The sequence below is a fragment of the Gymnoscopelus braueri genome, assembly GCF_963280865.1.
Source record: "Gymnoscopelus braueri genome assembly, chromosome: 10".
In the NCBI taxonomy this organism is placed as follows: Eukaryota; Metazoa; Chordata; class Actinopteri; order Myctophiformes; family Myctophidae; genus Gymnoscopelus; species Gymnoscopelus braueri.
The window spans coordinates 20422372-20566550 of record NC_137611.1 but is presented as its reverse complement, the minus strand read 5'-3'; the positions used below and the strand labels follow the sequence as shown (position 1 = coordinate 20566550).

Here is a 144179-nt window from a genome sequence, read left to right as displayed (position 1 = left end):
CGTTATAATGTTATGTAAAACAATTCTTTGATGACCCCTGCGTCGCGCCTGCCTGAACTGCACATTATCACGAAGAACTGACGAAGCTCACAAAGTGAAATAGGGTTAAAGTGGTTAAACTGATTGTGATGCTATTCTGCCGTGGGACCCCCATGCCATGGACCACTTCACGGACCCCCACTTTGGGAACCACCGGCTTAATGCATATCAAACTGGGGGTTCCTTGAAATACAATTACAAAAATGGTTGAGAATCATTGATTTGGATGCATCTTCTTCCGTTTGGCCCGAGGGCAGTTTAGGGGAAAACAAACGCGTCTGTGTCAAATCAGCGATTCTCCGGCGGAACCGTCCCGAGAGCTCCGCCGGTAATCGTGCACACGGCGTCAAAAACGGCCACAAAAGGTCACAAAGTTTTGGCTTCTCATCGACCCGTCTCCATCCGCTGTCAAGAGCTGTCCCAGTCGGAGCTGGATACTTAATGAACAAGGCTGCCGATCTGTCATCGCTTTCATATATCTCTCCAACCGCCATCTTTTAATCAGGCAGGAGCGTGTGTGTGTGTGTGGGGGGGGGGGTAATGTGAACGTTATTCTCCGCCTAAATGAGGTGCGCACGTTGACAGGAGAGGTCGCCTTCCCTCTCAATCAAAGGATGTCAACACGCGCGTGCACGCTGGTACAGTATGGTGCGCACACACGCACCACAGACACACACGTGCGCACACACACACACACACACACACACACACACACACACACACACACACACACACACACACACACACACACACACACACACACACACACACACACACACACACACACACACACACACACACACACACACACACACACACACACACACACACCCCGGGGTGTATATGAATAGTACTATAATATACTGTATGTCAGCGCGGGGTCGGGAAAAAAACTGCACACGTGTGCACATAAACATACAGTATACTGTATATAACTTCATATACATACATACTACATGTAATGCACACATACACAAACAGGCACACACTCGGACGACTACGCCTGTGTCATCATTCATGGCACGGCTGATTGGGCAAGTTAATTTGAATGGCTTCAGTCCAGTCCAGTCCTTCATACATCACAGTGCACAGCTGGGGACCGCAGTCTGCTGTTCTACTGTCCCCTCACCTTGCGCGCACACACACACACACACACACACACACACACACACACACACACACACACACACACACACACACACACACACACACACACACACACACACACACACACACACACACACACACACACACACACACACACACACACACACACACCCCCCCCCCCCCCCCCCCCAAGGGAAGCTGTACCTCCCAAGGTGATTTATATGCACTCCATTCATTGTTTAGCTTACATTCATGAGGTGTGCCGTATATAAATTATATGGCAGCCCATTTCCGTCACCGAGTAAAAATAATAAGAAGGCCTCAATTTTTGGATGGGGGGTGTGTGGGGGGGGGGGGTTGGTCCTCACAATTCTGATGTCTTATCAGTCGCTCTGTAGTATAGGAGGTGAGCCATCTGGAAGAGGGTCTGTGTGTGTGTGTGTGTGTGTGTGTGTGTGTGTGTGTGTGTGTGTGTGTGTGTGTGTGTGTGTGTGTGTGTGTGTGTGTGTGTGTGTGTGTGTGTGTGTGTGTGTGTGTGTGTGTGTGTGTGTGTGTGTGTGTGTGTGTGCGTGTGTTTGTCCAGGGCTAATCTCACAAACCGCTGGACAGAACAGCGTCACATCTCTTGTGCACACGTTTTATATTTTCACTTTCTCATTTTATTTTGGAAGTCAGCGGCTGTCAGATTGGGCTGAAAGGAGTCATAATATGACTCTAGCTCCTATGACATGTACGGTATTATGTCATAGATATGACTGATGTCATAGATTGGGCATAATGAAGTGAAGTCCATGGTCCACAACCACGCCGTTACAGAGCACATCTTGTTTTCTCACAATTTCCCATGTTACATCATTGGCAGAAATGAGCTTCCACCTCCATGTGTGAATTGGTTCACATGTTGTTGTTGTGCTGCTGGGTTGCATGCGAGTGCAAAGGGGGCATCCAAGGTTAGGGACATCCAAGGTTTGAAAATAGCCAAAGTATCTACAATTTCTACAAGCTTACAACGCGTCACATCTGCTATTCTCAAAAGATTTCTAACACATTTTACACATTTTTAACCTGTGAAATCATTCTGGAGAATGAGTACTAGTAAAGTAAGTACATTTAGTACATTTAGAATTCTGGACTTTTACTTGTAAATCAAGATCATGTGATTATGTCAAATGTTCGTTCTTTAGTCTGTCCCATGACAGACCATGGTCGTGCACAGAGATTTAGTATTGAGAAAATGAGAGGCCCTTGTGGGGCTGTACATCAAAAAGCACACAGATATGGCCCGGATCGCGGGATCGCAGGCGTAGTGGTCCGGGCACCTATAGGCTCCAAAGTAGCCTGACAACGCGTCACAGGTTCGAGACCCCGATCCCGACAGCCTTTTCTGCATGTTACCTCTCTCCCTCTCTCCTGTCAAACTATACTATCCTACAGTATCAATAAAGGCACAAAAAGCCCAAAAATATATGTAACTGACTCCAGCGCAGTAAGATCCTCCAAAGAGTGTACAAATGGAACCAAATGGACACATGAGAGTCCATTTCTACCCTCTTGGGAGTAAAGAGTGGGACTTTTCGGTGAGGTTGAGCAAAATGTCCCACTTTGGCCTAGTTTGAGGAGGAACTTTTTAATACATCTGTTGAATATTACACCCACCTCAACCATTTTCTTCTAAAAGACAGCTCTAAAATTAGAACAGGTGAGCCAAAGAGAGGGGGGGGGGGCGGACCCTTTCCACCAATCAAAGTTTGACGGCCTCTGAAGAAAAGAAAGGGGGGGGGGGGGGGGCTCTGACTCGCGAAGGTCGATGCGCTTCCCGTCTGGCCGCGGCCAACGCAGCCAAATTAACCCATTCAGACCGGGAACGCATCTGTGTGACCACTTTATCCATATTTCATACTTTGGCTATTCAAAAATAGCAGATCTACAAGCTCATAGCGCGGCACCGAGTGCCGCGCTACGAGCTTGTAGATCTGCTATTTTTGAAAAATCTCGAACATTTTGTGCAAATCTTTGAATACACTTATTTTTGTAAACAACTTTTTTAACTCAAATCTTTGGGGGGGTCCCTGGAACAAAGTATTTTGCGATGGGGGGGGGTTGTCCGCGGCGAAATACATATCATTTTTGGGGGTCCTTGACATGAAAAGGTTTGAGCACCACAACAATCGGAACCTCAGGTCTTAACGGGTTAATTCACCGCAAACGCAGCACCCCCCCCCCCCCCCCCCCCCCCCCCCCGCCCCCCCCACCCCCTGTCCTCAACGTCCAAGTCCACTGTCTGTTTACCTAATGGGCTTCTCGTCTTCTTTTTCACCATCTGTCCGTTATTTTCACCCTCCCTCCTGCCCCGTCCCCTCCCGTCCCCCCCCTCCCTGTCTCCTGTTGTCCCGGAGGATGTGATTAGGAGTGCCTGCGTGTCCCCGCTGGGAAATCACTCGTGTCACTGCCGGTGCGTCGGGAGAGAGGAGAGGCCGGGGCAGACTTGGCCCGAGACTCACTAGCCAAGGCTGCTAAATTACTCCACACAGTGTAAGAGGAGGAGGAGGAAGAGCAGACAGATGAGGAGAGACGGAGGGAGAAGAGGAGAGGCAGGAGGAGGAGGAGGAGGTGGTGGTGGTGAAAAGACAAGGTGGAGATTGATGGGCTTGGAAAAAAGCAGCAGTGGTGTGTGGACGGAGGGAGGGGGAGAGAGAGAGAGAGAGAGAGAGAGAGAGGGGGGCGGAGTGGGAGAGAGCAGTGGCGGAACATGTACTCAAAGATGTTTTACTTAAGTAAACAGTACAGGGTTGTTGGACGTGGAATAATCTCCCATTGGCCATAAGAGATTGTAATACTTTTAAATCCTTTGTCAATACTTGTAATTAATACTGCACTTTACATAGTTTACGTTTTTGTATCTCTGTTCTGTTTTCCTTTTGCAATGTAAGGTACTCGATCGTTGCTTGAAGTCCGGTGTATTTACATGACATTGTTATGTACTGTTCGTTAATATGCAGCGTCCCGTCTAAATAAACGAATAAAGTAAAGTAAAGTAGTAGTACCACAAGATAAAAAGTGCTACGAGTAAAAAGGCATGTATTCAAATGTGACTACAGTAAAGGTACAAAGCAGAGCAGCCCTGCACAGAGGCTTTAAAAATGCAAGGCAACAACACAGCGTATTGAGGAACATTTCAAAGACAACAACTACCGCAATATGTGTCAGGGCATCAGGAATCAGACATACCCCCCCTCCCACCACCACCCTCCACACAGAGAGCAGCTCAATGCATTCTTTGCCAGGTTTGAGAATAGCATCAATGCAGGTCCAGAATGTAAACATCACAACAGAGGGTGGCCAATCGACTCATTCTTCAGGAAGGTCCTCCAGCAACGAGGCAGCCATGGACCTGATGGTGTTCCAGGTCGAGCACTGAGGGCGTGTGCTGCCCAGCTTGCTGCAGTCTTTGTGGACATTTTGACATTTGAAAATAGCCAATCTACAAGCTCACAACGCGACGCATTGTGAGCTTGTAGATCTGCTATTTTCAAACATTTTAGTTTTACTTTTGGTTCTTTAAGTACATTTTGATGCCAATACTTTTGTACTTTTACTCAAGTAGATTTTGAATTCTGGACTATTACTTGTATTTCTATATTGCAGTATTTTCCACCACTGGCCATCATATCTCCTCAATTTCCAATTACATTTGTGAGAAAACAATCATTGGCAGAAATGAGCTTCCACTTCCACCTCCATGTGTGAATTGGTTCACGTGTTGTTGGTTGTTGTGCTGCTGGGTTGCATGCGAGTGCAAAGGGGGGCATCCAAGGTTAGGGACCCCACACAAACTGCACTCTTTCTACCAGCGGTGTAAACATTTTTTTTACTTAACTGGAGTGTTTCCAATATTCAATACTTTTACTTTACTTTTAATATTCTACTCCACTACATCTCAGAGGCAAATATTGTACTTTTTACTCCACTGCAATCTTGAAAACTTTAGTTACTTGTTACTTTTTTAGATGTGGATTATTATTACAAAACAAACATTAACCACTTCAGCCCTATTTAAACACACTACAGATGCTAGGAATTCCTGACTTTCTGAGCAACAGGCCCCAAAAGGGTCAGGCTGGGCCATCACATCTCCTCCACTGTCACACTCAACACCGGCGTCCCTCAGGGATGCGTCCTTAGAACAATCTCTCTTTTCACCAGTGACCAGGGGTGCCGGAAGGGTGGGGGGCCTCGGGTCCACAGCCCCCTTGCTCAACTGATGAGCCCCCTCACATCGGGGCCCGATTTAATTTCCATGACTATAGCGCAAAGCAGCTCTCTGAAGGTTCAAATAGTGCCCGCGACGGCCGCGAGAGAGACGCATTCAACGCGCCGGCAGTTAAAGGGATATTTCACTTTAAAAAAAACTTTTGGTGATTTTATCATCTACTCAAGCCTTTGAGAGCCCCCCAGACAGTTTTTAAGTTGCTCGATTCAGTATTTAGATATTTGATATTCATTTTATCAGACACGCCCCCTTCCTATACAAACCCATTGTAACTTCAAACTCCATTTTAACCATGTTAGATTCATCAAAAACACCTGTCCTTGGTTCTGGTGACTCACCCTGCCCTCCTAATGCGTGAGGGGGCCGTGTTTTTTTTTTTTAAGTAATTGAAAAAACACGGCCCCCTCGCGTATTAGGGGGGCGGTATGAGTCACCAGAACCAAGGACGGGTGTTTTTGATGAATCTAACATGTTAAAAATGGAGTTTGAAGTTACAATGGGTTTGTATAGGAAGGGTAAAATGTCTGATAAAATGAATATCTAATATCTAAATATTGAATCAAGCAACTTGAAAACTGTCTGTGGTGTTCACAAAAGCCTGAGTAGACGACAAAATCAACAAACGTTTTTTTGAAAGTGAAATATCCCTCTAACACCTATAGAACAATAGCGCAGGAATGTAGGAATCCAACAACCCCACCCAGCCATCAAGCCCTTGTAAACCTGCTCTGTATAGTTTGATGTGTGGCTGCTACTACTAATAGCATCACCTTGCTTGTAAAACCTAATGTGACAATAAACCCGATTCTTCTTGTTTCTTGTTTTTTCAAATTCTTTGAGTCTAGGTCAAGTTCAGCCCCCACGGTCGCGCACAAAAGACGGCCTCACTGCCAGTGACTGTAGAGTTTCTCCCACCACAGTTCCAACACTCCAGTCAAGTTTGCAGATCATAGCGGGTCTGATAACAAACAATGACAAGGTGGCATACAGAGGGGAAGTCAGTACACTGGATGATGCAAGGACAACGACCTGAACCTTTTTTCTTTTTATTTTCTTCCTAAATTTAGATGAACCAATAGTTTTTTTAGCCCCTTTTTCTCCCCAATTTAGTCGTTATGCCAATTGATTCCTCCCCACACACATTTCTGTGTTGTCACTGCTGTCGTATCCTACTGACTCGCCTGCCAGTGAGGAGCCCCCACCGGGAGGACGTATAGAGCCTTCGTCCTACTCCTCCCGCCCTACACTCCCCGCTGACAGGTGCCGCCCCCAGCCCGTAGGAGTACGTGCAATGACCGATATCACCCTCCCCACCGGCTTCCCTCCCTTGAACACGGGCCAATTGTGTTCGCAACGGTGGATTGGAACCCACCACCACCTCCGTGGTGGTGGGCAGGGAAATACCCTGAACCTTAAAGGAACATTTCGCAGATTTTGCATCAAACCCCTATTTTTATCTAGGTCTAGGACCCATAAACATGATCCTGGTGTGTTTTGGTGTTTTATCTGTATTTTTAGATTTGTATCCATATCCTCAGAGACTATGAGTCATTAGACTCATAGTCTCTTCATCTCACCTTATTTCCCCGACTACAATGTAGACCACACCCCCACGCAGCCTCCCCTCCCCACAAGGAAGGGCAGTGCCCCAAAGCATTATGGTCATTGTAGTAATGCAGCAGTTCAGTCAAACCCCAGTCAAACACACAGACTTCTATATTTTTCTGGCCATAGGGTGCAAATTTCAATTTTTTCTACAGTTATCTACTACAAATATTATTAACATTGAGTGACTGTAAGCTCTTCCAGGGGTGAAATGCTCCTTTAATACAAAGATAGACTATGGGGATAATCATGGACGTCAGGGAGAAAAAGGGGTGCATGGCATTAGGAGGTTGAGAGGGTCTCCAGTTTTAAATTCCTCGGAGTACACATCTCAGAGGACCTGACTCGGAGCCTCAACGCCTCCAGTCTGGGTTAATAAGGCCCAGAAACGTCTCTTCTTCCTGAGGACATTAAAACGCAACAGACTCCCACAGAACCTGCTCATCAACTGTCTTAACTTTCTCTCTGCATCGGTGCATGGCTGGACTACCAGACTGTTGATGAAAGTACCTGTACTTAAGTAAAGTGCTGGAGTAAATGTAGTTTACACCACTGGGAGAGAGAGCAGTGGTGGAAAAAGTACTCAAATTATTTACTTAAGTGAAAGTACCAATACTGCAATATAGAAATACTATTACAAGTAATAGTCCAGAATTCAAAATTTACTTGAGTAAAAGTACAAAAGTATTGGCATCAAAATGTACTTAAAGGTTCTATGACATTCATTTTCACTTTTTTTATTTTTTATGTTTTTTGGGGGGGTTTTATGACCTCAATTACACCAAAAAAATCTGAACTTTGAACATTCAGTGGATTTTCTGTGGTCTGGCGTTTTCTGAATAATTAGGCTGAAAAGTAATCTGAGCTTGGCCCTTCGGCAGTGAGGTCACAGCCGATTAATCCCGCCCACTCTCCTCCTCGCCCCTCCCCTATCCTTTCCTTTTGGGGGGGGGGGGGGGGGCGGAGCAGAGGCGATGATTGACAGGCAAAATCCCTCACCAGCGACACCCGCAGGCAAAGATTTCTTTTTTCATTGCAGTTGAAAAGGCTTTAGAAATGTGAGAGAAAAACACCTGCCATGGATCAATGGAGTGGAATTTTTTGTTAAAACTTTCTATACACGTTTGAAGGACCATGACAAAGACTTTTAATGTGTGGTAAAACTGAACGTCATGAAACCTTTAAAGTACCAAAATTAAAAGTACTAAAATGTTTGAAAATAGCAGATCTACAAGCTCACAACGCGTCGCAAAGCGACGCGTTGTGAGCTTGTAGATCTGCTATTTTCAAATAGCCTAGGTATAAAATAGGGCTAAAGTGGTTAATGTATGTTTCATAATATCATCATTTATATTTGAAAAGTAACTAGTAACTAAAGTTTTCAAATAATTGCAGTGGAGTAAAAGTACAATATTTGCCTCCGAGATGTAGTGGAGTAGAAGTAAAAGTATTGGAAATTGGAAATACTCAAGTAAAGTACAAATACCTCAAAATTGTACTTAAGTACAGTACTTAAGTAAATGCACTTAGTTACTTTCCACCACTGAGAGAGAGGGAGTGGAGACGGGGCACGACGGATAGAGGGAGGGGCAGAGGAAAGAGGAAAAAAGAGGAAGAGGAGGAGGAGGAGGAGGGAAGGCAGAGGAAAGGATGATGGATGGACAAGGGTTAGAGGAGGCAAACCGGGGAACAGGGAACGGGGGCCGAGGGAGGAGAGGAAGGAAGGAGGCTGTGAGCGGAGGGATGGAGCAGAAGTATAGGAGAGGAGGAGGAGGGGAAGGACAGATTAAGTGATGGAAAGGAAAAATAATGAAAATGGGAGGGAGGGAACGGCGTGTGTTAATGGACCGTTGCTTTCTAAACACCAAACCGAATGAAACTGAACATCTCTCTCTCTCTCTCTCTCCTCTCTCTCTCTCTCTCTCTCTCTCTCTCTCTCTCTCTCTCTCTCTCTCTCTCTCTCTCTCTCTCTCTCTCTCTCTCTCTCTCTCTCTCTCTCTCTCTCTCTCTCTCTCTCTCTCCTCTCTCTCTCTCTCTCTCTCTCTCTCTCTCTCTCTCTCTCTCTCTCTCTCTCTCATCTCTCTCTCTCTCTCATATATATGGACTCACTATTGTGCACTTACTTAGTGATTATACAGTACAACTGTCTCTTTTTTGTGCTTTTATAAGTACTTTTTTTTATGTCGAGTGATTTTCTTTTCTTGTCTGTTGTTTACAGTACATGTATGTTGCACTGGAAATAACTATATATTTAGCTCCTAATGTACACTACAGTAAGTGTGTATTATGGAGCTGACAATAAAGAACCTTGAATTAACCCATTCAATCCGGGGGACGCATCTCGGTCATTTTAGATTTCTTTGGCTATTCAAAAAATAGCAGATCTACAAGTGCCGCGCTACGAGGTTGTAGATCTGCTATTTTTAAGACCATAGAAATGTAAAAATGACACAGATTCTTTCCCGGTAGAAATGGGTTATACCATTAGTCAGTGTGTTCTGTCCATGGACCCTGTATATAGAGGCTGTCTATGAACAGAACAGAACGGAACAGAACAGCATGTACTGTATACAGTAGTACAGCACCGTTCCTGTGTACGTCCTGCACAGAACGCTTAGCCCAGCAAGTTGCAACTCTCTCAAAAGCTCTGGGTGGAGCTTTACGATGTTTACTTTGTAGGCAAACGTTTTGTGCAATGAGCTAGCGTAACACGAGAGAGAGAGCACGGCGCCGTAGATTCTCTCAGGTCACTTCTGTTAATGTTGTTTGCTGAGCAGCGGAGCGGAAGAACTTTAAGCCTAGTTTATGCTCTAGCCCACCAGTTTCCCAAACAGTGGGTCGGGGACCCACTTCTGTGGGTTGCGAGTAAATATCCCCCTTTTTTCTTTTTAATATTGTTTTTATTGTCTCCGCCAGGCCGAAAGGCATGGCGAGAGAGTATGTTTTCGCCCCTGTCCGTCCGTCCGTCCGTCCGTGTGTCCGTCCGTGTGTCCGTCCGTCCGTCCGTGTGTCCTGTCTGTGTGTTAGCAGCTAATCTCTGGCACCGTTGGCCCGGTCGCTCCGAAACTGTGCACACACACTCCCTGGATGCCAATTCAGAACCTCTGCCCCAATTTTTTCACATGGGCCTGTTATAGCGCCACCAGGAGGCCGATTTGTGCAAAACCCTTTTTTTTTTAACATTACTCCTACAGATTTTATCCAAACGTCATGCAAATCGGTACACAGTATCTCTATAGTCATGTGATCAACACAAATCTGTCCGATTTCCCATATTCCATCCTCATTGCCTATGGTTGGCTTCCAAAGTTTGCAGGATTGGTCCGTTTTGAACAAAAAGCCTCAAACTATGCACGCAGCTTGCGATTTCCGTGAATTTTCACACGCACATTCCCACTAGGCCGAGGAAGAAATGCCACCCTTTTCACATTGGCCTGTTATAGCGCCACCAGCAGGTCTAATTTAGCAAAACACATTTTTGGAACAAAATGCCTCAAATCATGAATGCAGTGTCTGATTGCCGTGAAAGACCTAAGAATAAATGGCACCCTTTTCACATTGGCCTATTATAGCGCCACCAGGAGGCCACAATAACGTACCTGACCTGGCGGAGACCTGTGCTCCGAGGAGAACTTTTTCTAGTTTCTGAATATTTTCACACAAAAAAAAAAATCCCCATACTGCCAAGGACGCAATTGACTTGGCATGGACTAATATCACTGCGTAGAATCTGCATTATTATTATAATATTGTTGCTACCCACCTACCCACCTATAAACCACCAGCAACAACACTGAGGAGAATAAGCCACAAAAGCGTTCGGTCCAAGAAACTAACAAATGGTCACCATGCACTGCCACACTTCCATCATTGCATACATTTCCATATTTGCTCTTTTGCAATCTTTGTGACAATTTACTGACTTACTCGGCTGTGGAGGTAGATTTTTCTTTTTTCCAACCAGGAAAAAGGAAATAGGCATGGAAGGGGTTTGCATTTGCATATTTCTCTCACACTTTCCCCCCCCTCACATTGTAGACAAGCACATACATTCTGACATAAAAGATGTACTTCTCTACCTAGAATATTTGTACATGCATTGCTGAACCAGTCAGTTCAGTGTCTGGGTTTACTTTAGATGAGTGTTTCCCAAACAATATGGTTGGGACCAATTCTTGGATCCCAGAACCATTGAGTAAATATATATATTTTTTGTTTCTTTTTTATCTCCATGAATTTCTTTAAATTAATATTTCCAAAAATGTTCCCCCCAAAACTTTTGCTGATTATCTCATGAATGTCTGTTGGATAAACATATTTTAATGTATGGGTAGCTCAGTTGGTAGAGCTCTCGCCGTTGGACCACAAGGTCATGGGTTCGATCCCGGGCACCGCCAACTATAGGTGTATGAGTAGCACGGCTCAAGTCGCACAGACTCTCGCGTTATCGGCTGATACCGACAATAAACCTCTCCCGGGTTTTCTCCAAGTCAGGCAGCTTTTCACTTTGATGCCTCTATAGATTAATTTGACAGCACCATCATCAGAGAAGAATGTTTTTTGTTTGTTTTTTTTCACATTATCTTTGCTAATGATATGTTGGATTCACGTTAATATGCATTTTCAGACATTTCAATCTTTTGGAAGAACAAAAACCCCAAAAGCATCCTATCAGACAGGGGTTGCTGCCAGCCACAGTAGTAATTACATTTCCGAAGACCCCCCTAGGAGCCCCCCCGTTTAAGACCCGCGGCTCTTAGATGATTAGCCACCATGCTGTCTTTTCCAAAAAAGCAGCCGTGCCAGCGACTGCTCCATCAAGCCATCAAGGAGCTATTCATCACCATGTCTGTTTGCATTCACAGCTCCCCTCGCTCACGCACTCCGCTGCCAAGTAACACAAAACAGCATTTCCCCCGTAATTTCACACTCCCAAATAACAGACCCTGGAGCCGTGTTTATTAAATAGCAAAAAAAGGCTCCCCCTCTGGGAAAATGAAGAATGATTGCCTTACATTGATACATCAGGAAATTTGTGCCTAGCTCAGCCGGCCCGCCGTGACAGCCCCTGTCTGTCAGTGACGTTGGTGGGTACTGACGGAGGGCTCTCACATCGCATTATTCTTGACTTGCTTTCCCAGATGCCCGCTGACAAAGACTAATGGCTGTCAGAGAAAAAGATGATGTTTCGGGGGGGGACGCATCTCCCACGAGAGACTAAAAAACATGCGCGCAAAACAGAACGCACGCAAGATGAAACACAACAAATGTCTGAGCAACGCCTCAATGCTCCCGTGCACAATATAGGCCAACACACTCATGAGTGTGCACGTGCACGCATGCACGCACGCACCCACAGCCACAGCCACCCACACACACACACGCGCGCATTCCTGATGAGAAACGGACAAACTGGGCAGAAATTCTGTCGACTCAATAATTCCATAATGGTAGCATTAAGTGTGATTGTGTTTATGATTTTCCTCATACTGATGCTTGCTGACGTGCTGACGTGGCATCACCTCCTACCCTTCACATTTCACACTGTTTCCTCACTCAAATGGCAAAGCGAAATAGACCGCTTTCAGATTGTGCACAATTCTGCAGCCCGGTTATTGACTAAATGCACATTGCTGCATCGTCCCTATCAGTGGTGGAAATTAACTAAGTACATTTACTCAAGCACTGTACTTTAGTACACATTTGAGTTACTTTTACTTTCCTTTGTAGTTTCCTTTGTAGTTTTATGTAGTTTATGCTTCTACTCCACTACATTTCAGAGGCAAAGATTGTACTTTTTACTCCACTACACTTATTTGGACACTTTAGTATAGTTATTTCATATATTTAGATTATTATTACAAAATATACCATAACTACTTACCTATCGTTTAAGTCGGCAAATTCGAAAATAGCAGATTACAGTACAAGCTCACACCGCGTCGCATTGTGAGCTTGTAGACTTTTTTCTTTTCGAAAAAGTTTGACAAATTTGGAAAAATGTTGACCAAAATAGTGAAATGGTCCATTCGTAATGAGTACTTTTACTTTAATGCCAATACCTATGTACTTGTTTACTCTAGTAACATTTTGAATAGGCCTATACAGGCCTATTTGCTTTAGTATTTTTATATTGTGGTATTGCCACTCTTACTTATTAACCCTTTAAGACCGGGATAGCATCTGTCATTTTAGATTTCTTTGGCTATTCAAAAATAGCAGATATACAAGCTCATAGCGCGGCACCGAGTGCCGCACTACGAGCTTGTAGATCTGCTATTTTTGAAAAATCGTTTCATTTTTTAAGACTTTTAGAATCGACCTCAGGTCTTAATGGGTTAAGTTAAAGATCTCCTTACTCAGGTGGCAAGCCCTGGCCAGGCTTCAGATTGTGCAGAATTCTGCAGACCCAGTTATTGACAAAAAAAAAAACACACATTTGCTGCATCATCCCTATTTTATCTGCTCTGCACGGGCTGTTGCTGATTGCTTTTAAGGTAGGCCTATAGCCAGCTATAAGCTGAGATCCTCAAGCAGAGTCCTTTTGGAACTGAAATGACAAAGTAACACACACCACCAGTGGTTCTTCATGAGGTTTCTGGGAAAATAATAGGACAAAGGGTAGAGAGTATCACATTAATCATGTGTGCCAGATGTACAGTATATGTGGCCCTCACCAGGATCTCTACCAAACAGGAAAAAAACAGAACACCACAATGCTTTGGACCCCCCTACCCAATGGCGGCTTAAAGGAATAGTTCACCCCCAAAAATATTTTTTTCCCCAAATCAATTAGTCACCCCATGCATGGAGACTTGAATTCATGGATATTTTTGTGTTATTGTCACATTCCTAAGCCAATCATTTGATGACCGGCAGCGGTTCCGGGAGGAGACACGAAGAGTCTCTTTTGTGTCTCCTACCAGAACCGCTGCCTACCGGTCCACAGGTCATCAAATTATTGGCTTAGGAATGCGACAAAAACAAAAAAATATCCATGAATTCAAGTCTCCATGGAGTGACTAATCGATAGGAAAAAAAGTCATTTTGGGGCTGAACTATCCCTTTAAGTCTGATTCATACTTCATCACAGTGGTGGAAAAAGTACTCAAATGGTTTGCTTAAGTAAAAGTATCAATACTGCAAACGTCCGGTAATAAAAATGTACTTGAGTAAAAGCACAAAAGTATTGCCATCAAAATATACTTAAAGTACCAAAAGTAAAAGTACTAGTTATGCAGAATGTCCTAAATGTGTAAAAGGCGTTTGAAAATAGCAGATCTACAAGATGCGATGCTTGTAGATCGTCTATTTTCAAATACCCAAAGTTTAAATAGGGCTGAAGTGGGTAATGTATGTTTTGTAATGATAATCAAAATCTACAAAGTAACTAGTAACTAAAGTTTTCAAATAAATGTCGTGGAGTACAAGTACAATATTTGCCTCTGAGATGTAGTGGAGTAGAAGTAAAAGTATAGACATTTTTTAATACCCCAGTAAAGTAGAAATTCCTCAAAATTGTACTTGAGTACAGCTACTTGAATAAATGTACTTTCCACCACGGCTTCATCATACAGTAGTATGATGAAGTATGACAGCTAAACATAGTCGATCTACAAGCTCACATCGCTTTGCAAGATTGTAGATCCGCTACTTCCGGCACGCAACACTGTCATCACCGTGAAACGGAGCTTACATCAAGCAACTGACTGTCCTTTTCTTTTTTTTAATCACCCACTTAAAAACACATTTTAAAGGTGAGGTACTATAATGTAATCTTTTATTGTCCTCAAGGGGGGGAAACTGTCTTGGGAAAAGTGCTTCACAAGGCTGAAAATGGTAGAATGCACAGAACAGAACAGATACATATACATCATCATATGCTGGCACACTTCTAAGGCACCAAAAAAGGGCAATTTAATGTGGTGGCTGTTTTCCACTTCAGTGTTTGAGATATCCTCCACATTATGTTTACACGCCACAAAGCTACGAGTTCAAAGATCCATCAAGTATCAGTTTGCAGTGGTGGAAGAAGTACTCAGATATTTTACTTTAAGCAAAAGTAGCAAGACCACAATATAATAATACTCTGTTACAACTAAAAGGCCTGTGATCAATATGTTACTTGAGCGACAAAAGCATTGGCATCAAAATATACTTACGTAAAGTACCAAAAGTAAAAGTACTAAACTGTTTGAAAATAGCAGATCTACAAGCTCACAACATCGCGACAAGTTGTGAGCTTGTAGATCGGCTATTTTCAAATAGCCTATGTATAAAATAGGGCTAAAGTGGTTAATGTATGTTTTACAATATAATAATTTATATCTGCAAAGTAACTAGCACCCTAACTAAAGTTTTCAAATATTTGTAGTGGAGTAAAAGTACAATATTTTCCTCTGAGATGTAGTGGAGTAGAAGTAAAAGTATTGAAAATTGTAAACATTCCAGTAAAGTAAAAAAAAATAACACAAAATTGTATTTAAGTACAATACTTGAGTAAATATACTTAGTTACTCTACACCACCAGTGATGAACCAGAGCTACAGTACTCTGATTACAGGCTTTGGAGGGAGGGGTACTGTCGGCCCCCAATGGTTCTCATCACGGCCACATCCACCTGGTGAGGGACTAATATGGCCTTATGGTGGGAGGACAAACTAAATCAATCCAGGTGCATAATCCATACCTTCCAATGCATTCTCTGTGGGACTCTGGAGCAGATGTAATGAGTAGTCGATGCAGATACACCCAATAATTAGCAGGAGGTAACGGTGGGGGTGTCATGTGCTGTATAACTTCAGGGTCATGGTTGGTTTCCCACTGACTTTTACTTGGGTTGAATATATTGTTGCGGTCGGGCAGAAATCTCTATCAGGGGTCATCAATATGTCCAGTAGTGGAAAAAGTACTCACATTTTTTAACTTAAGTAAAAGTATCAATACTGCAATGTAGAAGTAGAAGTCCAGAATTCAAAATGTACTTGAGTAAAAGTACAAAAGTGTTGGCATCAAAATGTAAAGTACTCATATGCAGAATGTCCCATTACCCAGTTTTCAAATATATAAAAATCTTTTGAAAATAGAGAGTTACCACTCTGGATCCCCCTAGTATCTGCAGAAAGGTTGCTGTCCCACAGAGCAGAACAAAGCTCACAGCTCTAGCTTTCATCAGTCTCCACATAAGATAGTATTGTTCTAGGCATCTATAGATCAGTGGTTCTCAACCTTTTCAGGCCGTGACCCCCCCAAGATAATCATACTTGAACTAGGGACCCCCCACCCTCTTGGAATTGTAGGAGTTGAGGCATTACATTTAGTTTGACTCGGTTCCACTGATAAATATTGTGAAAATAGCCGATCTACAAGCTCACAACGCTTCGCGTTGCGAGGCGGTGTGTGCTTGTAGATCGTCTATTTTCAAAATGTTTGCCTCTTTTCCTATGCTATTTGACAATTTGGCCAATGTTTGACCAGTTTTTAAAGTATAGTTTGTTTATTAGTTTTGATGCAGTAATGTATTTTCTTAAAAATGCCCCCCCAACAACAAAAAAACATGTGGGGACCCCCATGGGGGTCTCGGCGCACAGGTTGAGAACCACTGATCGAGATGGTAAAATACTTAAAATGGTAAATGGTGCATTTACATAGTGCTTTTATCCCAAGCGCTTTACATACAGTAGATTGTGCATTACATTCACCCATTCACACACACACACACACACACATGGCGGAGGAAACCATACAAGGCACCAACCTGCTCATCGGGAGCAATTAGGGGTTCAGCGTCTTGCTCAAGGACACCTCGACACTAACTCTGGGGGAGCCCTGGATCGAAATGGAATATTGGGGTGACAGTGACGCTCACATGTAGCCTACAGTACAGGGGTTGTGTGTGCTGTGTGTCTGAGGTTTCTTTGTGTTTTGCTGCATTCTCATCAACAATCATAGATCCCGGTTGTTTGATCCATATATTTTAACACAGTAAGAGATGTTAATCACTGGGTGTTCGGATCGGTCACGCTGTCAATACCGCCGCAATGCGACACGTTGTGAGCTTGCAGATTGGCTATTTTTTTACCATTTGTTGTACGACAATGTATAGGGCTTAAATGGTTAAAGGGGATAGTTCCTCAAAAAAATATATTTTTTCTATCGATTAGTCACCCCATGGAGACTTGAATGAAGAAAATGTCTCAACCATGCAGTCTACTTTTCCGCTGTGGGGGTCCTTTTTGCTGCCCTCGTAGGTAAGTTTTGCCCTGTGTTTGCTGACTGCAATACCACACCAAAGGCATCAACGCTACTCCTGTCATGACCTCTTTTGCTACTCATAGCTGTTTGTCTCTCCCCAGTGACCACACCGACACACCATAAATGTCATGCCTCCACACTCACCTCGCCAGTGAAGGGCTGTCAGCGCCTGACCCAGAGGATCTATGAGCCGGAGAGGACAATAAACACCTTGTATCACACAGTGGTGGGAAACAGATTTCTTACTTAACCCATTACAAATGTCTTGTCTAAATCCTATAACAGCTTTCTGGAAAAGGTATGTTTCCATGGTGGTGCTCAAACGTTTTCATGTCGCCCCCAAAATGATATGATATGGACGGCCCCGCCCCCACCTATTCATCTCAATGAAAGTTGCTCACAAGCGCATGAAGCACCCGGAAGTACCTCTACTTCCTCACTTTATTTCCCGGCCTTCTCCAGGGCGCCGCCATTGCCTCGAACAGGGGGCGCCATTGAGTTTTTCTCTGTGTGCTGCTTCATTCAATATCTTTGAACTCACTTCCCCAGCCGGGCCAGTCCAGAGCCTGGGCAATTTGGTGCCCTAGGCAATATTTTTCCTGGCGCCTTCCTTAGCTTATATACCAATAGTCAATATGCCAATACCAATATTCAGCAAGAGTAGAATAACAGTAAAAGAATAGTAAACATATACAGTAGTAGGCCTATGTCAAAATCAACGTTCAATTTGTGTGTTATTTCATTAAAAGTTGACAAAGTCAACTCACTCAACTATAAGAGACAAGTAGGTTCTATGTTTGTGATGAGAGACATAATACCAAAACAAACCACATCTACTAGCACTAAATGGAATAAGCTTTGACAGTAACAAGCAGCCTAATGCCAAGGTTATTTTATTTTTTTACAGCTAAACATGATTCAGCCATATAGAATAGCCTACCAATTGTGTCATGTTATGAGCTAAATCTTTACAGCTTGTTACAGGCTGTTGAGAATACAATGTTTAGTCAAATAAACCCTAGGAACATACAAATAACTCAATATTATATCAGTTATGTCCAACTGTGGACTGTTTGTTGTGGCATAGGTCCTGATTCTCAACTTTAACCCACAGGCTAGTGCATAATGTATTGATAGACCATGGACCTGCAGAGCTGCTAAATGATTAACTGTTAATCATAGCTGGTCTAAAGCATTCCTGAGAACCCCATGTGTTGAGAAGAATCAGTGTTGTGTAACTTACTTTGACTGCAGCAGAATGTTTGACTGTCTAGGGGCTTTGAATATCAGTCATTTTGAGTCTCCTCCACAGTCAGGACAGGCACTTGTCCTTTCAGCTCCACCACTCTTTTTCTTACTGGGAGAGGGCTTGGGGTCCATATTTGATAAAGATAACATGACGTGAACATCAATTAATCTCTCCTTCTCAGGAATCTCACAACTGTCCTCTCTGCTCTCTCACGTTGCTGTTCTGTTCACTGTTATACCGGCGGTTCTGGGGGCTTGGTTACATGGTACATCCATAGAGTTAAACATCCCTGTTTACATCACACATTTTGTTGTTCTTCTTCTCTCTAGTGTGCACAAAGAAAACACCATACACCATCTGCTGACACTAACTCCCCCTTGTGGAAGGACGTCTGGTTTTGAACGGTACAGTCCACTATAAACTTCACCACACCATCGAACCACTACCTCTTTATCAGTTGCTTCTCTAAACGTTTAATGCTTTTAAATTGGATTTAGACTATGTGGAATACCCAAATGCTCATGGGGTTAGTGTTAACAACCTGATCTATTTTCCATCATTCTGCCCTGAATAAGACTAGATCCACATGCACAGCTCCCAGCCAAATTAAAATATCCCCATATAGTGGTTAAGGCTTGTACCATAATGTGTAGGCTCTGATGCAGCCCGACAGCGAGTCCCGGGTTAAATTCCCGAGCTCGGCAGACCCTTGCTGCGTGTCACTCCCTGACTCTTTCCCCATTTCCTGTCAGAACTCCACTGTACTATCAATAAAGGCAGAAAAGACCCCCAAAAATATAAAAAATTGCTCTGTTAAAAGTTAGAACACTCAATAACAAGTCTTTCATCCTCAATGAATGATTTATCATGTCAAATGATATTGATATTTTCCTGCTCACTCAGACGTGATTGAAATGTGATGATTTCAGCCTCCTTAACGAGGCTTCCGTGGTGGAAAAAGTGCTCACATTTCTTACTTAAGTAAAAGTATCAATACTGCAATGTAGAAATACTCTGTTACAAGCAAAAGTCCGGAATTCAAAGATTACTTGAATAAAAGTACAAAAGTATTGGCATCAAAATGTACTTAAAGTACCAAAAGTAGAAAGTACTCATTATGCAGAATGTCCTGTTTCACAAGTTTTCAAATGTATAAAATGTATACAAAATCTTTTAAAAATAGCAGATCTACAAGCTCGCAATGCGTCGCATCGTGATGCATTGTGAGCTTGTAGATTGGCTATTTTCAAATGGCCGTAATGTATATAGGGCTGAAGTGGTTAATGTATGTTTTGTAATAATAATCAAAATCTACAAAGTAACTAGTCACTAAAACTTTCAAATAATTGTAGTGGAGTAAAAGTATAATATTTGCCTCTGAGATCATGAGATGTAGTGGAGTAGAAGTTATACTGAAAATTGGAAATAGACAAATACCTAAATAAAATACCTCAAAATTGTACTTAAGTACAGCTACTTGAGTAAATGTACTTAGTTACTTTACACCACTGCGAGGCTGCCCCCATCTTATCTCTTATTTACAGAAATGTAGACTCTCTGGCTGCGGAGGTGGCTGAATATTTTCATTCAGGCTTTCACTCCCCCCCAACAGCATGGAAACGGCCCTCCTGAAAATATTCAATGTTGTCAGCTTATGCAGATTGTTGCTGTGTATGTGTGCACTTCTTGATTTGAGTGCCGCTTTTGACACAATTGATCATGCAGTCCTCATCAACCACCTGGAAGAGTGTGTGGGCATCTCTGGTGATTCCCTCAAGTGGTTTGAACCCTCACGTGGTTTTAATCATACTTAAAGGTAGGGTAAGTGATATTTTCTGGTTAAAACCAAACGCTTTTTTGTTAAAAGGTTAAACCACCATATTCATTGCTAGTAATCATTGCTATAGAGTGTTTGTTTCAGTAGCATGGGTCTCTGCGTCTCTCCAGCTCTTTAGTAAACAGAACATGCATTTTCAGGAGGGTGGCAAATCTTCAGCCAATCAGGAGAGAGTACCCATTTATCAGCTTCAATGTTCCAGTTCCAAATTTGTCTGGTCATTTTCTTTGTGTCATCACTTCCAAAATGCACTTGTTTGTCCTGTGTCCTGTCTGTTTTTGTATGGATACTTTTTAACAGCCTGCTCAGGGACTACAGCTTCTGGCTAACTCTGGCTCATTTACATGGATGTGAAAACTGACATGTTGATTAATGTGCACCTGATTGGATACAATTGGTATCCCGATCTGAAAATGTCATTTCTGAATTTGTTACTGAACAAACACTCTGTATCAATGAGTACTATCAGCATATAAAGCAATTTAACACTTATTTTAACAAACAGATACCACTTACCCTACCTTTAAGCAGTAGACCCTTTTCTGTTAGTATCGGTGATAATCATCCCCAGACCCCTTACACTGTGGTGCCCCCCAGGCAGTGGTGGAAAGTAACTAAGTACATTTACTTAAGTACTGTACTTTAGTACAATGTTGAGGTATTTGTACTTTACTTGAGTATTTCCAATTTCCAATACTTTTACTTCTACTCCACTACATCTCGGATCCAAATATTGTACTTTTACTCCACTACAATTATTTTAAAACTTTAGTTACTAGTTACTTTTCAGATATAAATTATTACGTTATAAAACATACATTAACCACTTTAGCCCTATTTTGTACCTAGGCTATTTGAAAATAGCCGATCTACAAGCTTGTAGATCTGCTATTTTCAAACGTTTTAGTACTTTTACTTTTTACTTACATTTTGAAACCAATACTTTTGTACTTTTACTTTTACTTGTAACAGAGTACTTCTACATTGCAGTATTGATACTTTTACTTACGTAAAACATTTGAGTACTTTTTCCACCACCGCCCCCAGGGCTCGATTCTGGGCACTATCCTTTTCTACCTGCATGTTCCCCCTTGGGTGACATCATATGCATGTGTATAGCTATATTTACCTATGATCACGTCAGCATAGCCACCCCTTCTATCGGACATCAAAGGTTGGACGTATGACAACTTCCTCCAGCTTAATCCATTAAGACCAGAAGAAGCATCTGTGTCACCTTTTCATTTCAGATAAAAAAAAGCATTATTTTACACTTTGGCTATTCAAAAATAGCAGATCTACAAGCTCGTAGCGCGGCACCGAGTGCCGCGCTACGAGCTTGTAGATCTGCTATTTTTGAAAAATCGAGAAAATATGTGCAAATTAATATATTTATATTCTTTTAAAACGAACATTTATAACTTGAATCTTTGCGTCTGGGGGTCCCTGGAACAACGTATTTTGAGATGGGGGTCCGCGGTCAAATAAATATCATTTTGGGGGTCCTTGACATGAAAAGGTTTGAGCACCAGGTTTTTCAGAAAACTGTTGGGATTTAGAAGACATTTTGTAGAAATCTGCTTCAGGTCTTAATGGGTTAATGGTAAAACAAATGTGAGAAATGTGTTTGGCTCGCCCCATGCTGGAGCCCAGCTTGAAAAGGACCTTGGACCAGCTGTCTTGAAATGTAAAATCCACTACTAGACATCTGGGCATCACATTCAGTCCTGGCCTCAAACCTAGAACAGCATGAAGAAAGGTTATTCAATTCAATTTCTGTCCATCTCCGACCTCAAGAAAATTGTTCATGCTTTCATTTCCACATGCGTCGACTATTGTAGCTCCATGTAGACCTGTCTCACCCACATGTCCCTTCATTATCTTCAATTGGTTCAGAACGCTGCAGCTCAGCTGCTAACTGGCTCCAACAAATTTGACCATATTTGTCCTACAGCATCCTTACAGTATAGTCTTCCTTACGGTATAGCTCTCTTTTTTTTTAATCAATTTTAATCCATTAAGACCGGGAAGAACTCATCTGTGTCATTTGTGCAAATCTTTGAATAATATATATATGTTTTAAAGCGAACATTTTTTACTCCAATCTGTGCTTCTGGGGATCCCTGGAACGACATATTTTGAGATGGTTGTCCGTGGCCAAATACATATCATTTAGGGGCTTGATATGGAAAAGTTGGAGCACCACTAATATAGCAACATACTGGTAGAATTTAGAAAGCACTTTTAGATATGTATTTGGCCGCGGACCCCCATCTCAAAATGTTTTTGTCGTTTTGATCTATACATTTCAGAGTTACTCTCCCCCCCTATGAACCTCACATAGCCTGCCTTGAGACCATCGGGCAAAGTACTGTTGGTCCGAATCCAGGATCAAATCAATAGGAGACCAAGTATTTGCGATTACAGATTCCCTACCTGAGGAAATCAGGCTGACTGCATCAGGGCCTCATGTCCTGAGTCGGCTCAGGACGGGAGGTAGAGCAGCCGCTTGGGAAACGGAAGGTTCCCGGTTCGATCCCCGGCTCCAAAGTGTCCTTTGAGCACGACACATAACCCCTGCCTGCTCCCAATGAGCAGGTTGGTGCTTTGCATGGTTTCCTCTGCCGTGAATGTAAAGCATTTTGGAAAAAGGTGCTATATAAATGCACCATTTATATTAAAGGTAGGGTAAGTGATTTTCTTTGGTTAAAATAAGTGTTAAATAGCTCTATATTCTGATAGTACTCATTGCTATAGAGTGTTTGTTCAGTAAAAGGAGTCTCCTTGTCTCTCCAGCTCTTTATAAAACAGAAAATGCATTTTCGTTTCCGTTTCAGTTCCAATTTTATCGAATCAGGATAGAGAACTCAATCAGGATATAGATTAAACAAGTGAAATTGGAAGTGATGACACAAAAAAATGAGCAGGCAAAATTGGAACTGGAACACTATAAAAATGAAGCTTAAAAATTGGTACTTTCTCCTGATTGGCTGAGATTTTGACACCTACCGGAAAATGTATTTTCTGTTTATTAAAGAGCTTGAGAGACATGGAGACTCCTGTTACTGAACAAACACTCTATAGCAATGATTACTATCAGAATATAATGCTTTAACCTTTTAACAAAATACCTTTTGTTTTAACCAAAAAATATCACTTACCCTACCTTTAAAGGAATATAAGTGATATAAGTCACTTATATTATAAATAAGACCACTATTATGGAACAAACACAGTATAGCAATAATCACGGAATATAGAGCTATTGAACACAATTTTCTAAATTACATTTTTGCATGTAGAGCATTTGTAATTCTGCTTTGGAAAAGTGCTATACAAATAAAGTGTATTATTAATTATTATTGTTATTATTATTATCATTAATTATCATCATCATCATCATCATCGTGGCTAATTATGTGCAGGATTTGACCAGCCACATAGGGGCACTTAACCAGCCGTGCCTCTATCTGCTCATTTATTTTTATGTATGCTGTAATTTGATGATCACAAGGCAGTAGTCATGTAGCTGTTCACTAGCATTAGGGGCCAAACCATCATCAGCGAACATAATCATCTTGTCTAAACAAACAGATGGCTCCTTATATTGAACATCCCTCAATATCCTTCACAGGACAACTGCCGTGGCAAAACACAAATGTAGAATATCCTTATGGATAACGGTGCAATAAGGCGGTGGGGAGACGGTGCATCGATCAACCTCAACACACAAGATGAGAGCCACCCAATCTGAGCAAACAGTTTGCAATAAACCTCAGTGCTCTGGGTAGGATATTCATTCATATCTCCCTATTCTTTTGGTCTCTCACACCCTTTCATTTGTCAACGTCACTGTACAATGCATACATGAACTTACTTGAACTTATAGTTGGCGTCTAGCCACAGATTTCAAGGTCTAGAAAGTCACGTTGAGCCACACAGGAAGAGAAAGAATCAATTGACAACCAACTATCAATTGATCTCCCGGGAGATTAAAGTTATGGGTCCCAGATTCCCAGAGGTGGAAAGTAACTAAGTACATTTACTCAAGTACTGTACTTGAGTACGATTTTGAGGTATTTTACTTTCTTGGCGTATTTCCAATTTTCAGTACTTTTACTTCTACTCAACTAGCATCTTAGAGGCAAATATTGAACTTTTGCTCCACTACAATTATTATTTGAAAACTTTAGTTACTAGTTACTTTGTAGATTTTGATTATTATTACAAAACATACATTAACCATTTCAGCCCTATATACATTTCGTCCATTTGATATACTGTATAGCCGATCTACAAGCTCACAATGCGTCGCATCACGACGCATTGTGAGCATTGTAGATCTGCTATTTATTTCAAAAGATTTTAATACAATTTATTTGAAAACTTGTGAAATGGGACATTCTGCATGATGAGTACTTTCTACTTTTGGTACTGTAAGTACATTTTGATACCAATACTTTTTGTCCTAGTAAATTTAGAATTCCGGACTTTTACTTGTAAGAGTATAATTGTCTACATTGCCGTACTGTCATAACTTTTTCCACCGCTGCCAGATTCTCAATAGCCATATACTCTATGGACTGTCCGAGTTGGGGGGCCAACTGAGTCCGATTCCTATAGCACTCCATTTGACACCTGTCTGTTTCTCCACAAGTAGTAATCCTACATCACATGCACGTTTCCCACCCACGCTAAGCCCCTCGCCATCACAGCACTCTTTCCCACCAATCATCCAAGTCATATCCTCCCCAGATCCATGTTGTGACGGACTGCATGTCAAGCGTTTAAAGCACAGGTCTCGAGTGACACACAGATCCAAACTGGGGGATATGGACGAGTCCAGGCGTTGGGAGCCGCGGACAGTAAATCCATATGATCCACGGCGCAACACTTCATCTAGAGCTCTCCAGGAACCATGCAGCAGATTAAGTTGCAGGACGACAACAGCGGCCTCTGTCCCAAGGTCAGCGTCAGAGAGGCAGGGGTGGGGATGAAGGAGTGCGCCGAGGGGTGCATGTGGCGGGGCGAAGGAAAGATTACAGTGGGAAAACAAGTGGTGGTGGAGGTGGTGGTGGAGTGGGGTGAAAATGGCATATAGTGGTATTATATTTGAGAGCAGAATGTGTCTCTCGTCTCGTCTCAGCCCTTCTTGACACAATTTCTGTCAGTCTGACGGTCTTTATTTTACTCACAGACATGCAGGTGGCGCGTGTGCATGCGCACGCACGCACACACACAGGACCATTTTACTGTACATTTGGCTGATTTCTAATGGAAATCAGCCACATTTGACTGATTTTGAATGAAACTGCACCTATCTCTCTCTCTCTCTCTCTCTCTCTCTCTCTCTCGTCTCTTCCACTGTAGCATTGCTGGCTCTCTCTTCTCCCTTGCTCAGAATGTCTCCACCATCTCCTCATCTCTCAACCGGTTTCTCAAGCATCCCCGGCCCCCTCTCTCGTCTCTCCTCTCTCCTCTTTTCATTCCTTGGCTCTCCTTGAGTCTGTGAGGTGACATTATGTTTTGTTGTTTTTGTCTCTGACTATGCAGCACTGGATCGCCTCTGTTGCATACAAAGGCCTGTATACACACTGTTGCAAGCTAATTTGAATGCAGAACCCCTTATACTGGATGACACTTGTGCCTTGAGTTGTGTACCCTGTGAGACCGCTATAATGTCAACACCAACACAGTCCCAAGGCTGCCATAATAATTTTGCAAGCCAGGGTAAACACTTCAAGTGTCCTGATTCCAGGATTACAGTTCCAGAGATAAAGTGAGGAAAGTGGAAACACTATAAGATTACAGGAAGTTTTTGCTCAAATGTTTGCAAAAAAGGCTTTTGCCTTGGGGAAGGAGGAAAGGTTACTTCAAAAGGCATTCATTTGGGAAATCAAATTATGGACATTGCTTCAGCACCTAAAGACTTCAGTTTCTTTGTCAAGATGCACCCACAAATTTTGTCCTTTCAATACAACACTCCCAGAAAAGGTGGTTGTCAACCCAATGTGCTTTAAGCTGAGAATACCTGGCAAAACATGCACATCCAGCTGGTATCTCCAGCTGGCCTGGTAAGCCTTTCATGTGCAATCACACTGACTTTATTGTTGTACTGTTGGTTTTACTGTTACTATGTCAACACCACACGTCAGTCAAAAAATCAGTCAAATGTAATAAAGATCAGGCAAGTACTTTTTTTGTGCAGACAGACATGCATATGTATGCATGTCTGTCTGTACAAAAAAAGTACTTGCCTACACACACACACACACACACACACACACACACACACACACACACACACACACACACACACACACACACACACACACACACACACACACACACACACACACACACACACACACACACACACACACACAGTACATACACACACACACACACACACACACACACATACACACACACACACACACAGTACATACATACTGTACACACACACACACACACACACACACACACACACACACACACACACACACACACACACACACACACACACACACACACACACACACACACACACACACACACACACACACACACACACACACACACACACACACACACACACACACACACACACACACACAAACACACACACAATAGAAATGGGTTGGGGATCACATAGAACACATGATGTCGAGGAAACATTTTTACATCCCAAGTTTACAGGTGTAGAAGAGTGTGTGAAATAATTTTCCATACAAGCTTCCACAAACAGCAGTTATAATTATACAAAATGTTTAATAAGAAGAAAAGGAAAATGTCAAGTGACAAAACAACAATGTCAAATATACACAAGGTGTGTCCTCAAATAATGAAATAAACATAAGGCAGAGTACCTCAGTCTCTGCCTTATAATAAGAGCAGCATATATCAAATATCCATGAAACGTGTGGGAATAGAGCATATTTACAGTCATATATACTGCCCTATAGCCAAAGTGCATTAACTAGCAGCATTTAGTTTGTATGCACCACATATATCTGGTCTGGAACAAACTCAAACCCAAAATCCTGAAGACTGATTTGACCTTTGAGACAAAATAATAAGGCAGAGTGTCCAAAAATGTAGTTACTGCACTTTGATCTTGTAGGGCAGTATGCATAGTACCAGTGTGACAGCCTGTTTTTGCCAAGACTGATATGACAGGGATCTCAGTGCTTTTTCAGTAGTCTGACGGCCTGGCTGTGGAAACTGTCCCTTAGACATTGATGTGTTAACACAACATGCGTCATTCACAGCACTTCTTAAATTTCTACAATTTTAGTGTAGTCCTGCTCATAAGTAAATACCAACGTCGGATTCATGAAATATGTCTACAGCCTTCATCATCCGTTTTCCCATCTGGAGACCCCCGTCCAGGACAGGCTTCAGAGACGCCTCCTCAGTAGACTTGGTGTCTTCAGCTTTGATATATAAATAAATATAAATCAATCAATGTTAAATGGGAGGTATGACACCATAAAAGGCATGCCTTAACCCTTTCATTGTGTTGGAAACCTGCTGACATTTGACCTGTGATTTAACTCAGCCCAAAATACTCCAGAAATTCTCATTTTCATCCCCCCCCACCTCATAGCTGACTTGTTATGCATTCATATCCATGTAAACACTTTTTAAGATATTATTTTGGGTTAAGGTTAGGGTTTAATCTTTAATCTAATATTAAAGATGATAATATTATACAAAATAGTGTCTGTGGTGTTCAGGGTAAAAATTGACCCATATACCATAGAAGGTAAAAAGTCATTTATTTTTCATAAACTCAAACTTTATTTGACTCCTTTTTTTTCTCTCTCTGTCTCTCAAACATGTAAACATTGAATATTGACAATTTGGGGGGAATTGAGCCACACTTCTCTGCCGGGTCATATTTGACAGTTAACACCACAAATGTCCCATCAGAGACCATCAGAATTGACAAAAATGGTTTTAATTAAATTTGTTGCGTTAAAATAGCTGTTTCTGAGGATATCATGAAGCCTTGTTCCAATAAAACAAATGTAAAGGGTACTTTTTTACCTATTTAAACTCGAAAATGGGTCAAAAATAACCCTAGCACAATGGCAGGGTTAATATAACATCAAAATCAGTTTAACCACCCCAGCATGCCACATTGCCACAGGTATGTGATCACTTTAACATCCTTGATCCTCAACACATACTGTAGGTCTAGACACCTTATTTGTTAAGTTAGGTGTAATATTGGCTGATTTATAGGGAAATATATGTTTCGATAATGATGACACTAATTTGCATATAAATGGTATAAGGGACTTTTAGATTTTTTTAACATAGCTCATCCTACACATTTCTTCCAATCTAGAAACACTGATTAGAAGAATTTCCAGGGGATGCATGATACCCCCTTCTTCCCGCTAACTATACTATCATTTCATGTGACGGTGTCGTGCACCAAAAAATAAAGATCTACAAGCTTGCTGCAGCCTTGTGAGCTTGTAGATCTTTTTAATTTATGTTTTTTACGGAGGTTTAAAAGTATGAATCGGGCTTCAGCCAACCCATGTGGTTTTCTCTGGAACGACAACCAAGTCTGCGGTCAACTTGCCATCATAAACCAATTACAAGCGTAAAAGATTGCACTCATTTTCAGATTTCCCGTGTTGTCAGCAAATCGTTTTATTGTAGGATACAAGAAATCACACAACTGCAAAATTGGCTATTAACTTTGCTTGCAAATTTGATTCTGGATATTGCTCTAAGTTTATGTCTTATATAAATCATGGCCTACAGTATATCAGACTCATGTGTACTGCACGAGACCAGTGATGGAGAAGTACTCACATGTTTTACTTAAGTAAAAATATCAATACTGCAATGTTGATTATACTCTGTTACAAGTACAAGTCCCGTATTCAAAATGTACTAAAGTATTAGTCTGAGTCTGTTGTAGTCTGTAGTCTGTCTAAATGTTCCTTTGAAAATTAAAAATAGATGATTTTTCTTTTTTTTTAAAGTATTGGTATCAAAATATACTTAAAAGTATTGTGCATGTGTGCAATGTCCCATTTCACAAGTTCAAAATGTCTACAAACTGTTTTGAAAATAGCAGATCTACAAGCTCACAATGCGTGGCATTGCAACGCATTATGAGCTCGTAGATCGGCTATTTTCAATTGGCCGAAATATATATAGGGCTGAAATGGTTAGTGTATGTTTGGTAATAATAATAAAAAATAACTAGTAACTAAAGTTTTCAAATAACTGTAATAGAGTAAAAGTACAATATTTACCTCTGAGATGTAGTGGAGTAGTAAAAGTACATAAAATTGGAAATACTCCAGTAAAGTAAAAAAAATACCTCAAAACTGTACTTAAGAACAGTACTTGGAGTTAAACTAACATCTTACTGTTTATTTGTATGGGTGCTGGTGCTGTGACTGTAGCATACCTTATCATTTTTGCAATGCGGAAATGTATTCTACTTCCCCACATGAAGCAAAAGAGAGATATCACTGTCTCTCTCAAGGGAGCACAAAACAGAGCAATGACGAGTCTTGGCCAAGAGCATGCAGGCTTGAGAGGGAAAAGAACAAAACTCTAATTATAAAAAGCTAAACAAACAAATCCACAAAAGGACAATATCGATAAAAATGCCTCCCCCCTCTGTTTTATACTATAATGTAGATGATCTCCACATAACCTTGTGACCCCAGTTATACTTAATCACCCGAGAAGAGCTCCTTAGAGCCAGTCACCATGCTGACCCAGAAATCCAACTGAATACCAACTCCAGCACCACAGACATGTTTAAATGTAAATGCTATTCAGAACCAGAACCCAGATGTCCTAATTCAGTCCAATTAGAGTGCAGAGAGAAGACGCTGTTAGAGTAAATGCCACCATACTGTTCTCACAGGTTATTACTTTGTTACCTAAATGACAAGGGAGACTATTTGGTGAGAGGGAGATAAGTGAAAACTGGAGAGGGGAAACAGTGTGATTTCCATCCAATTCTGTAATTCCCCCCTTCCTTGCTGTGCAAAGTGAAGACAAATGTAGCAGAGAGCACATTTTAAGCCTGTGTGCATAATTAAGAACAAGGCTTTTTAACTCTAAATGCCATCCTAGGACCATAAGGATTTCCGTTTGACTGATAGTTGACATTTTTTGCACCACTTGAGGGAGCATGGAGTTCTGTTCCTCGCGGGTCATATTGGAAAATGTGTTTTAACAATAAAAACGATGAGAGAAATCCAACACCTAGCACAAATAGGATCCAAATGGGGGCTCAAAATGCAGTGCTTCTGCTGGTGCAAATGGTTGTAATGTGCAGTACGCAGGGCTTGTTAGGAGGTGTTCATATGGGCATTATTGTGTACAAGGTTTTCTGTATCCTTTCCATTTCAGACAAGGGCAGGCAAAGCGAGAAAAAAAAAACTAGTTTGCCATTTAAATTAGGACATCCTGTCCCTTCCCATAAATGAGGTGTAGTAGTTCCATTTTTGGAGTCATTACCCTCAAAATGTCTGTATGATACTGATCTGGAATGGCAATGGCTCTGACAGCCAGTTTGCAATTCCTCCCCCAAACAAACACCACCCTGTCCCCACTCTCCACCATGTGTTTTATTTTTGTTTTCATGTACCATAATGCAGCGGCAATTATCAAAGCAGAGATGTTAGCTATATAATTTATTCTGTCTAGTGCAGGGGTCTTCAACGTTTTCAGCCCAAGGACCCCCTAGCTGAGAGAGAGATGAAGCAAGGACCCCCTCTATAATGTATAAAATTGTGTTTCAGATTCAACTTTTTTTGTTTACGTGGTATGCTCTTTTTTCCCTCTACAGCTATACCTCTTTGCCAAAAATAGCCAATCTACAAGCTCACAACGCCTCGCAGCGCGAGGCATTGTGAGCTTGTAGATCTGCTATTTTTGGCTAAGGTTCTCGTCAGAAAAGGGATGCTATCGGTTCAAGTGGTTACGGTAAAATAATATCACACAAAGATTTGTCGGACCCCTTGTAGTAACTCTGAGGACCCCCTATAGGGGTCCCGGACCCCCTGTTGAAGACCTCTAGTCTAGTGAGTCAAAGCTGAGATATGAGCATGGCCAGACTAATATCACTGCGCATATATTAGTCTGGAACTTCGATGTGGAAGATTCATTTCCAAGGTGTGGAAAAATATTCAAACATCACAGCAAAAAAAATCCCACTTTGAATAGTGGGCTCTGATTGGTCACCCACAACTCTGGGGTGAGCGAAATGTAATTCAAACGGAGGAGTGCCAGACTAAATCTGCCCAGGACTTTTTTAGCCATGGCAGATTCCTCTGGTTTCCAGGCTAATGAGCCATACAGTATAGTGTTCAACAGGTCAAAGTCCAGATGGGTGGCATGTCAAAGTATATAGGGACTTCTCCACTATACGGTGGGTCAAAGCCTCAATAGTCATTTAATGGTGGGTGATACCTCAGAGATTATAATTATGTACTAAAGTGGGTTCCTCTTTCCCTGTTATTATTTGTGTTGGCTGCCATGGAGTGAGGGCTCAAAAGGATGAGCACGTATATGCTGCCTCTGAACATGGAGATTATGTCTTAGCCTGTGGTGGGATTTACAAGAGCGTAGGTGCTAACACTTATCACCTTAAGCATTCTGCTTTTCCTCACCATTCAGTCTGAAGCTGCCATCCCCGGGGCATGTTAACAATAATGCCAAAATAGACGGTATAGATTAAATTGAGTTTACCTCATGACTGTAAAAATCTATCACTTATTAACTCAGTCATAGCCACTGGCAAAAATGTTAACACCATTTTAATTTGATTTGATGGGGCTAAATGTTTTCCTTTTAATAATATATATATGAATACAATTATAAATGAAAAGCACATATTTCCAGGGTAATACTTCACCATTAGAATTTTCCAATCAAATGTTATCCTCAGAGCGCCAATAAAAAGACTTTACTCTGTGCTGACTGACCCCACAGAAGAATGCAATAGCATGCATCGGATCAACTTGAAACAGTGTGTGTGTGTGTGTGTGTGTGTGTGTGTGTGTGTGTGTGTGTGTGTGTGTGTGTGTGTGTGTGTGTGTGTGTGTGTGTGTGTGTGTGTGTGTGCGCGCGCGCGCACGCAACCCATGTGCTGAAATTTGAGGCTGTTAAATGTAGGCTACTGTGTGTGCATAGGAAATGTGTGAATAAATGTTACTAAGCTCAGTCCAGATGTCATTATGTTATGCCTATTCCTCGAATGAAAGAGAAAAAGGTCTATAGTTACTTCCCCAAAACAATTATTTCCCAATAAAAACAATTGCAATTTGGTAGCTGTTGTTATAAGTTGTCGGAAGTAGTAGACACACAAACTGCTTCATGTGTGATAATAATTTCATCCTCGGGTTCAAGCGACTGAGCGGCCATCTGCAGCAAATTGGCATAGGCTTCAGCACCGGGGACAGCGGCAATTTGGCATAGACTTCAGTACCGGGGACAGCGGCAGTTCAATAGACTTCAGCACCAAGGACAGCGGCAGTTTGGAATAGACTTCAGCACCGGGACTGCGGGACAGCGGCAGTTTGGGTCGTTAGGGTTTAGGCATATATGACCACGCCCACCTGGGCGAAACACCAAAGAAAGAGTCCGTGGTTGGTTGCACCCGAGCGGCTGAAAGGAGGAGAAGGCGAGAAGAGGGAGAGATACAGAGAGAGCCTCTCTGTATCTCTTGCCTCTCTGTATCTCTTGCAACTTTGAGGTGGAGTTTAAATTGCGCTTCGGAATCGCTGGCGGAGCTTCACTTAACTGTTGGGTCAAGTGATCACCACCTGCTCCTCGCCCTGCTGTCCTCTGCGCTGTCACCGTCCAGCGGCTCTGCTCCTACCGAACTGCGACGTGTGTTCCGCTCCCTCTCGGGCTCCAGACGTCAACCAGGGAGAGAGCGCAGGCTACAGTCATTTAAACAGAGAGAGAGAGAGAGAGAGAGAGAGAGAGAGAGAGAGAGAGAGAGAGAGAGAGAGAGAGAGCATGAGATAGTACTGATAGTTTAGTTGGCTAGTGTGTGTGTGTGTGTGTGTGTGTGTGTGTGTGTGTGTGTGTGTGTGTGTGTGTGTGTGTGTGTGTGTGTGTGTGTGTGTGTGTGTGTGTGTGTGTGTGTGTGTGTGTCCATGAGATAGGATAGGAGTGAGAGTGTGAGAGAGAGAGAGAGAGAGAGAGAGAGAGAGAGAGAGAGAGAGAGAGAGCGCATGAGATAGTACTGATAGTTTAGTTGGCTAGTGTGTGTGTGTGTGTGTGTGTGTGTGTGTGTGTGTGTGTGTGTGTGTGTGTGTGTGTGTGTGTGTGTGTGTGTGTGTGTGTGTGTGTGTGTGTGTGTGTGTGTGTGTGTGTGTGTGTGTGTGTGTGTGAGTATGTGTGTGTGGAATTCTAACTACCACAGGGTGGAGCACAGCCTCTCCAAACTTTTTTCGCCTGATTTCCAACCCCCCCCCTAAACCTAAACCTAAACCTAAACCTAGTAGTGGTGACTAAAGTTCCGATCCTCCCTGGAAGCCGAGCCGAGCCGATCCGTGTTGGGCTTCCGCTTTTTCCTTTCCATTTCTGTCTCACTTTTAACTTTAAACCCATTCATTTAGAAGCAACAAGTAGCCTATTAGTCTATTGACTTCTGCTTTACAATTAACGTTATCATCACTAAAACCCCCCAAAATGCCAATGACATATTAAAGCTCTCCGTTCAGTGCGAGCCGAGGCGAGGCGCACCGCGCGGGGGATCGCGATGATCTCGCCCAATGTGAGCTTATTGGGCGACTGCGCGCCTGCAGGGGCCAATAGCGCTGTGCTGTGCGCCGGCACCGACGGCCAGGAGCAGGGGCAGCTGGAGCCCACCAGCGGCTACCGGGCGACCCTCACCCCCACCGGGCACCTGGTGGTGGCGGTGTGCCTGGGCTTCATCGGCACGTTCGGGCTCCTGAACAACCTGCTGGTGCTGGTGCTGTTCTGCCGCTACAAGACGCTGCGCTCGCCCATCAACATGCTGCTGATTAACATTTCCTTCAGCGACCTGCTGGTGTGCGTCGTGGGGACGCCGTTCAGCTTCGCGGCCAGCACGCAGGGCAGGTGGCTCATAGGACCCAGCGGCTGCGTGTGGTACGGCTTCTGCAACTCTCTGTTCGGTGAGTGGGAATTTTAGTGGTGTGTTTTAATGTGATCATTCTGTGTTTTATCGTTTTTGGCCGTTTCGTTTCAGATGTGTTCTGGGGGGAAAAGGGGGGGATCGATGGTCCAATGTTAATATGTAGTGTTGCCAGTTATTACGGAGTGTTGCCAGCGCACTGCGTTTATGAGATCAGGTGTCCAAATCGGTCATATAGATTTCTATTGATGACATTGAGAATCCAGGAACAAATATTTTTTTCCATCATTTACATGGCAATCGTGCATTATGTCTGACATTAAACTTTGATTTCAAAGCAATATTCATAATCACACATTTACCCAGACAAGTAGCTTATTATAGGCACATTTTGAATCCGAAAACGCCTTGCACATTGTTCCTTTATTCGGATCACTTTTACAGACTCAGGTGTGCGCGTCTCCACCATGCCTGAATAATTTACACGATGCCTGATATAGATGTAGGCTATTGTCTCTTTGTTATCATATTGTGGTGAGTATATCTATAATTATCGCAGTTTTTTTCCCTCAAAGCTTTTTCATAGTCACCATTTATCTTTCTATGAAAATATATTATTCAGAATGAGTGACACACAATAATCAAACAGCGCTTATGGTATCTCTCTCCATAGTGTAGCCTATATAGCCTATTCTTTAAAGAAAAAGTGCTGGTGCGGACCATACTGGCTGCATGGGAAAACTACATTGTACCCATGGTCATCATGGGCGACGCCTCTATGGAAATCTATCAAGACAATTAAGCTAAGTTGTAAAAAAAAAGAAAAGGAAAAAAAGGGGGGAAAAGGGGGGAAAAAAGGCTATTGGGTAGTAGACCACCAGTGGTTTTCAACCTTTGTCATAATAAGGTCCATTATTTATTCTGCATTTGAGCCACGGACCACCATTTGATGAGATTTAGCCTCTCAGACCCAAAACTTAGACTATTGATACGATTTTGTCCACAATTCCATGCTGTATTGATGCTGGTACCAATAGGAGAGACAACAGGCAAACGCTGTTCAAAATAACAATTTTTAAATAAGTAATGCAGATGTTTAACAATAATTTAACTCATGAGAGCGTAAATGTTTCATTTTACACGCTCAAGAGTTAAAGATCTATAAGGGTCCATTTGGTAACCAACTCTTCCATCATTAGCTGCATGGGGACCACCTGGAACCTCCTCAAGGACCACTGGTTGAGAACCACTGGGGTAGACTAGAATGTGTGTGCAGCATTGTGCTCGTTGTCTCAGACTCAGACTGTCAGGCTTCATGATAGGCTGTGAAATCACTTCCAAGTAGTCCTGCTTCTTCCAAAGCCGCAGACCAGACGCGTGCATTTCCACTCAAATTACACCGCACAAAATGTGTGGAGGTAGCTCTGGTCCATAGCGTTAGAAGGGGTAACGCTATGGTACTTTCGAGCCGTTGCCCGTTGCCCGCACACCCCCGCAGCCTCTCGTCTTGAGTAAAAATTAAAAAAAATGCACTTTCGCTACTCACCAAAACAAAGACGGTTTTAAGATGTTGAAAGCCTACTTTCCTTAGTGGGAACACTCGGAGCCCCCCACCTCACGTTTAAAATACACTTTTTGGCCAGAAAAGAAAATATTTCACCAAAAGGAACAAATGTTTTTAGCTACTCCACTGCGCCCTCTACAGATCTGGTCCATGGAATTGTCTATTGACCAGATTATTCCTTCCGGTGAAATATTTTCTTTTCTAGACAAAAAGTGTATTTTAGACGTGAGGTGGGGGGCTCCGAGTGTTCCCACCAAGGAAAGTAGGCTTTCGACATCTTAAAATCGTCTTTGTTTTTGGTAAAAAGTGTAATTTTTTTTATTTGACCCAAGACAAGAGGCTGCGCAGCCTGCGCTGACGGCGGTGTGCGGGCAACGGTCCCAATATAGCGTTATGGAGAACTCCTTCTAACGCTATGGACGGTGGACCAGAGCTAGTGTGGAGGCTGCATGCGGGTTTATTCAAATTGCAGATTCTTGACCATAAGGGTCCAAAATGTCAATAGCCTACTAATTCACTGTGATGATGTGTCACATTATAAGACTCAGTGGGTGATTTTAGTGTTCCAGCAGAGAGTGTGCATCGATATTAGAGAGTTGCATGTTAATAGCTAATTTAGCATATTAGTTGGTGCCTTGTGTGGGTGGTTTTGAGTCATGCTGCCTGTCACAGTGACTGACTGACTGAGCCTGCGGCTACAGTGAAGAATACCGTATGAGTAGCCATACTCTGTTATAAGTAAAAGTCACGAGTTAGAAATTTGCTTGAGTACAGGTAAAAAAGTGTTGGTGTCAAAGTAGGCTACTCATTATGCAGAAGTTTTCAACTGTATAAAATGTATAAAAAATCTTTTGAAAATAGCAGATCTACAAGCTCACAATGCGTCGCATTACAATGCATTGTGAGCTTGTAGATTGTCTATTTTCAAATGGCCAAAATGTATATAGGCCTCTGAGATGTAGTGGTGTATAGTAAAAGTACAGAAAATTGGAAATACTCCAGTAAAGTAAAAAATACCTCAAAATTGTACTTAAGTACAGTACTTGAGTAAAAGTACTTAGTTACTTTCCACCACTGTACTGTATAATATTCATTAGTTGATCAGTTAGGTATATTATGTGTGGGCTCTCATAGGGTTTTGTGGAGCTCAGGGGGTTTTGTAATGAGTGGGGACACTTGTGTGTACCTGTGTGTAGGAGTGAAGTGCTGACACAGATGCATGACATGGAGGCACAATCATGTTCAATGATACTACTGGGAATATTCACCATAGCCTAATTACATTCACACAGTCAAATGAGACTCTCAGGGTTACACTGGGACTCTGGTTCATATCCTCTGACTGTCTACTGGCTGACTGTTGGTCAAAAGAGTCAAAAACGGTTCCATATTCAACCATGGACTCGCCAAAGACTGTGTGTGTGTGTGTCTGTGTCTGTGTCTGTGTGTGTGTGTGTGTGTGTGTGTGTGTGTGCGCGCGCGCGCGCGCGTGGCACTGCGTGCGTGCGTGCGTGCGTGCGTGAGCACTTCTGTGTATGTGTGTATGTGTGTGTGTGTGTGTGTGTGTGTGTGTGTGTGTGTGTGTGTGTGTGTGTGTGTGTGTGTGTGTGTGCACGACTGTGCGTGCGCCTGTGCATTTGCGTTGCCATATTTAATTTTTCAATTCTATATTTTTCCCCTATGGGTCACAGTAGTCAGACTACTTTAATTTGATGTGTTGTATTTTGGTTGAAAATTGTTTCATACCTCAAGAGACATGATGGTCACTGACGAATTAATTAATCAACTAATTGATTGATCAGGTCATTCATTTCTGAGACATGTATAGGCAGCTTGTGATTCTGTTCAGTGCCTGATCAAAGTGATGACATGTTGAGAACTGTTTGATGAACAAACACACTTTTACTCTCTGACACACTAGCCTGCCTCAAAAGCCCTCGTATCCCACTAATAACTAATTTCCACACCGTCTGGATGACATAAACGCCACACTGAGTTTAGATTGCACATTTACGCGAGCCCCTTCTAACTGCGCAATTTAACAGCATGGTCCACCGTCTGGGTAGTTACCTTCAAATGCTGCTACTGTGGTTGTTAAGCTTTTTAAAGGCACCATTTTTCAAACTAGGTTGGTGATGTCACATCGGGCTCCGTTCAATCCTCCACATCTCTGTGCAGCATGGCAGTGTGTCTGGGTATCTGCACATCAGCAGCTAAAGCGTTCTTTGATAATCCTCATAAACTCTGCATGCAGGACCCGTAAAGCTGGCATTAAAAAGGTCCCCTTCTCACCCATTGTAATGTGTCTGGAGGCTGGACTTATATTGGTGCCCAGCAGAGGCCCCAGGTCAGACGTTTAATATCTGCTTTTACACAGAGCAGCAGGTAGCCACCCACAATTTAAAAAACACTTCACAACCCAAAGCCCGTCTCTCATGGCTCACTAATAAGATGTGACAATGTAAAAGGTGTTCTGTGATGAACATTAGCCAGCATGGAGCTTTTGACCCAACATTTTAAACCTTTAAAAAAAGGTTTAAAAGGTAAAACAAGGTAAAACAGTTTTGCTTCTGATTGACACTACAAAACAGAACATAATCTCATCCTTTGTAACGCCCAGCAGATAGCTTAAATCCTTGTTAAGGCTTAAGGGATTGATTTTCCTGCCTTAATAAATCAATAGCATTTTGAACGGTGTCCCTTCATGAGGCCATCCTCCTAATTGTTTCTCCATTTGCATTTAAACAAACCAATGGGGATTAGACTCTGGCTGACATACTGCAGTATTGTTGACCATTGCTAACAAATAAAGGCTCATTGTCAGAGACACTAAGTGTGCAGCATAGCTAATTTAAACAAAGCAGCTTTGACCACATGGTGGTCATTTGATTTCACTGTAACCAGTGGTTCTCAACTTTTTCAGGCCACGACCCCCCAAAATAATCATAATTGAACTGGGGTCCCCCCAAAATAGTCATATTTGGACTGGGGACAAGCACTTGGAATTGTAGGCATTGCATTTAGAATGATTTAGATGATACAATTTGGGCAATGTTTTACCAGTTTTGATTGTATAGTTTGTTGATTACCTTTGATGCAGTAATCGTCTTTTTTCATTTCATTATATTTTCTTTAGGTATTGAAAAGGTCTTAAAAGTCCTTAAATTGTCACCGGGGACCCCCCAAAATCACGTGGGGTTGAGAACCACTGACTTACACCATACTCTGGGCCCACCCCCAAGTAGCCTATGATGTAAGAGCAAAATGACTGCAGTGTAAATATGGTCAATCATGGTGGACATCACTATTAGACCACATACTGTATTAGCCTGGTAAACCCTCCCTCCGGAAATCTCAATTCCATTTCATTTCAGGAGTGAGTCTGGCATGATCCGCCTTTCTGCAATATTGGCTCTGTATGCCAAACGGCCGGGCCTATCAGCGTCGTCGCTCATTGTTCTGTGATTGACAGCTTACGTTGGCCAATCAGGTGGCGAGTTCGAGTGAGCCCAAAACACGAACGGCAGCCATCTTTTTCTTGTGCGGCCAATTCTCCGCTATTTTTTTACTTCAAAAAGCTCTCTAACTTCTATTTTGAGGCACGGAATTTACTTATAAGATATCGTTTGGATAGAATTTAGTTGTTTAACTTCATATATGTGGTCAATTAATCATGACAAAGCCTATTTAAAAAATAATAATTAGAGAACCGGTAGGGGCGGGCAGTGACACCATTGTACCCAAAAAAGGCAACCCATTTTGGGTATGGCTGTCTCAAAAGTCCCGTCGCGTCACATTAAGACTGGTGAACTGCTGATTGGCTGAAGGGGAAAAATTATCATTGGCTGAAGGGGTTGTCAGTCAACGGTATTACTCCCGCCCAACTCCAGCACAGCCAATATTGCAGACAGGCGGATCAGGCCAGACTCACTCCTGAAATGAAATGGAATTGAGATTTCCGGAGGGAGGGTTTACCAGGCTAATACTGTATACCCTTCAGCTGTTTATTCCGTTCGGTCGTTGGCCAAAACTGTAGCCATACCGTTTTCTTTGCTCTATCTTTTCCCTCATTTGGTAACCCATGTCCTATAAATTATGCATGCGTTTGATCCTCCAGGATTTGGTTATCCAACAAGTATCCACAGAGAACTTAAGGCTACAGGTTACGCGTGACGGGGGAGCGTTTGTTTTCTCCAAGGTCTTCTCTTTTATGCGTTTCCCCTTCCCCATTCACTAAGGCTGCATTTATTGTGGTTGGCGTTCAGAGTTGCGTGCTCATTTGTCAAACCAGTTTTCACAGAGTGCTAGTCTGAAAGCCAGATTTGAGTAGTAAAACTCTATGTTAATCCTTTGGACATAATACAGAGTACAATAAACTACCAGGCTAAGCTTCAAAAAGGCATTAAACAAACACAAATCATGATCTATGATCTTAAGCCCTATATTTTACACCTAGTCGTAAGACGGCATCGTGCAGTGAAAGTAGCTGATCTACAAGCTTGTAGGTGTTCTATTTCTTTCTTTTTTGGGGGAGGGGGGGGTCACCTATAATGCCATGCTTAAAATAGTGACACCAGTTTGGAAGTGGTTAATTGTGTCTTTGATCACTGCGTCCCTGCAGGCCAGCCTGCTGCCGTTTGAAATGTTACTTTGACAATCTCGAGTAAATCTAAATCAAGTTTCACTCTGCTAAAGAGCTGCACTTGTATCTGTCAAACATTACGGCAGTGGTAGTAACAGTGGTGGAAAAAGTACTCAGATGTTTTACTCAAGTAAAAGTATCAATACTGCAATGTAGAAATACTCTGTTACAAGTAAAAGTCCGGAATACAGAATTCACTTGAGTCAAAGTACAAAAGTATTGGCATCGAAATGTACTTAAAGTACCAAAAGTAGAAAGTACTCATGATGCAGAATGTCCCATTTCACAAGTTTTCAAATGTATAAAATGTATACAAATCATTTGAAAATAGCAGATCTAAATGCTCACAATGCTCAAAATGCAGGTCTGCAGTGAGTAATGCATGTTTTGTAATAATAATCAAAATCTACAAAGTAACTAGTAACTAAAGTCTTCAAATAATTGTAGTTGAGTAAAAGTACAATACTTGCCTCTGAGACGTAGTGGAGTAGAAGTAAAAGTTCACTTCACTGCAGCCACAGAGAATGAAATACTAGGAAAATAGGAGATCGGCTATTTTCAGAGAAAGCTTTCCCCACAATAACAGAAAAGACACTAGTATAGAGGCCCAAGGGACTGCGCTCAACCATATGGGGTTTAAGTAAAAGTACAATATTTGCCTCTGAGACGTAGTGGAGTAGAAGTAAAAGTTCACTTCACTGCAGCCACAGAGAATGAAATACTAGGAAAATAGGAGATCGGCTATTTTCAGAGAAAGCTTTCCCCACAATAACAGAAAAGACACTAGTATAGAGGCCCAAGGGACTGCGCTCAACCATATGGGGTTTAAGTAAAGCACATGAGTAAACAGGCTACTGAGTTACTTTCCACCTCTGCCAATATTATGTCTTGAGAAACTTCCCAACATATGGACTGCGGATTAAACATGTCTGAAGCTACAGTATATCACGCCGTCGTCCACAAGGAGCCAATTTAGCGGAAAACCCTCTGATAAGACGCGTCTACAAGCTAAAAACCCTGGAGGTAGACAGAGTGAGGCAGGCAGAGACAGAGAGGCACACAGGAAAACCCTCAGTGCGCCCATAAGGGTCCATTTGGGTCAATTTATACACTCTGAGAACTAAATTAACACAGAGGATTTTATACTGTGCGGAGTGAGAAAAAAAGCGACGGAGTCAGAACAACCGTGCGTGTGTGTGTGTGTGTGTGTGTGTGTGTGTGTGTGTGTGTGTGTGTGTGTGTGTGTGTGTGTGTGTGTGTGTGTGTGTGTGTGTGTCACAATGGCTCGCAGACATCATTAGAATTTTTTCATTGGTTATGGATGAGTATTTTCTTAATGGGCACAAATACTGTAGAGAGAGAGAGACAGAGAGAGAGAGAGAGAGAGAGAGAGAGAGAGAGAGAGAGAGAGAGAGAGAGAGACTAGAATGAGATAGAGGTAGAACTAAGGAGAGATTGTTGCGCTGCTGACTAAGGGCCATTGAGAATGTTTAAGATAATTCTATTCCACATCATCTCCTTGGTGTATTAGTATAGTTTGTTTGTATGTATGTTGTTGATGTAAGTTACTGAATTTCTCTGTTGCAAGCTGTTCAAAACTAATTGCCCCTAGTGGGATTAATGAAGTTGTTTGACGTTTGAAGTTTGATGTTTGAAGTGGCTGTCTTCACCAAGTCCTGAGAAAGGATTTCTGGGCAATCGATGTCGCCGCACAGCCCCCGTATTTTCCTCTCCTTTAGCACGAGAGCCTTGCACCTGTAGAGGCGGCTCTGACTTCATGCTAAAAGTCCTGAAAACACACACACACACACACACACACACACACACACACACACACCCATATGATACTGATACATACACACACACAGCAGCACCGGCGCTCACAGGCACCAGTGTTCCCACTCAGCCACACACAACAAACGCATAATACACACATACACACCATAGCTCTATCTGATGCTTATAAGTCTAATAATTATATATCCCCTGGCCAACGGGTAAATGAGCCGTATGTTTGGTTTCCCACAAGAGACCCAGTGTAATGGAGTAGCCCTGCCTTAAGCTCAAATGGCCTAATATATATATATATCCCCAGGCCAAAGGGGGAATTCCCTCTTGCATGAGTGGTAGATGTTTAGTTTTGGTTACTCCCAGGTTCAAATCCCGCAGGGTGTTACACACACATGGCCATTCACGGCTGCACACACACACACACACACACACACACACATACACACACACTACAGCTTGCTTTGTTATTATCAACCTTGCATGGGGCACACATACTCATTGAGTCGGTTCACCTCTGCTGCCACCTCTCTGCAGTCTATTCTCTGCATCACAACAAAAAACTAAAAACCTTCGAGCGTCTTGTCCTTGTAGTGAGGAGGAGAAGTGTGTGTGTGTGTGTGTGTGTGTGTGTGTGTGTGTGTGTGTGTGTGTGTGTGTGTGTGTGTGTGTGTGTGTGTGTGTGTGTGTGTGTGTGTGTGTGTGTGTGGGGGGGGAGAGGGGGGGGGGTGACATGCCACCATCAGCTCCGCATGCCCCTGCATAATAGGGTATAGTGTATAGCCTCCCCGCCTCCTGCTCAGGGCGGACTATGCACACACCCAGTGGATTAACCTTGGACCGCTCTGTCTACTGAAGTTAGACTGCACACCACACACACGTGTGCACACACACACACACACACACACACACACACACACACACACACACACACACACACACACACATACATAAACAGACACATGCACAGCTGCACAGTTGCACTGACTACACTGCAGGATGATGCTTCTGCACACAACGTGTACAGTACACACAAACACACTGTACTGTAGACATGTGTGTCCTCCTGAGACATGCAAAAAAACTCTCTCACAAACACACACACACACACTTTTTGCACAATTGCACACGCTATAGGTGTGTGTTAGTAGCACACATACTGTAATATTGTGATCATGGTATAGCGATGATTTTTGGTGTTAAAAGATGTTTTTATAATTGTCTAAATGTGTCTCATTGTGCTTATGGGTGTCATAAAGCATTACATGCAGTAGACTACCATATGGTATGTAATGGCCTCTGTGATTTTGAGGCTGATGGATATGGACAATGTTCTGGTAATTAAGCCCTTAGGTAAGTATGAGCAGACGAGGGATCGGTGCAACAAATGAGACATGTCTCACAGTTACATCATTTTAAATCGTAAAATCATGATTTTCCGATTATTTTTTATCAAACATGTAGCCTTAACCCATTAAAACCGGGAAAGCATCTGTGTCGTTTTAGATTCGAGCTAAAAATCATTATTTTATACTTTGCCTATATTCAAAAATAGATATACAAGCTCTGCTCATAGTGCGTCACTTCGTGCCGCGCTACAAGCTTGTAGATCTGCATTTTTTTTAAATCTTGAAAATGTGTGAAAATCTTTGAATATATCTAATATTTTTTAGGCGAACATTTTTAACTCAAATCTTTGCTTTTGGGGGTCCCTCCCTGGTGCAAAATATTTTGAGATCGGTGTCCGCTGCCAAATACACATCATTTAACACATTGTGTGCCAGAGGTTTATTAAAATAGGGTACGTTCAGTGCCTGCATATCTTCCATCCACTTACGTTGAAATGTTTCGTGCTGTAGAAGCCCCGACGCGGAAGTGCATGTATGCATGTAAACAAAGCGTGCGTGCGAGACGGCGGAGGGTCCCGACTAACGCCTGGAACAATAATATTTCTAACGCGATCCTCCATCGCAGAGTGATCGCCGATCGAAAACGGCTCACTTCCACCACGTTAAAAAGAAATGGAGATATTAAGCTTTTAGTCAGGGAGTTAACATTGGAGCGGCCGACCGGAAGGATTTTTGACATGGATCCACACCCGGCCTCTCCTTCTCAGAGACTCCTTGGATGATCCCAAAGTTTCGTTAGAGCGCTCCACGTGGGCCCCACGTATTAAAAAAAAAGGGGCCAAAAACGGTCCGGACCGTTTATGGCACATGACGCATGGATTCTCAAAAACGGTCCGGACCGTTTATGGCACTCAATGTGTTAAGGGGTCCTTGACATGAAAAAGTTTGAGCACCACTGATATAGCAACATAAGTTTTTCAGAAAACTTTAAACGGATTTAGAAGACATTTGTCGAATCTGCCTCAGGTCTTCATGGGTTAACATACAAACATGCTCAGTGGCATGGAAATACATATACAGTACATGGAGGCAGAGACCTGCAAGTATTCGAACACACACACACACACACACACACACACACACACACACACACACACACACACACACACACACACACACACACACACACACACACACACACACACACACACACACACACACACACACACACACACACACACACACCTGGCTGCAGCGATGTTGATTCTTCCAGGAAGGTCAGTGGACATGTCGGCAGGGACAAAGGAAGCAGAACAATGCTGCTCCGACCACAAAGGTCGGGGTGAGTGGGTAGCTAATGAGCCCACGTAATAAATAGTGAATTAAAGGTCTGTTCGAGGCGCAGTCAAAAAAACATCCATTATGGATGATGGATATCTGGCTTCAAACACATTACCTGGATCAATACGCAGCCTTGCTCACTGGGGGCAAGGCCAACCAGTCCGCTCCATTGATGTTTCCCAAAATGTGTACCGTATCTCTTCGTCTGTCTCTTATATCTGTCAGAGCTGTGTCGCGGCGGTTTCTGTGAAAGTGATCTTTACAGTAATATAAAAAGGAATATGCAGTGACAGATGTTTGACGGGGGGGGGGGGGGGGAGATCTCAATCACATTGCCTTTTTCCTGGAATTAATTATACCTGGTATAAGAATGATCAGACACTTCCTAAAAGACAAAGAGAAGAGAGGAAGAGAGAGACAGAGAGAGAGAGAGAGAGAGGGGATGGTGGGGGGGGGGGGCTCTAGAGAGAGAGAGAGAGCTTGCTTCATTTCGTTTCAAATGTTATCAGATCATAAGACGTTTATTTTGAGGATATTAGATTTAGCTACTGCCCTTGATCCCGCTGGGGGACCAGGAGAGGCTTTCATTTAAAAAATGCTGTGATGTCAGCCTCAAAGTTGCACTGGGTGGGTGTCCCTCTCCATTAATTTGAATAGAGTCCCTTGTCACTCGCAGCCCGGGAGGGGGGGCTAGACTAGTCATCAAGGGGGTCGTTACTCATCAGATACTGCACAGTAAAATAAAAAAAGGTGTAAATTTAACGCATAAAAATGGGCCCACCCTCAGCGTTAAATCAACACTTTTACTGGTAGCCAGCATAACCCATTTACCTACTGTATTAGCGGAGAGAAATCCTAATCAGCTTTAAAGAAGATTGCTATACTTGCACAGTCCGAGGGCAGAGGGATGGCTCCAGTCTGTTCAGTGATGGAGACAATGTATTAGATTTCACATTCTGACGCCACTCACAGCAGAAAGACACCATGTACTTTTCCAGAAATTGCATTTTGATTCGATTTTTTCATACTCAAGACATCATATGCAGCAATTGGATTTGCAACACTCTCCCTCTGAAAAGTAAAAGGAGCTTAAGGAAACCCTTAACTGCTCATTATCAATAAGGAACGCTGAGAAGACATTCATGCAGGGTTTAATGTGAACTCCTGCAGGACAAAAAATATATATTTTTCACCATTTTCCTGCCGTCCCAATTTCGGAAATACTATATTAAAATTGGCTTAAGGGAGGACCGGGCCATAACCGGGCCATAACCATATAAGGAGTTCCGAATGCAGCTACGCCCAAATATAGTTGTCTAACCTCAATGTATCGTCATACATGGCATCAGGCGCAAAACAAATCAGTCAGCTCCATATATGGGCACAAAAGGGGGCATGCCCATAAATGGGCATATACTGATGACATCAGGGATCTCCATATTTGGGCATAAAAGGGACAACAGATACAGCGATCTATATATAGGCATATCGGTTTAAAAAAACTTTAACAAAATTTGAAAAACAAAGTTCCAACATAGTGAAAATAGCGGATTTACAAGGTCACGATGTGTGGAATTGTGACGCAATGTGAACCATGTTCTTTCTATTGAGGAGTCTTGGCTTCATATACACAAATCCACGGAGCGCTGCCCTGTAGGTGGCGCCGCCATTGCTGCGGTGTCAGACTCGGTCAGCTGCTGCTACGGCTCTGTCCGTCTGTTGACGTTACTCTTTACCTGCTTGGCTGTTGGAGCAGCCATAAACTACACAGGTACAGTACGTCCCGATTTTCTGTACATCTTTGTAAAGTTAGTGTTAGTAAAAGTTAGTCAAAAGCAGGTAAAAGAGTAACGTGAGCAGTCAGTGACAGCAGCTGACTGACACCGCCCAGCAGCAGCTGACCGAGTCTGACACCGCAGCAATGGCTGCGCCACCTACAGGGCAGCGCTCCGTGGATTCGTGTATAGACCACTGCTTCTCAAACAGGGGTGCCCCTGGTGCCCCCCCCAATTGTTTACTGTACATTATCTTTCTTTCATATGTTTTTTGCATATTATTGTACATTTTTTTTGTCTTTAAATGTCTTGATGAATTGAATACACAGGACCTCAATGAATTGAATACACAGGACCTTAATACACAGGACCTTAATGGGTTATCCTTTTAGCATTCTTTTGGTTAAATCTGTGCCACCGTGCCTTGTTTTTGCGAACAGTTAATAAAGTATTCAATCAATCAGTAAAAAAAAGAAGCAGGGCATCAGTGCGTTTAACATAAAGCATTATAACATGATTGCATTATAACAGAAAATAAAAAGGGTCAGGATGGCAACTTGATCCCTTCAAAACTATTAGAACCAACGTGTGTCAAAGGTGTACCTCCTTGCAGCTATAGCTTCCTATAATCATTATTTCATGCTATAGTCATTTAGAATTTAATTCCCCTCAGGTATTACACCTAATACCCAAAGAAAATCAATTAATGCTGACAGCACTAATCGTTAAAGATCAAAATGACATGTTGATGGCAGCTGAGTTCAGGAACCAGGGAGAGGAGAGGGAAAAAAAGCAATTATTACAATAATGCAGACCACTGTTTCTCAACCAGTGGTCCACGGACCTCTAGTGGTCCATGGTGTAATTACAGGTGGTCCATGGGTACGTTTAAAATGATTAAAACTATATTGGTCCAAAGACAATGGAGGGACTGCATAAGACATAATATGCCAGTGGTCCAGAGACAATGGAGGGACTGCATAAGACATAATATGCCAGTGGTCCAGAGACAATAGAGGGACTACATAAGACATAATATGCCAGTGGTCCAGAGACAATAGAGGGACTACATAAGACATAATATGCCAGTGGTCCAGAGACAATGGAGGGACTGCATAAGACATAATATGCCAGTGGTCCAGAGACAATAGAGGGACTACATAAGACATAATATGCCAGTGGTCCAGAGACAATAGAGGGACTGCATAAGACATAATATGCCAGTGGTCCAGAGACAATAGAGGGACTACATAAGACATAATATGCCAGTGGTCCAGAGACAATAGAGGGACTGCATAAGACATAATATGCCAGTGGTCCAGAGACAATAGAGGGACTGCATAAGACATAATATGCCAGTGGTCCAGAGACAATAGAGGGACTGCATAAGACATAATAACGAGACGAGTTGAATTGAACCACTTTCAACCTGGTGTCCCTATTTTGGGCATGTCATTATAGGCTAACATTTTCAAAACACCCCCCTCTCCCCCCAATGATAGAAATTGCAGAAACAGACAATTTACATTGATATTGCAGCGCGTCTTTTCACAGTTTTTGCAACAAAGCTTAAGTGGTTACATGTGGGAAGTGGTGGAGACTCATGAAGCCTGAAGCACAGAAACACAAGGTGTATTGTTGCTTTGAAAGGTGTGGAGTGCGTTTCATTTCACTGCTCACTATGCGTTTCATATGAACGGGCTGAGTAACGGTTGTGGGCAGAGGAACACAGGAGGCTGTAAGGTGACTGCGCGCACTGCGCGCACTCGTGTGTGTGTTTGCACGCGTGCACAAACATCCTCCATCTTCTTGTTCTTCAGGATCACCTTTACCCCTCCCTCCCTACGTTGGTCCATTCCTCCCTCCCTCCGTTTGTTCATTCCACCCTCCTCTGTTTGTCCATTCCTCCGTCCCTCCCTCTGTTTGTTTGTCCATTCCTCCCTCCCTCTCTACGTTTGTCTATTCCTCCCTCCCTCCCTCCGTTTGCCCATTCCTCCCTCCCTCCCTCCCTCTGTTTGTCCATTCCTCCCCCTCCCTCTGTTTGTCCATTCCTCCCTCCCTCCCTCTGTTTGTCCATTCCTCCCTCCCTCCCTCTGTCTGTCCATTCCTCCCTCCCTCCCTCCTTCCCTCTGTTTGTCCATTCCTCCCTCCCTCCCTCTGTTTGTCCATTCCTCCCTCCCTCCCTCTGTTTGTCCATTCCTCCCTCCCTCCCTCTGTTTGTCCATTCCTCCCTCCCTCCCTCTGTTTGTCCATTCCTCCCTCCCTCCCTCCGTTTGCCCATTCCTCCCTCCCTCCCTCCGTTTGTCCATTCCTCCCTCCCTCTGTTTGTCCATTCCTCCCTCCCTCCCTCCCTCTGTTTGTCCATTCCTCCCTCCCTCCCTCTGTCTGTCCATTCCTCCCTCCCTCCCTCCCTCTGTTTGTCCATTCCTCCCTCCCTCTCTCCGTTTGTCCATTCCTCCCTCATCTCTCATTCGTCCCCATCTACCACCCTATCCTCCTTCTCTCCTTCTCTGTTACACCCCCCCCCCCTCTCTCTCTCTCTCTCTCACACTCTCTGTTCTGCGCACAGAGCGCTTTTGGCCGCAGTGCCTCAGCAAAGTTTTTTTTTTTTAGATCTATTTTTGGCATTTTTATGCTTTAAATCAGATAGGTCAGTGTAGAAAAAGCCGTGAAACCAAGGGCAGAGAGGAGAGCCATGTGAGACAAGAAGGCGGTAGTCACATTCTAAAGGAGCATTATGGTCTGTTCCTTTACTGCCTGTGGGCTATTACCTTTATATAAGCTTCAATTCATTTTGTAATTGGCTTCAAAAACAACACATGCAGGGTTAAAAGGAAAGACGAGAGTCTAATAGCGGCATAACCTCCTTGTCCAATCTTTGGCAATCGATAGTTACCTCAGTGTGTGTGCAGTTTGTGAATGAAGCCGCACAAACCACAATGCAGCGTTCAGTGGTGAAGCCACGAGCTTGGAGATCGGCTATTTTCAAATAGCCTAAGTATGCAAAGGGCTGAAGTGGTTAATGCATGTTTTGGCCTATAGAGCTGGGGAATATTATATCGAGACTAGATGTGTGATATGGCACAATTGTTGTCTTTTCCAGGTTTGTATCACTTACAGCCTTATCTTAAAAAAGTGTCCAAGATTTTTCTTTTTTTTTAAGCTAAAATAACTACAAGCTACAATCTCACGGCGTGTCGCATCATGACATGTTGTGAGCATGTAGATCTGCTATCTTTGAACATTTTTGAAAAATATAGATAGATTTGGGACCTATTTTCGCCAGTGCCTTACCCATCATCCCTAAACTTCTTTGACATTTTTTACTATTTTTAAAAACATTTTCAAATAGTTGAACTAGCTGATCTACATCGACACGTTGTTAGCTTGTAGATTGGCTATTTGAAGTATTTGAAAATGTTTTTAAAAATAGTAAAAAATAGCAAAGAAGTTTAGGGATAATGGGTACGGCACTGGCGAAAATAGGGCCCCTTGTCCATGTCACCCATCCGTGACCTAAAGCCACTCTGCAGTGCTGTAAGGAACTCTGATCACTAGCGTTTGGACTTCTAACACGGCGACACAAACAAAGAACAGGACGACAGAATGAAGTGGCAGAAAACAGAGAGACAGCAAAGGAGAAAGCAGACGGGGACAGAATAAAGAGCCATAAAGCAGATAGAGAGGGGGCGAGAGTGCAAACCGTTTTAGCTTGTGTGTTTATTGAGTTGTTATGATGGGAAAGGACATTTCTGTGCTGTTTGAGGACGTCTCTGTTATCTCGTATACTACATTTCATGGGCTCTGTCAAGCAGGCATAGCACTGGACGTGATTTACAATGTGCATCTGCTGAGGACCATGGCCGTAGGGAACTGAAATATTCGATGATCAATGCCACGCTTTAATTTTATTCTATTTACTTTTGAAGATAAGGTGGCTAAACATTTGGACAAGTACTGACTATTTGTCTACCGTTGATGGCTCCATAAAGCGTGAAATTTTCATTATGGGTTGACACCCCGTTGCACGCATGACCTAACTGGTGCTAAATGTAGTATTAGTTTAGGTGTAGTGTTGCAGTTGCACACTGTAGTAGTGTGTGTGTGGTATTTTTTACTTTACTGGAGTATTTCCAATTTTCAATACTTTTTCTTCTATTGCACTCAGAGGCAAATATTGTACTTTTACTCTACTACAATTATTTGAAAATGTTAATTACTAGTTACTTTGAAGATTTTGATTATTATTACAAAACATATACTTCAGCCCTATACTTTGTCTATTTGAAATTAGCTGATCTACAAGCTCACAACGCGTCGCAAAAAAACTTTTACTTTTGGTGTATATTCTTTTGCCAATACTTTTGTACTTTTACCCAAGCAAATTTGGAATACCGGACTTTTACAGAGTATTTCTACATGGTGGTATTGATACTTTTGCTCAAGTAAAAGATGTGAGTACTTCTTCCAACATTGTGTGTGTGTGTGTGTGTGTGTGTGTGTGTGTGCGTGTGTGCGCGTGTGCGTGTGTGTGTCTGTGTGTGTACTGAATGAATACGACCCCCCCGCCACAGGCATCGTGTCCCTGATCTCGCTGGCCGTCCTCTCCTTCGAGCGCTACAGCACCATGATGGGCTGCATGGAGGCGGACTTCACCAACTACCGCAAGGTGACGGTGGGCATCGCCGTGTCCTGGGGCTACTCGCTCTTCTGGACCACGCCGCCGCTGCTCGGCTGGAGCCGCTACGGCCCCGAGGGGCCCGGGACCACCTGCTCCGTCGACTGGACCGCCAAGACGGCCAACAACATCTCCTACATCGTCTGCCTGTTTGTCTTCTGTCTGCTGGTGCCCTTCCTGGTCATCGTGGTGTGCTATGGAAAGCTGCTGCAGGCCATCAAACAGGTAAACGATGCCTGATTCATGCTTGGTTGCCCGGGGTCATGAATGTGTCCGTATGCACGGACAAAATGTGTCCGTGGCAAGTCTTGTCCTTGTCCGTGGCAAGTTTTAGTTTTTACATAACATTATGTTCTTATTTTGATCATTAGACCCAATTACTGAATGTCTCAGAGAGACAGAGAGCGTACAAGTGGCATGGGAAATTACATAGGGGGACATTAATGTGGGTGTGGCCAGACGGTGACGTCAGCAAGTCCGCCCGCTGTCAGATTAGACAGCTCCAGACTAGACTGTAGTGTACAAAATAATGCAACCAAATGGGTGCGTCCGTCGCCTCCCAATACACACATCTGAACAGGTTGGTTGGTTGTGAATTCGCGGTCGTGGATGTCTGTCGACTGTGTCGAGTGGCCCGCGGACAACTCAGAGTGTTACAGAGCCAAGTATACGGTCTGAGCAGCCAGCCAATATGCAACGGTTTGCGCTTTCCCCCACAATGGGACCGGAGTGAATCATAGGGGGACACAGTAACTTTTAATTAAACAGGCGACGGCGCCACTGCCTGTAATGGTCGATTTGGAATCCCCTAAAGTAGCCCAGAGGGTCCTTGGGGGGGGGGGGGGGGAGGGGCTCACTTTGAGAACCATTTCAATAATATAATATAATGTATGTATGATTGAATTAGTGTTTATCAGAAATTATAATGATGGCCAAAATTACATTATTGTTTTAAATATAGAAATCCTTAAGAGGGAATCCTTAATTAAGGAACCGGAATCGTTTAAAATCCTTAAAGGATCCCAACCCTATAGTTGCACGCGGTGCTGCCACGCACCAAAAATAGCAGATCTACAAACTTGCCACGTGTCGGGTGGTGAGCTTGTAGATCTGCTATTTTTTGTTCTTAACCACTTATGCAGGGTTATATTAGGGGGGGGTTAGTGGCAGTCACGATGGCTCAACAATGTCGCTTGATTGCCATGTCAAAGTGACAAATACTAAAATGCTCCACGTCAGGCAACAAATGAGCTTTTGATTTAATGACACGGGGGCTCCCGGTAATGTCGAGAGACTCATGATTATTTGATTATAATTTATAAACGATGATTACAGCCAACGTTTCTTGGTGGTGGAGGACAGGTTACCACTCATGTATAGCTGAGGGCATTCTGTCAAATGGCTCCGGCTGTGGGACACACAGTTCTGGATTGGATTGGATTGGATCGGTCAAACGAGTGGAAACAATTATTTGCCCCTCATTCATTTTAATGACGACGGGGAATTAAATGCATTTGCTTCCTGTTGTGAATACACAGCACCTTGTTCACCTTGCAATCACTTATATAAATGAAAGGTATTTTCGTGTTTTGGGTGCTGTTTTTCCGTTTTGGCGGCAGCATGCCGATACTACTTGCCGAAACACGAACATCTGTCTCTTCTCCGGATCACCTCTTCCAAACAAAGCCACCGGCCTGCCTATTTTAAATGTTCTCCATAATAAACTGACTTACTGGTCCTCCGCCATTTTATCGTCCTGCCAATTCTGTTGTGACTGGGGCCATTATTGTAAGTAGTGTTTGTTGTATTTTGCACATTGTTTACACACTCTCTCTCTCTCTCTCTCACACACACACCGAACAGGGATGAGCAGGAGCGTAGAGCGTGCCAGATGCTGAACACACACACACACACACACACACACACACACACACACAGACACACACACACACACACACAAAAGTTCAAATTTAAATCTAACAAACATTCACAGAATCTGAGAATCATGAAATCTTCCACCTTTTGAAAACGTTTTGATATAGAATTCAAACATTGTATCATTGGTGCTCTGTACACAGCACAATCCTCAGTAGAACCAAATGGAACCAACACATTTAATACACTTAGAGGGTCCATTTGGTTCCATTCGTACACCGAGTTGACGTACATCACGCTCCTTGACATAATGACATCTGATTGCCTCGTTTGTCTTGCCGCGTGCACCTTGTATAGCTGCTTAATTCACGCTGTCAAGCAACTAAAGTCACGAGGGAACCGCTATTGATATGAATCAATCTCTTTAAGTGCATATCGACCCTATAAAACTGCTGTCCTGTCCATGGCGACATCATGGATCATAATCTCTGAAAAACCAAGGCTGCCATCCTGAGGAAGCGTTCAGGAGAAAAACCCACTGACACGCGTTGGTGCTATTGGACCCGTGTGGACTCATTAAACGTTTACAACAGTAGCTGTTGTAATAGTGATGGCTCATAAACTGCTTAAACTGCAACCTGCAGCACCATCTCCAAAATCACCCTGGGTGCTGTTATGTCCCTGTGTCTTCTACAACGTCATCCCCTTATTCACTGCTGGTGGAGGAGTTCTAGGGTTTAATACAGTATATCGTTGCTGTCGGGCAGAAACCTCTTATCTCCATATTCAAACTTTTTGCGTTTTTTTTTCATAAACAAACGCCCTACTTGATCATACTACAGCGTCACACAAAATTGTCAAAAGTAGCAGATCCACAAGCGCGAAGCGCGGCGCGAAGCGACGCGTTTTGAGCTTGTGGATCTGCTACTTTTGACGATTTTGAATTTGAATCCTGAAAAGTAACAGTTTTGGACATGCGCACATTTTAATATGTTGGCCCTGTCAGTGAATGTTGTCTCTCTAATCATAGATAGATATGAAATATGAAATGGGAAGTAATTGTAATTTTAAGGTGGTTATTAGGGCTGGGCAGGGCAACACATCAATATTGATATGAGACTCTCGTCTGGGATTTTGGATCTTGGATTTTGATACGACATACAGTTAGTATTGTCATTTCCTGTTTATATAAATGTCAAAAATCTGTAGGCTCAGATTTCAAGGAAGGGAAGTAGTCAATCCCTTAAGTAAAGGAGGAGACAGGGATAGGTTATTCTAAGAGAGGCATACTACTGGATTCATTCTCTAAACACATGTATTTCCTAAAGGTTTAAATGAGGAATTTGGTTTGGTTGTGGTTTCTGTATAATTATTTAAGCTGCGTGTCATAATAGTTTGGTATTGCATTAATGATGGGACTTGAAATTATGTGATTTACATACAGTAACTAATGACTTTTGGAAACTATATAGGTCACTGAGACGGTTCATACGCTGATGAAGGCCAATAGGCCGAAACTCATTCATATATGTCTCTGACTGCTGCTGTATTAAACGCTCAAAGACTATAAGACTACTACTTGCAAGTGCGGTTGTTTTTTGATGATTTTGGTTTGTCTGGTCAGCCCTAGCGGTTATTTTTTCTTTGTGTGAGCAAGCATACAATGGACCGTTCCTGCGCAGAGAGAGTGTAGTTTAGGTTTATGTTGTGCTCCAAGGCCCTGAAGGGCAGTGTGAGGTAGACATTGTTTGGTTTTCACACACCGTCCCTGACAGACCCAAGGAGCTACGAGGTGAGACTGTCTGGAAGGCTGTGCCGTCCCTTCAGGGAACACACACACACACATGCAAACGCGTGCACGCACACGCACACACACACACACACACACACACACACACACACACACACACACACACACAGTCCTTGAGCAATCTTTCCAGGATTACTGCTCACTGAAATTGTTTGCATCATGTCTGCTGATAAAGAATGAACTCAGTGAGTTGGTGTGTGCATGTGCGCACGTGTGTGTGTGTGTGTGTGTGTGTGTGTGTGTGTGTGTGTGTGTGTGTGTGTGTGTGTGTGTGTGTGTGTGTGTGTGTGTGTGTGTGTGTGTGTGTGTGTGTGTAACATCTTTACTATTGGTTTGCTCGCACTGTCTCCCCCTATCAGAGTGGGAGCTACGTTTCAGCTGTTTCCAATGCAATGGGCCCCAAGCCAGGGGGTCCCGTGGGCATTTAGATTTTCTCGGCCAACAGTGGTCTGTTAGGACAGTGGTTCTCAACCTGTGGGTCGGGACCCCCAGGGGGGTCCCCACATGATTTCAGGGGGGTCTGCCAGATGACAGTAAAGTGACAATTTAAGGACTTTTAAGACATTTGTAATACCTAGAAAAGGAAAATGAATGAAATGAAAAAAGAGCATTACTGCATCAAAGGTAATCAACAAACTATACTATAAAAACTGGTCAAACATTGGCCAAATTGTTAAATAATATAAGAAAGAGGCAAAAATGATGAAAATAGACGATCTACAAGCTCACACGAGGCGTTGTGAGCTTGTAGATTGGCTATTTTCACAATATTTATCAAATGAACCGATAAATGTAATGCCTCAACTCCTACAATTCTAAGTCCTTGTCACTGGTGGGGGGGTACCCAGTTCAAAATGTCAAATATGATCATTTTGGGGGGTTGTGTGTGTGTGTGTGTGTGTGTGGGGGGGGGGGTGACATAATTATTCTCAACAAATTAAATTATTCATTAGTTCATTAATATTATTTGGGTAGCAAAATAAGGAACATTTTATACAGGCATTACATAAGCATTACATGCTGTCTAAAACAACCCATGATCGAACAATACATTATTGTCACATAGGCTATCACGTGTAGCTAACGTTACCATAACTAACGCAGCCACAACTGAATTGGTAGAGAGGCCACCTGGGAAACAAAAGGTCCCAGGTTCGAGCCCTGGCAATGTGTCGAGGTGTCCCTGAGCAAGGCACCTAACCGCTAACTGCTCCCCACCAGCCCACCTGCTCTCAAGTCTGACCACTTGGGCGCATCACTAACCAACGTGAATGTTCAAATTAGCTATCCTATAAAAACGAAAATCAAGTGGTGCTGAGAAAAGGAAAAGGGCTGATTAGAGCAGTGGTTCTCAACCTTTTCAAGCCGCGACCCCCAAAAAAGAATCATATTTGAACTGGGGACCCCCCACCCTGACAAGCACTTGGAATTGTAGGAGTTGAGGCATTACATTTAGTTTGACTCGGTTCAACAGATAAATATTGTGAAAAGCTCACAACGCGGTATGTATTGGGCCACAGACCCCCATAACTCAGAGAGTGTGCAAATGGTTTCATTTGCGCAATCTCTGAGTTACAGACTCGTAAGGGCTCATTTGGTTCCTAACTATCAATACCTTTGCTGGGGACACCCTGGAACCCCTGGGGGTCCCCACCTTGAGAACCACTGCCACAGATCACTCCGGCCAAACCTATTCCCATTTACGCAGAACGACCCGGCTCTTTGGCCACAGCAAATTATGAGCAGCGCTGCGATCTTGTGACGAGGGCTGCCTTTGACTAGAGCTATACTTCCCACAGGACACTGGTGTTCCTTCCTTTCATGAGGATGAACAATGGAGAAGAACTCCGCGGCTCTACCCACACACAGTCATTAGATTCTGTTTTTGGGAAGTGAGAAAACAATCTCTCAAGAGGCAGCTTTAAAATGTTGGTCTGACAAACACATTTTGCAAGATCATGAACAGACAAAAACACAGTGCTCCAAAAACATGGAGAGCACACGCGCGCACACGCACACACACACACACACACACACACACACACACACACACACACACACACACACACACACACACACACACACACACACACACACACACAAAGAGTGTAAAAGTGTTATGAAAAGGCTCATAGCTATATACAGTCATTTGTCTTCTTGTGGAGTGCATCCAAGCATTCCGTGGCCACAACGATGTCTTGCACGATCCCCACAATGGTAGCTCATTTTGTCAAGCTTGCGAAGACAGAGAACGCTGATCACTATCTGAGCAAGGCTTCAATTGTCCAAGTCACATATGCAAAATATTATTCTGCAAACTTGACGTGACTCACATAGAACAGAAAATGACCTTTTTTTTCTATTGAGATGGTAGGGTTGAACCAATTTGAGTTGCTTTGAATTGGTTAAAGCAACTCAATTGCAACACACAGTGATTGTTTTCTTTTGATTAAACTCGATATTTCTTTTAACTGAAATCGTGACTAACATTCACTAAAATAATTAGTTAAATCATTAACGAACAAGCCTAGAATGAAATAGCAAGACCGGGCGAACGGAAGCTGTCATCTGTTCGTCAAACGTTTGAAAATTGTGTGAGTCAACAGTCAACATCTTGAGAGACTATAGGTAACCGGTGCATCGCTGGTCAAAGAGGATGAAAGATGTGATACAGTGTGTGATGCTCAAGCCAACCTCCACCACTCCAATGTATAGAATTGATAGTGTGTGAAAGTGCTGCGTTATCATTTCCACAAAGTCACGGATCCCCTTGATGCACTTGCAGATCATGTTGCCGAGAAACATGACAGCGAAACGACTTTCACAGCAAAAAGCCCGGCGGAATAAGTACGGTCATGGAGATTTCTACTTTGGGTCATCATCTGGTACACTGTGCCGTTCGAAATAAAAACGCTAGAGCAAACTTTTAGCAGAACTCGGGCATTGGCATCGATGCACTGAAAAGAGAGGTCAGAGGGGTGCTGAGATTCCTGCAGGAGTACAGGGATTGCATCAGCACAGATGCTTGTGAAATCGTTGAAGAAATGGGAAATGCTATGGTTTTTCCCCCCTGAGAGAATGAGAAAATCCAAGCACCAGTTTTAGTCTGAGACTTCATACAAACACTGGCTAGAGGGGTGACCTTGCACAGAAATCTGGGCAGACATCTCTACCCACTGAAAGTCAGTATGGTAATCAGTGGTGGAAAAAGTACTAAATTTTTTACTTAAGTAAAAGCATCAATACTGCAATGTAGAAACACGTGCAAGTAAAAGTCCGGTAATCAAAATTGACTTGAGTGAAAGTGCAAATGAGAGGCTCCGACACAATGTTGCTATGACATTTTGGACACATGAACTCCCAGATCCACATGGGAGTTATGCTGTTATTAGACCCTGTCTTGTTTGAAGTTGACTGCAGTGGCGTAGCCAGAACGCTACTACAGGCTGGGCCTAGTCGAGAGCGGGTGGGCACATATGCATGCATGCGTCTCCAGCCCCCGCGTGCGAAAATCCGGAAATTAATTATAAGAAGATTTTAAAAAATATATTTCCATTTTTTTTTTTTGCTAAATAGATTGGGTGGGCCAGCTTTCTATGTGGGTGGGCCGCGGCCCACCCAGGCCCACCCGTGGCTACGCCCCTGGTTGACTGGAAGGGAGCGGAGAGATGGGAGGCATTTCTCTATTACGCCTAATTTATGCTCAGTGTTGCACGCTGGAAATAGCAGACCTACAAGCTCAGTACGCTGCGCATTCATGAGGTGTTTTGCAAACTTGGAGAACTTTATCGCTGTCCGTCTCATTGTCCGCCATCACTCTTACTTTCAAGCGCTCCCTCCCTTCACTCTGCTGTCGAGTGTCGGTGGAGAGGAGGCAACGGCAGGTGTTGGCTTCTGCTCTTCTGTCCTGATTGGTCCTGACCTCTACATTACCTCCCCGTCTTCCTCTTTGTCTACTTTCTTCCCTGATACATTGTGTCTCTCTCTCCCTCCCTCTGTTGAGTCTGTCCTCCATCCTTCTCTCTAACAGCTCACACGTCAAATTGCTCTCGCTCGCTGGGGCGCTCCGCTCTGTACTGTTCCAACGGCTTCCCGGTTGTAAAAACGGTGGCGCAGACGTCTCCCATCAGGCGGTGGCGTGGAGCTCGTCCAATTAATAGTGAGGGGTGACACAGCCAAATTCTCCAGTCTAATAAAGCGACGCTCCACCCCGGGCAGGAAACCAGAATCAATTTTATTTTTACCACCAACGACTGCACCGAGACTAGGGTGGATGGGTCCACCTCATCACCATCTGCCTGCCTGCCTGCCTGCCTGCCTGCCTGTCTGTCTCTGTCTAAGTATGCGTCTGCCTTTATGTTGTTCTTGTCTGTCTGTCTGTCTGTCTGTCTCTGATATAGAGAAGAAAGGGAGAGATTAGAGTTAGACAGACAGACATTTCTGTCCGTTCAGACAGACGTGCCTGGGACATCGACGGAGTGTGTCTCCGTTGGCTGGCGCAAGGGAGCGACTGTTGCCGTCGCGGTCTCATTTAACTGCCTTGTATCCACCTTGTAATGGGACTTTGGGGTGTTTATCGGCACAGTGTTTCGTCCTCTATATCTCCTGCTCTTCCCAGACGTCCGGGGACATGTTAATCCAGACAGATGTACCGCAGCTCCACGTTGGCCCCGTTGTTTACGACCTTGTCTTTGTGTGAAGGTTGTAGGTGAGTTGAGGTGGGGCGAGTTGAGGTGGGGTTAAAACCAGAGAAAATAATAATAATACCATGGGCACTTTAGGAGAGACACTTTAGGAGAGACACATTGCATCGGCGATGCAATGTGTTGTGGGCTTGTAGATTGGAAGAATAAAACAGGGCTTTAGGTGGTGTTCTTTTCATGGCCGGAGAAGCGTGAGCACACCCAAAACATGCTTTTATGAATAGTCTGTGTTGGTCCTATATGTTCTTTCTTATGAGTGTTCATGAATGTCCAGTATAAAACTTAAAAAAGTATAATGTATTGGTATTTTGTAGGGTTATGGTTTGGCTAAGAAATATAGAATTTTAGGCTGAACCGGTGATATACAGTACAATACATACTATCAAGTATGTGTCTGTGTGTCCAGACCTAATCTCGTAACATAATAATTAGGGGTGGGACGATATGGGTACCTCACGATACGATATATATCACGATATTAGGCCCACGATAACAATATATATCACGATATTCGACGATATTCGATATATTGCGATATCACGATATTCGATATATATTGCAAGAAATTTCACCAACGATATACTGTATCACGATATCTGAAAATATCGATATATTGCGATTTCACGATATATTGCATGAAATTTCACCAAGGATATATCACGATAGTCCTTGTATTCAATTCATAAACACATAAAATAGCACCAAACAGTTCAAAATCATCATTACACAAATACAGAGTATAGGAAAAACAACGTATCACAAATTTTTTTTTACATCTCTTTTTTTAATATCGATTTTTTCCCGGCAGTATATCGATTATTTATCGCGGGAGAAAGTATCGCGATATATCGCGATATCGATATATCGTCCCACCCCTAATAATAATACTGTAACATACCTGAAAATGTGTAAAAGTCCTAAATTTGACTTTGTTAGGAAATGAACAGTTACCACGTTTAAATCCATCTCTGGACCTATATGTCGTTTGTCATGCGTCTGCCCACACTTTCCAGTCTCTCTTCACTTTATCTATTGAAGCACACATGTGTGCACATGCCATTGATCGTAAAAAAAAACAGCTCAATTGTCTGTCTAATAAGAGAAGTGTGTTTGTGACCCCAAGGTCATTGGTTCAGACATCATCAGAGATGATTAGTTCTTTGACTCTCCGGTTATTCATCCAAGTAAAGTGCTCCGTCCTTGGGCACCAAACTCCAAAGCTCGTCTAGACTCTAGACACTTATCTCTCTCGTTGGCTCTCGACTCGGCTTCAGCCTACTGTACACCTTTTCGGTGCCTCTAGCATTAGTGGACTCAAATGTATGTATGTATATTTGCTCTTTTAAATGGACCAAAAAGAAGATTTACTACTACTCTGGAGCAGCTAGGGGTCTTCAACAGGGGGGTCCGGGACCCCTATAGGGGGTCCTGAGAGATACTACAGGGACTCCAAATCTTTGTGTTATACTTATTTATTTATTTTTTACATTAACCACTTGAACCTTCGCATCCCTATTCTGGGGGGAGCATTAGCCGAAAATAGTCGTTCTACAAGCTCACACGTCGCAACTTGCAGATCGGCTATTTTCGGCAAAGAGGTTTGGTGTACAGGGAAAAAAGAGCAGACCAAGTACAGAGGCAAAGGTGAAGTTTACAAAGTATAGAGGGTTTAAGTGGTTAAATGTTTGAAAGCACACATTTAAAATGAATCCAATATGTAGTGGGGGGGGTCCCTGCTTCATCTCTCTGTCAGCTAAGGGGTCCTTGGCCTGAAAAATGTTGAAGACCCCTGCTCTCTGTGTGTGTGTGTGTGTGTGTGTGTGTGTGTGTGTGTGTGTGTGTGTGTGTGTGTGTGTGTGTGTGTGTGTGTGTGTGTGTGTGTGTGTGTGTGTGTGTGTGTGTGTGTGTGTGTGTGCGCGCGCGTGTGCGTGCATGCGTGTGTGTCAGTGTGTCTGTAAACAGATATCAGTGTGAAACGTGCACGCACACTCCCAGTAGGGCAAGAAAGAACCTCCAACCCACATTGTTCAAATCGGCCCTGTGGTGGTTCTATAACAGGCCGATTCATGTTTTGGCCTACAACTTTTGGGTTTTTTTCTTCTAGCACTGGGCAGGCAACCCGGCCTGGCGGAGACTTGTGCTCCTAGGAGCACACACATTTCTAGGTACCTTCAGTCTTATAATGGAAGTCAAAGGGGCTCTGATTGTGCTGAAACATGAAATTTGGAGTCTGTACGTCATAGATATGTTATAGATTGCTGTCATATAGATGACTGATGTCACAAGCAAGTCACATGAAGTCCAAGATCTGCATTTGGAGCCACGCATTCCCATGTGGATCCCGACATGCACACGATTAGTCACAGGGCCTGAAAATAACATGCGTTGTATGAAGATTTAATTGAGACGTAATTCTACTGACCAAACTGCACACGCCCTACCTCAATGTTATTTCTTTCGCCTCCTAAAGCATGTTGTCAAAATCCTGCCCCAGGCTCATGCCAGATTTGTTATAAACCCTTGACACCTGCCTCCCAGTGTGGCAGGTGTAGCGCCAGATGGCCGTTACAGTGACACGTATCCAGTGGTGTAAAGTAATTAAATACATTTACTCAGGTACTGTACACTTTTGAGGATTTTTTACTTTACTGGAGTATTTCCCATTTTAAATAATTTTACTTCCACTCCATTACATCTCAGAGGCAAATATTGTACTTTTACTCCACCACAATTATTTAACAGCTTTAGTTTGCAGATTTAGATTATTATTACAAAACATGCAAGAACCACTTCAGCCCTATATACATTTCGGCTTTTTGAAAATAGCAGATCTACAAGTTCACAATGCGTCACATCGCGACGCATTGTGAGCTTGTAGATCGGCTGCATTTTCAAAAGATTTTTTATACATGTTGAACTTGTGAAATGGGACATTCTGCATAATGAGTACTTTTACTTTTGGTACTTTCAAGTATATTTTGATACCAATACTTTTGTACTTTTACTCAAGTAAATTTTGATTACCGGACTTTTACTTGTAACAGAGTATTTCTACACTGCAGTATTGATGCATTTACTTAAGTAAAATGTGTTAGTACTTATTCCATGCACCACTGCACGTATCCATTCAAAAAGTGATAGCCAATCTAATTGACACATGCATTTGAACTACCGTCCTCTTCCCTTGACATGATAACCAAACTGAAACAAAATAGTCAGTAAAAGGTGTACACAGATAGCTCAGTCGAGTGTTCGCCCTTGCCTTGCAATGTTCCCGGTTCGATCTCAGGCACTGCCAAGTCAGCGTACGGGTAGCACGGCCTTGGGTAACTCATACTCATAACTCAACCCATGTAGGTGTGGTGCTCCACCTCAGCAATCCCCACCACACCCCAGGGCTCCAACACTCGGCTGATACGGACAAAAACAACACGTTGTGAGCTTGTATATCTGCTATTTTTGAATAGCCAACGCTAAAATATAACCCGGTTTTAATGGGTTAACGCACGCACGCATGCACACGCACACACGCACACACACACACACACACACACACACACACACACACCCACCCCCACACACACACACCCACCCCGAGTGCTGTAGTTTATACACAAAGGAGGTGATTTTGAGTAAATGTTAAACGTTGTGTGAAAAACTCTTATCAGAGTAAGCCCCTCTCCACTGCTACTTCTGATACTCCATTAAGAGAGAGATGATCGAGGCAGAGAAAGAAAGAGAGAGTCTATTTTGCAGAGATGTTTTCGCAGAGAGAGAGAGAGAGTTTGGAGAGAGGAGAGAGTCCAGAGAGTGTGAGAGTGAGAGAACAAGACAGCTGTGGCAGCACTTCTCGTCAATCCTGGAAAATGAGGATGGCGGGTACTTGTGTTTGATGAGATTCTGGCAGGGGAGCAGGGAGCTGCTGGAGAGAACGGCTGCTGCAGTGCATTGTGGAGCAGCATGTTTAAAACAAACCCCCCCCCCCCCACACACACACACACACACACACACACACACACACACACACACACACACACACACACACACACACACACACACACACACACACACACACACACACACACACACACACACACACACACACACGCAAACACACACACCAATTAGAGACTTTGTTTGGGTCCAAAAGGATGCTGGTGCGTGCATATGTATGTGTGTGTGTGTGTGTGTGTGTGTGTGTGTGTGTGTGTGTGTGTGTGTGTGTGTGTGTGTGTGTGTGTGTGTGTGTGTGTGTGTGGGGGAGAGTGAGGTGTGGGTGGGGGGTGGGGGGGGGGGCTACAGGGCAAGGAAGATGAAAATGAGCTGTAAATCAAAGAGGGTGTGAAATGTTGTTGTCTACAGTATCTCTTCATAAAATGTGTGCTCTGCAGGATCTGTAGACTAGAGACTATTACATTTCATTGAAAATTCAACTTAAGTCAACTTGAACATTACTTTTTTTTTTTTGTTGCAGAAAGGGCCTGTTGTATAATGCAACGGTTCTCATTGGCAGAATCTTTTTTGTACTTTCACTGTGCATTCCTCCTGTGAGACAACAACAAGTTCTCTCAGATCACTCTCTCTAGTTCAGGGGTTTGTAACCCATGTCTTTAAGATCGACCGGCCAATCCCAGAGGCTTTTTGGTCGATCACGAAGCAATTTGAAAACCCAGACGTAAACAACCATTAATATTCCAATCACGCTGCATGTTTTGCTGGTTTGAGTGTGAACCCCAATGAATCATATCAGGGGAGCGGCGCAGCCAGAATTAACACAGGTTGTATCAGTGTTTACTACGTGGCTACAACTACCTTTAGCCCACAGCACGGTATTGAGAATGAGTTCGGGGAGAGACACCATGAGACAAAAGGAGTAGAAGCAGCTCTGCATGTAGAGCGATCCTCACGCACCTACCTCCATTTTTAAACACATACAGTAATAATGCGCACACTGGCACATGACACTTTGCATATCGTCGCTGTCTGGCGCAGAAATCTCCATCCAACCTAGTATCTCAGAATCTCTTTTTGTAAATGAATTGTTAAATGCTGAATGCCTAAATTGTAAATCGTTTGTCGGACAAGAGTTTAAAGCAGCAAAAAACAACTGATCTGCAAGCCCACAACGTGTCGCAATGCTATTTTTGAAACATTTTGAAAGTGTTCAACTCTGTCTGTGGGTTTTATATATATTTAACCAATGAAAAGTATTAAACATACAATAATACGCACACATGGCACATGATACTTGAGAGGGAGAGGGAGACAGAGAGAGAGAGAGAGAGAGAGAGAGAGAGAGAGAGAGAGAGAGAGAGAGAGAGAGAGAGAGAGAGAGAGAGAGAGAGAGAGAGAGAGACACACAGAGAGAGAGACAGACAGAGACAGAGACAGAGACAGAGACAGAGAGACAGAGAGACAGAGAGACAGAGAGAGAGAGAGATTATTATTCTCCTGGTATCACTCACTGAACCTCAGACTGACATGCAGTATTGTGCTGCCAGGGCAATATGTCACACTTTGTCAATCTCTCTAACTCATTCTCTGTCTCTCTCCTCATTGGAATAGTTTGAGAAATATATTATATCTATATCTATATATCAATTTTGGAAGAAAGAATTTTACATCATGTTTAATGATTGTTCACAGACAGACAGACAAAACAAAACATAGATGAAGCCAATAATTGAAATAATAAAAGTGCAAAGGGAATGAGGAGGAAACGCAAAATAATATGAGATACAAACCACAAGGAGAAAGTGTAGGAACCGACATCTCGCACAGCGGTAATGGGAATACAGTGGTATTACAGGATATATCAAACAATTAATTACAACTAAGCTATAGACTATTGGGAGCGTGTGAAGGCTGCATGTCCCACAATGGAGCTTAAGATTGTCCACCACCTACAACAGGAGATTAGGCTCATTAACACACAGTGTGCGATGCCCATTTACACACAAGGCACAGCAGCATAACTTCATTGATTATTTAAATCTTCATCAACGCCAACACGATTGGTCAGGATGTAGTGTAACGTTAATTAATATTCTGTGTTCATCTACGCATCCAAAAGGTCAGCTGTTACACACACACACACACACACGCACGCGCACACACACACACACACACACACACACACACACACACACACGCACACACATGCACACTAACATGCACACGCACACACACTTGAAATATTTATTTATGTCCACATAATTAAGAAGTACAGGATGTACAAAGGACATAAACACTGCCAGTGCAGTCAGATAAAGGGAAAACAGCCAGTTACAAAGTGCATGTAAAGCATAGCATTGTTACATACAAAACAAAAGATGGCATACTTGTCGGACACAGCGGACAACAATCATGGGTAAAGGAAACAACGCCTCCTCCAAATTGAGCGGCTTGAGCTGATATCGAGCAGTACCTTGCTAATTGTTTAGCCCTCCTTTTGGAGAGGCCGGCCATTTGCAGGCCCCTCACAACCAACTTGTGCACGTGTCCTAGACTACCAAAGATAAAAACCAAAAGTTTACATCTGTAGCCTAGCTGAGAGATGGTCTGCTCTAGCTGATGATATTTTAGCACTTTGGTTAGGAAGGCTTCCTCTAAGCTGCAATCAAAAGTACAGCCGACCTCGAGAATGAACACCTCCCTATGGTTTTCATTAAAGGAGAATTCCGGACATTTTAAGTGTTATCTTTGATGTGTCGTTACTCACCTACCGACGTAAAAAGTGGCATTGTTTTTTTCCAGAGATTCCCCTGTCGTCATTTTTTCAACCCCCTCCGTTATCATAATGGGAGCGCGTGGCTTAGGGAAATTCGTCTATTATAACCGATGCAAAGTTATTTTTTTCTCTACTACTACTCATTGTAGAGTCTCATGATAGTCAAACATGCGCTGAAAGTTCCTGAGAGGCTAGCGCTACTGCCGAACGATTTAACACTGGTTGCTTGTTTCTCTCCAGAACCTGGCAACTTGGTGTTGCCAGGTAGAGAAACAAGCAACAACAACAATGACATCAGGGGTGTTAGCTGAAATGTTAGAGAACACAGAATCATCGTTACACAGGTTAAACGTGTCCCCCAGATCTATAAATAAATACTTTCAGATTGTAGATCAAATGTACCGTATATCTGTGTTATCAACATTTATCCCTCTTTCATCTCCAAGCATAAAACACCCACAGCTTTTGCCCTCATGAGATTCCAGTACGTTTGCTATAGGTGCGTCCACTGCACATGCAAAGGGAGAGTGGGGCAGCTCCACGGCTCGGGTGAGATTGATGGGAGCGACGTGAGTGAGTGGACTTGTGAAAGATGAATGGAATGCGGCTGATGTAGTATGTAATCATCAAATCTATTCGCATTTGATGAACAAGCATGGTGAGTTCCCCCTCCTCCCGTGCCCCGTTCAGTGGTCCCATTTTCAAAGCCTCTCTATATTGTACTGTCCCTGCATGCCTCTTACGATGTAATCTTACCCTTCTGAAAATAGCGGATCTTCAAGCCCACAACACGTTGCATCATGATGCGTTGTGAGCTTCGAGATCTGCTTCTTTATGTTTAAGCAAATTGGGACACCAGGTTAAAATGGATTCGTCTAGCCAAGCCCCTTCAAGTGCTGACCATACCACTCTGTACCACAAAGTGTGGGAGAAGCTATACAGGATATATAGGTTATTCTGGTGGTTTTAACTACAGTGCCATCTTTTCTGACCGATGGTGAGAATGAGTTTGAGATACTCACGGGCGTCCTACAGGATGATACCCTGGCTCCCTTCCATTGGGGTTAAGAATCTATTTTTCAAGGCAGACCTGGCCAAGACAAGACAGACAGCAGCATAATTGAAAACACATCATTATACAAGCAGAAAACACAGAAGGAGACAATTAGAAGAACTCACATTTCAAAAGAGACATTTCTAGGACTCACTTTCATATCCAGAGAAGTGAAAAAAAAGAAAGAAAAAAAAAGAGAGAGAAAAGAAAAGGAATTAAAGACATAATGAAGTTTGGAATTAAAAAGCATTTTATTAAATAAATTCACTGGGTTTCTGAACACATTCCTTGCCAACATCTGCTTTTATGGCTGTGATTCAACAGGGTATTGGGTGAACCCTACGCAGAACTATAAATCACTCGTTAAACCACAGGCACAAACGACATCGCTACAAGCAACACCTCAACGCAGAAGCATTATTCAGCCTTAATGGTGACATGGAATCCAGCTCCCTGTGGACCCACTCTGCAATTGGGCCATATTGTACCCCCGCCACCCACCCTCTGTTTCTATATATATACTGTATATACATTATACTGAATATATCTATTTTCCCCTCATCGCTCATTCATTTCCCTCCGTCCCTGACAGCATTAAACTTTGTCTGATTGCCTGAAAATCTGTAATTGGCCTCAACTGAGTTGGTGATGAGCTGCTGTGGGCGTCCGTCCAGCCAGCTCTCCGGGGCCGTGCATGTACTACTGTATGCATAATGCAGATACCCTATGCTACCCAATCGCAGTCTATTTGGTCAAATACTGTGTTGAGATGTCAGAATGCACTCACTCTCACCTCTCCCCATGTGATTCTGTGAGCATAATGACAGTGACTTAGACTGCAGGCAAATCCGATTTCTCAAATCCGATCTTTAGAACCGACTGTTCTCTCTGTTATTTGCAAGTGATCAGATCGGATCTGTGTGTTCAGACTGATTTAAACAACGACAATGTCATGACGTAGGTGGCAGTTGCTTGCTTACGTTCAGGAAGCGCACATGCATGAAAACGGTGGAAAATGGACATTATCTCAACTCGCCATTTCTTCTGTAAAATAATACCTCTATTGTTTTGTTTTCATTACGATTACCCCGCGCACTAGTAGATAACAATCAATTCTCGCACTCTCTAATGACGTCAGTGGCGCTTGGGTCGCGCTGCAAGTGAAGTTTTGTACAGTTAGATATTGGGTGGTTAGAGCAGGTTAGAGTGTTCAGACTGAGACGTATCTTTTTTTTTTTTTTTTTTTAATTTTTATCCCACGATTTTGTAACCCTATTTTTTCCACCCAGTGCCAATTGTCTATGTAATCCTGGGCACTACCTTCCCTCTGCCAACCTAGGGAGGCCAGGGCCGAGCTCATGCCTCCTTCAATGCATGAGAGCCAACTGACCTTCTTGTCACCTGACAGGGGAGAGTTTCCCTGGTTGGACGTAGCGCGTGGAAGGAACACGTTATTCCAACCAGTTCCCTTCCCCTCCATCAGGCGCCCCGGCTGGCCAGGGGGAGGCAGTATAGTGACCAGGATTACTGCATGTTTTTGTGAGGGTACCTACCCTAGGAGACACAGGGAGAACATGCAAACTCCACACAGAAAGGCCCCTTCGCCAACCCCACCTAGGGTATGGGCACTGATGACGCGGAGGAGAGAACACACCCCCAGCGCCCACAGCGTCCCCTGCGGGAATCGAACCCAGGACCTTCTAGCTGTGAGGCGACAGCACTACCGACTGTGCCACCGTGCCCCCTACGACTGAGACGTATCTTTAGAAATCTGATTTGAATCGCATTTGAAACCACCTCTGAATGTGGCTCAGGTTGGATTTGCAAAAATCGGATTCCATGTGACTTTTTTCTGTTCAGACTTCTGATTCCAATTGCAATGATCTGGCTTAGGCTGGATTTGGCTGCCAGACTAAACAGGGCCTTATACTCATACCAAAACACCTTATCTTACGTAGATAGTAGCACTAATGGTTATGAAAGAGAAAAAGGTTTTAGTCTCAGGTACAGTACTCATATACAACTCATGTGCCACCTGAGCGATCCTCTGGCATTGACCACAATTTAAATGGCCGTCCACATCTATTATACACAGTAACGGAATCTGAATCTCGTTTCCATGCAGAGTAATAAAGGAGTAGCGACCCAATGATCTGGACTGATCTATCATCTCAATGTGCAACAAACAACAACAACAATATGACCCCAGAACAAACACAATGACTATAGTTGCAACCAGTTGCATGAAATTGCAAGCGGTCTTGACCCATTGCAGGTCAAGCGTTGTTTTCGATAATGTTACAAGTGGTTGCAGTTGTGACTATATAGTTGATGCAAAGCAAAAGTACCAATTTAGATGGGAATCCCGGAGACATTGTGACAGAACCCCCCCCACACACACACACACACACACACACACACACACACACACACACACACACACACACACACACACACACACACACACACACACACACACACACACACACACACACACACACACACACACACACACACGCCTGGATTACCAAGCCTGTAATTTACAGTTAATTATCCTTTATCTTCAGTTCATCATTTGCACAGAGAAATTAAATTAGACACAGCACACTGCTTGTTGAATTTGCATCAAAACTTAAGCATGTGGTGCCTTCTAGTGAGAGCACCACACTATATTGTAGTGTTGCAGGTAATTAGTATTGTGACACGGGTGGACATGTAATTTGGTATGGAATCAAAACATGCAAGCAAAGTAAAATTACTCTTTATCCTGTCTCAAATGTGGGATACCTATATTTTAATAGCTCATCCCATAGCTCAAGTGATATCATTCTGAAAACAGAAATAAATTATAATACAAATTGCTTATTGTGTAGGTCTAGCCATGGGTGTGACACTAAACCACTGATCAATAAATAGTTCCATAAAAGTAACACCCCTCCTTGGTTCTGATATATTGTCCTTCTACGCAAGGGGCCGTGTTTTTTCGACTACTTCTTCATATATTGTTTTTACATTTTTCGGGGGAAGGAAAAAAGAAAAAACTAAATGAAAAAACACGGCCCCTCACGTACACGAAGTACAATATCAATCACCAGAACCAACAACGGGTGTTTTCGATTAATCTATCTTACAATAGTCTAAGTTACTTTAGGTTCGTATAGGAAGGGGGCGTATCTGATCAAATGAATATCAAACATCTAAATACTGAATCAAGCAACATAAAAACTATCCGGGGTGAAACACAAAAGCCTGAGTCAATGTTAAAATGACCCCAAACATGTTTGAAATTGAAATATCCCTTTAAGTCTTATTTCTGAATGGACAGTGTTTTGGAGCCATCCTGCACACACCGCACAAACATGTGTAATCATGTTTGAAAACTCTGCTGACTCCGCATTCCAATGCAGATCATATGCCATGCGAATGGAGTGGACCATGCCCTAAATAGATGGCATTATGCACTCATCACACTCACACTGTAACTCTGCAATGACTTTCAGCTTTGTGCCATATGTCAGCTGTGCTGAGCCATACAATACATGATGTGAATCACACCTTCTGGTCCAGCTGCCATCTGTGGGAGCACAAGCCCTCGTAATTAGTTTGCTGACTTGTGGGAGGAAGAACTGACGGAGCGAAAATTAAACGGTGGGGCAAAGAATATTACTGTTGGGATTAGTGCTGTTGTGGGTCTCTACAACACAAACAGAGATGAGAGGAATTGTAATATGAGAAAACTTAACCACTTACACCCTGGAGACTTAGTAAACTGGACCTTAGTTGTCTATGTACTTGGACCGATTTTTTCTGTGTACACCCAATCTCTTTGCCAAAAATAGCCGATCTGCAAGCTCACAACGTGTCGCAATGTGGCAGGTTATGATCCGGTTGTCTGCTATTTTTGGCTAATGTTCCCCCCTGAATATGGTTAAGTGAAGTTGTTAAAGTCCGGAATAAACAACATCATTTTCCTACTTATATTGACTGGCCATGGGGTCTATTTGCAGAATTGCCCCTGTCGTCCAGTTTCCCCAGCAGCCCTCATTGCATAGAGCGGAGCCCATAAGCATATCGCTTACTCTATTTGTTCCAGTCAAAAGTGTTTTTTTTCTTTTTCATGAATCTGTCATTAGTTGTCATTACACACGCATCCATGCCTTGGTGGTCCAACACGAGCCGCCGTAGTCTGCTAAACAGATGTAATGCTGTTATGTGTTTTGCCAAGTCCCGGGAAAAGACGCGCTGTGTTTGGCCAGTACAGTCACTTTGATTGGCAGTTGTGCCGAATGCTCAACCCAAAACGTGATTTACGAGACTGTGGCGGCTCGTGTGGGACAACCAAGGCATGGATGCGTGTGTAATGACAACTAATAACGTATTCATGAAAAAAATTATCACTTTTGACCGCAACAAATAGCGTAAGTAGCGATGCTTATGGGCTCCACTCTATGCTATGAGGACTGCTGGGGAAACTGGACGACAGGGGCAATTCTGCAAATAGACCCCATGGCCAGTCATTTGGGATCAATATAAGTAGGAAAATGAGCCTATATGTTGTTTAGTCCTATGTTACTTGTTCTTTAAGGAGTGTTATAGTATAATGACTACTCCATTGTAAAAGAAGAAAAAATTAAATACATCTCAGTTCTACACTTGAACAGCTTATACGGACAGTTATTGGAATAATTGACTTACCCCAGTTCAGTTCATTCTACAAGGTCTCCAGGCCCTGGTGACTAAATGAGCTGTACTACATAATGTGTCATTCTAAACAAACTCAAATGGCCACCTGCTATCTTGGAAAACATGGCCTTGTAAGTATCTCCTCATTATTTGCTTAGCATAGATGAAAATGAAACTTAAGTCCCCAACACCGAGCTGACACGTCGACTGCTTCATAGCAACACTACAAACACCCATCTCTGAGGAACGTCAACAACACTTTTGTCACTTCTATTGTCATGTCACTTCTTTCTTTCACATCCAGTGACAAAAGGCTGAAAAAAGTAGACACACAACAAAGCAGTTGGCCATTATAAGCCACATCCCATAGTCCACCACACTGTGATATTTCTATATCTTGTCTCTTGTCTTCTTTGTACAAACACACACACAGTTCTGCCAAGTGTGTGCGGCTTAAAAAACTAATCTTTCTTGTGACTGCGGTAGGCATAAACCTCTTAAATATTTTGGCTGCATCTGTGTGCGGAGCGGCATGCCACCGAACGCAGCGAGAGAAAGAGAAACATTCCGTCTGTCCCGACCTGTGAAGCCATGGCCTAATTGGAGTGTTTGAATGGGAGAGGGGTTCTGTTCTGGGCACAGACGGCCTCCGCAGCCATCTGTTTGTGCAGAGCACAGCAAGCACTTCATCGATGGCTGGGTCTCAAACACACGTTCCTCCAAGTATGGGAGGTGTCAAACGGCTCTGCCCTCCGTGAAGTTATAGCACTCATTCTTTGGCATATTTCATACCGGTGCCACACCTTGGGCTTATTTATGGAGGCCTGCCTGCTGTTATGCAAATGTTGTTGGCCCCGGCACGCCCCCGTCTGTCGTTCTCCTCTGGACATAAATCTAACGTACCTCTAGAGGATGCAGTATTGGAAATGGAGCAGTCGCCACACACGATGAGTATTGCTTGATGGGATGCCTCCTGACCCAATTCCATCCCCCCCCCCCCCCCCCCATAAATGTTAACGTTAATGACAGCACCGTCTGCTAGAGACACAATCCCAGAAGGAGGCCTATACGAAAAGCACCAACCTTGAAGCCTTGAAGCCTCAATTCTATGGTTTATGTTACTTTTTGTATCTCCCCTCTCCCTCCCTCATATTTTATAGCGGGAACCTGCTACCTGTGGTTGTTTTTTGCAACATGACAGATGAGGAGACAGATTCATGGAAAACGCCTAGTGGCTTTCATTTTGCCAAACACATGCGTTTACAGGCTTGATACGAACACAACACTGCCGATGCTTCATTAACCGAGACCAGCCCAGCTGTGCTGGTGTTGCTCGTTGCCGTGTCTTAACAGTCCAATATTACTAGGTATATCTTCGCACCATAAATGATCTCCGCCGCCTCGGACTATGTAAACTTCAGTGTGTCCGTGTGTGTGCTATTAGAAGGGGAGAGCATAATTAATCAAGTGGTAACACCTGTGCCAATTAACTAGCCTTGGCAGTGCTCTTGTGGGCCTCTCCCACCCATCTCCACTCTGCAGCAGGCCCTGGGTGCCCTACCACAATATTCCACTTCAGTCCTTCAGGGGCCTACTCCAATTTTTTACTTAAGTAAAAGTATCAATACTGCAATGTACTGTAGAAATACTCTGTTACAAGTGAAAGTCCGGAATTCAAAATGTACTTAAACGTACAAAAGTATTGGTAACAAAATATACTTAAAGTAAAAAAGTTAAAGTACTCATTATGCAGCAGCCTATGTCCCGGGCATTTCACAAGTTTTCAAATGTCTAAAATGTCTAAAAATCTTTCTAAAACATCAGATCTACAACCTCACAATGCGTCGCATCGCAGGACGAAATGTATACAGTAGGGCTGAAGTGGGTATTGTATGATTTTGTAATAATAATGAAAATCTATAAAGTAACTAGTAACTAAAGTTGTCAAATAATTGTAGTGGAGTAAAAGTATAATAGTTGCCTCTGAGATGTGGTGATCGTACAAGTAAAAGTACTGAAAATTAGAAATACTCCAGTAAAGTAAAAAAAAAAAACTCAAAATTGTACTTAAGTACAGTACTTGAGTAAATGTACTTATTATTTACATCACTGCATCTCAGTTGAGTCGCATGCAGTCTCTCCTTCGACCTTGGCCATGCAACCTCTGTCATCTTTGACGCGTCTGCCATGTATCTTCCATGTTAGGTTCCATTACAGACCCTTGGCGTCGCCGCAAAGCTATTTCAGTGTGATTGCCTCGTACAGTATGTGAATTACGGTTGTAGATGTAATGGAGCCGTGGCCTCAGATGTAGCCAGAGGGGAGCTTTGACAGTAGTTGTTAACCTTGCCTGCAGCCTCAGGGCGGGATTCAACATGGTCGCCTGTATCCCCAGGATGTTCATTTACCTCTATGTATAGGGCCTATATGCCTGCTCCACGCGCACAGTGATTTTAACATGTTTTTTTTTTTTGGCGAGTCTCTACTCACCGTTTAAGGGTACAGTAGCGCGCCGTAACGTACACTACACCGCTGAAATCAGCACAAATCGTTATTTTTAAGACACTGGGGGTGGAATAAAAATGTAAATCGTGGCATTTACCATTTACCTTTAATAGTGTTTGCTCTATTGCTATTTTGGATCAAATATTCATGCTGGTAATTAATTTGCTGTAAGAGTTTAACGTCCCTCGATATATTAAACTGGAGCCATAGAGGGAAACTGAATAATAATCATGGAATACTGGATGGGTTTAAAACCTTAGGGAGGAGATTCCGCCTGTTAAGCTGTGTGCGTGTGTGTGTGTGTGTGTGTGTGTGTGTGTGTGTGTGTGTGTGTGTGTGTGTGTGTGTGTGTGTGTGTGTGTGTGTGTGTGTGTGTGTGTGTGTACTGCGGTGAGATTAATGTCCCCACATGGATAGCAAGATGAGGAAATGATGTAAAAGTGAGCAAATGCTACGGGTCCTCACTTTCAGGAGGCTGTTATAGGGATATTACTACAGTATTGTTCATACGTTAAGGTTAGGCATGTAATGGTGATTGGTCAAGGGGGCCGTGTGTGTGCTGCCAGCATGCATTTCTATGGTAAAGAGTGAAGACGTGCAAGGAGGAACGCCACTCCTCAATGTCGTTTTTTTTGTCAGACCAATCAAATGGGAGAGGCAGGATTAAGTGGGAAACTGTCCTGTCCGGCTGATAGGATAGGACATCATGTCATCATTGTGAATATACACTCTGTGTGCCAAGTGTGCTTAGTAAGAAGCACTCTGGACGTGCTATCCAAAGTGGGTCCAAAATTACGGACCCAAACCCTAATGGACACGTGAAAATTGTTCCAAAAAAAAAGGGGGAGTCACTGAACTCAGCCAGCTGGCAGCCTGGCACGCATGTGCAGATTAACTCCCCCCCCCCTTTATTTTGCTCTGCAGTAATCTGATCCTAGGTCAGCCTAATCGTCATGGAGCATGCTGAGTGTGGGTCTTCTTGCATCCACATAACACATAATGAAACACGTACCCGAATCTGTATACGGGTCTCAGGCATTATGGAATATTTTTTATTCAGTAAACCGTGAGGACCTCTAATCCAATGTCTTCTGTAGAGAGACGGTCCCTTCGGTTAGGCTTAGCGTTTCGAGAATGAATTTATACATTGAAATCAGTTGGAAGTCCTCTCAAGTATAACAGTACAAGGATTTGTGTGTGTGTATGTGTGCGTGTGCGTGTGTGTGTGTGTGTGTGTGTGTGTGTGTGTGTGTGTGTGTGTGTGTGTGTGTGTGTGTAAGACCGAATGCATTGCATGTGTGTGGTGTGTGCGTGTGCGTGTGCGTGTGTGTGTGTGTGTGTGTGTGTTGGGAGATTTAGGCAGTTTGAGGACACACTGAGTGATGGGCTGCAAACCCCCTACTGCTAAGTGATGAAATGCAAGGACAAAGCAAACAGACTTGCTGTGTGTGTGTGTGTGTGTGTGTGTGTGTGTGTGTGTGTGTGTGTGTGTGTGTGTGTGTGTGTGTGTGTGTGTGTGTGTGTGTGTGTGTGTGTAAGACCGAATGCATTGCATGTGTGTGGTGTGTGCGTGTGCGTGTGTGTGTGTGTTAAGTATACATCTGTGTATGTATATTGTGCATATTATGTGTCATACTCAATACAGCGAGCCTGCACTGTGTTACTGTCACACTCCTTTACGTCAGAACCTGATGGCCAGTGGTGGAGAATGTACATAAACTTAACCCCAGTATGTGAAAAGTTGCTCTGTCAAATATTTGTACTACTTGAGTTAAGCCATTAAGACCTGAGACTGATTCTACAAATGCCTTTTAAACCGGTAGTTATTTTTTTTCCAAAAATGTAAAAAAAAAAAATATATATATATATAAATGTAGTGGAGTCAAAAGTATTTGAAATGTAGTGGAGTGAACATAAGTATCCAAAAATAAAAATACACAAGTAAAGTACAGATACTAGAATGATTAAGTACAGTACTCAAGTAAATGTACTTTGTTACTGTCCACAACTGCTAATAGGTCTTGGTGACCTTCTCCTGATGAGGAGGCTGTGCTAATTGGACACTAAGTGGAGTGACCAATCAACTCACGTCCTTGAGAGATCCTCAAAAACAAAACATCTGCCAACAAAGTCTCCTCTTCAGTTGTCAATGTCAGGATGAGTATTGTTATGCACTGTACATCTGGCACATGCAAATGCAAGGACACAGCACAGACTTTACTCTCTCTGTGTGTGTGTGTGTGTGCGTGTGCGTGTGCGTGTGCGTGTGCGTGTGTGTGTGCGCGCACGTGCCTGAACGTGACAAGTTCCTGTATTTCTTCTCTAATTGTGTCTTCAAAGGATGAAACTTGTATCTCAAACAATTTGACTCATCAGAAAACCTATCCTTCGTATTTCGTTTAGATTGCCACCCATTGACTTCCACCATGGAGATTAGCTGGCAATGGATCAGGTTTGTGACCACATTTGATTTTTCCTGCTTAATTTGATTAACCAAGGATGCTCTAACTGTAATCAATTATGAGCATGTGTTTGTGTGTGTGTGTGTGTGTGTGTGTGTGTGTGTGTGTGTGTGTGTGTGTGTGTGTGTGTGTGTGTGTGTGTGTGTGTGTGTGTGTGTGTGTGTGTGTGTGTGTGTGTGTGTGTGTGCGTGCGCGTGTGTGTGTGTGTGTGCGTGTGTGTGCGTGCGTGCGTGCGTGACATGCTGTGTCAGATTGATTTGAATGAGCCAGCCAGATATTGAGTTTGATTCAATATTATTCAAGGACTTGCATTACTGAAAGTGGCAATCCCTAAATGCTCCCGCTTAAATCCTATCAATTCCCCTGTTGTGTTTAGAATTCTGTGTATATGTGTAGGTTTTTTTTTCCTCCAGAAAGTGCATGCATGTGATTTCTTTGTGTGTGACAATCTAAGGCATCCTTTATGTCAAAGGCATTGTGTGTGTGTGTGTGTGTGTGTGTGTGTGTGTGTGTGTGTGTGTGTGTGTGTGTGTGTGTGTGTGTGTGTGTGTGTGTGTGTGTGTGTGTGTGTGTGTGTGTGTGTGTGTGCATGGGAGAGAGAGAATGAGGGCCATAAACCATCCAGTTTGATCTCAATATAGACTTGTGAGCATGTGAGACATAAAGACTTAAGGTAGCACATAGGATTGAACTATATGCAGCACTGAGCTATACCACCACCACTTTGTGCCAATCTAACACCGATCTCATACCAGCAGCGCTAGCTATTTGTACCATCGCATCTTTCCTCTAAATGTGTGTACTAAGCACCTGAATCACCCACGAAGGTGAAGTGGATGTTCACCTCGAGGGTCATTTCAGACCACTGTGTGCTTCTGGCCTCACTACACTTTGGCAGCGGCAACGTACTTTCCCCTTGGGAGCAACCTTCTTCCAGAAGGTCTCTGGATTGAATTTCCGCGGATCATTGAAGGGCCGATTCATGTTGTCACTATACCAAATACAGAAAAACGTTGTCCCGATGATGGTGGCAAAGTCAAATATTGAAACAGGTGGCTGAGGGCCTCTGGTGTTAACCCATTAAGATCGGCAACGCATCTGTGTCATTTTTTGTTTCTTTGGCTATTCAAAAATAGCAGATCTACAAAAGTGCCACGCTACGAGCTTGTAGATCTGCAATTTTTTTTTTATCTTGACAATTTGTGCAAATCTTTGAATATATGTATATTTTTAAAGCAAACATTTGTAACTCAAATCTTTGCTTCTGGGGATTCTACAAATGTCTTCTAAATCCTACAGTTTTTTGAAAAACGTATGTTTCTATATCATTGGTTCTCAATTGATTTGAGGTAAATATGTTCGCTTTTAAATCTTAAAATGACACAGATGCGTTCCCGGATTGAATGGGTTAATTAAAGACCAGAACATTGTGGTTGTGTCCAACTAGGCTGTCATTAGTGAATCCACTCAGCGGGGTGTCCTCCATAGTTAGATACTGTATGAACTTCCGCAAGACACAGGCTGAGTGGTCGTACCCTGCCTCTGGAACAGTCCCCGAAACCTTGAGGTTGAACATCTGGGTGTAGATGATTATCTACTATAAGTACAGTTGTGTGGAACCAGCATATGGAAGGAACCTCAAGTATACATGCTCCTCTTCCAGTCACCACTGCAGGGTGGCAACTTCATCCATGGTAAAGACACTGTGCTGAAGCAACATGTTCTCACTCCCAAGGCGTCACATTTTGCCGCTCTGTCAGTAGCCCTGAAACGTCAAGTTTTGACATGACGGGACGCAATGGCGACGTCGCATGTTGACAAAACTATGCCTAAACCTAACCCAAACCCAAACCCTAACCTCACAAAAATATGCCTTAAATCTAACCCAAACCCAAACCCTAACCTCACAAAACTATGCCTAAACCTAGCCTGGGCAGCATATCTTTTCGGGTCTATGATCCGGTCGGGAGCGGAAGTAACTCTACGTCACCAGGCACGTCGTCCGCGTCATCAAGTGGCCGGATGGGCAGAGCCGGAAAGACCTCACCCCTGACTCACCCCAAAATAGGTCCGTCCTAATAAAATCCTTGATGCGGCATGGTTTAGCTTATTTTTTTAATATAAATGTGCGTGCACTATCCGAAGACTATTTAGCGTCTGTATTATCCCACGGGGAAATTCTATTCCGTTTAAATAGGGATTGGGGAACCAAAACAAAGCGGCACCGCAAAACCGGATGGGCAGAATCCGGAAAGAGGATTATTTTCTCTTTTTTTTTCAGTAGGCGTGGCCTAGACCGGATCATATGGGTCATTTAGTAACGCATACCAGGCTTTCCTCCGAGGTGGAAAGACTGGTGAAGCGAGGTTAGCCTAAACCTAACCCAAACCCAAACCTCACAAAAATATGCCTTAAACCTAACCCTAATCCTAACATCACAAAAACTATGTGGAGAGAGAGAAAAAATAAGTTGTACCCACTGTGGGATTTGATCACAAAAGGTTGAGGTTACTTGTCAAGCGTTGCTACCAGATAAGACAGCTGTCTAAATCCTTGATTTGAGTAGGATTTGAAGCTTCGGTGCGTGCCTTTTAGTTGTTGTAGTCATAGTGACGCATTAGGGAGTGAAAATGACAGGGCGGCAATAACTGACGCCTATATGTGAGAATGTGTTGGCTGAAGATGTGCAAATCAATCTGTCACATGTTACATTGAGTGTGCTACCGCTTGTTAATTCAGAGGACCAAACATCACAAAAGCTTGGCCAATACGTGAAGCCTATGCCTGTTGATCCTCCTAATATGGCAAATGATTGCCATCGTAACCCCAGCCCAGGCAGGCTCTGGTGGATCCCCCACATCACACAGCAGACAGTCTGTTCAGGGGTGTTGCCAACTCATTTTCAGGGGAAGTTGCAACAGGCAGGTCGATTTGTTGCTAAAAGTTGCTAAATTACATTTTTTTAATTTTTTTTACAATTAATTTTAAAGGACATCCCTGGTGGCACCTGTGACCTAAATAACAGTACATGTCCTAGCACACTACTGTAGTGACTATCTCTCTGCAGCCAAATGCAGTGCACACAAACACACGCACAAACACATGCACACACAGATTGACTTGATCTGCCTGTGAATTCCCTCAGCAGCTTGACACTGCCAGTGCCGAGCTCACCCTCAATTTCTCCTCTGATCCTCTTCCTCACAAGTTGTTCGCCTTGACATTACATTTTGTCTGGTGACGCTCCCCCCCCCCCCCCTCCCCCACCCCCGTGCTGCTACAGTAGACAGATTTACTCCACTAGCCCCCTTTTTCCCCGCTCTCACCCTATAAAAGCCGATGCCGTTTCCCTCTCACACGACACCGTGGAAAAAGAAAACACCTTGATGTGACAGGGAGGGATGGAGGGAGGGAGGGGTGGAGGGGTAAAGTGGTGGAGGAACAGAGAGATTGGGGTTGCAGTAGAAGCAGTGGTGGTGGTGGTTGGGGTGTGGGGGGGGGGTGTCATGAGTGTTTGTGGTTGAGCCCAGTGGAGCGTTGGGGATTCTTGCTGAGAGAGGCCCTTTGGGGCGGGCCGACAGCCAGGCAGCCCGGAGTATAGCGCTCGGCCGGGGCCACGGGAGGCCAGTGTGCCGGCGCTAATGCAAGTCGACAACAATGCCTGCGATCAATCACGTTTAACGGGGGCAACAGCGAGCAGGCGCGACTCAGGCAGCCGGAGCGCTGAGGCGCAGCGAGACAGCCAGAAGTGCTGCGTGTGCGTCTCTCAGCTGATTGGCCGTTGAGTGTCTGCGATTGCATTTGTTGATCTGTCTGTCTGGGTGTGCCTTTTAATGTAGCTGACTGCTGCGGTGTGTGAGTGTGAGTGTGTGTGTGTGTGTGTGTGTGTGTGTGTGTGTGTGTGTGTGTGTGTGTGCGTGTGTGTGTGTGTGCGTGTGTGTGTATACTGTAGTATGTCACTGGGTCTTATCTTTTTTAACAATTTTCAACCTGCCGTCCCTTCAATTTCAATTTTCAATTTTCAACCTGCCGTTTTGGACATGCATGTCATTGCTGTTTAAATTGTTTGACGATTTTCAACATGGGGTGTGGGGACCCCCACGAGTCCTTGAGTGGGTGCCAGGGAGTCCCCAGCTAAAATGATTGATTTGTTAGGAACTGAATGGAGTTTACAGTAGGGCTGCACGATTCTTGCTCAAATGTGAATCACGATTTTCCTCCATAAGAATTGAGATCACGATTCTCACACGATTCTCACACAATTCTCTTGTAAATATAAAAATATTAAGCAAAAAAATAAAAAATAAAAAAAAATATTTAATTGAAAAAAAAATCGTCATTATTCAAAATCGAGATCGCATAGGTGTCTGAATCGAGATCACGATCTTTTTTCGATTAATCGTGCAGCACTAGTTTACAGTATAGTTTGGTGTGAGAGTTTGTGGACTAATGTATATCAGACTGGGGGGTCCTTGAAATTAAAACGGTCGAGAGTCACTGCACTGCAACATATGACTTCAGGGCTGACTCCAGTAATTAGTTTCTACTTAAGTCTTAACGTTGTACTGCGCACTAATCCGCCCCTCTGTCCACAGGCTCCACAATCAATTATAGGGAGCCGACATGTGCAACTACTCTCCTTTTTAGTGGAGCGACTCGTCTCTCTCTGGCTGCCTGTTGTTTCCCCCTCAAGTGTAACTGTGGATGCCGGAAAGGAGAAAGGCGACATCAGATCGGCATGGATGCACTGTAGCTTTCAGAAGGCGTTTATGTTTCCGGGGCTAGATATCGACGTTGCTTTGATAACACAGCTTCGGCTGTCAAAGATGCACTAAAGAGAGAAAAATTGCACAGAATAATTTTCATGCCAAGCGAGGTCGAAGCTACTTCCTAAGCTTTTGAAATCTAAACCTATTAGTATGGCAGCTCAATATGTCTCACTTTGTCTTTCTTTTTTTCCTCTATTCCACCACATTAAAATTCCTCAGAGGTTTTGCACAAGTAATGATTTCATTTTTTTTTGGTCAAGAAGAAGACTTGTCTTTTTCTGTAGTGATAAGAGATATGTTAATACAAAATAATTAGCTGAGTGGTTCTTGCGATGGCCTGACTGCTTTTTTTTTGTTGCAGTTTTCGGTTTTCAGACTTCAGACAGGAACAGTAGTGGCATAATGAAGCCACCATTTCCCCCTCATTAAAACTGTAGAGAGTACAAGTAAATGTTGGCAAATCTCGCCAGAGGACGTTGTTCATGGCGGTTTGGCCACGGTACAATCACAGCGCTTCCACCAACTACAACACTAACTTTTCCACTCGCTTTAGTCAGTCCTGAGAGTCACAAGAAACGTTCCTGGCTCTCTGCATGTCAAAGTCAGATGTAGTTAGATGTAGACTTACTGACTGACACGGAAATGGAAGAAAAAAGTTTGTAAAAGCAATTGGAGAAGATACTGAGTTCGAAAGTACTCTAACCGCACTCTGAAAATTGGTTCTTTGTTTTTTTCTTCTTTAAAAAAAAGGGGGGGGAATAGGGTGAGGTCTTGAAACAGTTCCAGCTCACCTCTTCCAGGAGTTTCAGGAGTGTTGACAGCTCTTTCTCTTTAAAAAAAAAATTCTCCACTTGCTATTCTATTGCTAGAAGCTGACTTGCATCAGTTGATAGTTCCCCTGTTTCCTGAGGGTGTCCTTACAGTGAAGAGAGTGGGATCGCGGGGCACTCATTTTTGCAGTGGTTTTGCTTTAGTTTTAAGTGCAGAGTGAGTGACCTTCAACCCTTTGAGTGGAGCAGCCACTGTTGCCTCTGGCAGAAACAAACATGGCTGCCACCACCCACACCCACTGTGGCAGTGTTTTTTTCCTCAGATTCCACACTGAGCCGAGTTGGAAGTTTGATCAAGTTCGTTACAAGTTCGATCAAGTTCGTTACAATAGCTGGACAAATGGAAATAAAGCAGAATAAAATCTCATGACTGAAAATGTAATGATGATATATAAGGGACCAGTCGAAATTTACATAAGGGGGGGTATGGAGGAAAATAGGGGAGGGTCATGCCTTTCTAATTTTGGTCCAAGGGAGGGTCAGCTAATTTTACTTTGAATCCAAGGGAGGGTCATGCAATTTTGAATTGATAAAATAGTCCGTTTTTTATATACCTTTTTAGTACAGCAGAACAGTGGTCAATGACCCCTCTCCATTTCAAAGGATACAAAGAATTCAAATCAAGTAACACCTTGTCTATTTAGAATCAATGACGGTCGTTAACAAGCCATCAACGCACAGCGAGTGTGAACGACCCAGTCAAATCTATTCAGCGTCTTAACGATGGTGGTTGAACAATTAAGCAAAACTTCAACAGGCGTTATTGGAGAGATGCATTATAAATAGGCTTACTATAACTGGATATTCATAATCATTTGAAGTAATTCTGTGCATGTGATTAATGTGTGGATCTATATGGACAGTTGTGTATAGATGCCTAGCTCCACAAGTAAAACCAGAAGCATCAGGCCATAATTGATAGCCTAATTTGTTTTATGTAGGCAACAGTGTAGTTGTAGTCACTGTAGTTGATAATTAAAAGGGCAGAGTGACAAAAGTTTTAAACTACTGGTTACCAAATATTCAACTTTCTTCAATCTGACCAGGATTCAATGGGTTTCCCGAGAACACTATCCATTCTGCTACCACTACTACAGATACACTGTGCATTTAGCAAGACTGACTACACTACAGCAATGTTCTAATCAATGTGGAAAGCAAAACATTGGACATATCAGTTTTAAATGTCATGTTGTATTTGATGGGGAGGGTTAGGGGTGTCAAGAATTTCACAATACGATACATGATGTTGGGCATGATATCGATATGATATATTATTAATGTTATTTTCTCATGTATCATCAACATTGGCCATCATCTTATAAATAACGTTATAAAGCAAGTTAGAAACAATTACAAAGTGCTTTGTACACACAAATAAATACATTTGTGCAAGCTTAATGGAGAAGTGAAGTTCTCACTAACTATAAACCCATTGTTTCAGAGGACAGATAGACACTAATATAACAAATATAATATAAGACTGCATAACTATAAATTCCACAAACCTCATATTTTTGTCATCTGGACTTTACAAACCAAGTGCAGCGTAGTTATTTCCAACAGCTAAAAAACATCTATAATACCAGATACAGTATAATACAATCTTAGATTAGATGTAGGCCTATTTGAGAGTGCAGATGCATGTCACATTAACGAGCGTCAACGAGCATCAGCTGACACACAACACCTCCCCTCTGCAGTGCTTTAAACTGAAAGTGACTGACTGGAGTCTGTTTCATTTCTCTCCAAAATACCTTGAATATGATGGAGGACATGATTAATAATTACTATGATTATGATAAGCTTTACATTTCATATCATACAGTAAAAACTCCTAACTTTCACCGGCAAAAAAAAAGAAAGTGTTTTTTTTGTATTAAAAAAACAATTAAAAAAATATTACGATACAGTATGACATCATGACAATACCTATCATCACATTTTAATACCACGATAGGCTATATCGTGACACAATATATCGTGACACTTCTAGGCGGGGAGGGTTACTCTTTTTTTTGTAATCACTTGGGGAGGGTCATTGATTTTTTTTTTTTGTCAAAGGGAGGGTCATGGCATTTTAGATCAGGGCACATACATTTCCTCCATGCCCCCCCTTATGTAAATTTCGACTGGTCCCTAAGGAATAGGGATTATCATTCTAAATGTTGTTGCTGTTCTACATACAGCTAACCAGATGAAGAAATCACAGATTGAGGCTTAATTTAACCTTTGCTTTTATGACATTTCTGAGACCATTCATGTTTATGGAAGATGCTTCAGAACACGTATCCTATGGCTAATTTGACCACTTCAAATACTCTTTCATCTTAAAATAACTAGTAACCGAAACATGACGCGAAACATGACGCGCTGCAACGTGTTGTGAGCTTGTAGATCTGCATTGCTCGGTGCGCGACATGCTTCTATAGAAGACATGCTTGGCTTCTATGGAATCCAAATGACTGAAATCAGCCGTGGCGACTGAGAACTTTAATCCATGAACATAACGTAGAGTATGTGAAACGCAGAGATGAAGATTTATCACAATACCTGACTCTGATTTGTGACACAATCGGGAACGCATCTGTGTCATTTTAGATTTGAGCTATAACCATTATTCTATACTTTGGCTATTAAAAACAAGGGAACCAGGGGACCAGGTACTGCCAGACCCCTAGTGGTTGAAATCTGAATGGCCGGAAATCTGAATGGTTTCTAAACTACGTCACGCTAAGCTTGGCCAATCAAAGAGAGGGACATGTAAGAAAACGTTTTCGTCCATATATGGACGAAAACTATAGCAAAAGGGGACCGACAAAGCCTCATGTAGGCCCGACCCCCTGGGTCTGGCAAATAGCAGATCTACAAGTTCATAGCGCCGCGCTACGAGCTTGTAGATCTGCTATTTTTTTTAATAATAATAATAATAATAATAATAATAATAATAATAATAATAAACTTTATTTGTATAGCACCTTTCATGACATGAAATGCAGCTCAAAGTGCTTTACAGAGCAAGAATACAATTACAGTTAGAACCAATTTAACAATAAAGCAAACAAAAATAAAATAAAATAAAATAAAAGCAGTAAAATGCAGTAAAATGCAGTGGCCCTCGCCACTACACAACTACAACACAAATGGATATAACTTAAATGTAGTGGCCACTGTCCTCTACAACACAGCTAAAGAAATATCCACACTTCACACAATTGCCAATATTACATGTGTACCTTGTGTACCTTAGTAATATATCTTCACACAATTGTCAATATTACACCTTAGTAATATATTTTCACCATGTTTACCACGTGTACCTTAGTACCTTAGTAATATATCTTCACACAATTGTCAATATTACACCTTAGTAATATATTTTCACCATGTTTACCACGTGTACCTTAGTACCTTAGTAATATATCTTCACACAATTGTCAATATTACATTGTGAAAATGTGTGCAAATCTTTGAATATATATATATTTTTAAGCGAACATTTGTAACTCAAATCTTTGCTTCTGGGGGTTTTTTTATGTACACATTTATACTTCTACATCAATCTACAAGCTATGGCTATTCAAAAATAGCCATAGCTTGTAGATCTGCTATTTTTGAAAAATCCCTGGCACAAAATATTTTTGAGATGGGGGGGGGGGCATGAAAAAGTTCTCAAACTTGAAGAAGTTTGAGAACCACTGCTGTATGGTATGCTCTCCCCAAAGCCTCCTCCTCCTTTGGGAAATGTAGTCCATCCTCTTCCTTCCTCTCTGGCAGCTGCTTCACCTCTTGGTTCCTCCCCCCTTGCTATGCCAGTCCTCTCCTCTCCTCTCCTCTCCTCTCCTCACTGTACCCTTGTGTGCACTCAACTAACTACCCTAAGCCCACTCTTTCTCTTTCTCTCTTCTACTCTCTACGTCGTAGAGGGAGAAGAACAGTATTCCTTCCCTAATCTGGAGAGGAGTGCAAGAGAAGGTTAACGTTAAAGGAGTAGTTCACCCACAAAATTACTCAATTACACACCCCATGAAGCATTGAATTCATGGTGATTGTTTTGTTTTTATTGCTTTCCTAAGCCAATAATTTGATAACCGGTGGCCTCTCCGGTAGGAGACATAAAGAGTCTCTTTTGAGTCAATAAAAAATTTGGAAGCGATAAAACCAAAAAAGCTCTCCATGAATTCAATGTTTCATGGGGTGTGTAATTGATAGAAAATAAGTCCTGTTTTGGGTGAACTATCCCTTTAAGTTTAAGTTATACTTCATTATGCCCTTGGGGAAGTTGGTCCTCTGCCTTTGACCCATCCTAACTACTTAGGAGGAGTGAAAAGCCACAGCCACAGCCCAGCACCCGAGGACCCACTCCAATTGTAATGCCAGTACCTTGGTCAAGGGCAATGGCAGGTATTAACTGTATGTACCTATTGCATACATGTATTCTGGTGTGGGAGGAAACCGGAGTTCCCGGAAACCCACGCAAACTCCACACAGAAAAGAGGCCTTCTTGCTGTGAACAGGGCTAACCGTGGCACAGGGGAGGAGATAGCGAGAGAGAAGGTGCGGTGGTGAAGACAATGAGAGCATTGTTTCTCCCTCCTGGTCTCTCTCTCTCTCTCTCTCCCCATCCCCACCGCCTCCCATCTTCTAGTCTAACCGGTGGCTGGCTATTGTCAGCTGGCTCTGAGGGGAGAGGGAGACAGCTGGGGAGGAGAGCAGCAGCGGTATCGACTGGTTCCAGTCTCCCAAGAGCAGGGGTGATTTTCAGCTAAATTGGCCGATTATGCGGATTAATTAAGAACATTAAGAGTGTTGTAATTTGCAACTTGGCATCTGTTGTCGGGCGGGGGTGGTGGTATAACTTTGTTTCGCTGGCGAGCCACCCTTTTTTACGAGTGAACCCGACGAGGCCGGTATATGTTGAGCTTTGATCGTTTAGTGTAATTGCTTCCTTTTATTTCCCCTCTTTATCGCTCAGACTCGGTGATGTGTCATAAACTATACACTACCTATACTTGGCAGACAGAGACAGAAAGAAAGATTGCTCTCTAGAACGAGGCAGAGAACGACAAACAAAAACTAGATGAAGGGAAAAGGGAAACATTTATAGTAGCTTATGTTGAGCAGTGGTGTAAAGTAACTGAGTGCATTTACTCAAGTACTGTACTTAAGTACAATAAAAAAAGAAATAAAGAAAAAGCTCAGACAAATAGTGGAAATAGCGGATCTACAAGCTCACAACACTTTGTGTACTTGATCTGCTCTTTTTTCCCTCTGTGGGCTTTTTTTTTGCTAATCTTCCCCCAGAATAGGGATGCTATGGGTTCAAATGGTAAAAAAATATATATTATGAATTCCTATCACACAAACATTTAGCCTGTAGTAACTTTGAGGACCCTCTGTTGAAAACCCATGAGCTAGTCGATATCTCACAGCAGAGCCATGTATGGTACTGTACCGGATACGTACGTATTATCTCTATTTTTATGGAAAAATTGTGTCATGAATTTGGGGGAAATTATGAAACACGCAATAATGCTTTCTCCTCCATGACTCCAAAGGTGTGATTTAATCTCTGGTGTATTTAATGGTGAGCAGAAAATTAGGTCAAGTGTTGGAATAATTGGAACTGCGCCAAATATCCCTATAGGGGAAAGCAACCAGCACAATGCAATTTTGTCAGTGATCACCAGTGGTGGAAAAAGTACTAAAAATGTTTTTACTTAAGTAAAAGTATCAATACTGCAATGCAGAAATACTCTGTTGTAAGTAAAAGTCTGGTAATCGAAATGTACTTAAACTACCAAAAGTAGAGTACTCATTATGCAGAATGTCCCGTTTCACAAGTTTTCAAATGTGTAAAATGTATAAAATCCTTTGAAAATTGCAGATCTACAAGCTCACAATGTGTCGCATCGCAACACATTGTGAGCTTGTAGATCGCTATTTTCAAATGTATATAGGGCTTAAGTGGTTAATGCATGTTCTGTAACAATATTCAAAATCTAAAAGTAACTAGTAAGTAAAGTTTTCAAATAATTGTAGTGGAGTGAAAGTACAATATTTGCCTCTGACAATCTCTGTCTCTGATGTAGTGGAGTACGTAAGTAAAATAACTGAAAATTGGAAATACTCCAGTAAAGTGAAAGAAAATACCTCAAAATTGCACTTAAGTGCAATACTTGAGTAAATGTACTTAGTTACTTTTACGCCACTGGTGATCACGTGAAGGAAGCTTTACGTGGCCCAATCGATCCAGTGCAGTCTGGGGCCTCAGCACGTTGTCAATATGTTGTGGCAGTCTCTTACCTCTCCCTATATACGTGCTGATCAATGTGGCGTGTGCTCGTAACACGCAGAGGCTGACTTATCTCACACGAACAGTACCTCCCTGCTCGCCTCGGATCGAATTTCAAATTGGGCCCTCTCTCCTCCCCTGCACACCGACCCTAATAGGCATTCGGATTAACATGTGCAATACAGTGGGGACCATCTCTGACCATGAAAGAAAGTAGTTTTTTAGCACAGGAAGGATCGAGAGAATTCAATCTGGAGTCCAATCTTGTAATCTCTGACCTGGACGACACCGTGCTGCAATACGATGATCAGGAGGATCACAGGCTTCAGTCCACTAACTATAGTATACAGTATGTCTTAATATCCGGTTTTGAAACATTTATATGAAGCTGTTGAGCTGTTGAACCGTGACATTGACAACAGCATCTCCAGTAGCAGAGACGTTATATTGTCAGATGATGGCCTTTAGTGCAGGTGTTGAGGTTCATGCAAAACACTCAGATGCCGCTGTGATATTCTAATTTGAAACTGTGAAGATAACCTCCAAAGATGTTATATTATCCAATTAGGAAAGTTGTTTGTTTCTCAATATACATATTAACCCATTTAAACCTGGAACACCTAGTATATGTTGCTATACCTTTCAAACATAGCTGTTGCTATACAGTATATATAGCAACATATATATTTTTTGATTTTTTTTTTTTAAATTAAAATCAGTTTTTCAGAAGGCGCTTTTAGAATCGGCCTCAGGTCTAAGGGTTAAAACAAAACTCAAAAAACACATTACATTCTTATTATTCTTTAGTACATGTAGTGGATATTATTTCATATTAGTCTTCCTGTGAATATTTATGATGATTTTCGCTCATCTCATCTAGGTAATAGTGGGCTGCCTTTGTATTATTATATATATTTTTTTAAACATGGCTCATGTCGTTATGTAAATGATATAATTTCCAGTATTTATCTGCATGTGAATACATATTAAGGTGCACTATAAGTCTAAGCTTGTATTCGTTGCTTTTATTAGACAGGAATCACTGAGATATAGGAGTGAGCCTAATGCACAGTATTGTAATGCTACAGCAGTTAACCTCACACAGGCTCCTCATAATCGCCATGCCTTCACAGTATATTATACATTATAGTGTCTCGTTTCAGAGGCACTGTCTCCACACAGAAACAGCAAATCCCAATGTCCTAGTTGTCGAAGCAGTCTACCCAGTCCTCATAAACTACGTTTTATGGCCAGCTCCCCACAGGGCAATGGAGATAAGTATGCAAGGATTCCTAGCTAGGTCAATATGACATGTTCCCACTGCGTGGCACTGGCTCAACTCCACTCTATACTCACCTTTTTTGGGGGGTTTTCCATTGGGCAAATGTAGTACCAAGTACCTAGTAACAGTGGTGTAAAATAACTAAGTACATTTACTCAAGCACTGTACTTAAGTACAATGTTGAGGTACTTCTACTTTACTGCAGCATTTCCAATTGTCTCTATTTGCTTTACTCCACTACATCTCAGAGGCAAATATTGTACTTTTACTTGACTACAATTATTTGAAAACTTTAGTTACTAGTTACTTAGCAGATATAAATTATTACATTGTAAAACATACATTAACCACTTTAGCCCTATTTTATACCTAGGCTATTTAAACATAGCCGATCTACAAGCTCACAACGTGTCGCATCGCGACGCGTTGTGAGCTTGTAGATCTTCTTTTTTTAAACATTTTAGTACTTTTCATTTTGGTACTTTCAGTACATTTTGATACAGATACTTTTGTACTTTTACTCAAGTACATTTTGAAATCCGGACATTTACTTGTAACAGAGTACTTCTACATTGCAGTATTGATGCTTTTACTTAAAGAGGTGGTGCCACGGTTTTGCACTTTTTCTGTTTTTCATGTGTCTATGAGGTTGATAGAACTTCATTAAGCCCCCTGGTGGTGTTTTTATGTTGTTTTATGTCTTCTCTGACTATTTTGAGTTTCTACCTGGAGGCTGAAACCTTGAGGGTCAAACGTGCCAATAGAGAAACAGCGCTTTAGTGACATAGTAAAAACATACCCTCCTCCTCATTATCATAACACAACCATAATACCTGATGATTATGTTTTAGGGGGGGGGATCACTGAAAATCACGGCACCCCGTCTTTAAGTAAAACATTTTAGTATTTTTTTCCACCACTGCCTAGTAACAAAAAGTAACAGGTATTACTTTTTGGTATCACCTCCGTCAAGTTTCCAAATGAGCTGATGCAATACCAAAAGGAGACGTGAAAGCACTGCAGACTACCTAAGGTCAGAGCGAACCATCAACTCTGTATACTGAATGGAAGCTCCCAACTATTGTTTAAAAACTTTTTAAGCTATCCATTATAAATGTGAAATTAATCCAATATATCGAGCTGGATGGTCTGTTTCTTCCCAGACAAAGCCACCATTGTTCTCTTGTGCCCTCTTGCACAGAGGGCTGGATGTCGCTATGAAAACCAACTACATTGATCCATCTGCAGAGGAAAACAAAGTACTTGGTACCAAAAGCGGCTAGAGTCGAGTAGAGTTGAGCAGCAAAAGCACCAAATCCCTAACAATCCTTTCTGATTGCTTTTTGTTTTCCAATTTGGCTTGTCTGCTGCATTGTGAGTGCAACCAATATGCCATTGGTTCACAAAGTGGGATCGCAAAGACTTCCTTGAAGGGTTCCAAATGGACCCTTATACAGGTCTGTAACTCTGAGAGTGTGCAGATGGAGCCAAAGCGTACCTTATGGGTCCAGTTGGTTCCATTATGTACACTCTCAGAGTTATGGGGGCCCTTCATATTAAAGAATTTGAGAACCAGTGCAATATGCATTACAAACATCATACCTCATCCTAGTCAAACTCCCCCTATTAGATTAGATGTCCTATTATCCACAAGGGAACACCGTTTTGCTCGGGTCAATGCATACATTCAAGACAATACATAAATATACACCACAATTAAAACACCCAGCAAAGTACTTCAATTATATAAAAGGTACGCCTACCTAATTCAAAATTTAAAAGGGTCTTTAAAAGAAAGCAATGTCCTCTCCACACTTGTGGAATGCCCATAATGTGTTTGTGTATGCTTTCGTGTGTGTGTGTGTGTGTGTGTGTGTGCATGTGTGTGTGTGTGTGTGTGTGTGTGTGTGTGTGTGTGTGTGTGTGTGTGTGTGTGTGTGTGTGCGTGCGTGCGTGCGTGCGTGCGTGCGTGCACGCGAACCACATACGTCACATAGCACAATTATACTGGTCTTATACGAGATATCCTGTGATAATGAATACAAGGACCGGCCCGGAAGGCACATAACAGTTGTCAGTGTGCTATAGCTGAAAACCCCAGACAGACGTTCTATTCCCAGACAGAAACAACCTGGCTGCCACACGCTGACTGTTAGCAGGTAATGGCAATACTGTGTCATCCAGAGGGACAGGGAGATCCTGATGCAATAGGAGAGCAAACACACATGCATGCTGACAGGCAGAATCTCACAGGAATGCACACACTGATATAGCTGGTCTCTCTCTCTCCCTCTCTCTCTCTCTCTCTCCCTCCCTCTCTCCCTCTCTCCCTCTCACACACACAGTTGTTCTTCTTTATCCATCAGTCGATGATGACCATGGCACGTCCCATTACACTGGGATTTTGTGAGTTCACAGATGGCTGAACAGCCCATGTCTTAGTCCAGGATTCTCCGTGGCACACTGGACAAGCCAGGGAGGCTGTAGAGCTCTGAGGTACACAGGCCACAAGTCCTTCCTTGGTAGATTTATGCCGCTGTCTCGTTAACACAGCACCTGCTTTCACAGGTGCACCATCCTATGAAACCATCCTCGACCGTTCTTCTCCAGGCAGCTCGGCCCTGAGCTACAGTAAGGGTTTCCAGCTTTTTAAAGTCACTTCCTAAGCACTTCAAGGAGGCTTTCAGGGTAACCTTGTACCACTTTTCCGGAAATAAAACTTGTTTTGGCGGTCTTCTGCAGGGCATTCTGGGCACATGGCCAGTTCATCTGAGCTGTGCCTTCACAAGCAGGAAGGGAATATTGGCCATGCTGAGGGCTTCCGTCCGATCACTTGATCCTCTGCAGTTTCCTCTGAGACTGAGACAGCTCAGGTGGACACGGTTCAACTCCCCGTCATGGTGCTGGTACATTGTCCAGGCTTCACACCTGAGTTGTACAGCCTGGTTGCCAGTTTTGTCTCCTGCTTGATGCCAGTCCTTTCCCATACCGAGTCAGGTAGATGTCCAGAGCCTGCAGCTGGCCGTGACAAGCCTCATGTTAATTTCATCATCAGACAGAATAGGCCTACTACTCAAGGTAAGTAAACTTGTTGTGTTCCAAGGGATCTAACGTTATAATTTAGTCACAAGCTCATGTTCACTTTTCATTGGTTCAATATTTATAAAACCCACAGACAGACTTAACCACTTTCACTTTCAAAAGTTTCAAAAATAGCAGATCCACAAGCTCACAACGCATGACGCCATTGTGAGCTTGTTGTAGTATGATGAAGTAGTAGGGCATTAATTTACAAAAAATATGGAGAAATGGAGGTTTCTGCCCGACAGCAACGATATAAAGATCAGCCCCTTGTTCTTGGCATTTCCCCTGCAGCTGCCGGCCAGTAAATAGCATGTTAATGGTTCTGTGGTCTTTTCTGAAACAACACTGACATTCAGGCAGCAGACCCACGTCTAGGTGGACAATTAAGACTGCTCAGAGGGATTCTCGCCAATATTTTGCCAGCAATTGATAGACATATGACCATAGGTTATTTTCCTCCCACATTTAGACATTATGCTAATTCCCCTTGAACAATGAACTGCAACTCAGTTCCTGTTGCTGCTAACCCCCACTTGTTGTTCTTGGAATGGAGTAGACAAGGAGTCGTCCAGCTGGTCCTTTTCACATGACAGTGAAGAGTTTCACTGGGAGGGCGTAATGCGTATGGAGGAAAATGCTACACAAGCCCCTGACAGATTCCCACCCGGGAACACTGTTAATTGTGTATGATGGAGTGCCCGCACCCAAGCCAGAGGCACCGTGTAGAAATCGAACCGCAGTCTCGACAGTGGCGGGCGAGTAATTTGCACCTGTGCTACACCCAGATGCTCTGTCTTTCCTGGTTTCCCCTTTGGAAGTTCGAACAGCAAGGGTTTACTTCAACTTGCCTTGAAGTAAGTTTTGTAATTGCCTCCTAATTTATGCTTGATGCATGGCTGGTTGAGGATTGCACTGAAGTGCTCAACTCACATGGCAAGTACTTTGTCATTCTCTGTGAGTATAGTCCGGTTGCTTAAGACCAGATTTTTGAAAAATGTGGACACGGCTGACAGAAGCGCCAATTTTTTTTTACATGTTCTCCATCACCATAAGTTTCATTTTGGAAGGGGAGCCACGTCATCAAGATGGCAGAAGGTGGCCATCTTGGATTTCATGGCCACCATGTAATATCTATAAGTGCCAATATCTCAGCTTCCAAGCCACTTAGAAAGTCAATCTTGGTGTCAAAATATATGTTTTTTGGGTCAAGGAATTCATTAAAGCTATTGAGAATATCAACAAGTGACTATATCTGCCAAGATGTGAACATTTGGTTCATTCTGGCAATATATCTACACAACTTTGTATGCCTCGGCTAGATTATGCACATCATATTGGTATGATTTGTATTTAGCTTGACATATCTGACTCTTTGTTATTTCCTATTTATTTTCAAAAGAAAGGAAGCAAGTGTTGAACCGCCTTCAATTGTTGCCTTCACTTGGTTTGCTCCAGCAGTCTGCATGTAACTACTGCAGAACTTTGACAGAGTTGCATACGTGGAAACTGTGATAAGAAAGGCTGCAGCAGAATAGTTATCTGAAGGGTTCTGGAGGTGCAGTGGAGCTCACCAAGAATCCCTCAGCAAGTGGATGATCGAAGGGCCCAAACAAGCACAACTCCTAATACAGTTTGAGCAGGAGTATAGCAAAAGGTTATAAACAACAACACCATGAAGAAGTAATGTTTACACAAAAGACATTCAAAGAGTAAGCACTAGTGTTGGTACACACCATCAGTTGGATGGGCAATCTGTTCCTAGATGATACCCACAAGCATGAAATGTGATTGACGAGTCAGTAGTTAACAAAGTCTGCACTGTGGAATCAGTGGGCAGAGATCTGTACAACAAGTACCTTAAGACAGTGATCAGGGACCGCAGACACTCCATTCATGAGCCCATCAAATAGAACTCACTCACTCTCTTCAGATGCCCAACACCCAAGACCAAGCAGACAGGGCAGATCTCAATGTTGAAGGATGATGTGGTGGCACTCTTCTCCGGATTATATATAGCCATGCAACACAGAGAGGGGGGCATGAGCACCTTCTTTAATCATGAAAACCATCCATGCCCTCCCTCTCTGTCTGACAGAGGGAAACTACGGCTGGGAAATAAGTCAAAAGCTCTTCACTTTATTCTCGGGGAAGATTGCATTAACTGCCTGGCCAGAGGGCAAGCTGGTCTCCATCACATCTGGCATCACAGTGGTCGGCACAGACACCAGCCACTCCATGCCGCCATGTAACCACGAAGAGGCCGACACCAGGATAGTGATTCACCTGCTTGATGCCCTGGAACATGGCTGTTCTACCTGCTTGATACACACTGTGGATACGGATGTTGTCGTTATCCTCATCGGCAAGTTCCATGCCCTGCTCACCAAGAATCCAGCTGCAGACATCTGGGTTGCTTTTGGCACTGGCAAGAACTACACCTATGTTCATATAAACACCATCTGCCATGCTCTGGGCAAAGACAAGTCCACAGCATTTCCCATCTTCCACTGTTACACAGGCTGTGACACAACATCAGCATTCTGCGGGAAAGGGAAGAAGTCAGCATGGGTGGCGTGGAAGTCCTACCCTGAGGTCACCCAAGCCTTCAACTACATGGCAGAAAATCCATACACTTCAATGACCATAGATGCCCAACACTTTCAGCTTCTTGAGCGTTTCACAGTCATCATGTATGATAAGACAAGTGATTTGGAATCTGTCAATGAAGCACGACGAGAGTTGTTCTGCCAGAAGAACAAAACGATGGAACACATTCCACCAACGCAAGATTCACTGTTGCAACACGTGAAGCGAGTTGCCTACCAGTCTGGGATCTGGGCCACGTCTGAACTGGCCCAGCAGCCGACACCCAGTCCAGAAGGATGGGGATGGACATTGGATGACAACAACCAGGTCTGGCTTCCTGTGTGGAGCATTCTACCGATGGCGTCAAAAGCCTGCAATGAACTGGTCAAGTGCGGTTGTAAACGTGGTTGTGGTGCAAGGTGCTCATGCAAGAAGGCACACTGGAATTGCACAGATCTTTGCAGTTGTCAATATGACAGATAATTTGAATGTCAATTCACTTCATGCTCCATTTTCTGTGTCTGACTGCTAACCGAGTTGAAAATTATGTAAATATGTTGCTAGAATGACCATATTTATTTGATCTTGGCACAAATAAACATCTAGTGGTATTCTCAATAGCTTTATTGCATTCCTTGACCCAGATAATGTATATTTTGACACCAAGATTGACCTAAGTGGCTTTGAAGCCGAGATATTGGCACTTATAGATATTACATGGTGGACATCTTTGAAATCCAAGATGGCCGCCTTCTGCCATCTTGATGACGTGGCTCCCCTTCCAAAATGAAACTTATGGTGATGGAGAGCATGTAGAAAAAATGTGGCGCTTTTGTCAGCTGTGTCCACATTTTTTTGTTAACAGCCCTGACTAGTAGTGTTGGGCCATCTATCTGCATTCAGGAAAGGTGAAGAGTGTTGTGGACCATAGACCTGCTCGACTGCATAATAGAAGCACAGAAAGCACGCACGCGCACGTGCACACGCACACGTCAAAAGTAAACGTATGTAGCTCATTCCTTTATATCAGCCTTATATGTGAGGACACACACAATGATACACTTACATTGCAAACAGATGCCCCTCATGTTATAAAAATGAATCCCCCACTGATGCAGTTTGTTGTTGGACACAGTTGGAACACTTTCATTCGACTTGTGATCTAACGTTTTTTTAAAGCTATTTTTAACATCACTGTCCAAGACTTCAGGTCGGCTGATGTTTGTAAATGTAATTGAGTATGACGGCCTGCCACGATTGTACCGCAGACAATGGTTCTGCTGTCAACAGGAGGATATTACATTGAGCCAGAGGAGGCTGTGAAGATGTATCTTCTCTTAACTAAAACAAATTTTTCCCACAGAAAGGAGGTGTCGACATTGCCGACATTTCCCCCTTTTTCTCCTTTGTACATGTAGTGTTTTGTATTTGTTGTTGAGATGTATTATTGTGATATTTCTATGCTAATGATGATTATGTAGGACCACAATGGAAACAAGTCCCCGGGACTCTTTCACGTTATCCTTTTAGCCTGAATGTCTGACTGTACCTTGTGGTGTTTACATTTCTGACTAAGAAAGTATTCAATCAATCATTCAAACCCACCCTCTTTTACTCAGTGTACAAACTGTCAGAGCATCATTACTGCAGTTCCGTCATCTTTTATATGTACTGTATATCACACTGCCATGATATCTCAAATTGAAACAAAGGGGGCAATGGTTTCCTTTGTTTGTTAGTGAGCCTCTTCAGCGCTGCACCATAATGTTATTTTTAACTACTTTCAACCTGGCGTCCCTATTTTGGGGCATGCCATTCTAAGCAACATCTACTGCAAAATAGGGCTTAAGTGGTTAATGCTGATGCAACATTGGAAATAACTAGGGTGCTGGTGGCGCAGGGCACTGTTGGCAGATTTTGCGAGAGAAATAAGCAACCAGGTCTATGAAAACAAGACCAAAAGAAGTGACTAGGCTACATGAGCACTTTAAACCTATATACATTGGCTATTTGAAAACAGCCGATCTATGAGCTCACAACGCGACGCGCTGTGAGCTTGTAGATTGGCTATTTTCCAGAACAATCTTGGGGGAAAAGAGAGACACGTTTTAACAACACAAATCTGGTACGGGGGTCCCTGTCACAAAATATTTTCAGATGGGGATACGCGGACAGTTAAACTACATTTTCATGTGTTCTCAAACACATGAAAATGTTTGAGAACCACTGGTTTAAACAACATTTAGGAAGCAAGCCCAAATAAGCGACTACACTTTAGAAACAAGCCCAAAAAAACGCAACCCGCAACTGTACCAATATTTACAAGCGACTTTACAGAAAAACAAGCCCAAAGTCGCAGCGGCAGTGGCTCAGGAGTAGAGTGGCCGGTAGAGCGGCCGTATGGGAAACGCAAGGTTCCCAGTTCGATCCCGGGCTCCCCCAGAGTTAGTGTTGAAGTGTCCTTGAGCAAGACACTGAACCTCTAATTGCTCCCGATGAGCAGGTTGGTGCCTTGCATAGTTTCCTCCGCCATCGCTGTATGAATGTGTGTGTGAATGGGTGAATGTAATGCACAATCTATGTAAAGCGCTTTGGATAAAGGTGCTGTATAAATGCACCATTTACAATTTACCATTATAAGCGCGACATGGCAACACTGGCGGAGGGGTACATTTCCTGCAGATCATCGCGAGGACTGAGGGTTTGAATCCTCCATGGTGCCTCTTGCTTAATTGGAGCGTAATTGGCCGCGTTTGTGAAAGCCAGGCGGGGAGGGAGGGTGGTCTTTGACGCTGCCCCAGCAACGCCTACAGCAGCCTAAAGCATGTTTACACACACAAGCATGCGGGGAATCTGGGAATTGGCACGACGACTAAATGGGGAGCAAAGGGGAAAAGTAATTGGCTACTCTAAATTAATTACAACAATATATCTTCTCTGCAGAGATTTGTGTTGGAGCACAGACGACACAGATCCGAGTCAGAAGGGTAAAGGTGTTGACGATAGCTACTTAGAATGAATGGATTTAGCTTAAGAGCAGTGGGTAGACACGCTCCGCTCTCCCACCCTTTGATTGCAATCATTCAACACTTATGTTCCGTTTCCTCCACTTGAATGTGAGGCCAGCCATCATGTATCCAATCGGCGCTCAGATTGAATCCATTAGCTGTCAATTTTCCCAGGGCTGATGGAGTCACAGGTTGTCGGGGGAAGCCGAGCTGTGAACTGCAGAGCGTAGATGATGGATGACCTGTAGGGTCACAAAGTAGTAATGAACTCTTCATGCTGTCAGCACAAAACTCTAAATGCCTGAGGCACATTGACGTATCTTGTATTTTCTTTTACAGGTTACGTATAAATTCCCCGTATTATTTAATGTGTGACTGATGTCAGTGATGTAACTAAGGGCATTTACTCAAGTACTGTACTTAAGTACAATTTTGAGATACTTATACTTTACTTTGCTATTTCCATTTTTAGTTACTACTTCTACTCCCCAACATCTCAGAGGCAAATGTTTTACTTTTTACCCTGCTACAATTATTTGACAGCTTTAGTCACTTTGCACTTTGCAGGTTCAGATTATTAATACAAAACATACAGATGTGGCATTCCAAAGTTTCAGAGACCCTGCTACTTCAGTAGAACATCAGTGAATTATCCGAGCATTGTTGTCATGGACAAAGGGGAGGGGATTTGCCAAGTTTGAAATGGTGCCAGGTGCGAATTGGCCTCTTTTCACACTAGGCAAATCAGGCACGATAAAGGGGAGAAAAAAAGGCTTTACATGAAAAAGGTCAGGGAAAGTGAAGATAAGTGTGAAGAGGTCAGATGTCATGACTGTACATTACCCACATTAGAAAATAGCTGGTCACAACAGAGCTAGCTTTTTACTTTCTTCTTCACCACTGACTGATGTAATAACACCATCTGAAGACAACTCAACCAATATTGTGAAATGTCCTTATTTTATATAATTTACTCACTTGGAACTCTCACCTCTGTTTCTGAGGAAACTTTACTAGTCACTAGACATCTATAATTCCCACTAAAAAGAGCCCAATATTCAAACATAACGATGTTCTATTTTTGCTCAGTAGTGTGACTTTGTGACTACACCCATAGGGTGTAGGTGTCATTCTGCCCATTGGCTGCATCATTTGACAAGAACATCCCCATCAGATTATGACAGACCAAATTAGACTCAATTAAAAAATATATATGCAAATCACAAGGATGTCCAAATCCAGGACATCTAAGTAGGTCAGTTGCACCAATGATTTAAAACAGAAGTGCCAACAGTTAAGGAAATACATTATAGATAGCATAAGCTGTGGCGTAGCGCAAAATCGCGGGGCCCCAACGCAAGGACGGCGGGGGCTTTCGCATACGGTGCGGTATACCCAGCATACCGCACCGTGTGCTGGATACGGTGCGGTAAATGCCCCCCCCCCCCCCCGTGCGTCGCTTGCTACCCCTCCGCTACGCCACTGAGCATAAGGGAATAACAAAGGGAAAATTTTCAGTAAGTCAGCTTGAGTCCCAAAAGATAAAGTTGTGTTTTTGTTTTGTTTTTCAGAAAAAGTTAGATGTTTGATTTTGAAAAGCTTTTGAATATATACATTTTTAGTGGTTAAGTCACTTTTGACAGTCCTCCGACATCTAGCAGGGAAAAAGATTGACTTGAAGGTTAAATGACTGAGAATCAGACCGAGCTCTCGTCCAGTAGCATCGCTTGATGAGTCAATCAATCAAAAATCGGGTCAACGCTACCATGCAGTGGCATGGAGCGCTGAATTCATGTAAAAATAAAATGCAGTGGTGGAAAGTAACCACAGTAAGTGCATGTACTCAATAACTGTACTTAAGTAAATAAATAAATGGTACTTTTACTTTACTTGAGAATGTCGATACTTTATACTTCTACCCCCCCCCCCCCCGACATCTCAGAGGCAAATATTGTACTTTTTACTCCACTACAAGTATTTGAAGTCTTTAGTTACAAGTTATTTTGCAGATTTAAATGATTATTACAAAAGATACATAAACCCCTTAAGCCCCATCTTCTACTTCTTAGGCTATTCGAATATAGCCGATAACGCATTGTGAGCTTGTAGATGTGCAGTATATTTTGATGCCAATACTTTTGTACTTTTACTCAGGTACTGAGTACTTACTTAAGTCAGGTACTTACTTACTTAAGTCAAATTTGAACACAGGACTTTAACTTGTAACAGAGTACTTTTATATTGTGGTATTACTACTTTTACTCGCGTAACAAGTATGAGTACTACTCCCACCAGTGTAAAATTTTTTGAAACACCCCACGTTGCATATATAGTGTCAGTGACGAAATGGCCTCAAAATGTGGGGAAACATGTCAGTCCACTGCCGTGTTACCCTGCTGTGAACTGAATAATACATGCTAGCCTTTGGGAAGAGAAGGAGAAAATCATATGAGATTTCCTAGACCCTCAGAACTCACATGGACACATACTGTATCTACAGAAAGCATGCCATGTTGGAATATGCCAGTGCTCACACTGAGCACGTCTCTGTGACTGAGGGAGTGAAGGGGGGGGGGGGGGGGGGGGGGGAGATAGAGAGAGAGAGAGAGAGAGAGATGATTGACAGCTGACCTTGGGAAGTTTTCCCTCTCTTAATGTTTTAGTTATGTTATTATTCCTCTGGCTGTGTGTGTGTGTGTGTGTGTGTGTGTGTGTGTGTGTGTGTGTGTGTGTGTGTGTGTGTGTGTGTGTGTGTGTGTGTGTGTGTGTGTGTGTGTGCCAGGCTTTACAGTGTGCGCGTGGGCATACAGTATATACTGTATATATATATATGGATACGGTCACACTGCACAGTATCTGAGTAAAGGCGCTGCTGCAGTATGTACAGTATATATAAATATGATTTTGGAAAATATTTTTGTGTGTCTGTCACCGTGTGGAGAGAGAGGAGTGACAGCTCAAGTCATGTGACCTACAAGGAGACAGAGCTGCAGCGAAATCCGAGCTGCTTGCTTCTGGTATCAACCTGTATCTATCTATGTGTGTGGGTAGCATGCTGTGTGTGCGTGTGCGTGTGCGTGTGTGTGTGTGTGTATGTCTAAAACCAGAACTAAACGTGGGGAAGCAGCATTTATTGTCTCCGCCAGGCCGAAAGGCATGGCGAGAGAGTATGTTTTCGCCCCTGTCCGTCCGTCCGTCCGTCCGTCCGTCCGTCCGTGTGTCCTGTCTGTGTGTTAGCAGCTAATCTCTGGCACCGTTGGCCCGGTCGCACACACACTCCCTGGATGCCAATTCAGAACCTCTGCCCCAATTTTTCACATGGGCCTGTTATAGCGCCACCAGGAGGCCGATTTGTGCAAAACCCTTTTTTTTTTACATTACTCCTACAGATTTTATCCAAACGTCATGCAAATCGGTACACAGTATCTCTATAGTCATGTGATCAACACAAATCTGTCCGATTTCCCATATTCCATCCTCATTGCCTATGGTTGGCTTCCAAAGTTTGCAGGATTGGTCCGTTTTGAACAAAAAGCCTCAAACTATGCACGCAGCTTGCGATTTCCGTGAATTTTCACACGCACATTCCCACTAGGCCGAGGAAGAAATGCCACCCTTTTCACATTGGCCTGTTATAGCGCCACCAGCAGGTCTAATTTAGCAAAACACATTTTCGGAACAAAATGCCTCAAATCATGAATGCAGTGTCTGATTGCCGTGAAAGACCTAAGAATAAATGGCACCCTTTTCACATTGGCCTATTATAGCGCCACCAGGAGGCCACAATAACGTACCTGACCTGGCGGAGACCTGTGCTCCGAGGAGCACTTTTTCTAGTTTTTTATGCACCACTATCTGGAACAAAGTCCCAGAAAACTGCAGGTCTGCTGCCACTAGCTCTTATTTCCTTTAAAACTAAACGAAAGACCTTTAACTTTTTAAAACGACAACTCACTCTTTGAAATGTTTCAGTCTGGTTTTAGAGCACACCATAGTACAGAGACTGCACTTCTGAAAGCTGTACTGTGTTGATGCTGCTCGACCTTTCGGCTGCTTTCGACACGATTGACCACAATATTCTACTGGACAGACTAGAAAACTGGGTGGGTGTGACTGGGTCTGCACTGGACTGGTTTAGGTCCTACCTGAGCGACAGAACCTTCACGGTCTCAGTTGGCGATGCATCCTCTAACCATGCAGATGTCACTTGTGGCGTCCCCCAAGGGTCAATCCTTGGTCCGTTATTATTTTGTATTTATCTTCTTCCTTTAGGCCAAGTTATTCGCAATTTTAACGTCTCCTTCCATTTTTATGCTGACGACACACACATTTATTTTTCCTTAGACCCATCAGACCCTGCCACAGTTTCTCCGGTTTCTCTTGTCTCCCCTTTGATTGCCTGTCTTTCTGCCATAACATCCTGGATGTCAAACAACTTTCTTATGCTAAACAATGACAAAACTGAAATTATTGTGTTTGGACCAAAAACCTGTAGAGACAGGGTAACGCAGTTATTACACACACAGGGGTTACAGTGCACCCATGAAGCAAGGAACCTGGGAGTCCTATTTGACTCGGACCTAAACTTCACAAAGCATTTATTAACATTGCAAAAACAGCCATCTTCCAAATTAGGAATATTTCAAAAATCAGATCATTTATCTCATTCAGCGATGCACAAACCCTTATTCATGCCTTTGTCACTAACCACTTGGACTACTGTAATTCACTTTTCTCTGGACTCCCCAAAAAGTCAATCAATCGCCTTCAACTAATTCAGAACACAGCAGCTAGAGTTCTTACTAGAACCAGGAGATATGACCACATCACTCCTGTTCTTGCTTCACTGCACTGGCTACCAGTGGCGTTCAGAATTGATTTGAAAATGTCATTGTTTGTTTTTAAAGCACTGAACGGACTTGCTCCTATTTATATTTTTGACCTCCTGTCTCCCCACAAACCCACCCGCAATCTTAGATCAGCACACAAACTTTTACTTGACCCTCCCCCCCAGACAAACATTGTGACGGAAGGTGACAGGGCATTCGCTGCTAGGGCTCCATTTCTGTGGAACCAACTCCCCCTGCAAATTAGACAGGCCACTTCGGTGTCCACTTTTAAAAACCTTTTAAAAACTCATTACTTTAGAATTTGGCCTTTAGCTAGAAGGAATAGTCAGCTGTTTCTCTGCTTTCACCCTTATTTTTGGGTCTTATTATTTTTGTATGGTTCCTTTGTTTTTAAAATGTCCATCATTGAATTGCCTTTATATTCCCTGTGTATGTATTGTATTTGTATTGTTAAGCACTTTGTAAACCTGTTTTTGAAAAGTTACTTTTATTTTTCTTTCTCTTCTGCACTGTAACTGTATCTGTTTTTTTTTTTAACTTCCTTTGTTTTATGCATCCCAACGTCATCGTATATTTGTGTTTCCTTTGCTTGATTTTCTGTGTAAAGCACATTGAATTGCTTTGTTGTTGCCCTCGGCGATTTGGGTCTGGCACCGCTCCGTTGTGAATCCATTTCCTGCTCCCGAAGTCTGGGGTGACCAATCAGGGCCCAGTATTCAAATATGGGAGACTGTAATTGGTAGTTGGTTGTAGGGCTAACCAATTGTGTCCATAGAGCCATTGTTTTGATCCCGCCCCCTTGGGGAAAAAAACGTCCTCATAGAAGCACCAGACTCATATCCACGCAGTGATATAGTCTGGCTACGCGAGGCTAGCCTTGCCTTGCCTTGCCTTACAGCACACAGGCAGTGGGGGGGCTTAATGGAAGGGCTTTAGGTGCTGCAGCAACTTCAGGGGGGCACCATCCTCCAGGCAGTGAAAAAGTACAGTTCTTTTTTTCTTGTTGGTCGACGTCATGTGTGTGTGTGTGTGTGTGTGTGTGTGTGTGTGTGTGTGTGTGTGTGTGTGTGTGTGTGTGTGTGTGTGTGTGTGTGTGTGTGTGTGTGCGTGCTGCAGACTCTACTATCGTGGAATGACCGGTGAAATATTGAAACAGTGGCTGCTGAGGAACCGGTATAACAGTGAAACGTGCTGACAAAACGGCTTGTAGCACCGCCTGGTGCAGTACCGGGGCCCCATGTGCATTTATTTAAGTGTGACTGAGTGCTGCGTACTATATGTGCCCTGGTTTAACGATACATTTTCACTCCATCGTATGAACATCGGTGCGCATCACCGTCACGCGACAGAATACAAATCAGGCTTTAAGGGAAGAGACATTTTGTCAGCCCCCCCCCCCCCCCCCCACCCCCACCCTGCTGAGACACTCACTGACGCAGCCTGCTAATGCTGTTTACTGTCAAAACATCCAGAAGTCAGTAATCTTGCCTCTACACCACTAAGTAAACAGAGCATAATGCCGTCCACATGTGAGTAGGTGTGAGCCTGCCGGGTGTGCACTCTCTCTCACCTCTCCGTGGCTGATGGTTATGACGACGGGTGATTCTGCTCTGTTTACTTCCTTTCATTTCCAGCGTCATTTTAATGTCAGGACTTCTCTTTTGCGTCAGGGTGATGAGTTTTCGCTCTCCTTTATTCGTCTCGTCTCTTGCCCACCGCCCGTCTGTCTGCCTTTCAGTCACTCTGTCATATTCTCTTCAATCTCCGTATGACCTCCCCTCCTTTTCTTTCATCTCCTCTTTTCATTTCGCTGGCCTCTTCTCCTTGTCTAGCCATGAGGAGTCATTCTATTACGCTTTCAAATCACACAGACACACGCGCACGCGCACATACCCGCGCACGCACTTCTCTAATGGAGTTTTTAGATGGTGCAAATCAGCATTATGCCACTGCACCGCAAAACCCTGAGAGTTAATTTAACTTACGGGTCCATTAATCTCAGAGTTAGATTATGATTCATGATTTTGCAGCTTGTTAATACGTCGGAGAGCAAGCCGGACAGAGTCATAAAACATGTATAGAGGATGCAACAGCAATGGGTCTCCAATTACTATTAAAGCTAGCGTTCCACAGAGTGACACACGTCCACACGTCGACGGTTCCACTGATGTCAGCAGCTGGAGAGAACATGTACGGCAGTGGTTCCCAATACCCCCCCCCCCCTTCTTACATCTGACAGAAACTGACCCCCCACATGTGTGCGTACACTACACGTGCACGCACGCACACTATGCGTTCTTGTACAACAAATAGCGAAAATAGCCTACATCTACAAGCTCATATGATTGATCATTGATTCTTTTTGACAATATAATGACATGCCCAAAATAGGGATGCCAAGTTGAAAGTGGATGAAAGCCAGTTGTGATTTTGTGCAACATGTTTAAAAATGTGGACAACCTCCAAACAGACAAGGCCTCACGCCTAGATGTGATCTTTGACATTGGTATTAATTGGTATTACAAAAGGACTTAAACGGATAGTTCACCCAAAAAAAGTTTCTATCGATCAGTCACCCCAAGGAGACTTGATTTAAAGGATTTCTTTTGTGTTTTTGTCGCATTCCTAAGCCAATAATTTGATGACCAGCGGACCGGTAGACAGCGGTTCCGGTAGGAGACACAAAGGAGACTCTTTGTGTCTCCTATACGGAACCGCTGCCGGTCATGAAATTATTGGCTTAAGAATGCGACAAAACACAAACAAAAAATATCCATGAATTCAAGTCTCCATGGGGTGACTAATCGATAGTCAATTGATTTTGGGGGTGAACTATCCCTTTAAAAGTCCTTTAATTGTCACTTTACTGTCATCTGGGGACCACCCAAAAATCATGTAGGGACCCGAACCCACAGGTTGAGAATCACTGATGTAAGTTAGAAGAAGCCCAGTCAAATCAACACATAATCATTACCTCTCTCTCTCTCTCTGCACTTCTCTCCAGGTGAGTGGGATCAACCGGGCCATAAGCCGAAAGCGAGAGCAGCGAGTCCTCTGCATGGTGGTGGTGATGGTGGCGTGCTACCTGATGTGCTGGATGCCCTACGGCATCATGGCCCTGCTGGCCACCTTCGGGCCCCCGGGCCTCATCACCCCCGAGGCCAGCATCGTGCCCTCCATCCTGGCCAAGACCAGCACCGTGATCAACCCCATCATCTACATCTTCATGAACAAACAGGTGAGCGCGCTGTTTAACCCATTAAGACCTGAGGCCAATTCTGCAAAATGTCAGTTTTCTGAAAAACCCTCTGTTGCTTTATCAGTGCTGCTCAAACTTTTGAATGTCGAGGACCCCCAAAATTATTTAAATCTGGCTGCGGACTTCCATCTCGATATTTTCGTCCAGGGGCCCCCAGAAGCAAAGATGTGAGTTAAAAATGTTCGCTTTAAAAAAATAATTGCAGATCTACAAGCTCATAGCGTGGCAGTGACGCGCTATGAGCTTGTATATCTGCTTTTATTGAATAGCCAAAGTATAAAATATGGTTAAAGTGGTAAAATATTTATGGGTTAATCGACACTCAGGAGTTTGCAGTGTGCTGTTGTCTGTCCTAGTTGGATTTAGGTCGTGAGTTATATCTAAAAAGCGACTAGAAGGAACATTATACAGTATATGTCCAACATGACATTGAAGGAGGAGGTGGTTTGCATGACTAAACACTGCTTTTTCTCACAGGCCTGTAGGATAAACAATTAGGAAGGAAAATGCTACCTGCACGATGCACTTTCACTATGAGACATCTATTGACTCAACGCGAGCCTGTCAGTAATGGTTGTATAACTTATGTTTTCTCTAAAATCAAGGCATTCTATCCAAAAACCTGAACATTTCAACACTTCTGCAGTTTATCACTGATTTTTACTTGGTTCTGCGCCGGGTGTCGCGCCCCGGAAATAGCAGATGTACACAAGCACACAATGCGACGTGTGCAACTATGTGGAACTCAGGCTTGAAAGTAAATTTGACTGTACCCGTGTGGGGCTAACTTTGAAGGAAACATTAATCTCGCTGTATAACTCAATCAAACTGGCATAGACTGCCGCCAGACGTTGTTTTTTGAGTTATTTGATCAATTTCCCTCTTTTCCTCTAGGCGTGTGGGTCATTTGTATTTAATACCAGTCAGAAGATACGGTATGTAAATAGAAAAGTCCCTGAAGATAAAAACTATTGTGCTGAATATCGACATTGCACCCCCTATGACCTCTTTAATTCAGCTCAACTCCTGACACTTCAGCGTAGAGCTTTAATATGCAGCATTTGTTCTAAGTTGGATTCATTCCTGAGCTAAAGTCGAAAGCTCTGCAGTGGTTATTATCACATTCAACGGAGTAGAAAGGAATTGCAGTGTAAGATAATGCCAGAATTAGCTTTTGTTTGGGCTGTTCCCCAACAGTTTACCAACTTGTTACAGTGTGCTCTTCTTGGCCAGAGGGCCAGAACAGGAAGAGGAAAGGATTGAAACACAACAGACCCCTGTGCTAGGAGGATGAAAACGCATCAGACCCCTGTGCTAGGAGGATGAAAATGCAACAGACCCCTGTGCTAGGAGGAGGGCTTAAACATAACAATAGTTAGTCCCCAATGCCTCTATAGTGGCTACAATGTGATGGAACAAATATCAGATCCTGAGAAAGGACCCTGCATTTCAAACAACACTCACGTTGTGTTAGTGGTTAGAAGATCAAGATGTGTATTTTTCCTCAAATCGTCCTGTTTTGTCAAATTTAACTTTTTTTCAAGTTAAAAACAGTGTTCAGGAAGGATATACCATAAGTGTTCTTTCTGTACAAGTGCTTAACTTTGGTCACTATGAACATCTGGTGTTTATCAACAAAAGCTATTACATCTAAATGTTGGCTTAGATTTCTCTCTTGCCTTTTTTATATTTTTGAGCTGACAGAAAGCTTTAGATACTGTAGAAGTGTTCCTGAATTTCAAAACCTATTATTCTCTGGATCGCTTTGTGTCGTACCTCAGGCAAACAAACGAATCAACAAACAAACACAAAATTATCGCTGTATCAATGTCTGATGTTTTTCAGCTAACCATTGCATAATTTTGCAGCTGCCCTATCCTTTCCTCAGACACAAAACATATTTGGAAAAATTCAATCTGCATATTTCTGCTGGTTGCGTCCACCTCAGAGATACCACTTTATGGCAAGCCTGCCTTAACTCATTGGCCGCCATTATCGCATTAACGCGATCTAATAAATAGCGCGCTTGGCCGCCAGGATCGCATTAATGCGATCTAACGTCTTTATTGATCTTTATGCTCTGATCACGCTATTCTGTTATGAATCAGGCTAAGTTTCGGGTTCCACTTACTTCAACCACCACTGCATCCGGTTCCATGACTTGGGTTCCGTTTTCGGTTTTACATTTTTCCCCCCAGTCATTTTCGACCATAATAGGGAAACAAACGTTTTTTCACACGCTATGAAAAGCGATCGGAGACCTCCCCTCCTATAATCTATGGTCTGGGTGACGAACAGTCATCCCCGTTGTGTATCACAAAGTAATTTTCGCCGATAACAGAATCTGAGACATTTCACTTCCGGTTCATGTGTTTCACTGTGTGAGTGGGTCTGGGAGGGGGCGAGTGTGATCGAGAGGCGATCAAGCTTGGTATGTGCTGCTCTCTGGTGGTGGAACGATCAAAACGATTCAAGTGTCAAGGTAGACTTTCTAGATGTGAATTAAATAACAAAATAACGAAACAAAAAAACACGAAAATCGCTGGCAAGGGCTGCTATGAACGAGGTTTTAACTCTGGCAGTCAATGAGTTAAGAAGGACACTTTCTGTTAAAGGCATGACCAATGCAGCGTCATGAACTTTCCTTTTGAATATAAGACATTGCTATGATTAAATTAAAGGAAAATATGATAATATTATACACTGGTGTTTTCATATCGATGCTGCAGTTTTGGAGAACATTTACTCCAACATAATCTAATCATATCATTCTGTTCTATTCAGTGAGGCACAGAAGTGTTGCTTGAAGGTTTAGAAATAATAATATTATATTCGCCTCAGGGCTCTTTGCACAAGAAAATGACAAATAAGAGATGGGAAGTTTTATCAAGTTACATTGATCTCCAAAACCAATTAAAGTTGAAGAGTTTGTTAATCAGTTGTTACTTTCCTCACAGGGACACTGTAGCTCTGAATATAACTACTGGGGCCTCATTCATAAATATATAAACGTATTGGATTTATGATTAAACTTAATCTTAATATGATTTCCCACGGTATAGCCTACTTATGCCCGAGTCATATAAAATACTTAAGACAAGGAAAGTTGAGTACGGTCACTTTAAAACATGCAATTTGTCTTACAGAACTTTGATTTATGAACCTTAAATTATCTTACGTTTGCGCGCACAAGAACAGGCCAGAGTCGCCTGAATACTACAGCTAGGAATAATGGAATAGACCCCTTATCAGACCACGTCACACTGATATCAAGCAGGCATGCGCGCGCAGGCAGATTGCAATAGAACCCGAACACTCATAAGACGCTATGGGAATGAAGTCACAGCACTCCCGTGTAAAAATGCATTCCATAAATTCTTTTCCAGGTTTGGGAATCCCTTACATGTAACCTGCATGCACATGTGCTGTCTCAATGTTTGTATACAAATAATTGGTCTGTAGGACTCTGGTTCTATTTGTGGGTTTTATAACTGTTAAGTTTACAGAAAATAACCCGGATCACAGTGGGCAGGATGAAGACGACTGGGATATAATATACCATATTTCCTCTCCGAAAACCCCTTCTCTTCAAAACGCACAGCTGACAATGTCACAAATTGAAGCATCTCTCGCCATATACTGTATTTCATTGAAAACACACTGGGTTTGGATATTGGTTTATTTCCTCACACCTGTACCTAATAAAATGCCCTCGGCTCTCTGCGGTTCAGAAGATGCAGGCTCCTGTGCCTACAGTATACAGTACCCAAAATATCCAGCGGGAAATTTACTGTAGACACATGATCATTTCCAGGTCTAAGTAAGATTTTCTGATACATACTTCATCATTTGTTTGTGCGTAAATAGTTACTTAAGATGAAATTTGATCTTAAGACCATTTTCTGAATGAGCCGCCAGATAATGCTCTGCCCTCCTGTCAGTTACAAGCTCACGTTCCTCACTTTCTCACCTCTACCACAACTAACTATACCTTTCAGGGACTGTTTAGCCCACTCGTCATTGTCCTCATTGGAGACAGACAGACAGAGAGAGAGAGAGAGAGAGGGGGGGCATGGGAGCGAGAGAGAGATGTCCTGTATGTCATTTTCAGTCTTCAATTCCTCCCAGCCCGTTACTATGGAAACTGTGAGTTGAGGCGAGTTGAAGACTAAAAATGCTGTACAGATACGAATATCACCTGCTGCATGTCTGTTCCAGCATGAAGCATCAAGAGGTCGGTGGATGACCAACTTGACTCAAGGGACAAAGGGGTGTAAAGGGCAGTGCATTATGGGTAATCTGCTCTTCGTTTGCTGTCATATCTCCATATTTCAGCTTTTTATGTCGTTTGTTCATAAAATGTATGCCCTTCTTTTTGTACAAAAGTGTTGCACAACAGTCGCGAAAATAGCAGATCTACAAGCTTGTAGATTGGCTATTTTCGCTACTGTATATATTTAAAGATTTTGAAAGTGAGAGTGAGTGTTTAAATCTGTCTCTTATTTCTATGAATACTGAACCAATGAAAAGGATTAAGAGCTTGTCACTAAATAATGACTACATCGGGTCCATTGTAGTCTTGCGAGCCAGACTGTTGCCTCCCACAAATGCTTCCGTCGTACGGAAGCTCTGAAACTGATCGGAAGATGAAGCGGATATGATGCCTATCAGGTCCATTGGAACAAGGGTTCTTTTTTTTTCATCTCCTGAAAAGTAACAGTTTTGGTCATACAAGGTTTGCACCGACAGTGACTCGGAACCTGTTGTGTCCACTTTTTCTATCAGACAGCCATACGGAAAGGAAAGAAAACAAATATTGCAAAATGTGTGTCAACTTAAAATGCCTAACGGGAAATTATAAAACATTAAAGGAGTAGTTCACCCAAAAAAATACTTATTGTCTCCGCCAGGCCGAAAGGAATGGCTGAGACTATGTTTTGCACCCTGTCCGTCCGTCCGTGTGTGTCCGTCGCCCACTCCGTCTGTGGACAGCTAATCTCCGGCACTGTTGGCTTGATTGCATGCAGCGAAACTGTGCACACACACTCCCTGGATACCAATTCAGAACCTCTGCCCCAAATTTTTCACATGGGCCTGTTATACCACCACCAGGAGGCCGCTTTTTGCAAAACAGATTTTTTGACAGTACTCCTACAGATTTTATTCAAACATCACGCAAATTGGTACACAATATCTCTATAGTCATTAAACGAAACAGGTCTTTCGTTTATGAACTACTCAATGTAAATCTCTAAATTTCTAAATTTCTGAAGAAGATCCAGCAGGATCGAAATGTTGAAGCAATAAACAAGTGGAGCTGAGAAATAACCAGTGAGATGGGTGAGATTGAATGTGCATGCACTATCGCCTTTAACCCGTTAAAGGGCAAGACCACTTTGGTAGAGGTTTGGGTTGTGTAGTTACCTTGCCATGATGTAACAACAAAGGTGGACAAGAAATTAAAAATAATGAATCCATTGATTAGACTTACATTGTACAGTAAAACAGCTCTCAAAGTCACTGTTTTAGCACATAAACGAATGCAAACAAAGTTGATACAGACAAAATAGAACATCACAAAACCCAGTACTGTTTTTTTTTTTTTATAAAAATGTTGCTATTTTTATGTAGAAGAAAACCCGGACTGGATCCGCGGATCCGGATCCGCACCTACAAACAATAAATCAGCATGAAGTTGAGGCTTTTTATTAAAAAAACAAACAGTACTGGGTTTGGTGATGTTCTATATTGTCTGAATCAACTTTGCTTGTGTTTGTTTATGTGCTAAAAGCGTGTCTTTGAGAGCTGTTTTACCGTACAATGTAAGTCAATGAGGAGCATATTTTGAATGATCAATTTCTAATCAATGGAGCAATTCTTTTTGATTTCTTGTCCACCTTTGGAGTTACATCATGGCAAGGTAACTACTCAACCCAAACCTCTACCAAAGTGGTCTTGCCCTTTAAGACCTGAGGCCGATTCTACAAATGCCTTTTAAATCAGTAGTTCTCAAACTTTTTCGTAATTCAAAATCATTTCAAACACTTTCAAGATTTTTCAAAAATGTTTAAAAAAAATTGCAGATGTACAAGCTCGCAGCGCGGCACGAAGTGACGCGCTGCGAGCTTGTAAATCGGCTATTTTTTAATAGCCAAAGCTAAAGATCTAAAATGACACTTTCACGGTTTTAATGGGTTAAGTAAAACATTAATGTTGCCCTGTAAACCACAACGTGTAACTTCAGAGAATGTTACAGCTTCTCACCTCCACAACTCGCCTGCATGGCTAAAGGAAGAAACCGCTTGAACTTTGGGATAATTGATAAAGTTAATGGTGCATCGTTATTTCCCCTTCATGACTAGGGTTTTAATTAAGAACCGCGCAAATGGATTGTGTCGGCCACAATTGCCTGATTGGGTCAAGAGCCTCTCTTTTACAGCACACTCAGCGCTCCAGTGAAAAGGCATTCTGATGATCGTTACAATGACTACACATCCTATCAACAGACCCCCAAGCCTCCAAACATTATCAGTTTCATTCTTCATCAAGATCACCATTCATCATCAGACCTTTTGCAGAACGGAGGTACTTTAGTATTCTGAAATCATAATAATATTAATGATAATAACAATACAGCTATTACAAGTGCTCAAAATGTAACAGTAGGACATGTGTGTGGCCACGTGTGTGGCTGGTATTGCGCATGCACGCTGCACAAAGTTACTGGTCAACAGCGTTGGAATATGTACTACATTGTAGATTTTGACCACAATGTAGAAATACTCTGTTAAAAAGTGAAAGTCCTGTTTTCAAAATGTTACGATACTTGGGTAAAAGTACAAAGGTATTGGCATCAAAATATACTCAAAGTATCAAAAGTAAAAGTACTCGCAGAATGTCCCATTTCACAAGTTTTCAAAATGTGTCAAAATCTTTTGCTCTACAAGCTCACAACGTGTTGCAATGCGACGCGTTGTGAGCTTGTAGATCTGAACCCAGTCAGAAAAGCCAGCCCCCACCCAACATACCCCTAAAATGCCATGCACGTCCCCCCTAAAACAGCATGCCCACACCCCTGGTCAGATTGGGCTTAAAATGAGCATAGTGATGTGAAATGATCTGAGGAAGGTCATTGATTGATTGAATTGATTTAAATTTTTATTTGGCAAAAGAATGTAAAACAACACAGTTACATTTATAATACTTTTGTCTAAAAGGTCCGACCAAAAAAGTCCTTGAGGACTTGATGACCGGGTCAAAAGCCTATGTGTGTTTTATGCATGCCCACACCTGCATTTTAATTTACATAGTGGTGTTATGATCCGGGGAAGGACATGGGCTGGTCAAAACCTACACACATAATGCTTTGTGCCTATCTAACCCAGGCAACACCGGGTATATTGCCATATTCTGATAAAACAAGACCAAATCTAATAAAGGCATGGCCTACTTGTTCTAAATTAGTGATGAGTGATTCGAGAACAAATGATTCAAATATAACTCATCTTTTAAAGTGGGCAGTCCAAAAATATTTTGGCTTGCCGAAAAGAAGATATCTGCAAAGGAAACTGTTTTCTGGTCGATGCAGTTCTGCTTTGAGTGCTGAATGTTCCATTAGTTCAGACCCCGCCTATTCAATATGTAAAATTAATTTCTAACCAATGACACAGTGTTTGCATTGGTGTCATCTGTGCTGATGTTTGGCTTGTTAGACCATCTTTGGCGTGAGTTCTTTTGTGAATACACAATGTAGAGCTACTACTTTTCCATTACCAAGTGCCCTGGTTCATTAACTTCTGTCGGTTAATGTCTGAATGAACTGTGAGCATCCAGTTCAGCAGCCGTCTGAACACATCGTGGAGCATGTTACTGAATCACTCTCACAGACGCTAATCAATCACTAAGTCCAGAAGTAGTTTCGTGCAGTGTTAGATGCATTGCAAATGTACTAAACAACAATCTCATTGAGATCTTGCAGACTGCAATCATTCTGCGGAGGGAGGGAGGGAGGGATAGATGGATGGAGGGAGGGAGGGAGGGAGGGATGGATAGATTCATAGTTCACCAAGACAATAAATTAATGAATAAGCAAATTACACCACAGTAAAAAACAAGATTCTATTTAAAAGAGACGCAATGCCCTCTGCACATGCTGGGAATGTGTGAGACAGACATAATTCTTCCTGTCGCAGTGTATGTGGGTGTTTGTGAGCTGCAGCCCTAAAAGCAAGCATCGCTGATTTGATCACGCCATCAAAAACAGGATGAGGCGGAAAACTTGAGCATGAAGGGAAAAAGGTCCCCAGTGAGTCTTCAAGTGGTAAACACCCCTCCACTCTGTGTTAAGGAGCCCACCAGCGGTAATTGTCTTGTGGAGTCAATGAGGTTGAAGAATTTGAATAGGCAGTTCAAACAGGCTGACTCCCGGATGAGTTCTCCTCCTCTTGGGGCTGAGGGGCACATCTCACATTGTAAGTCACTCTGGATAAGAGCGTCTGCTGAATGCCTAAATTGTAATTGTAAATTGGCTTTCTAAGACCTTAAAGTAATACTAGGTAACTTTTTCAACAAAACTAAAGTTAAATTGTATATCTTTTGTGAGTGGCAAAAGTTTCACAACACCCACTCCATGAATTTCACCCATGAAAGCCTTTTATACATATATTTTCTATTGAACGAAAATGACGTCATCTGGCCGGAAAACGGAAGCGGAAATGCACCGGTTTCCTGTTTGGCCAGGAACTACCGCACCGGTTTCCTGTTTGGCCAGGAACTACCGCGCTAATAACAAAAAGGAAACTCAAGCTGATTTTAAGAGATTGTATGATTTGAAGATCGAAAAACAACAGAAAAAGAAAACACAGCTCACGGTAACTAAAGCTCCATTGGCTAAGAGAAACGATCCACAGATCGTATAAAACAATTAAAAGAACGCTTTTTGAAACGCTTCCGTCTTCCGGTGAAAACGAATGGAATTCTGGGTAACAGAGGATATAAACGAACGGCCTGCAGTGACGGTAATGACCAGCAGAGGCTGCTAAAAATCGTTATTTGTGGACTTTGCACTGTATAACTTTAAATAAGTTGTAGCCTAGTTCCAAAAGTATTGGTTCAATGTATGCGATAAGAAGTAATACCTCATTTTGTAGCTTTCATCCCCGACTTACGCATATGAAATAAATAAAAAAAACAGTTTCATCAACAGTAGTTGCTCGATTTGTTCTCCCATACCCCATTAATGTCCGATTCTAGCTGGTCAGTAACATGAAGACACATCGGAGACAAACGTTGTGGTTATAATCAAAGAAGGCAAGGATGCCATAGAGCTCCAGCTGTTTCAGTTGTTGTGGCCAATGCATTCATCTCTGACACCGCTCTCATTAAAGGGCAACACTGATTAATGCTCCGCTTTATATCCTTGGCTTGCAACTTTGTTAATCATTAGATGCTATCACATTCCTGCTCTTCAAAACTTAATGTCATGCTATTAATTAGAACCATGTAAAGTACACTTGGGAACACATACAATCAAGCCATGTCCTCCCCCAGTAATCTTTCAGTTTATGATGCTGTCACATCCAACAATGATTTATCAAGTGCCTCCAATGTATTTTTATGCTCGAGAAACAAAGGTCTAGAGCAATCTTTTAAGCAATCTTTATGATTATATATATGTTGCAGTAGTGGCTCCCCTGGCCAAGGGATAATTTCCCTTTAGGTTAGTGGTGTGGGAGATCCGAGTTCGATTCCCGGGCGCTACTTAGTCATTTATATAGGACACTGATGATTTCATAAACTAGTTTTCATACCTCAAATCAGGACATTCTAAATGGGCTAATGCCTTTAGGCAGAATGACTTGATATTTGCAGATGCTTATCTTATGTTATCATCAGTTAATGGAAAATTTGATTGGAAAATGAAACAATGCCCACATCACATCTGTTTAAATTACCCAATTGGCGTTAAACAGAGAACAGTGAATGCAGCATGTTTCTCTCCGTTTTGGCCTTTTCTCTGAGTTCCTACAAATCCTTATGATGTATTTGGCGGGCAAGCATCGGCCTGGCACTTCTATACTGTCTATGTCTGGCACCACCGGATTCATATATTCTCAAGTAAATATCAGTATTTGCTGTCAACACAGCAAACAAGACACAGATCTGAGGGTAGCGGCTAAAATGTTTTACATGGATTTTACACCAGCAATGAAGACAAAAACAGCCCTCGAACCTTTCAATAATCAGCTGGAATAATTTCTGAAATATACTTATCACTATATTATAGTAAAAGGTAGGCTACCAAGCATTGCTTGGGTTATTGTGTGAGTTAAATACTGTAGGCACAAAGTACTTAGAGGCCAGTCTATGATGTCAGTCAAATTAAGGTTATAAAATGTTAATATAATTAAGTATAAAACATTTTACAACGTTGTCCATAACCTTCCCCGGATCTGCACACACCGCTATGGAAAGTCTCTGATGTGTGAGTGTGCATAAAATATAAACAGACAGACACACAGATAACTTTATCATATAGAAATTGTGTGTCATTGTGTGCTTGTTTTTTTATCTTCCTAATTTTCCTTGACATAGTGGCTGATAACAAGTTTACTTTGCATTGAAAGAAAATCCTTATCTCACCTTGCTACCCGACAATCCAAACACAATCCAACACGGGAGCGTGAGTGAGCATAATAAGGTTTGGGGGAGGTTACCCATCACCTGAGGTAGAGAGATTGATATCAATAGCTTTCCTCATCATTTGTTAAATTCTGTTCTCTTCGTCAAGAATCACCACAGAATTTATATATATTTAGCCCAGCCGGGCAATAGTTTATTAGTTCGCGCTCCAGCTCACATGTAAACAAGAACCGCACTCTGTCTGTCTAGTGCAACCAACAACAGGCACCTGTAGAACTAAGGTTCCTACTTAAGCAACAATAGGTTCCTACTTAAGCAACAATAGGACACCTATTGTAACATCATTATACTGTCTTTTCTATTATCCTATTGTTACTACTTACTCTATACTTGATCTCTACAGTCACCTGTATCTGTGTTTCGTCTCTCTATCAAAGGAATAAATAAATGAACTGTAAACTCCATAGTTTAGCATGGCTGTGTGGCGGCTGGCATTATGAGGAGGTTTTTGAAGCACTAACCACTGCAAAGAAGACATTCAGAAGGTTCACACATACTGTACATACATACATACACATGCACGCACACGTGTGTGACACACACACACACACACACACAGCTCAGCTGTCGCTGAATCTATGCGGAAAGCCCGAAGGGGAATGGATGATTGTCATTCTATTTACATAATCCTTACGTGGGTGTCATTCTTTTTTCAGGTAAATCTCAAGACATATTAATTTTCATATTTTGTTCCCCTGGTCTGTAGACACTTCACAACATGAAGTCTATTGAATCAAATTAAGTTGCTTAAGTGTCACGTGAATGTGCAGGCTGACCGCTGATGCCTGTAAGAGAAATTCTTCTTTTTCAAATACTTGCCAATCAATATCCTTGAGGCCTTCAATTTGCCATCATTTAAGAGCTCAATTAAAACTTTATTTGGGGATTCTTGATCCGGCTTTGCAGGTCTGATATAAAGCCACTGAGTAGATTATTAAATGTGCCTACAGTGTATTTTGCAATTGAGCTCAACTGATCTGGATTTTCATACACCTAGTCTTTTCACGTTAACGAGTAGACTAAAACGCAGCTCCATCCAATGAGGAGTACCGGTAGTTCACCCAGTAGTTGTTTTTGTCACATTCCTAAGCCAATAACTTACCGGAGGCGGAGACATTAGCATCTTTCCGCCAGTAATCAAATATTGGTTTAGGAATGTGACAAAAACTAAAAAATTATACTCCTACTACTCCTTTAAGGCAACAGGACTGATTGCGTGTGTTACAAAGGCTCCCCTTATACAGGAGCCTTCCCTAATATCAATATATGGATGATAAATGAAACGGCTATGGTCTAGGGTCGTCCTTATATATAGCGAGTACATCCTGTTGCTATATAAGGTTGAGTCAACGCCGGATAAGCCTATATCAGAGATATTTCAGGCCAGTAACTAATTGTAACTAAGAAAAGAAGAAAGAGTAAAAGGCCTTACTAACCATTTACCCAACCTTCTGACTCGCTTACCAGCCTTGATTACTCGAGGCCCCATAGGACTCCCAAGTGGGTACCGTTCTGACCGACTCAGGGCAACCTGCTACCAGCTATCCACCCTTACGAACAGTCTTACAGACTCGTTCGATATGAACAGTCCTATAAACTACTTCATCTTAACAGCGTGTGTCTTATGTGAACTCATCGTATGGAGCTGTGCTTTAGTCTCAGAAATGTGTGTAATTGATAGAAAATAAGTATTTTTTTGGGTGAACTACTCCTACTCCTGCCTAAAAAAATCTAAAAACAATGTATTCCTTTACAGGCCGATGAGATGTCAGTGTTTCGTGGAAGTTGAGTATCATTGAACAGTACAGTCCATACACAGGCAGCGGTGGAGAGCTGAACTCAGCCGGCCACCCTTTAAAAAATGTATGAATGCCTTATTGTTTGAGATGATATCTGACATTTGACCTCACACTGTCAATTCCAGTGGGCAGGAGAACATCTCTCCCTCTCTCCTGGAAGCATCCCCCAAACTCGATCTGACCGGTCTGAGTAGACCCTGCCGGAAACAGTGCTAACCCCTCTCTCCATACACACAGGCGGTTCGCACCTCTTTCCATCCCTCTGTCATGCTCTATCCATTTATCTGTCACTCTTCTCACCTTTATGCTGACCTCAGTCTCCATTCCTCTGTGCTCCTGCATGCTGACTCTATCCTCCGTCTCTCTCTCTCTCTAGCTCTCTCGTTACAATTCCTCCCATCCCTCTCACTCTCTCCATCGTGTTCGCCACCTTCCTCCCTCTATCACTCTTCCGTCTCCGTCTTTGTCTCTGTCACTCACTGTCTTTTTTTTGGGTCTCTCTGCCTCTTTCTCGCATCTTTCTGTACTCTCTCCTCTCCGACAATGTCTCTCTTTTTCTTTATCTCTCTCCGTCTGTCTTTCCCTCCTGTCTCATCCATCTTTTCAATGGTGCCTTCTTACCTGCTGTGGATCTTGTCGTTTTTAGACAGCTGAGTAAGGTCGGGGGGGGGGGGGTACACCAAGCCCCAACAAACAGGAAGTGGTACTGGGCAATCAGTGCTTCTCTTTCCTCCCGCTAACCTTGACACCTGGATGACCAAACACTGATAGGTCCTGACAAGGTGTGTGTGTGTGTGTGTGTGTGTGTGTGTGTGTGTGTGTGTGTGTGTGTGTGTGTGTGTGTGTGTGTGTGTGTGTGTGTGTGTGTCTGTGTGTGTGTGTGTGCGCGTGTGCACGCGCTTTATGACTACACCGACAGCAGAAAAAGTGGATGTCACCTGTGGCGTTTTCGCCTCTCGCCACCTCCCCATAACTACCCCTTCTTATGTGTCATCCGTACCCACGTCATCTTAACCATCTCTCTCTCTTGTGATCCTACCATCAATCAATCAATCAATCAATTACTTTGTCTTGCTTACCTGTTCTCTCATCAGCTTTGTTCAATGTTGAGTTTACTTTATCAATGTCAATCCTAAGTATGTGTCTGACGTGCAATATCTCCTCTCAGACGAGACAGAGATGGTGAAAAATGACTTGGGGGTCATCAGTGTCATGTGTCCCCTGAGAAAATGTAGTAGACTATAAGTATACATGAAACTCCTGAAGTATACTAAGTACACTACGTTTACTCAAGAGAGACGACTGCAGTGACAGCAATTTGGGAGTCAGGGCTGAAGAAGACACACCAAACTACAATCTGTCTGTGTGCGTGTGTGCATGCGCGTGTGCATGTGCGTGTATGCATGTTTTTGCCTCCATGTGTGCATCCGTGCACTCAGAATTCAAACCAGAGCCAATAGTGCCTCCAGCGCATTGTTATGCTTTCAACCTGCTCCTGACGTCTTCAATTATTCAGCGTCTTGCCTTTCTGTCTGTCAGTGAGATTAGGAACCCTGGACTTTGAGCTGGGGATATCTCAGGAACCTTGGGAGTTTGGTGTTTGGTGCGAAGCAAGATGATCTTCTGTGCAAGAGCGGAAACCAGGGATATGTCTGTAGAAGAGCAGGACATTATGCAGGGGTCCATTGACTATTCACTCTGACCAGTGTACTTGATTCAAATGTGTTTGTTGTGCCCTTCCAACGCAGCTTCCCTCTACATTTATGTTTTTTCTGGTGTTATGTGACACAATGCTGTACTGTTGTAGCTGTCTGAAACAAAGTGTTGACTGTGATTGCTTATTTGTGGGGTAAAGAATATTCAGCAAAGAGTCTAAGCTTGAATAAGAAAACATGCAAAATAAAGAAAATATTATTTGCCTGCATGGTAACACATTCTAATATCCTGGGGCACTTTGATCAAGGCTTTTAGATCTGGCCAGACTTGTCTTCGTGAGCTGCCCTTGAGACATAAAAAATGGCATTAACAGAATATTTAAACTGTGTGTATAAAATAGATAATGCCAGTGATCTTTAATTTATTAGATAGATAGATAGATAGATAGATAGATAGATAGATAGATAGATAGATAGATAGATAGATAGATAGATAGATAGATAGATAGATAGATAGATAGATTTTACTAGACCACACTTAGTTAAACACTAAATACCATTTGGGAAATGTACAAATAATGAGCAGCTCTCAGTGCATTGTTTGCTCGTGAAAAGGCATGATGACCCCAACAATGGAGCAGCGCAGTGGGATCGGGAGACAGAGACAAAGGGAAGGAGAGACTGAAAGGGACAGAGGAGGGATGGAGTCTAATCAGTCCTAATTATTTATAATTATCTCCAGGGCTTCACTATACAAAGGGGGGGAGGGGGGTCTTACGGCAGATTAATTTATCTTTTCCTTTGTGAGATAGGGCTAAATGTGAATGAGCTACTGCACAGGTGACATTAGATTACACTGTTCAAACTCAAACTGCTGCAGCCCTCATTTTATCCAGATATTTTACTTCTTTGTCTTTTCTCCATATATGACATCAATTGTGTGTGTGTGTGTGTGTGTGTGTGTGTGTGTGTGTGTGTGTGTGTGTGTGTGTGTGTGTGTGTGTGTGTGTGTGCGCGCGCTCACACACACACACAAATGTGTGCACGTGCGTGTGCGTGTGCGTGTGAACGTACGGATGCTGGTCACAGTTCTACAGGTGTTTCTGGGCGCTGTGGCAGTGCAAGGCGCCCCAACGTGGCTCCAGCATAAGGAGCTCGTCCAAGATCGCGACCAAGGTCTTCAGGAACCGAACCAATGACCACAACCTCCCTTTCATGGTGGCCACCTTGGACCAACAGCCGGCTGTCCTGGACCAAGAACCAGCCTGTCCTGGCCCAGAACCAGCCACTGCCGAATGGCCAAAGCCGGACACTCCCGTAGGCGAACCGTCAGTCGATGCCTCCGAGAGCCCGTCAGAACCTGTCAAACCCGCGGTGGTCTCACTGGTGGCCTACTACAATGGCTGATGACGGGCTGAGGTCCGGCCCACTAACAAGAGAAGATAAGAGAACAGAGGTGGTGTTGTTGAGGCCATGAAGGAAACATCCTGGATGGATTTAATGCCTCTGTTGCATCAGTTATGCGCCTGCAAATGGAGAGAGGTTGATGGACAGGAAATAGAGAGAGTGCATCTTGGATTGGCCCTGCAAAGTCTGAAAAAGCAGAAACGGGGGGAAGGGGGATAAATCTGCAGAAGCTGGCAGACTTTAGGTGTGTCTTTCTGGAGAGGATGATTGTAAATCTGTCTGGATAGAAATGAGCTTGTACAGAACATTCTCCTCACCGTCATTTCAAAGAATGTATTGTTTGTCACATACTATGATTAGAAGATACTGCTAGAAGAGAATGTGTGAAATGGTCATGTATAAGGAAAGAAAAAAAAACACGGCCTGATATTGTTTTGTGCAGTTCAAATGTTTTATTCCTACGACTTGGGGGGAATTTCCTCCTAGGGGTCTCGCAGTAAGAGGCATGTGTGAGTACATTTTTCTATTGATCTATTATTGATTCTAGATCCCAACTTTCTCCCCCCTCGAGTTGCCAGCACAATAAAAAACCAAAATGAAGAGCTCAGCACAAGGATGGGAATGTAAACAAAGAAATATTGATCCCTCTAGCATTGTTAGCATGTATACAATTCCTTTGAAAGAAAGAAAAAAGAAAAAGATTTTTATGTAAATATTTATATTATGCAAAGAAGAGGGGTGGAAAACGACCGTAGCTGCTTGTAAATTTAATATTTCTGAATGGTTACTATCAGGCCATAGAAATAATTGCATGTGCAATGAATGTTTGGCTCTTCTCACTGAATGTGAACTAAAAAGTGCAATGTTTAAATGGATAGGGGGTGATGAAAAGCTCTACTCTTTGAAAAGTCTTTAACTTTTTTAAGTTGAGAGATAAGTAGAGGATGTAGGAAGTTCTTAAATATCTAAATTCAGCCTGGGCACATCGTGTCTGAAGCAATAGAAACAACACATTCCGCAAGTTACACAGTCCCCTGAAGCCATTCAAAGATTCAGTGCCTTGCTCACTGGCACTTGGGCAGCAGCGTGAATGGAAAGCTGTGGGTGGCCGTGGCTTCTTTAACCTTATGCCAAACTATCAAATATGAATCACTTGCCCTGCTTTTGCATTTGCTGGCCAGTGATGATGTTCAAAGCAGCTCACTTCAAGGGAAAGGCGCGCTCAACTCAAAGGGCAGTCTTGAGGTTACACTGGGTGCAGATTCTTCACAATATACACACAGAAAGAAACATCAGCACTCTCTGAAGACGTTTAGGAGACTTTAATAATTATTAAAGACTCCTAAATGTCTCCAGAGAGTGGGGATGTTTCTTTCACAGCGATGACGTTCCCCACTGGAAGACAATGTGTGTCATTGTAAAGAATCACATCAAGTGTGAAGGACATGCACAGTCACATTTGAACTCTGAAGAATGTAACAGAAACATCTAATCGTGTAAATCAGGGGTCTTCAACAGGGGGTCCGGTACCCCTAGGGGGTCCTCAGAGTTACTACAGGGGGGACGCCAAATCTTTGTGTGATTGGATATTTGCCAGACCCAAGGGGTCGGGCTTACATGAGGCTTTGTACCTGTTTCGTCCATACATGGGCAGGGGCCATTTGTCCTCCGGCCCCAGCCAAAAAAAAATTGTGACGTCCCCTTTCGTCACGAACTATTCATGACATCATGAACTTCAGTTATAAAGTGGTTTATAGGTGTGTTACATACTAGGACTTCATTTTGGGTCTGGCAGAACCAGGTCTCCTGGTCTTGTTTTTTTCCATTAACCACTTGAACCCTAGCACCCACCTTTTCTGAGGAGAACTATAGCCCAAAAACTACTCGCGCTGCAAGGCGTTGTGAGCTTCTAGATCGGCTATTTCCGGCAAAGAGGTTTGGTGTAGAGTATTGACAGTTTAAGTGGTTAAATGTCTGAAAATACGCATTAACATGAATCCAACATACACTGATGAAAGTGCTGTTCAAAGAAGTGTATGAAGCTAACTATGAAATCTATGAAAAACTGCAACAAAATGTTATACAATATGTAGTGGGGGGTCCTTGTTTCATCTGTCTCTCAGCTAAGGGGTCCTTGGCCTGAAACACATTGAAGACCCCTGGTGTAGATCTTGGGATCCACATGTGAACAGTGTGGCTCCAATGTGGATCTCGGACTCCACGTTGTCGTGACATCAGTCATCTATGACGTCAATCTTCATCATAACTACAGTATATGACGTATGACTCCAATTTTGGGCAAGGTTTCAGCCCTGTCAGAGCCCCATCGACTTCCATTATAAAATTAAAGTAAAATATTTATATTTATATATATATATATTTATTAGAAGGGGGGAAAAAGTACTTCAATGGCCTTCTGGCAGTGTGCACAAGATTTACAATTTAGGCATTTAGCAGACGCTCTTAATCCAGACCGATTTACCGTAAGCAAGGAAAACACGAGGTAATACATCAAATGCATAGACATGGTACTCTAGAATCATAGGTAAACCAAGAACCTATCATCAGTCTAAACAGTATAATATCAAACAAATCTATAATCTGTCCATTGAAAGTATAGGATGCCAGGTCTACAAATGAAATGACCTGGCATCTGTCTGCATAACATGCGATCTAAATGACATTTGAGCCTTTGCATAAGCCTGCAAGGTGGTCAAGGCTAGGGCAAGAAATGTGGCGCTGACCGGTCCAGCGGTTTGCGAGAGATTAGCTCCATTCACACAGACAGACACACACACACACACACACAGACCTGACGACTCTGCCTCCTACAGTGCCACACCGTAAAAAGTTTTACACTCTCAGAGTTCAATTAAAGGAGAATTTTGGACTAAAGTTTTATTACATTTTCTATGATGTTATGATATCTTAGGATGAATGGTACAGTAGAAAAAAATCATAACTCCACCCCTGGTCCACCACAGCTTAAAAGGTGCGCGGATAGGCCTTAGGTTAGATCACATATTTTAATAGCTTATTTTTTTATTTATTTTTGTGAGATCTGACGTTCATAGTGACAGAACACTATCCAAAAAATATATAATAAAAATAAAAAAAGCCTCGCTAGACGAGATTGAAATCTCGAGATTTCAGTCTCATCTAGCGAGACTTTTTTTTTTTTTTTTTTTGGTTGCATAGTGTTCTGTCACTATTAACATCAGATCTCACCAAAAAAAAAAATGTGATCTAACCTAAGGCCTATCCGCGCACCTTTTAAGCTGTAGCGGACCAGGGGTGGAGTTATGATTTTTTTCTACTGTACCATTCATCCTAAGATATCATAACATCATAGAAAATGTAATAAAACTTTAGTCCAACATTCTCCTTTAACACTGAGACACCTCCTTCAAGCACAATTCAATAAAGCTGGCTGTCAAAATCAAATTTTGTACTTTCAGACACTTTATTTATAGAAAAGGAGATATAGAGGGAAACGGCGTAAAAGATTGTCCAACAGCACAGAGACGGTAATGAAAATATTTTCAACCACCAGTCTACTATGTCTGACATTATATTGCACATACTGTATATCTGATTACTTGAAAACCTGATGCTGTAAAAAGGCTAAAATGTGTAACATTCAAAACAAGTTTAAATTCGTTTTTAGCTTGAGGAAGTTAACAAGCAGATTGTTGTATTGTTTACAGTGTTGTTTGCATCTTGTTGAATTTTGAGAACATAATTTGATATGCTCTATGTTCTGCTTGCTACACCGTACTTGTAGGGCTTCTAAAGGCATTCGATCAATGCTTTATTACTCGTAAAAAGGTGTTATTGTTGTGATATTTATATTGCCTAATCCTCTGGATTACGGTGTGTATATTTCTTTGTGTTTTATTCCTGGCACATGAACTGTTTATGATATTCTGTCAAGACATTTTCTATTCCATTGTGCAGAAGTTGATGCCAAAATTCATGGGATATTCATACCTTTTGAGAGTTGTTTTCAGTAACGTTTTTAGTTGTGTCAGACAATGTGTTAACATCAATAATGTTTTTGTTCGGGGGGTTGATATTCTAATCAAAATTCAACATTGAGTGTCCCTTATTTGAGGATATGTTGACAAGAGTGGCATACTGTAGAATTGACCATTGCCAAGGATTGAACACGCACATCCAAACCCAATTTAGGCATGGCGCTGAGCAGAAAACACAATTTCTTGCAAAAGGAAGTAGACAGCTCGCACACAATTGGGCTCCAGTTGAAACGTGATCGTGTATTGTATCCACAAGTGGACTGGACTTTCATATTACGGGATGGGTCTCCCTCACAGACGTACTTATTCATCCCACCCCCAAAGAAGCTACGTCTCTTTTGATGAAAATAAAACAATGAAACCAATGATATCACATGAGATCCTTGCTGTGTCCTTATGTCCTCACAGTAGGCCTAACTTAGCCTGGTAAAGCCCCTCCCTCCGGAAAATCTCATTTCCATTTGATTTCAGGAAGGAGTCTATTTAAAAATAAAAATTCTGAGAACCGGCAGGGGCGGGCAGTGACACGCATGTATCTATCTATGTATTTTGGGCAAGGCCGTCTCAAAAGTCCCGTTGCGTCACATTAGTCTGGAGGTGGTAAAAATGCACTGCTGATTGGCTGAAGGGGAACAACGATCATTGGCTGAAGGGGTTCTCAGTCAACGGTATTACTCCCGCCCAACTCCAGCCCACAGCCAATATTGCAAAATGGGCGATCATGCCAGACTCACTCCTGAAATAAATGACAAATGAGATTTCCGGAGGGAGGGTTGCAGGCTAGGCCTAACTGGCTGTTTCAGAAAGCTCCCAAGTGATAATGAAATAAGTGCTGGTAATGTAATGAGCTTACATTCTGAAATGGGACCAACATGGTTTTAAACTATAACAAATGGCCAACTTTGAATGCTGGTCACAAGATTTATTTTTTATTGTTGTATTTTTATTTATTTATTTTTGTGTTGGAAACCCTCAATTAAATTTGATGTGATTCTTGGAAATGTCTGTGTGGCCTGGAGACTTCACCTGTTTGTGTGTTGGCCACAACATCCCATCATTCCAGATTGAAAACTGGCTCATGCCCGTGACATGTTATTTCCCTCTCTAGACTTTTGCTCTTGTCCTTTTCCATTGTACTTTCCAATAAAAGCAGAAATGCCGTAAAATGATATGTTATATATATATAATATATTTATTGTAGATCATCTTTTTTAGTGAGAGTCTTTTTTTGATTTTTTTGAAGGAAAAGGGGGGCCTAATATGACTCTGGGGGAAGTTTAGGGTTTAAGTAGAATGATTTATGTCGGTCTTCCTCTCCATGCCAAGAATCAAAGGTCTTTGGTGAGTCCAGTAATCCGTGTATCTTGCGTTCAGATATCCGATCTGAAATCCAAAATAGAAAATAGAAAATTGGCAGTGAATTTTCTATGCAAGATACACGGATTGTCTAGTGACTTGCTAGTTACACTTCATACTAGCTTTCCCCTTTTTAATATATTGTTTTAGAATGTTAATCGTCCTAATCCCTAATTTTATAACTCCTATGTTAGGCATGGTGAAATGATGGTAAGAGCATATTTCTCTACAGTCATAGACGTGGAGGATTAAACCAGGGGTCTTCAACAGGGGGTCCTCAGAGTTACTAGGGGGCCGCCAAATCTTTGTGTGATAGCAGATCTACAAGCTTGCCTTGACAAGTGTTGTGAGCTTGTAGATTGGCTATTTCCGGCAAAGAGGTTTGGTGTAGAGGGAAAAAAGAGCAGACAGTACAGAGTGAAAGGTCAAGTTGAGTAAGTATTGACAGTTTTATGTGGTTAAATGTCTGAAAATACACATTAACATGAATCCAACATACAAACTTGTCTATGACGCCATCTATGAAATCTATGAAAAAGTGTAATCTGCAACAGAATTTTGTACAATATAGTGGGGGTCCCTGCTTCATCTCTCTCTCTCTCTCTCTCTCTCTCTAGGGGGTCCTTGGCCTGAAAAACGTTGAAGACCCCTGTATTAAACATTATGAAATACATTCGCAAACTCACATCCACTCGCAAAGCACAAGCAAACGACTGCGTGTTGTTTGGGCAACTGAACAGTTCTCCTGCGTGAGTTTCAGACAAACTTGCATGAGGGAGCCTCGAAAGTTATCGTTTACCCACTTATTTTCAAAACCAGGGAATAAAAAAATGGTTTTAAATTATTAAAAATGCTATTACACCATCATTTCAGGATTGACTATATTCGACTTTTCATTAAACATTTCAGTTTTTCAGTGAGACCTTGCCCCGCTGCAAAGGAAGAGAAGATTCTTCTTATCACATTCAGTACAGCATACAGCACCACTTCAAAAACCAGCACAGCAGTGATAACATGGCTGCCACCCAATCACACAATTCAAGAAGCACAGGGCAGTGGGAGTGAAGTGCAAATGAAGACATGTGACATTAGAGTGCAAAGCACATAATCACATCTGCAGTACAACTCCAATTTCACTAAAGTGAAGTTGTAGTACTTAAAGGACCATACCGTCCTGCTACCGTCATTAATACATGTCTTTGTATGTTGTCAACATCAGCCACATAGTTTACATAAACCGCTACAATGTTTCCCAAAATTGCTTTCTTTTTTAGATATTGTGTTTATATTTTGGCCTTATTCACTAAATGTAGTAACTTTAAACTCAGTTTGTCCACACCATTTAAACATGAATAGATGAGAATGATGTATGCTGAGTTCTACTCAAGTATATAAGGAGTGGTGGTTCTCAAACATTTTCATGCAGCCCCCCCAAATTGATATGTATGTTGGCCACAGACCCCCATCGCAAAATACTTTGTGCCAGGGATTTACACCAGATTTACATGATTCTTCAAGCTTTTTCAAAATTCTAAAATGCATCACGGTGCTATACAGGTTGTGAGATTGTTGCATAAAATAGGGTTAAACTGGCTAATATTGTGGCTAAACAGATTTTGATGGAGCCATGGACCACTTAGACCCCATTGAGAACCATGTTTACACTGCATGCTTGCTTGCTTGGTGCATACAGGGGGCAATCTCTGCTAATGGCTATAAAAGAAAATTAAACTGGTATATCCGTTAAAGCCAAGATAGCCAACCAGAGGTAGGTAGGTACTTTATTCATCCCCGAGGCGAAATTAAGGTGTTACAGCAGCTCTCGTCGAGACATTAATAAAACACATAATAAAAAAAAACATATAAAATAGGTATTAACATAGTCAACAAAAACCACAGACCAGAACGTAAGAGTCCGATGGCTTGCATCCCACATACTAATCACCCTGATCAAGCCAACCAGATGAGGAGTTGTGCAGTCTTATTGCTTCAGGCAGAAAAGATCTCCTATAGCGCTCCTAATAGGCGATTTTAGGGGGGGCATGGGGGGCACTTGCCCCCCATATATTTTTTAATTTAGAAAATATAAATACGTCTCATTTATAGCTTCTATTATGTCCACATATATGGCTGTATACAGTATGTACATATATATGTAGAGTCATATATGCAGGGGGCCAATTCCGAATATGTCACATATATATGTGCATATATAAAAATATATGTTCATATATTTCCTTTGCCCCCCTTAGTGGCAGAGGCAAAAATCGCCTATGGCGCTCCTTCTCGCAACTTGGGTGTAACAGTCTGTTGCTAAAGGAGCGTTTCTGCCCTGCCACAGTGCCATCCATGATGGCCAGGAGTTTAGTCTTCATCCTGCTTTTCGCCACCTCCTCCACAGTGTCCAAGGTGGTACCGAGGACAGAACCCGCTTTCTTGATAAGCCTATTCAGCCTCCTGCTGTCGCCTTCCTTGATACACCCCCCACCCCACGACATACAGCACTGCGGCCACCACTGATCATGTTCAGCAGAGTCCCACACACACACAAAAGGAGCTGAGCCTCCTCAGGAAGTAAAGCTGTCTCTGGCCCTTCTTGTATAGGACATCTGTGTCTTCAGTATGCTACATGCATTCAGCTTTCATTACATAATGTATGTGCTGTATTTGATACATGCTGAAATATTTTCATTTTATTATGACTGCAATGGAATATCAAGCAATGCACAATATTCCATGTGCCAGTCTGTTGTTTTGTAGGAAATATATTATTATTATTACTAAGAGTTATATAACAAAACCCTGCCCTGTGGCCCAATATAACCTGACTGGATAACAAGGCCTTTCTCACAAGCACAAAAACGAATCCGTAAACCTCCCCGCATAGGACATTTTATGGACTGATCGGGGTCCCGGTAATGGGCCTTTTAGTTTGATCAAATCAGTTCCCGGCACCGTTCTTCTCAGATCCGTATCATCTTGAGGAATTTTCTTGTTTGTTATTCGCGCGTCGCTCGGTCCTTGGACTCCACTATTTGTATTGGAACCCCTGGTGAGTAGAGATAAGAAGCGCCCTTGATAATTGAAAACGGAGCGGTGAGAATGCATTGTAGCGTTGGGACTGCGTTATAGCTGCAGGCCTGGGCTAGTGTCTGATTAACCCAGCTGAATGGCCTTATGACAGGCCACCCCGTCCCGTCCCACCCTCCATCATAGATGGAGCAGGGATGAATGGAATCTCATATGACCCCTTTTGTCACCATCCCACTCACCTCTGGGCACACATAAGAGCCAGTCGGTTGTTTTGATAAATAGCTGCCCAGCAAGGGGGCTGGGTCATAATTGATCTTCTCCTTTCTGTCTTTCTTTCTCTCTCTCTCTCACTCACAATCTCCTATCTCTGTCCCTGACTTTTAGAAAGTCAAGAGACCGTGGAGAGGAAAACAAATATAATTGCAATGTTATCATGCCCTTTAATATCCCCTAAACAGCAGCGCACTATAAGCTTGTTAAACTTGAACTAATACTCTTTACTACAATGATTAACCTTATTAACCTTAGAAAGGTGTGCGTTTCTTTCGAGTACTCCTGTCTCTGGGGCTTTCACACCGATATGTCCTTCACATTCACCACAACCTAATACAGCCAATTAGAATGCAGATAGAGAAATCGGCAGGCATGGCTACCGATCTTGAACAGAATAAAAGGAAAGCATGCCAGGGGTACTATTGGCGGTGAGTGTCACCACATGGAAACTATAGAGGCTTCACTCAAACTATTCAAGGAAAAATGTCCATTCCCCTGACACTGACTCACGTTATCAGAAACAATTCACTGGGGCGAGCACAGTGTATGTTTTAGCAATGATAGCCTCGATCTCCATGCAGGCTTTTATTTTCCTTCGCGTTTTGCTCAAAAAGAAAGCCTGGCCCAAGCTGTTGACATTTATGGCATGGGAAGTGGGAGTCGACCTTTCATTTCCCCAACCACATGACTATAGAGATCATGTGTACCGATTTGCGTGATGTTTGGACAAAATCTTTGGGAGTAATAAAAAAAAAAGTTTTGCAAAAAATCTGTCTCCTGGTGGCGCTATAAAAGGCAGATCGGACAAATTTGGGCCAGAGGTTCTTCTCTGGCATCCAGCTAATGTGTGTGCACAGTTTCACGTTGATCGGGCCAATGGAACCGGAGATTAGCTGTTCACAGACGGACGGACGGAGACAACTATAGCTATAACCATATCGGCCTGGCGGAGACAACTATAGCTAGTGTTATTTCTTAGTCAATTAACCAAACCAGCACAGTGGCCTTAGACTGTGATTGGGACATTGGGGGTTCAATCCCTGGCCGAGTCATACCAAAAACGATAATAACAATGTGTGTATTTCTTTCCTAAACTATAGGGGAATGATTTAAATTCTAACATCTAGAACGGAGTAAACTGTGTTAGATGAATAAGCAGCCTCACATGAGCAGTCAAGCACAAAATGATCTTGCTTTAAAAAAAACAAAAAACATTTCTCTTATAGGAAAAACAAACTCTGCTAGTTTTAAAGCTTTATAATCTGGGTTCTTCTGAATGACATACAGTATAGCAGGGAAACAAGACAAATATAGTCTAGTCTAGTCTAGTCCTGAAAAAAAGTATTTTTTTCCCTCCCCGGTATGTCACAAACGATAGCTGCAGATTGCACAGGGAAGCTATGCCGTTATTATGCCCCGTCTTGTGTGGTTATTGTGAGACCACCAAGAGACACCAATCTGTTGTGACGCCATTCTTATTTTCATCAGATTTGCCAGACTAGAAGAAAAACATACTGAAACATAGTCCTGTAAAAACAGCTTTAGTTTAGTTCAGAAATTGTACTTTCGTGGGAAAAGAGGACTCCTGCACACTGCACTTTTCTCTTGTTTCTCAGAAAAACATAAATTCCTGTCAAATATACTGTTACTGAACCGTCTAGGATGCTGAATAACCACTGGCTCTTTGTATATCTAGTACAGTTTCAATGCAAATGAGGTTTCTTGTGCACGTATGCCTTCTTTGAAACAGCCAAATTAGGCCATTCTGAATGAGGGATGGTGTCACACATGAACATAATAGGCGAACATTACATTCCGCAAAAAATAGGCAGACATTTGCCATTTGTTAAATTAGTTTTCGTTGTCCGTACATCTCTCTTCCTTTTAGCTTGGTCTCTCTCCTGTCTGTCTGTCTGTCTGTCTGTCTCTCCCTCTCTCAATCTCAAAAACATCACACACACACACACACACACACTTTTTCACTACCTCATTTTAAGTGTGACCTGTCTGTTTCAAATGGGTTTTGTTGCTGCTTTGATGTATTTGTTTGTTTCAAATCAATTCTTGAATTATTTTGGTAATATATATTTCATGAGTGATAAAGTTGTTTTGGCGTTAGTAAATAAAAACACTTTTTTTTAAATCTCTGCTTTGATGTGCCTCGGGCACAAATATTTTTTGGACTAGAAGAAAAACAACCAAGAGAAATGAAATACACAGACAAACCTCAGTTTGTGTGTGCGTGTGCGTGTGCGTGTGCGTGTGCGTGTGCGTGTGTGTGTGCGTGTGCGTGTGCGTGAGTGCGTGCGTGCGTGCGTGCGTGCGTGCACCCTCGCACAGTGGCCTAAAGGTTAGAGGAGCGAGTGTGTGGCCGAAAGGTGCCTGATTCGATCCCCCTTGCTGGCAGGAGAAATCTGAGTGGGGAAATGAACAACCTATACTCTCACACTCACCCCTCCCTCAACAACTACTGTTGAAGTGCCCTTGTGCAAGTCACCTATAACCCCCAACTGCTCCAGGGGAGCTGGTCTGACGCCAACAGAATACAACAGTATAGTTGATTGACAGTGGTTGACAGTGGTTGATTGATCTCTCTTCCCCCTTCCCCCTCGTTCTTTTTATGGAAATAACAAAAAAACGATGGAGCTTGGACAAAAACTAATTTCACCCACTGTTTTACACCCGTAAACCTGTGACAATAAAGTTGATTCTGATTCCGATTGCACTGAGCAGCTCCCAGGTGTGAATGTGTGTATGAAGCAGGGCTTTGCCGGGAAAAAAAAAGAGACAGACATAGCAATGTGACCCTGGTTAAATAAAGGATTAAAACATATGTACAGATGTGTGTCTGAAAGTGTTGAAGGGATGAAGTATAGAGAGTTTGCAGAAGTTCTCGCCAGCTATACTAGAATGTCAAACATCAGGTTTTTCAGACACATTTTGACATTCTGCCCAGCAAGTGCACAACAAAGAGGCACTGCTGGCACTTTCCACTCTCTTCACAGCTTGCGTCTCTGCAATACAGATTTCTCTGTAGGTGCTGGGGTTTCTTAAATAGGACTGGTTCAATGCCTCCATCTCTGACAATCCTTCCCTTGCTTATAGGACACCATAACAGGCGATAACGGATGTGACAGTGACGCCATATGTCCATGTTGTTGGCGACAGCTTTACAGTTTCCATCTGTTACCGATGCAATTATGAACCTAAGTTTGTACACATCCATCCATTTCCTTTTTCTTTTCTCCCGTGGTAGAAGCACACTTTCTCTTGCTACTGGGCCAGCGAATAACCTTCCAAACATACCGAGAGTCCAAAATGGAAGATCAAAGATAAGTCATGCATTATCTAAAAGACCTCTTGAAGGCAGGTGTTGGACCCAATGAACTTAGATCAAAGACATATATGTAGCTGTAGTGCCTTTGCACAACTTTATAGGATAATGGACGCTATGGGATCATCATTGTTACTTTACTGAGTGTTATATTGCATTTACTAAAACCTTTTTGTTTCTTATCTCTAGATCAGTTTCTGAGGATGTCTGAGGTCATGCCCCCCTTTGGGATGTTATGCTTGGCTGTTGCACACCTCACAATCATGAGGGCTGGGCGATATGTCAAACCAATATCACGATTATTTCAAACTTTTCCCTCGATTACGATGAAACTAAGTGAAATAAGTAGATCTACAAGTTTGTAGATTTGTGCTATTTCTGTACGCCACCATTGTACAATGATGTGTAATACGGGGTTAAGTGGTTAATCACACTCATTGATTTAGTCAACTTTATTGTCACATGACAGGTTTACAGGTGCAAAAAGTTTTTTGCAAGCTCCATTGTTTTTGTTATTTTCATAAGAGAAAGGGCAAAAGAAGAAGGGGGGCAAGGGGGAAGAGAGATCAATAAAAACTAACAAATGATCTACATTATTTACACACCCCACAGCCCGTTTCCAAGGGGGGGGGGGTGGAGGTTTAGGTGGTGGAGTCATACATGGGTGTGCAGCTCCACTACAAATCGGACTGGTCAGAAAACACAGACTGTCTTTACAAGAAGGGTCAGAGTAGGCTGTATTTCTTGAGGAGACTGGCTTCTTTCAACATCTGCAGGAAGCTCCTGCAGATGTTCTATCAGACAGTGGTTTCCAGCGTCCTTTTCTATGCTGTAGTGTGCTGGGGAGGCAATGCTAGACAGAGGGACACACTCAGGCTGGACAGATTGATTAGGCGGGCTGGCAAGGTGATAGGGACTGAGCTTGACTCGGTGGCAATGGCAGAGAAGAAGACTTTGGTTAAGACAGTATCCATACTGGATGATGCCAGCCACCCACTGCACACAGCACTTTACTCCCAGAAGAGCACATTCAGTGTTAGGTTTCGACAGATTTAAGAACTCCTTCATTGCAAGACTGTTCATTAAACTGTAAAATTAAGCACTGGGGGGGAGAGGAGGTGGGAGGGGTTTGATCAGCTAATTTATTTACATTGTAGAAATAGATTTTTAACTTCTTATAACATAGTTTTTCACTGCATTCTATTTCTACTGATGTAATGTTTTATATATATTCATCATGCTCTTTCTCACTGACAAATCTATATGAATGTGTGGAAACTGGAGCTGTTGAACAGAACAAATTTAATTCGGGATTAATAAGTATATTTTATTCTATACCTAAATTATATATAGTAACCAAAACTGCGTAAAACTTTGTATGCGCACTCCCTAGAGGCCAAGGAAAAACCTTTGCCCCACATTTTTCACATCTAACTTTTATAGCGCCTATTTTTTTATATTGCTCCTTCAGATTTTATCAAAATGTCACGTAAATCGGTACACATGATCTCTATAGTCATGCGATCAAGACAAATCTGTTAGATTTTTCATATTCCATCCTGATTGGCTAAGATTGACATCTAAAGTTTGCAGGAGTGGCCTGTTTTGAACAAAATTCCTCAAATCATGAACACAGCGTCTGATTGCAGTGAAACTTTGCACGCACATTTGCACTACGTTGAGGAACAAATGCCACTTTTTTGACATTGCCCTATTATAGCGCCACCAGGAGGCCGATTTTTTATATTACTCCTACAGATTTTGTCCAAACATCACGCAAATTGGTACACATTATCTCTATAGTCATGTGATCAAGATGGATCTGTCCAAATATTCATATTCCATCAATATTGCTGGCCCACAATAACCTAACTGACCTGGCGGAGCCCATGTGCTCCGAGGAGCAATTTTTCTAGTTATCTATCTATCTATCTAATCTACCTACCTACACTGTATCTATTGCACCGGATATCTATCCGGTGCGGTAATACCTGAGGTAAGACATAAAGGTGCGTGAGCATATAGCAGCAGATATATACTGTACATGAAATGCTACGGACGTTAGTTAAAGTGTGGGGGGGGGGGGGGAACAGTGCGTTATACTGGGATTAAGGTGCAACGGTGCAAATTATAAAAACAAATCTATTCGAATGTTTTCGTGTCGACAAAATATATACAGTATAGTTTTTTTAAACTGCTTCTCGGTTATTCAATTAACCAAGATTAATGAGCTAGATTAAGTCGGTTATTGGTTCTAAATATTGGTTTCAATATATTTTGGTTTAATTGCCCAGCCCTACTTCCACATGTGTTTCATCACTCCTCACAATGATGCAAGAATACTACATGTGACATCATTCTTGTGTCAGCCTCCTCTGGATCACTGTCAAACTGCTGACAACCGTTTTGCATATGATCTTCACCTCCTCACCTTTGTCAAATCCACCTGCCAAGATGATGGAGTCATCCGAGTGTATTCTCTTTGTACCGTATGGGTGCAGTAGGGGTGTGTGTGACTTCTAAACGTTTAAATGCTAAACGTTAACAACAAGACAGGGTCTAATAACTGTGTGGCTTCTCAGACTTCATGTGGCCAGTCTATGATGATGTCAGTCATATATGATATCAGTTCTATGAAAATATAAAACATACGAACGTATGTTAAACTGAGAAAAAGTCATCTCTCATCATGGGAGAACATGGGAGTATTTGCGATAGTGAGTTGGTATTCCAACAGCATGGGAGCAATGCAAAATCATTTAAGATTTAAACACCTGACAGTGACGTCGAGTGATGCTAGCGGGAGCGATATGAGTTCAAGCCTGACTACTTCACAGAAAACATCAGTACGGCCTTTCACAAGTGTGGCAAAACGTATTAAGAAAGCGTGACCAGGTTGATTGTCAAAATGATCGCCATCGATGTGCAGCCGATCTCTACAGTGGAAGATGATGATTTCACAAAGCTTACAGTACAGCTTTTGGTCGAACCAGGATTCGCGATGTTGATCCGAAAAAACGGTAACTGCAAGTATTGACAAGCTTTCAAGTTCGGGGTGAGACAGTAACAGTGGAATCCCTGTTTTAGACTCAACGATGGAGATCATTTAGGATTAGAAAAGGTTCAACTGTCCAGTGTTATACATGTAGGATATTTAAATAAGCAATGAACACAAGTAGCTAGTATGAACAAGAGTGCCAACTGCCAAGTGTAGCAGGATAGTAGTTGAATGACAATATACTGTACATCCATCTTCATTAGTATGTATAGCTGTAGCATATTATACTATAGTATAATGCAATAGTCATAAATTGACACTAAACAGTGTGACTGCATAACATATTCCTAATACCACATGCAACTTCACATAAGACACTTATCAGCAACCTTGTGTGTTTATTTTACACTAAAAATACATCCTGACTTCGTTTCGCATAGACAGTTGTCAAAATGTCTTGTTGTGTTTGCGTTCTCATTACTCAGAACAGTGCTATATTTGTTCTGCATATATTTGTTCCGCACAGGATCCCACCGGTGACGAGGACGACCTGTCATTGCACAGCCCCAGCCCCAGCCGTGCCAGTGGCAGTGACACCTGGCAGCAGCCGGTAGCTGCCCTGGCCAAGATGGACCCCGGAGACCATCCACCCTACAGCTACCTCCACCACGGTTCCTGCTCCACTTTGTACACCTGCTGCTCTGCTGGGCGGTCAACCCTGTCAGTCACCAAGTGTCACCTGAGCCTCTGTCAAACGACCAGGAGAGCATTATTCATGCCATTAGTTCAGAAACTATTGGGCATGCCATGAACACTTTCTGGTTAGTGTTGCACCAGCCCTGACAAGGCTTGAGTTGAACCACAAAAAACAGCCATGGTAATGGATCAGGTTCCAACATACGTTGGACAGAAACCTTATACCACATTTTTTATGCATTAATGCCGTTCTACTAGTGTCGTGCAAAACTCGCAAAAATAATTACGTGTTTAAAAAAAAAAAAATTAACCAATAAAAAAGAATAAATAAGAGCTTGTGACAAAAAGCTTGTTTTTTCTTTATGTGTGGGAGGGAGGAAGGGATTGATTTTGTCCGTGCTTGTATGGTTTTGGTTGTTCTACTTGTCTATGTGTAAATAATAAAATAAAAAAAATATTGTAATTTTGATTTATTCATTTCTTCACAGTGATTATACACTGTCCTCTTCCCAACCTTGTGGCCAGTGCTTCTCCTCAGGGGGAAGGCCTTGTCTGCAAGGGGCGGCCATAGCTGAGTGGTTAGTGAGCCCGCCTAGGGAGCCAGAAGCCCTGGTTGCCCCAGGTACGATTCCAGGCCAGGCCAGCAAATGTGTCGATGAAATGAAATTTGTCCCTGAGCAAGACTCTTAACCCCTAATTGCTCACAGGCCCTCATTGGAAACAAGACCGTAAGGACTTTCATGAACGGACCTGTTAAAGGAATTATCCTTAAGGTTCACATGGGGCATGGGACCCAGGTCCTCAGCTCCAGAGAGCATCTCTAAGGAGGTTCAGTAGTTCCTGGCACAGGCCAGGGCACACCCAAAGGCGGAGGTTGCCAACGTACCCCCATCACTTTTCCTCCCATAGGCACAACATAGCCCTCACTGAAATATACCGGACCTCCACAACGGCAAATGAATGTTGTAATTGTGGTGCGGCTGACATAATGTGCTATCCATGTTGCTATCCAAAACAATTTGAGAAAGCCGAATTGGGTTTAGAAATCCAGGGCAATCTTTCACCATTCCGCTCTGTCTGGGACAAGCATGAACTCTGGGAGGAGACGGTCTCAGATGGCCTTGCAGACACTCACAATGCAATGCATCTGTGTCCCACCCTGGAAGAAAAGACTATGGAACTAAAGGAGTCCCCGGTTGCGTGCGTGCGTGTGTATCGTTTTTTTTCCCCGGCTTAGACAAATGCAGAATCGCTTGTCTAAATTGTGTGAGCAATGTGCTTATGGAAACAAAATCATGAGATCCAATTTGTTGTTCTTAGCTCTAGGCAGAGCTATTTGTTCATAAAAGGCAGACAGTGTGAACGTGCCCCAATAGGAATCTGTGTTATGTGTAATGCTTCTCTGTATTTAGAGGCTTGTAATTCTCAACCAAGTCGATTTATCTATACGCTTTTTGTTTGGCTGAGAACATATTGTTTTGACTACTGAAATCGACATTACCAAATGTTCATTCAGAACAATGCATCTCTTCATTCGGGATAAAATTCCTCATAACTTGACAACCATAAGACCCAAGTTTGCGGTGCCGACAGTACTGTAATGTGCATTGTGCACATCTCTAAAATTCTGGAAAGCCTGTTGGCGTTTGTGACCATCTGGTGTTGAGGGAGACACATTTAAAGTGTGATTGAATATGGTGTACAAGTACATCCACATTGCCTTTAGAGGTTAATATGGGTTATGAGCTTTCTAGTCTAGGATGTCTCATGAAAATAAAAGCCTGCTTCACCCTGTGAGTTTGAGTAATCTCTAGAAAAGTACAATACAGTATGTGCACGCGTGGATTAAAAGCAGGTCACAAGAATTAGCAATGGAAAAGTTCCTTGAATGCCAGCAGTACTGAAGTGTTCCTATTAGCAAAACCCCAAATATTTCCTTTTGCATCAAAAGAGCCAGGTGACACGTATGATGTAACATCTGACACAAACGTTGCAAGCCTTGCCCGTTCACTGAGGTGCTGCTAACCACTTCTACACCAGCATCCCTATTCTGGGGGGAACGTTCGCCGAGAATAGTATATCTACAAGCTACAAGACATCATTGTCTCACAGCGTCTCACACCGACAAGAGACATTTGGTGTGGGGTGAAAAACGAGCGTACCAAGTACAGTCGCAACTCCGTCCATTTTACCACTTTGGAGGGTTTAGTGGTTTACCCATTAATTTTTGCGCTTTTGCGATATACAAGCTCACAGCACGTCGCTCAGTGCCGCGCTGCGAGCTTGTACATCTGCTATTTTTGAAAGTGTTGAATGATTTAGAATTACGAAAAACTTTGAAAACGACTGATTTAAAAGGCATTTGTAGAATCGGCCTCAAGTCTTAACGGGTTAAAGAGATCAGTCTGGCCATTATTACTGTGCTTCTTGCCGGACAGGTGGAGGATGGTTTGTCTTTGTTTGCTTGCCAAACAAGCAGACGACAGTGTTTATTGTATCTGGCCTCCTGCCTTGTGAGCATGCAGGGTCAGCCAGCGCAATGATGATGAAACACTGAGTAAATGCGGGCAGACAGGGCAGTGCAGGGATTCTACAGCTAATTGATTAATAAGTCCGTGAGCACCTGACGTTGACCCCATGGATTTTCTCCTGATGACTTTCCCTGCGGATGATGCAGTTTCTCTCCCCCCTTTCTCTGTCATGCTCTGTGCATGTGCGTGTGTGTGTGTGTGTGTGTGTGTGTGCGAGTGTGTGTGTGTGTGTGTGTGTGTGCGCGCTCGCGCGTGTGTGTGTGTTCCTGACACACAATTAGAGACAAATCTTGGACGGCAAACCAGTTGATTGGGGTCGGCATGTCAAATTGAGGAAAGAATTGGTGTCCCCAAATCGATTTTACAGAAGTTTTATAAGGTTAGGCTGGGATTTTGGGGATGTGCAATGATAGTATCAGTATGTGAATTCAAAGTTTGCAAAACCATAGTGAAGTGGAGGAAGAAGTACTTAGATTTAAAAGTAACAATACCACAATATAAAAATACTTTGTTGTGGTAAAATGCCTATATTAAAATGTTCCTTTAGTAAAAGTACAAAAGTATTGGCATTGACTTAAAGCACCAAAGTAAAAGCACAGAAATGTTTCATGCATGCGTGCGTGTATGCATGGGTGCATGCATGCGTGTGAAGCTGCATATGACTCTCTGTTATCCTTTGGGATGTGTTAGTTAGACTGTGATGAATGAGATAATCTTTATTTTACTGTGTGTTTCGCTGAGGGATTGTGCATGTAATGGCTAGAATAGATGTGTAAGCAGTTCATTAATACGTTATGTATTCAGCGGTGTGCTTACGCCCCGGTTCGCTTTTCAGCTATGTTTTATTAGTCATTATGCAGCAAGTGATCGTCACAGAACACGCAATGATACGATTTGGAATGAGCATAAAGCTAATAATTGCAAAGTGCTCATTGGTGGCATTGTTGTAGTCGTTGAGCACTCTGGATTTAAAGAAGAAATTAAAGGAAATTGCCTACCATGCAATTTCTAGAATAGGCCCAGTAGTGGCGATTCAATGAGTTATTGTGGTCATTATGTGGAGAAAAGATTACTATTACCCTAAATGACAGCGAGCGCTGAATTGCTTAAATGACCTCTTTGCTTTTTGCTTGCATTTTCATTCCTTGCGCCAACAGTGTGGGGTCATAGACAGGGCGGAGCCAATGTGGCTGCCCCCCCCCCCCAGTCATCACAAGACCAGCCACTGATGCCCCTTGCCTGCCTCCCTGCACACACTCGCCTTCAGTGCCACAGCTATTCACATGCAATTGTTTAAGGGTGTAATAGTTAATCGGACTAAAAAATGTAATTGCTTATTAAAAAGTAGTTGATAGTTTCAAAAAAGAACCAATTAATAATCGATCTCTGTTTTGGGCAAGTCATTATAGGCGAAAAGTGGAAAATAGTGAAAATAGCAGATCTACAAGCTCACAATGCGACGTGTGGTGGGAGCCGGAAAAGTTTATCACGTGAACCAAAACAATTACTGATGAACCACTTAATGCCTATATGCCGAATAGCGAAAATAGATATACAAGCTCAAAAAAATTCGTAATGCATTTTGGGCTTGTATATCTCCTACTTTTGCAATTTTTTAAAATGGTGAAAATGGGCTTTTCTTTAATTTTTGGAAAATATTTGAAACATTTTCCCTATAATGCCCAAAATAGGGATGCCAGGTTGAAAATGCTATTCATTTGTTGGGTAAAGTATAAAGAAATACATCAATTCAGGCATAAATCATTTTTCGAAGTCCTTTTAAGTTTGATTCCTCAGAAGTTGAGTTTTCAGAAACACATACTTACAATAAACTGCAGTTATAAAACTGTTTGATCAATCTAAGCAAATTATTCCACATTTCATAGCACTGATCCGCTGCTTTCATAGGAAATGCTACATTTTTCAACGATCCCACCAGTTCCTGCGTTCAGTCAGAGAACAAAAGTAATTACTTTTCCCAGAGCTGACTGAACAGTGTATTCTCCGCAAGTCTCCTACAAGCTCAGATCTACACGCTCCCAACGGGAGCTGTACTGTACTGTACTGTACTGTACTGTACATTTGCTATTTTAGCAAATGTTCTGACCTTGAATCTTACCTCTAATCCATTTTACAATAAAAAACAAAGTACTAAAACTAATAAAAACTAAGCAAAAACAAAGCCTTATCAAAAACTAAACTATAGCAATCCTGCTTAAAAAAATAATCAAAACTAAACTGAAATTATTTTCAGTCAAAAAGAAATTAAAGTAAAAACTATGCAAAAATGAAAAACTACCGTTTAATAACCCTGGTGAAGATGTGTCTGATGACAGACTGCAGGGAAAAGTTTTTTAAAGACTACATTGGATCAGCTAATGTACAGTTTCTCCTCGCTGACATTCACAGATGGTGCAATCACAAAATAAATAAAAATAGGAGCAACGCGAGTGCAGGCAACAGAAGCAAATCAGCCAGTGATTGGAATGTCACCTTGCTAGTGTGTGTGTGTGTGTGTGTGTGTGTGTGTGTGTGTGTGTGTGTGTGTGTGTGTGTGTGTGTGTGTGTGTGTGTGTGTGTGTGTGTGCGTGTGTGTTGTGTGTTTTGTGTGTTTTGTGTGCGTGTGCTATTTTTCTTTGGATACAATCAATACACTTCCTTTGAACTAAATTTGATTTGTCATCTTTAATTAAATTCACTTGGTGGTATTCATAGTGGCATTGCAAATAATGTATAAATAATTAGGTTGTAACTATATAAATCTGTCTGACATATTGAATTCACTGGATTTCTGCACGGTTGCTCCTGCCTGTGTCTGAAAAAAACTCATGCATGTCTGTGATATAAATATGGATAAGAATAGTTTAAATCACACCTTGGTTAACCTCCCCGATGATAAGAAAGTGATGGTGGTGGGCCTGAAGGTTGGGACACAGCAGGGGGTGTGATTCTGG

The 144179-nt window shown here is 42.6% G+C and overlaps 1 protein-coding gene across 1 annotated transcript; it reads left to right on the top strand.

The window, feature by feature from the left end:
* Positions 1-34126: 34126 nt before the first annotated feature.
* On the top strand, positions 34127-123552 carry LOC308093727 (vertebrate ancient opsin-like; the record flags this gene model as incomplete). The annotated part of the gene is made up of 4 exons (XM_080440056.1): positions 34127-34523; positions 51517-51845; positions 107151-107384; positions 122650-123552. 4 exons carry the CDS (start codon positions 34127-34129, stop codon positions 122965-122967), a joined length of 1278 nt encoding a protein of 425 aa, XP_080296182.1. The 3' UTR covers positions 122968-123552.
* Between the last annotated feature and the right edge of the window lie 20627 nt (positions 123553-144179).